The 118,539-nt window shown below is 33.5% G+C and overlaps 2 pseudogenes; both read right to left on the bottom strand.

Moving 5' to 3' along the window:
- Positions 1-12,556: 12,556 nt before the first annotated feature.
- LOC139848686 (serpin-ZX-like) lies at positions 12,557-81,852 on the bottom strand (annotated as a pseudogene).
- A 656-nt stretch (positions 81,853-82,508) lies between these two features.
- Positions 82,509-85,061, bottom strand: LOC139848685 (serpin-ZX-like; annotated as a pseudogene).
- Between the last annotated feature and the right edge of the window lie 33,478 nt (positions 85,062-118,539).

Genomic DNA, 118,539 nt, shown 5'->3' with positions numbered 1-118,539 from the left:
TAATTAAAAACTATGATAAACTTTGATTTAAAAGTTGTTCTTCTGGGAAAATAATTTTTCTTATGAACATGAAACTATATCCAAAAATCATGATTAAACTCAAAGTGGAAGTATGTTTTCCAAAATGGTCATCTTGACGTCGTTCTTTCGACTGAAATGACTACCTCTTACAAAAACGACTTGTAACTTATATTTCTGACTATAAACCTATACTTTTGCTATTTAGATTCATAAAATAGAGTTCAATATGAAACCATAGCAATTTGATTCACTCAAAACGAAGAAGTTATGGGTAAAACAAGATTGGATATTTTTTTGATTGTTGTAGCTACGGAAAACATTGTAACAATTCTATACAAATCATATCCTAGCTAACTTATATTGTATTATACATGTATTCTAATATATTATATAATCTTGGGATACCATAGACACATATGCAAATGTTTTGACATATCATATCGACCCATCTATATATATTATTTGGAGCAACCATAGACACTCTATATATGCAGTAATGTTGGAGTTAGCTATACAGGGTTGAGGTTGATTCCAAAAATATATATACTTTGAGTTGTGATCTAGCCTGAGACGTGTATACACTGGGTCGTGGATTGGGTCAAGATAATATATATCAATTTATTTCTGTACATCTAACTATGGACAACTAGTTGTAGGTTACTAACGAGGACAGCTGACTTAATAAACTTAAAATATTAAAACGTATTAAAAATGTTGTAAATATATTTTGAACATACTTTGATATATATGTACATATTGTTATAGGTTCGTGAATCGACCAGTGGCCAAGTCTTACTTCCTGACGAAGTAAAAATCTGTGTAAGTGAGTTATAGTCCCACTTTTAAAATCTAATATTTTTGGGATGAGAATACATGCAGCTTTATAAATGTTTTACAAAATAGATACAAGTACATGAAACTACTTTCTATGGTTGAACGATCGAAGCCGAATATGCCCCTTTTACTTGGTAACCTAAGAATTAGTAAACCAGTCTACTAATTGATGCGAATCCTAAAGATAGATCTATCTGGCCCAACAAGCCCCATTCTGGAATTTAGAATGCTTTAGTACTTCAAAATTATCATATCCGATGGGTGTCCCGGAATGATTGGGATATTCTATATGCATCTTGTTAATGTCGGTTACCAGGTGTTCACCATATGAATGAATTTTATCTCTATGTATGGGATGTATATTGAAATATGAAATCTTGTGGTCTATTATTATGATTTGATAATATATAGGTTAAACCTATAACTCACCAATATTTCTATTGACGTTTTAAGCATGTTTATTCTCAGGTGATTATTAAGAGCTTTCGCTGTTGCATACTAAAATAAGGACAAGATTTGGAGTCCATGCTTGTATGATATTATGTAAAAACTGCATTCAAGAAACTTATTTTTGATGTAATATATTCTTATTGTAAACCATTATGTAATGGTCGTGTGTAAACGGTATATTTTAGATTATCATTATTTGATAATCAACGTAATGCTTTTTAAACCTTTATCGATAAAATAAAGGTTATGGTTGTTTTAAAAATGAATGCAGTCTTTGAAAAACGTCTCATATAGAGGTCAAAACCTCGCAACGAAATCAATTAATATGGAACGTTTATAATCAATATGAACGGGATATTTTAGTCTGAGAGTACAGACATGTTTCAATTCCAGCATCAACAGAATCTAGATCTAACATATACACATTTTGAAATCTCCTGGCTACAAGTGTTGGTCTTCCTTTAGGATCATTAATGATACCAGCTTTCTTCCTAATTCGGATATCACAATCTTCATCAGCAATTTGACTCACACTTAGCAGATTATGCTTCAACCCTTCAACTAAAACAACTTTCTTAAATGAAACACTTCCAGCTATAATAGTACCATAATCAATAGTCTTTGCAACAGAATTATCCCCATATCTTACAGAAGGACCCTTTTCTTCAACAAACCCTACTAGATGCTCTTTGCATCCAGTCATATGTCTTGAGCAGCCACTATCCAGATACCACATATTACCCTGCTACACAAGACACAAACACAAGAGAATGATTAGTTTTTAAGGGGAACCCACTTTTCATTGGGTTCAATTGGAGTACCCTTCACTCTCCAGACAAAAGCTTTGTTTCCAATCCAAATCAACTTGTCCTTAACAAATTTAAAGACACTTTTATTTTCACAAGCTTTGGGTTTCCATTCCTTCTTAATTTTCTTAGGAAAACACGAAGTTCTTTTAACTGAAGGTTTTTCTTGACTCTTGATTTTTTCATTGAGTTTTGAAATTTTCTTTTTGAGTTTTTGAATAGTCTTAGCTTGTTTTGACTTTGACCTTCTTTTAGTTGACCCTTTTGGATCTGGACAAGTGTCAGTGTCAGAGGATGATTCAGAGTTGTTATTGCAACTTGACTCTTGAGTGTCAGACTCTAGGTCAGAACATACACTTTTATTTTGAGAGACTAGACTGTTAGAGTCTGAAGGTTTCAAAAGTTCAGACTCTAGTGGATTCCTACTTTTAAGTATTATAGTCTCAGAAGGCTCAACAGGATCTAATGATCTTACAAAAGAATTGGTTAAAATCTTTTTGTCACCATCAAATTTTACAAATGTGTTTCGTAAAATGTCAGGTTTGAATACACTAGGATCAACTTCCACATTATTATTTAATATGTAGTTTTCACCTAGTATAGCTTTGACATCATTTGGAATTTGTTTGGCAATAGCATCAGAATTCTTTTTGGAAGATACACACCAAGATTTACAAATTGATTCATAATGTTTTGACCTCTTAATTGATCTTCCTAATTCAATATTTAATCTTTTAGTTTCTTCTGTATATGCCATTTTATATGTGTCAAGTTCAACCTCACATTTTTTTAAGATTTTAATTTCAGCATCTTTGTCTTTGATGGTATTTTTAAGATCAAAAATTTGTGTTCTTAACCTATCAATATCATCTAAACACCATTGAAAGTCAAGTAGCAAGTACTGAAACATTCTCACTTTTTCATTATCAAGATAGTTCACAAAGTTTTGTACCTTATAGGCAGAAACTTTATTACAAGTAGAGTTTTTATCCATCTTCTCAATAGCTTTCAGATCTTCCTCAAACTTGCTAGAACCACCATCTTTTTCAATGATAGCCATAAGACACTTATCCTCCTCCTCATCAGATGATGAGTCTTCATCTTCCCATGCTTCTGTGTACAAAGCTTTCTCTTGTTCTTTGTTCTTAGATTTTTCAGCTTCACTCTTTAACTTCATGTACTTAAGCTTGTACTTTCTTGCTTTGTCAACAGTTTTGTCGGAGTTTGAACCTCCTTCACCCTTTGACCAGCAGTCAGCAACTATGTGACCTAGTTTGCCACACTTAAAACATTTAGCTTTCTTTGGATCAAAAGTACCCTTGCCTTTACCCTTCTTATAACCAAACTTTTTCTGCTCAATCCTTTGAGTCAAAAGAGCCATCTGGACTTCCATATCTTTAATCTCCTCATCTTCATCAGATTCACTATCCTCATCAGAAGTTTCATCACTCTCAGATTCAACCTTGCTAGAGTAACTAGAGAATAACTGCTTATTCTTCTTTGTGGTAGCCACCAATGCAGCTTCTGGATCTTTAGTAGTTTTCTTAGCATTGATCTTGTTCTTCAGTTGTGTTTCCTCAAAGTTTGATAGTATACCAAACAACTCACTCAACTCATAGTCATCTATCTTCTCACTAATTACCATAGATGTAATTACAGACTCAAAGTTTGAAGGTAGCAGTTCAATGAACTTTTGACACAACACTTGTTGTGTTTTCTCTACACCAACACTTTCAAGGTCATTTATCAGAACCTGAAATCTTGAATGAAGATCACTTAAAGATTCTTTAGGCCCAGCAGCAAAATTTTCATAGCATCTAATCAGATTCTTCTTCTTCTTCTGAGTCTTAACAACAGTGACTCCTTCATAGTCATTAAGCAACAGATCCTACATAGCTTTAGCAGTCTTGGCATGACTAATCTTTCTGAGAATTGGAACAGTAACAACATTTCCAATAATACTCCTTATCTTGCTATCCAGTTTGAACTTTATGGCTTCTGCTTCAGTCCACCTTTCTCTTGGTGTTTCACGAAAATAGGCAGGTTGTGCAGCAACAGTATCTGTGGCAGGAACATCAGCTATCATTGAACCAGGAATAATAGGTCCTGTTGTAAGAACTTGTTCAGCTTCTTCATGAATAGATCCTAAAAATCATAGGACTTTCAATTTCCAAGTTGCAAAGTCTGTGCCATCAAATATTGGCACACCTTTTCCAGCCATAACTGGGATAGGAATGGTACTGGTAGACATTTTAAAAAAATATGGATCGTTTGTAAAGATCTCCGTGAAAGGATTTACACTTTACCTGCTCTGATACCAGTTTTTAGTTCACAGTAATACAACTATGAACACCAGACTCTCACTTTATACAATAAATAAGATTTAAAGTGCAGAAAATAAGAGAACACGATGAATAGAATAAGTGATAGATAATTGATTGTGCAAAGTACATCTTCAAAATAAACCATACATCCCTATTTATACAGATAAACACCAAATCTGGAGATTTGGTTTCCAAATCTACTTAGCTATAAATAAGAAAAAGATAAACTAAAAACCAAACTAATTTGCTATTAATTCAAAAGTCAACTCTGGAGATAAAACTGAATCTTCAAAACATATCTTCTTAATCTGCAAATATATCTCCAGAATAATCTTTAGCTTTGGCTTCAAGAAATCTTCAACCGTTGACTTCAGTAAATGCCAGAGTCTGCAACTTCAGACTCTAAACCTCCAGACTCTAAAATTTGCAAAATACTTTTGACTCATCAGATTATTATTCCCAACACAAATTTGTAACAACTATGGAGCAATTATTAGATACGGGGTAACATACTTAAAATCTGTCAAATAAGACCACAAATTTCCTATTTGCCTAAACTTGACAATAATAAAGCACCCAATAATGTGCATCAACTAGACTCCTGAAATCCAATATAAATACAGTCATAATACTCACTAAGTTTGCATTAACATGATCAAGAAACACTTGGGTCAACCACCTGGCCCACAAACAGAACGGTTCCACTCGTATCTTCTCTAATCACAAACAAAATGGATGACTTGCAACAAACTCCGTTTTTATGCAATCAGTTAACCCAACTAATGTAGCTGCTGCAGCTTCTGTACCTTCTTCATTCACCTCCACAAATGATTTATGATGAATACTCGAAATATATAGTTGCCCCTTATACACATTGTTATATTAGTTAGACCTCCTCCAGGTATGAAAGGCGACACTAGACCAAATTCCTTTAAGATATCAGAAGCTTCAAACCCATACGAAATCTTAAACTCTGGGATCATAACCTCCTCTACATCTACTTCTTCGCTTGGAATATAATATTCAAAAAAGTCTAATTCTGAATCTATTTCCTCAACTAAACTTTGAAGGCTATCCGATTTATCTGGGAGATAAAAGTACATTGTGAAACATCATTTATCTTCGCCTTGGTGTCTTGTGTATACGAAAGGAAGATCATTGTCAGAGATGTAAATCGTTTACATCACTTTGAAGATGGGTTGTGTTCATGTAAGGATTATTGGTAATCCATAGACGATTTTTGTGTTTAAATGTAGGTCATCATCATGTAGAAGATGTAGGTATTTAAATTAGGTCAAACGGGTGGGTTGAGACCTGAGTCGGGTCTAGGTCTAGACCCATATTTTCCCTTAAATTTTTTTTAGTGTTAACACAAATGAAAAAAATTACCTTACATGAAAGGTAACATTGATCCATCCAACCAACGACCATGTGGTCTAATGGTACCCGTCTCTTTGAATCTAGGGCCCCATGTGTGGAAGCTTGTAAGAACAACTGGCACAAATTCGAGTCCCGGGGGATCATGATTTACCTTTGACTCTCGGGTATGCCTCTGTGGCGCTACATCAGTTTACCTTGTGCATATGCTGATCCCCTTGTACGCCGGGTCTATCACGTGCCCTTGGAGGATGCCTTTGACCTAGACTCTTGCCTGTCACACATGGGATTCCTGTGGAGGTGATTTACGGGCATCCGACTCTTACGGGGTGGGTTTGGTGGTTGCTAAAGGCAACACATGGTTTGCGTGTCCATGCCGATCTACACGTTTTGAAATAACATTGATCCATCCAAACAAACAATTTGTGCATAAAGATTACCATATAATAACCGACATGCTTCATAAACCGCACGGTTATGTGCACAAAGATTACTATAACATGATCATTATAGGTTATTTATAAGACAATTATACCTAGGAAAACTAAGATAAACTCATGAAAAGCTCCCAGATTATTACAATATAATGTTATCCCGGAGAAATTCAAAAGTCAAAAACACATTAATTTGGATATTTGTATAGGTATAAAAATGATAAAATTTCCATTCCATAATGGAATTATAGAAGAGGCTGCAATGAGCCATAATAAAACTAAAACAGTAGAAAGCTAATTGAAGAAGCTAATTTCATACAATAAAGTACCAAAACAGTAACTACTATGTGCATCAACTAGACTCCTAATTAAAAGCCAAGCTAAATACAATCATAATATGCACTAAGATTGCAATAACCTGATCAAGAAACACTTGGGTCAATCACTTGTCCCACAAACAGAACCGTTCCACTCGTATCTTCTCTAATCACAAACAAAAACGGATGACTTACAACAAACTCCATATTTATGCATTTTGCAAGAGAGACTTGTTGGAGATAATCGGTTAAGTAAATGCATAATGGTCCCACATCGGAAATTGATAGAAAGAAATGTATGTATATAAGCTTATGAGAACCTCACTCTATCACCAATTGGTTTTAGAGTAATGTGGAACTCATGAGCTTATATGTTGTACATGTTAGTGGACCCGTAACGATCCTACACGTGGTATCAGAGCCAGAGCAGTGAGAAAGTAAACGGGATGCAAGATGATGAAATTTGGTGATCGATAGCATGTAGAAAGTAGCATGCAAAAAAGCAAGAGCAAGGATGATCACTGATGCTCGTCAAGCAGCATGGATTAACCGATTAAGGGAGGTGATTTTTGGAGATAATCGGTTAAGGAAATGCATAATGGTCCCACATCGGAAATTGATAGAAAGAAATGTATGTATATAAGCTTATGAGAACCTCACTCTATCACCAATTGGTTTTAGAGTAATGTGGAACTCATGAGCTTATATGTTGTACATATTAGTGGACCTGAAATGATCCTACACGTGGTATCAGAGCCAGAGCAGTGAGAAAGTAAACGGGATGCAAGATGATGAAATTTGGTGATCGATAGCATGTAGCAAGTAGCATGCAGAAAGCAAGAGCAAGGATGATCACTGATGCTCATCAAGCAGCATGGATTAACCGATTAAGGGGGGTGATTGTTGGAGATAATCGGTTAAGGAAATGCATAATGGTCCCACATCAGAAATTGATAGAAAGAAATGTATGTATATAAGCTTATGAGAACCTCACTCTATCACCAATTGGTTTTAGAGTAATGTGGAACTCATGAGCTTATATGTTGTACATGTTGGTGGACCCGAAATGATCCTACAAGACTGTAGTTGTTGCTGCAGCTTCTGTACCTTCTTCATTCACCTCCACAAACAATTTATGATGAATACTCGAAATAAATAGTTCGTCACCCCTTAAACATTTCGTTATATTAGTTATACCTCCAGGTATGAAAGGCAACACTAGACCTATTTCCTTTAACATATCAGAAGCTTCAAACCCATACGAGATCTTAAACTTTGGGATCATAACCTCCTCTACTTCTACTTTTTCGCTTGGAGTATAAGATTCGAAAAAGTCATATTCTGATGTAAATCGTTTTCATCACTTTGAAGATGGGTTGTATTCATGTAATGATTATTGGTAATCCATAGACGATTTTTGTGTTCAAATGTGAGTCATCATCATGTAGAGTATGTAACTTGTAAGTATTCTAAATTGGTCAAACGGGTTGGGTCGAGACCTGAGTCAGGTGGGCTCTAGACCCATTTTCTCTTTAAATATTTTTAGTGTTAACATAAATGAAAAAAAATATATATATCCCATACAAAAATGTAACATTGATCCATCTAAACAAACAATTTTTGCATAAAAATTACCATAACATGATCATTATAGGTTTTTTATAACCCAATTATACCTAGGCAAGCCAAGGTAAACTCTTGAAAAGCTCCCAAATTATTACAGTATAATGTTAACCTGAAGAAATTCAAAAGTCATAACCACATTAATCTGGATATTTGTATAGGTACAAAGTTGATAAAATTTCCACTTCCATAATAGAATTATAGAAGAGGCTGCAATGAACCATAATACTAAAAACAGGAGAAAGCTATTGGAAGAAGCTACTTTCATACAATAAAGTTCCAAAACAAATTTGTAACTACTATAAAGCAAATATTAGATGTTTGATAATACTCAAAATCTGTCAAATAAAACCACAAATTCTCTGTTTACCTAAACATAACAAAAAATAAAGCACTACATAATGTGCATCAACTAGACTCCTAATTAAATGCATCAACTAGACTCCTAATTAAAAGACAATCTAAATACAATCATAATATTGCAATAACCAGATCAAGAAACACTTGGGTCAACCACCTAGCCCACAAACAGAACGCTTCCACTCATAGCTTCTCTAATCACAAACAAAAATGGATGACTTACAACAAACTCCATATTTATGCATTTTGCAATAGAGACTGCAGTTGATGCTGCAGCTTCTGTACCTTCTTCATTGGCTTCCACAAACGATTTATGATGAATACTCGAAATATATAGTTCGTCACCCCTTAAACATTTCGTTATATTAGTTATACCTCCAGGTATGAAAGGCAACACTAGACCTAATTCCTTCAACATATCAGAAGCTTCAAACCCATAAGAGATCTTAAACTTTGGGATCATAACCTCCTCTACATCTACTTCTTCGCTTGGAATATAAGATTCGAAAAAGTCAGATTCTGAATCTATTTGCTCAACTAAACTTTGAAGGAAGTCCCGTTCATCAGGGAGATAAAAGTACATTGTGAAACGACGTTCGCCTTGTTCATAAGGTAGGCCCAAGACTTTGAAACCGTAGTATTGACCAAAAATTTGTTTTTGGTTAGTTGTCATGTACGGTACTTGAACTGTGCTTCCATCGAGGCGATGGAAATCGTGTAGTTTTGTCATTGACCGGTCAAACTTATCCTTCCAGACTCCCTTAAAATAGAGAGCATTTGCAAACAATATTGCGGTTTCATTGCTAACCGCATCAGCTGGAAGCAAGTCTTTAATTAGCCCGCTAGTTTTCTTTTCGGCCCACATATTCACTTCATCAGTTACCTCACCAGGCTAAATTAATCAATAAATACAATTTATATACTAATAAAAGTTTAATGACAATTTGGGATGTGTTGCTATGGATCCCACTACCACACTAAGAAACACATTAATCATAAGTCAATAATAAATCGACAAAACACAAAAGTAATAAGCACACAATGTTTTACTTGGAAAACCTCTCAAACGAAAATAAAGAGTAAAAACAATGTAACCTGCAACCACTTAAACTCCACTATACACAAATATATATATATATATATATATATATATATATATATATATATATATATATATATATATATATATATATAATATTACTAGAATGACTTACCTTTATCATGCATCTTTTAAGTAACTTACCCATCAAGATGAATTTGGTTACCAAAGATTCACAATTTCAAAACTTATACTATTTAGAAAATACAGTATGATTTAGTGTTTAACAAAATGTACAACACTAAATATGATATATTTAGAAAAGCGGTTGTAATGGTTGTAATAGTTTTGTTTATAGAAGGGTTAAAACTACAAATAGTTCATATACTTTCACTTTGTCCTATTATAGGCTATATACCCCAAATACTCTCACCTTAGCATATAAACTTTTAAAAAGTGTGTACATCAAAAACATGTGATGACGTGTGACGTTGAGTTGTCATTGCTTTAATCCTTTATAACTTTTTGACTTAAAAAAAAAAATGATATATTTTTTCTTATTAAAGGAATGTGATCATTTGTTATATATAGTTGCTTACTATTAAAAGCTAACCTTATTCATGAAATCACCAAACCTACAAGCAACTTTATGAAGACTTTTCCTCCTATTTTCAAAATAAGAACGACGATAAAGTGTCTGCTCAACCCAAATTCCATTTGCATACCTTAAAAGAGGTCCGCCAAAACGGCTGCCATCACCCAAAACGGAGGACACATGCTGCGAACGAGCATTGACGTCATCAATACTTTTTGCATTCAAATAAGATAGCAACTGCTTAAGTGTTTCTCCTGTTCAACCCACCGCAACTGACCTCAGGACTGTATCGATAGAAAGCAGCGAGAAAACAACGTTTGATTTGTTGGATAAAACGTGGGTTGCAAGTAACTTTTGTGCGGTAACATGTTTTTCGTTGTGTTGATCACGGTCGTTCAGAGTGGTAGCAGTATACATAAGAAACGCAATATAGATTGAAGAACAAATACAAATACAAAAAGATACAAAAAAGAACCCAATATTCCTTCCTCGTGTATGAGAATTTGATCCTGATCTGATCACCATCACAACCAGAAATTTTTACACAACTGGAAACTTTATATTCAACCGAGAAAACTTTTAACCGAGAAGTTTTCGTAGTTGCAGGTTCGGACTTCGATTGAGTTAATTTCTGAATCAGAAGACGCAATTTATTTTGTTTAGGTTATAAAAGAATAAAAACCTTAGTTCAGGCCCAAATAAAGTAAGCTAAATAAATTCAGATCAAGCCCATGTAATACAAATAAATTATATCAGGCCCAAATTATTTTGGGTCAATTTTTGTTTAGATCGGATCGTCTACTTAACTAAGTCAGCTAGAGTTAACCTGAAAGGGCCAATTGTGTAAACTTTTGTTACTTTGACTGATTTTTTATAAGTTCACCAAAAGCTTCATACACAACTTTCGGATCAACTTTAAGGGGTTTTTTTTAACAAGAAGTCAAATTCTCAGCAAGCAACAAATGAGAATGAATTGAAAGAACGGATTCTCAAGTTGAAAAATGAGCTTCTCAACTGGAATCAGAATATAAGTTGAAAGCTCATATTTTCAGGAAATGGTTTACATCTTTCTCAAATTAAATCAAAAGAAGAAAAACTATAACGGAAAATGTATATTCTTCAACAAGATTTCCAATGTCAAGCAACAAAGACTTACACAAAAGCAATCTCAGACTGATGCATCAGAATCCAAGGCTGAAAGTTCTTCTCTTCTTATTCAGAAGCTCGAAATTGAAGAAGGTCGAAAACAAACTCAACTTATGTCTCTAAATGATAAATTGTTAAAAAGTGAGTCGGAAAACACCACTTTAAGTAAGAAAATCTCCGTACTTTAAAATGATGTACTCGGTCAGTCAACATTCTCTGATGTTAGGAACACCGTATTTCTTTGCCAACGAAAACAAATTTCAAACCAAATTGAGAATCTGAAAAAACAGATTACAAGTTTGAAATATCTAGGTTTGAAATTGAAATTCAAATGATGACAAGTGTTCTTGTATATGAGAAACACAAGTTTGCACAAGAAGTTGCAAAATGATGTACATATTAACTGTGAGGTCTGATCTTAAGAACTTTTTTTTTTTTTTTTTTTCCGAAAGGAATTATGTTATTAATAATCACAAGACCACCATACAAAAGGAGGGACATACCCCACACCTTTAACACCAAAATAGACACTATGGCATCAACCAAAATAGACTTTTTTTTTAACGGCCCAAAATAGACTTAAGTAATTCTATACCTATATGAATTCAGGATTATCCGCCGCGTTTCGTCGGAAATGATTTTAGTATGGCCGGTATTACGGGTTTTAGTTGTACATTTGGTCACTTTGATTCCTAGCTTGTTTATCTTTGTCCACCTGTTGGTGGTTAAATTGCATTAGGCTTAACTTGTTTGTTTGTCTATTGAGTATTGTATCTGATTTAGTATTCTGATTTCCGTTTGTAATTGATTGTTTGTTCTTTTTAGTATTGTATCTGGTTTAGTATTCTGATTTCCGTTTGTGACGGTAAGTACCTTTTTAATCTTCGAATCTACTTATTTATATTATTTTATTTCGAAAAATATTAATACCTACATAATATGATAATATGAGCAATGTTCTAATCGTCAAACTTTACCTCTGTTTTTCTCCCTGTATACTAATTGTCTCAACATGTCAAATTGTCAATAACTTAATATACACATGGTACATATGTTGAAGGTAATTTATATAGAATAACTTATTAATTAGAAACAAATATAACCATCATAAATGATCAAGTCAAAAATCACTTGAATGCGATTTGTGAGAACGTTCTATGCATTGCCTCTCAAAAGTCGCACTAAACTCACTTTTGGCTGGATCAACACACAAAGACGTCAAAAACACGATCAGTTGATAGTTGGGTCAACAACCTGACCCATAAACAACATGGCTCCACTTGTATCTTCTTTAATCGCAAACAAAAACGGATGATCTGCCACAAAGTCAACCTTAGCATAAGCGCATTCAAGCACAAAGACAGCTCCAGTGACCGCTGCAGCTTCTGTACCTTCTTCGTTTACCTCCACAAATGATTTATGTTGAATGCTCGAAACATATAGCTTTTCGTAAGACATTTCACTCAAACCATGTGTGGGGCTAAAAGGCAACAAGAGGCCTAATTCTTTCAATGTGTCGGAAGCTTCAAACCCAAATGAGATCTTAAATTTTGGGATCAAAAACTGCCCAACCTCTCCTTTTCGGCGTGGAATGTGACGCTCTAAGAAATCAGATTGCGACCCGACTTTCTGTATTAAAGATGGAAGGCCATCTTTTACATCTGGGAGGAAGATGTACATTGTGAAACGTCGTTTATCATTACCATTTTCATATGGAAGACCCAATACTTTGAAATCATCATATTTGTGCAAGAATTGGTCTTTCATGACAACATGAAGGGTACTTGAACTTTGCTACCATCAAGAAGGTGAAAGTCAAAGTCTTTAGTCTTTGACCAAATAAATCAACCAAGTCAAAGACTAGTCCACTACTTGTAACGACCCGGCTTTTTCGACTTGCTTTTGTGCTTTGTGCTTTCACGAAACTGCGTATTTGTGCGTACTGAGCTATATTATACTCTGGGATCTTACTACATGTGGATTACTTTCGTTTATATGTTAAAAAGTGTCTTTAAGTATGTAGGTTACTTAACTTGATCACCGGAAGTCTTTATGACCGTTAGTGTCACTTGACGTTTCGAACAAACCGCGAACTGCGCACACGTTTAACTTCTGTCGTAATTGGAATATTATGACTATGAAATATTAATTATTATTTTATAATAATAATTACTTGGGTTTTTGGATGCTTAATTACGATTAATAATTTACTAGAACACACTAGTTAGTCTTGTTGGACTTTCTACCTTGTTGGACTTAAGCCCACCCTACTCTAGCTAGTGGCCCATTTATTTAGCCCAAATATTAATGACTAGTAACCCAATAATAAGTAAGACAAATGCCCATTTATTAGAGAGAACATGCTAGCATTTGTGTCAAGTATTATCCTTAATGTTGCATGGGATCCTAGCATAAGCACCAACTTTAGACAACCATTAACCAAAAACCAACTTTTTGTCCCCCTTATCCCCCCTTAATTCCAACGGCCAAGAGGCCTTCCCTCACCCTCATTTCCCTATAAATACAAGCCTTATCCCATCCATTTTACACTTGCTCTCATTTATATTTCACACACACTTACTCTCCTATTTTCTCTCTAGTCTTTCTCACTCTAAAACTTGTAAGTTTTTGAAACTCTTCTTCTTCTTCTCTTATTTAATTCGTGTTCATCATCATTCTTTGAAGATCAAGCTTTTTTAGCTTTGATCTTGATTACTTCTTGCAGATTCTAGCATGAATTCTTCAAGAACATGGAAGATTCAAGCTTTCTAGCTTTGAATCTTCACCTACTTTGTAGATCTATATCTTTTTAGCTTTAATCTTGTTATTTATTTATAAAGATTCAAACTTTTATTTGTAATCTTCATGTAACTTAAAGATCCAAGCTTGATGCTTCAAGATCTTCAAGAACAACCAAGATGCAAGCTTTCTAGCTTGAATCTTCATCTCTTTTTGTTGGATCTAAGTTTTCTAACTTATGATCTTATTATAAAGATTCAAACTTGTGTTTGTAATCTTCATGTAACTTCAAGATCCAAGCTTTATGCTTCAAGATCTTCAAGAACACCAAAGGTTCAAGCTTTCTAGCTTTGTAACTTTGTAACTTGTGTGAAAAGGATCCAAGCTCTCTAGCTCAGGGTTCCATCACTTTATTTGACTTAGATTATGTTCATACTTGTTTGATTGATGTAAAGTTTGTAGCTTTAGTTATGAATGTAACATGTAATTGTGTTAAGACTAAGGATATGATGTAACCTTGGTTCATCATCCATCTAAGACTCTTGAATGAGTTGTGTTCTTACTTGGTCTTAACATGTTGTGTATTGATGGTGGAATCTTGGTCAAGGTGATGCTAACCCATCAACGAGTTGTACACTTGAAGCTACAAGCATCAAGGATGAGAACCGTGATGAGCATCAAGTACTAAGAACCCCACCGGAGCACCTTGCTTACTGTTTTTCGTATCTGATCAGGCTCCTGGGCTACTGGAAAAGTTGATTTTCAGGTATCCTGGTTCGAGTAGATGATTTTCTGTTTAAGACTCATCTCAATCCGAGTTACGGTTTGGGATTTATGGCCTTTTCTAAATCACTACATCCTTGTAACGTTGTGCTGAAAATTCGGACCTACTCGCACTTAAACTGTCGCCACGGTCAAAATAAGATGAGTTTGAGTCTAGAAATTGGTCAGCAACTAGAGGACTCCCATACGGAGCCCTGGCCACTGATTTCGCATCTTTTCGATTTACGTAGAGGCCGTAGCAGCTGATCAAAGTAAGCCTATTGTTACGACCTCTATACTTGATTAACTTACTTAGCTTTTACGATGATGAATGATGATGATGATGATGACACTTAAACTTATTTTGTGCACTATTAGAACTTATAAGGACAACATACTGACCTAGTAATCTTTGATTTAGGTTGACGACCTTTCGGACCGAGTTACTACTTGCACACTTTCGTATCAACTTGTATTGCTTATTCACTGTGAGTTATAGCATCCCTTTTTACTACTTTTTACTATTTTTGGGACTGAGAATACATGCGCCTTTTTATGTTTTAATTATTTGACACGAGTACTTAAACTTTACATATGTGTGGGTTATATAACGGCATAAACTTTCCCCTTAGCACTGTAACGTTTAACTATTCGTTTTTGAACCGGTAGACACGAATCTTAGATATGTATCCATAGGGCTTGACATCCCCACTCGGGCTAGTCGCGCTAGCATTTAATGGGTGTTTAATACTTCGAGGACATACGCACTCGCCAGGTGTACTTTTAGGGGGTGATATTTATATTTACGTTAAGTCTAGTTACCATGTGCCCACGGTTAAGCATATACTTTTCATACTGATTTGAAATACTGATTTAAACTGCTGGTTGAAGCACTGAAATCTCCTGGTCTACATTACTTTACTGATTACAAACAAACTATAGCTCACCAACATTTGTGTTGACTTTTTAAGCATGTATTTCTCAGGTGCTTAGACGTTGTTGCTTTCGCTGTTAGACTTGCTGCCTTGGTGTTATAAACTTGCTGTTATAGACTTGCTGTTATGGACCTGCTGTGTTAGATTTCCGCTGCATTACTTAGAGATGTCTCAATCATGGAACTTTTCTTTTGCATTCGTAATTTATGTTATTTTCAAACAATAGCTTTGTAACGACCTTTGGGTCACATACTTATGTTTATGCTTCTATTCATAGGAAGCACGTTATCTTTTATAAAATGTTATCTTTTCATGAATGCAAAACTGATTTTCAAACAGCATATAGTGTTTGACCTTGTAATGATCTTGTTGTTGATGATCCATACACGATGGTTTTGTACGGGGCGTCACATTTGGTATCAGAGCATTGGTTGTAGGGAATTAGGTTGCATTAGTGAGTCTGGACCGAGCTGAGTAGGATTCGCTAATAGGACTAATCTACAACTTGCTTGTTTACCTGTTTCTGCAGAACTGTTGCATGCTACTGTATTATATTACTGCATGCTACTGTATTATATACTGCATGCTACTGCTTACTACTACTGCATGCTACTGCTTACTTTTACTGCTATATGAACTTGTTGCATACTACTGCCTACTTTCGCTGCTATGTGAACTTACTGTATGCTACTGCTTATTCTCGCTACTGCATGTTACTATCTGCTTTTGCATGTTACTTCTGTTTAGTACTGTTATTACTGCCATGCTATGTACTGCTGTAGACGCACTAGGCTGTTGTAGTTACTATGCCTGATTACGTGCTTGCTACCCGTCTGCTTTTCGCTGTACCGACTTGGAGAATTATCTTTCCTAGTTCAGATGTTTTTCTGAACCCTTTCCCGCTCGTCTAACCCTAAGGATTGGTATTGTAATCCACATGTTACTACCGTTCCACCGTTCCAGAGATCGAAATGTTACTTCACGCAATCTAGGAAGAGTACCCCTCGGATTACATGTAAAGACCCGTCCTAATCCATCTGGACGAAGTCCATATCAATTATAAACGATTCACAACAGTTGGTTACATCGCGAGGTACTTGACCTCTATATGATACATTTTACAAACATTGCATTCGTTTTTGAAAAGACAATCTTTCATTACATCAAAAATTGACGACATGCATACCATTTCATAATATATCTAACTATAATTGACTTAATAATAATCATGATGAACTCAACGACTCGAATGCAACTTCTTTTGAAATATGCCATGAATGACTCCAAGTAATATCTTTAAAGTGAGCAAATGCACAGCGGAAGATTTCTTTCATACCTGAGAATAAACATGCTTTAAAGTGTCAACCAAAAGGTTGGTGAGTTCATTAGTTTAACATAAATAATCATTTTCATCATTTTAATAGACCACAAGATTTTCATTTTTCAGTTCTCATAAATATACGTCCCATGCATAGAGACAAAAATCATTCATATGGATTGAACACCTGGTAACCGACCTTAACAAGATGCATATAGAATATCCCCATCATTCCGGGATTCCCTTCGGACATGATAAATTCGAAGTACTAAAGCATCCGGTACTTTAGATGGCGCTTGTTAGGCCCGATAGATCTATCTTTAGTATTCGCGTCAATTAGGGTGTCTGTTCCCTAATTCTTAGATTACCAGACTTAATAAAAAGGGGCATATTCGGTTTAATAATTCAACCATAGAATGTAGTTTCGATTACTTGTGTCTATTTCATAAAACAGTTATAAAAGCAGCGCATATATTCTCAGTCCCAAAAATATATATATTGCAAAAGCATTTAAAAAGGGAGTAATGAAACTCACCGTATTGTATTTTGTAGTAAAAATATATATAACGACATTGAACAACTAAACAATGCAAGATTGGCCTCGGATTCACGAACCTATATCATTTGTATATCTATTAAAACACATATTCGTAATCGAGCAAATTCATATTTTATATCATTAAGTTATATATATATTATATATATATATATATATATATATATATCTGATTAGTATTATTTTAAGAATACATAATTTGTTATATATGAATATTTATATAAAATTTGTTAATATGATTAATACATACTTATATGTAATATAAATATATTCTTACATGTGTAATATTCATTTGTCATAAAAATAATAATGATAACAACAATAATTTTTAGATAAAAAGATAGTTTTTAATATCGTGATAATTTTAGTAATACTAATAATAATCTAAATGTTAATAATAACAATGATAGTAATAATAATAATTTTTAATAAAGTTGATAATTTTAATAATAATGATAAGATAAAATGATAAAAATAATAATATGTAGTGATAACACTAGTAATGATAATGATAATAATATTAGTAATAATGACAATTATAGTCTTTATCTTAGTATATATAATAACAGTTATAATTACTAATATCAGCAATAACAATAACAATACTAATACTAATACTAATAATAATAATAACAATAACAATAATCAACAATAACAATAATCAATAATAATAATGATAATAATAATAATAATAATAATAATAATAATAATAATAATAATAATAATAATAATAATAATAATAATAATAATAATAATAATAATAATAATAATAATTGAAACTACCTTAACAGCTTTCCCTAAAAAAAATTGCCACGAACGAAACTCGAACCCGTGACCTCCTGCTCACCCCACAACACTCAAACCATCCAAGCCGTCCCATTTTTCTGTTATGTTTCCCCCGTAACTTTATTTAACCCGATATTTAAAACCTTCTTCTTCACTTAAATGAAATTGACTAGGGAATAATGAAAAACAGAATAACGAATTTGCAAGTTGGATTAGGACTCGAATTTGAAAGATAACAACTTGAGTAATTGTTTGATCGACAGAAGAAAAGAAAAAAAAAAAAAAATATATATATATATATATATATATATATATATATATATATATATATATATATATATATATATATATATATATATATATATATATATATATATATATATATATATATATATATATATATAATGTCTGTGATAGACATCGTGAAGAACATACAAACCCAAAAACTCAATTTTGAAATTTAGACACTTTCAGAAGATGATTACAAAAAGAAATGTGTTCTAAATCCTACTTATAATCTTTCTCAATCCTTTATTTCACTTAAATCATAACAACTAGTTCGAATTTTATCAAGAACATAAAGTTTGACTTTTTACCCAAGAACTTTAACTTCAAAATTCTCGATAAATATGATGAATTAAAACCTTAAATTTTGCAGGAAGATCGTTTATATCATTCCCAACAAGACCACATTTATACATTTTTGAATTGTATTCGATTTCGAGGAGTTTGATAAAAAGACACATAAACAGAACTGATGTCTGTGTTCTTCCTGTATTTCTGTTAAATTTCAAAAATTTGGGCTAGTTAATCATGATAATTGATAAAGGTGATGAAAAGACTTAATGAGTTAAACAATACACTGAATAATTTGATTGTTTTGTAGCCCATGGAGAATGTCGACTGGATAATTACTCAGGAAGGAAGACAAGAGAAAAAATAAAAAATGAAAAGCAGATTAGGACGTTAAACAGATTCTTGGACTGTATGAACAATGGAATCAAATCAGAGACAGATTTTAGGAGTTTAATATAGTTGAATGAAACAGATGGTACGATTTTTGTTTGATTCCTTTTATAATTTTATAGTAAATACAATTAATTAATAAATCTATTATTAATAATTATAAAAGAAGAAAAAGAACAAAATAAATAATAGATGATACAGATTGATAACAGATTTTGAATTGATCTGAATTGGGAAGTCGATATATACCCTAAATATTTATGCAATATAAATAGAAAGAGAGTGACGTGAATCAAAAGTTGTATTCATCTATTTCTGTGTTTATGTTTACGAAAAAAATATATGTATCAGTTATTTATTATTATTATATCTGTTATATTAAATTCTATGATATTAATTAATAACATAATTCTATTTATAAAATCTGTTGATGTTATTAATTTATAATAAGTATACTAGCAATAATAACAATATAATTAATGATATTAATATATATATATATATATATATATATATATATATATATATATATATATATATATATATATATATATATATATATATATATATATATATATCTATTTTCATAGTTATACATTTATGTATTTTCTATTGGTATTAATAATATATCTAACATTGATTTTAATAATGATATTTTTATTATTAATGGTACTAATAATATTATTGGTTATAATAACATTAATTTTATTGATAATAATGATATTAACAATATATACTTATCTATATATATACACTTTATATAATAATAGTAATGATACAAATATTAATTTTAATGTTAATGAAAATAATAATAATACTACTTTAACAACTATATTTTCAACTCGTAATTATTTTAATATTGTATTATTACAACTTGTTAATCATATTTACTAATTATATATTATACAATAACATATCTTGGATATTTACTATTTATTAATTTTTATAGATTACAATATATATATATATATATATATATATATATATATATATATATATATATATATATATATATATATATATATATATATATATATATATATATATATAATATTACTTATGTATACATATATATATATTTATATATTTATTTAATAACATCTTATTTATTTTGTACATTACACTATCTATTTAATTCAAATGATTAATTGATATTTTACTAATTCAAATTATTATATGTACTTTTGTTTACATATACACATATACATATACACATTTATATACATTTAGTTATTTACAAATAATTGATCGTGAATCGTCGGAAAGGGTCAAGGTCAAATGCATTCATGTAAACTGTTCCAAAGTTTTCGAGACTCACCATTACAGACTTTGCTTATCGTATCGAAATCAAATAAGATTCAAGTTTAAATTTGGTCGGAATTTCCCGGGTCATCACAGTACCTACCCGTTAAAGAAATTTCGTCCCGAAATTTGAGTGAGGTCATCATGGCTAACAATAAAAATGTTTTCCTGGCGAATATGGGTGGTAAATAGAGTTTTATCATTACCGAGTAATATAGATTAAACAATTCGGTTACTTGAAGCGTATGAGTGAAGCTATCGCAAAAGATTGAAATAGGAAAAGTAAAGATTTGTCTTAACTTTTGACAGAGTCAGGGTTGAATTCCGGATTTCAAGGGGTTTAAAGAAAATCTTCGAAATCTAAAAGATTTGATTCTTCGGCGAGTAAGGAAATTAAGATCCCTATAATTAAATACGGTGATCTGCCTCGATTTCTCCGTCTGATATTTCCATTATAAATTAAACTCTTCCCGTTCCATAATTTTCACCATTCCTATACTCTCTTTCTTAAATCATACATCCAAAAGATTGTGAAAATGCTTAATCCAGTTTTAATCCTTGATATTTTTCTAATTATCATTTCTGTCATCTTTTTTTTTTTTTTTATCTTTCATCGGAAGAATCTGTTTACTTCTACTATTACCTTGGGGTGATACTATTCTTAATTATACCGTGTCTTTATATTGCTATTCGTATTAATATCCATGGTTTGTAATTTCTGCGTTGTTGTTGGATTTTATATCTTCCCTTATATTTCAATGTCACTGCTTCTGTCTTATAATTATTGTCATCCCCAGTTAATACTCCCCCCTATTTGCTTCGATTTATACTCCAATTTCTATTTCGGAGCTTTGTCCCTTCGTTTCTTCTTCTTGCGATTGGGCATCTCTTGTAATGGTCCAGAATTCGCAGATATAAGTTTTAGAATGAACATTGTTAATGTCCTAAGAAAGAAACGCTAATAGCACAATTTGACTTGTCAAATTACCAGAATTCAAGGAAAGATAGGACTATCAAGAAAAATATGTTCTTGATATGTTTATAGATTTAGACAGAATGTAAGAGTCGTGTAACATAGTACATGATGACGTTATGATCTGTGAATCATCACATTCCATTTAGAAACTCAGCATGACTTACTGTAATATAATCACGTTAATCAAGTGTCATTATATTATACTAATTCATACATCAGTTCCCAACATTACTTCAATAACATTCATATTTTAAGCTCGAAAGTTTACAGAATATAGAAACTAACAGTTTCTATATGATGTAATACTGATAGCACGAAGGGATTAATGATTTCAGATAAGATTAGTTATGAAAATATCTTCAGAAATATAGAGGATATTTATAATGAAAGATACTATGATATCTTGGAATTTCTAATATCGAAGGATGGTGAAGAAAATTTGTCCGTAAGAGTTTGGAGTCAGAAGTAAGGTATTCGCTAAAGATTTCATCAGAAACAGAATCATCAGGATTCTTAATGTACAAGTTTAGTCCTTGTGATTTGTTCAGAGACTCCTTCGTAATTTGCTCAATCAGTTTTTTTTAGTACCAATTTTTCTATCGAGCGTTCCTAACACTCCTTTCTTTATCAACAAACTTTTGGCCGTTTAGATCATCTACCATTTTTTCTGTTTCCTCTGCATTTAATGCTACGATATCTGAATCATCGGTTATCAATCCGAGGTGGTTTTAGGAGAATTATATTTTTAGATGATTAAGCGCTGATGGTAATATGGTGGAATATGAAAGGTTCTCTGGTAACAATAAAAGAGCACGCATATATATCAAGGTTATAATAAGGTTGTTTCGAACGAAAAGTCGAAGTTAACTTGCTGAAGCTGTGACAAAATTTGCTACTTTGGAAGGAATCACCAAGTTATTTTGGGTAATAATAACACTAAAGGAATTAGCACAGATACGTGTTAAACGTTTACTCAGGTTCCGAGTGTTTTCAGGTGCATAACTATATTCGTCAATTTTTTGTTTCGTAGATGAAGTGCAGTTGGTTTATCATCTTGATTGAGGTGTTTTCAAGAGTCATGAAAGGTTTGAACGCAGATTGTAATCGTCGAGATACAACTGAGGTTTAAGATGAAATCAAGTGGCAAACTTGAAGAATTGTTTAGTTTCATATGTTATAATCAGTATTTTAATTCATTTTAATTGTCCAATGTTTGTAGTCCACAGTTGATAGTCCACAGTTCATATATAGCTTAATATATAATATTCGAATTAATTAATACGTATCATGACCCGTGTACATGTCTCAGACTCGATCACAACTCAAACTATATATATTATTGTAGAATCAACCTCAACCCTGTATAGAGAACTCGATCATTACTGCATATAGAGTGTCTATGGTTATTCCAAATAATATATATAGATGCGTCGATATGATATGTCAAAACCTTGTATACGTGTCCCGATATTTAAAGTGCGTAAAATAAATACAGAAATTAAATGACGATAAATAAAATTGCGAGAATGTAAATTGCGAGAATATAAATTGCGAGAATGTAAATTGCGATAATTAAATTGCGATAAATAAAATGTAACCAGTTAGCTAGGAACAGTTAGCTAGGAACAGTTAGCGTGGGTTCTTAACAGAATTCTTTTCATAATTAAATTGTTTGTTTCTAACAAATTTTATTTTTTCAATGTTTTCTTCATTATGCCACTTATTGGGTTCTGATAAGTCAAAATCCAAATATGAAATTGAATGACAATGGTTATTTTGCGGTGAACGGATACATATATCAGTGGCTGTAAATAGGACAGTAAATGACCGTTGAATCCGATTCAAAGAATGTACAATGTAACTTATTAATATGAAATCTAAATATTCCTCGGGTATTACCTACCCGTTAAAATATTTTCACCATTAACAGTTTGTACAAAGGAATTTTTCAATTATAATCTTTATGAAAATATATATATACATATACATTTTCTTCAGGTGAAATCTTGGATTTAATGAGTTAATATGATATTAAACTCATTTAGTTTTCGGTTGGAATTAGAATAAATAATCTCTAAAACTTTAGAGGTTACATTTTTGCCATGTCGAACGAAGATAAATGAGGTAGAACGATACGTCGAACGAAGATCATACTCGAAGTACAGATGGTGATATTGAGGCATGGATTGTTGATGGTACTGGTGCTGTTATTGATGGTACTGTTGGTGTCAGTGATATTGCTGAAGCTGGTACGTTTTGCACCATATTTTCCAAGACTACAACTCGGGCGCGAAGCTCGTTGACTTCTTCTATTACTCCGGGATGATTGTTGGTCGGAACGATCAAATGAATAAGGTTTAGAATTGTGGATAGAATATAATCATGTCGAGCTACTCTGGAAATGATGGTGAAAATGGTGTTTCGGATTGATTCACCGATAAGTGCTTCGGGTTATTCGTCAAGAGGGAAATGTGGTTGGTGGAAAAGATCGCCTTCTTCGCGTCTCTATTGATTAAGTTGACTACGAACCCATCAGATGAATTGGGGATGGATGATTGATTGATTCATTCTGGTGACACTGCTTTCGGAGCTTAGGTGAAACTCCATATTGGAATAGCTGTCGGAATCCGAGGAAATTCAAATTGATTGAGGGTTTCATCTCGTACAATCAGATGAGGATTTTTGATAAGAAATAGATTATAGGATGTAGAGTAGTACCCTGAAATACATATTTTACATATGCATATATATAATACTAAAATCCCATAAGTTACGGAGGAATCTACGGAAGCTGTCAGGTAAAGGTAACAATAACAGATACACTAAGATATGAATTTATCTATACACTGTCTATGCAATAGAGGCAGTAAGACATGTCTAGACTAAGAATGATAAGCAGGTAATTTCCTAAGGATGATAAGCAGATGATTTCCGACTAGAAATGATAAGCAAAACTTTTGACATGCAGACACGGTCGAAGTCCAGACTCACAAATGCATCCTATCGACTTATCAGTTAGACACACTAATGCAGACCTGGTTCGCTAAGACCACCGCTCTGATACCAACTGTAAAGACCCATCCTAATCCATCTGGACGAAGTCAATATCAATTATAAACGATTCACAACAGTTGGTTACATCGCGAGGTACTTGACCTCTATATGATACATTTTACAAACATTGTATTCGTTTTTGAAAAGACAATCTTTCATTACATCGAAAATTGATGACATGCATACCATTTCATAATATATCTAACTATAATTGACTTAATAATAATCTTGATGAACTCAACGACTCGAATGCAACGTCTTTTAAAATATGCCATGAATGACTCCAAGTAATATCTTTAAAGTGAGCAAATGCACAGCGGAAGATTTCTTTCATACCTGAGAATAAACATGCTTTAAAGTGTCAACCAAAAGGTTGGTGAGTTCATTAGTTTAACATAAATAATCATTTCCATCATTTTAATAGACCACAAGATTTTCATTTTCCAGTTCTCATAAATATACGTCTCATGCATAGAGACAAAAATCATTCATATGGATTGAACACCTGGTAACCGACCTTAACAAGATGCATATAGAATATCCCCATCATTCCGGGACTCCCTTCGGACATGATAAATTCGAAGTACTAAAGCATCTGGTACTTTGGATGAGGCTTGTTGGGCCCGATAGATCTATCTTTAGGATTCGCGTCAATTAGGGTGTCTGTTCCCTAATTCTTAGATTACCAGACTTAATAAAAAGGGGCATATTCTGTTTAATAATTCAACCATAGAATGTAGTTTCGATTACTTGTGTCTATTTCGTAAAACAGTTATAAAAGCAGCGCATATATTCTCAGTCCCAAAAATATATATTGCAAAAGCATTTAAAAAGGGAGTAATGAAACTCACCGTATTGTATTTTGTAGTAAAAATACATATAACGACATTGAACAACTAAACAATGCAAGGTTGGCCTCAAATTCACGAACCTATATCATTTGTATATCTATTAAAACACATATTCATAATCGAGCAAATTCATATTTTATATCATTAAGTTATATATTATATATATATATATGTTTATCTTATTAGTATTATTTTAAGAATACGTAATTTGTTATATATGAATATTTATATAAAATTTGTTAATATGATTAATACATACTTATATGTAATATAAATATATTTTTACATGTGTAATATTCATTTGTCATAAAAATAATAATGATAACAACAATAATTTTTAGATAAAAAGATAGTTTTTAATATCGTGATAATTTTAGTAATACTAATAATAATCTAAATGTTAATAATAACAATGATAGTAATAATAATAATTTTTAATAAAGTTGATAATTTTAATAATAATGATAAGATAAAATGATAAAAATAATAATATGTAGTGATAACACTAGTAATGATAATGATAATAATATTAGTAATAATGACAATTATAGTCTTTATCTTAGTATATATAATAACAGTTATAATTACTAATATCAGCAATAACAATAACAATACTAATACTAATACTAATAATAATAATAACAATAACAATAATCAACAATAACAATAATCAATAATAATAATGATAATGATAATAATAATAATAATAATAATAATAATAATAATAATAATAATAATAATAATAATAATAATAATAATAATAATAATAATAATAATAATAATAATAATAATAATAATAATTGAAACTACCTTAATAGCTTTCCCTAAAAAAAATGCCACGAACGAGACTCGAACCCGTGACCTCCCGCTCACACAACAACACTCAAACCATCCAAGCCGTCCCATTTTTCTGTTATGTTTCCCCCGTAACTTTATTTAACCCGATATTTAAAACCTTCTTCTTCACTTAAATGAAATTGACCAGGGAATAATGAAAAACAGAATAATGAATTTGCAAGTTGGATTAGGACTCGAATTTGAAAGATAACAACTTGAGTAATTGTCTGATCGACAGAAGAAAAGAAAATATATATATATATATATATATATATATATATATATATATATATATATATATATATGTCTGTGATAGACATCTGAAGAACATACAAACCCAAAAACTCGATTTTGAATTTTAGACACTTTCAGAAGATGATTACAAAATGAAATGTGTTCTAAATCCTTATTATAATCTTTCTCAATCCTTTATTTCACTTAAATCATAACAACTAGTTCGAATTTTATCAAGAACATAAAGTTTGACTTTTTACCCAAGAACTTTGACTTCAAAATTCTCGATAAATATGATGAATTAAAACCTTAAATTTTGCAAGAAGATCATTTATATCATTCCCAACAAGACCACATTTATACATTTTTGAATTGTATTTGATTTCGAGGATTTGATAAAAAGACACATAAACAGAATCGATGTCTGTGTTCTTCCTGTATTTATGTTAAATTTCGAAAATTTGGACTAGTTAATCATGATAATTGATAAAGGTGATGAAAAGACTTAATGAGTTAAACAATACACTGAATAATTTGATTGTTTTGTAGCCCATGGAGAATGCCGACTGGATAATTACTAAGGAAGGAAGACAAGAGAAAAAAATAAAAAATGAAAAGCAGATTAGGACGTTAAACAGATTCTTGGACTGTATGGATAATGGAATCAAATCAGAGACAGATTTTAGGAGTTTAATATAGTTGAATGAAACAGATGGTACGATTTTTGTTTGATTCCTTTTATAATTTTATAGTAAATACAATTAATTAATAAATCTATTATTAATAATTATAAAAGAAGAAAAAGAACAAAATAAATAATAGATGATACAGATTGATAACAGATTTTGAATTGATCTGAATTGGGAAGTCAATATATACCCTAAATATTTATGCAATATAAACAGAAAGAGAGTGATTTGAATCAAAAGTTCTATTCATCTATTTCTGTGTTTATGTTTACGAAAAAATATATGTATCAGTTATTTATTATTATTATATCTGTTATATTAAATTCTATGATATTAATTAATAACATAAATCTATTTATAAAATCTATTGATGTTATTAATTTATAATAAGTATACTAGTAATAATAACAATATAATTAATGATATTAATATATCTAATTATATATATATATATATATATATATATATATATATATGTATATATATATATATATATATATATATATATATATATATATATATATATATATATATCCATTTTCATAGTTATACATTTATGTATTTTCTATTGGTATTAATAATATATCTAACATTGATTTTAATAATGATATTTTTATTATTAATGGTACAAATAATATTATTGGTTATAATAACATTAATTTTATTGATAATAATGATATTAACAATATATACTTATCTATATATATACACTTTATATAATAATAGTAATGATACAAATATTAATTTTAATGTTAATGAAAATAATAATAATACTACTTTAACAACTATATTTTCAACTCGTAATTATTTTAATATTGTATTATTACAACTTGTTAATCATCTTTACTAATTATATATTATACAATAACATATCTTGGATATTTACTATTTATTAATTTTTATAGATTACAATATATATATATATATATATATATATATATATATATATAATATTACTTATGTATATATATATATATATATATATATATATATATATTTATTTAATAACATCTTATTTATTTTGTACATTACACTATCTATTTAATTCAAATGATTAATTGATATTTTACTAATTCAAATTATTATATGTACTTTTGTTTACATATACACATATATATATACACATTTATATACATTTAGTTATTTAAAAATAATTGTTCGTGAATCGTCGGAAAGGGTCAAGGTCAAATGCATTCATGTAAACTGTTCCAAAGTTTTCGAGACTCAACATTACAGACTTTGCTTATCGTATCGAAATCTAATAAGATTCAAGTTTAAATTTGGTCAGAATTTCTCGGGTCATCACATTACACGCCCACTAAGGTTGATCCTCAGAGGAGGAGATATGCTAGGACTTGTCGGAGTAACCGCACCGAGCTCACCCTAATTAGCCACGTACAACATATGAACATTAGAAGGATGTTTAGTTTCTGCAAGATGACTCGTATCCCGTACACTTTCATGATCGTCACTTATCTCTTTCATTCTACACCACTACTCGACGATCTAACGACACTTCTGGACTTAGGTCCCCAACTCTCTTAGGAATTGGAGAAGTCGGGAGGACCTCTCCTTTCACAAGGTCAGAATGCCTTCTACTGATGCTCGGCCATACCCAAAGACTTGGAAGTTGCCTCAAGACATATCGTATTACTACTTGCTACACGTACAACTCGACACGAGACCCAGAAGGAATTTCTAGAAAAGAACCTAACGACGTTACCTGAACCCGAATATTTTGAAGAAATTTCGGGACATTTAGGCATTGATGCATGACCTACGGAACCTACGCACCCACACCGAGAAACCATGAGATTAATTATGTAGATTTTGTTTTGAGATAGCATAGATAAAGCACCGTTAAATGAAATTGAGTAGAACTTGAAGTGAACACGTTACATTGACCATATGGAGCGATGTTGGAATGAACATACTATTTAGTACAATATAATGATACCAGACCAGCATGATTATGTTGAAGTAAATCATGCAGAAGTCCCAATGTTACTAAATAAGGAATATGAAGCTATTAAAAGGAAATTTTGGTAGGAACCACTTGATTATACACATTATGGTCTGCTAGAGGTAGGGAAAGAATAACCACGTAACCTAGATACTGTACAAGAAGGGCCTTGATTGCGGAATTGATAACCCGAAAATCTGTTATAAATATAGACACCCTAGACACTTAAGGAAAAAGTCCTCAAACAGGAAAAACTTTGGACTTACTTGCAGTATAGCAATTGTTATCTCAGCTATGGAGACTCGCATGGATCCTGATTTTAGTTAGGGTACGTTTCATCACAACGTTTTATTGTTTCAGAGTTGTTTAATACTAGAGTGATAGAAACCTTATATCTAAGAACTTTAGTATTATAGCTAATAAGCCATTAACAACCATGAGAGTTAAGAATTCTATAGGACAAGCTAATGGTAAGCTGGCAGAGATAGAGGAATGATTTAAGGTAGTAACTTAAAAATTAACAGGTGGGTCATTTAGAGATGACCTCATGTCAAAAAAACTTGGAAGTTTTAAAGTAGTAGTTGGAAAGGATTAGTTACCTATGCACAAGCAGATGTTATTTGAGGAAATTGACAGAATTTTTCACAGTAGTATAATAAGATTTGGTTGGAATGAACCTTAAGATTAACCTAACGCCCATCAATTTGGGAAGCTTGATGCAATAGTTGGAATGGACTTTAGGATTAACCTGATACTCATCAAGTTAGGAAGCTTTGATGAAATAGTTGGAACGAACTGACTTTCAAGGATGAAAGCGAAAGTTATTTATAGTGAGAAGATTATTTGTATACCTAGCGAGAATGGTGAGCCAAGAACCATCTGGGTTACTTCAACAACCTGAAATCCCACAATGGAAATGGGAAGGAATAACAATGGATTTCATTACGAAGCTACCAAAAACGTTAGGCGGTTAGGACACTATCTAGGTTATTGTTGACCATCTCACCAAATCTGCTCATTTTCTAAGCCATGAAAGAAACTGATACGATGGACAAACCTGCACAACGATACATAAAAGAAATTGTATCCCGTCACTTCAGCGATTCAAATTCTATATTAAGGACTACCCAAGAATCTTATCTGATGCTCATTCTTACGCGACTCTAAATCCTAACTTATCCCGAAAGAATTCTAATTGATGATAATCACACCATCACCCTTCTTACGTCAATATTAGTCGTACCAGTTCGAAATTTCCAAAATCAATGGGTAGTTAATTCCCATCCTCATATTCTCCCTTTCGTATCTCACTTATAAGCAACAACTTTACACTTAAGCATTCTTGGTCGAAAGACTTATGCCCTACCAATAGTCATCAACCACATTTAAACTCAATGGTTTTTATTACCTCAAAGATCACCCGAAATTTTCAAAACCTTTTACTCAATCCTCATCAATCTTTTTCCAACTTGTAATCTCCGAAATATGAAAATTTTGTTTGCCAAAAATTTTTCACACACTGTTTTACAGTACGATCCTCTCAAAGTTTTATAAAAGTAAATTTGTTTTATTTGCCATTCGTGCAAATTTTTGAAATCGTATACGTTATACAAAATAAAGTAAATGATTACTTATTTTTGACAAATACATATGAAATTTTACTTTCACCTTTACAAATCAAATTTTTATTCAAAAGATATTTTACATTGAATGGTACAGGTTGTACATAACCCTAGTTTACTAAGAACTTCGTTTCTTTTCTTACATTGTCACCTAAAACGATTTCTATAAAACTTTTGTTGCTTATTATATAAAATTTTTTGTTGCTTATTCGTATCCAAGTCATCATGAAGACTGACAACCGTCGAAATTGAGAGATTCATGTTTGTGTGTATGTGATGAAGTCACTTACTACCACATCATGCAGAGCCTTCAGGCATCCACTAACACTTAAACCATTCAAAATTTTTGCGTTACCCCAAGGATCGTCTTTGCCACACCTGTTGGAACGATGCTCTTTCTTACATAACTCTAAGTCCTGACTTATTCCAAGGGATTCTCATTTAGTGATATTAACACCATCAGTATTCTGACTTAAATATTAGTCATAACCTGTTTGGCATCTTGCAAAGTCAAGAAGCAATTAACTTCTCATCCTCATGCTCTATCCTTCATACCTCACTTTTTAGCAACGGCTTCGCACATGAATATTTTTGGGCCAAAGACTTAAGTCCCTGATAATCATCAAAACTACATTTAATTTATTAGTTTTCATTACCTAGTAACATGTCACCCGGTGATTCAAAGATTTTTCACTCAATCTTTTTTAACTCGTAACCTCTGAAATACGAAAAACCATGTTTATCAAAAAATTTACACGTTGTTTATTTATGCGATCCTCACGAGGTTTATGGACAAATGAAATTACTAAAAAAAAACTTTTCTGTCACTTATGCGATTTATAAAATCATATATGTATAAATTTACCCTTACTTATTTTGGTTAGTACATACCAAGTTATACCTCCAAATTATTTAAAAATTGCTCCTTTATTGAGTTGTCTAACTTAAGTCAAATAGTTTTGTGCAAAATGGTACTCGTTGTACATACTTCTAAATTTACCAAGAACTTCATTCCGTTTATGTTATCACATTAAACGTTTAAAGGTTTTTCAAAACTTCCTTGGTTGATTTTACTAAAGTTTTTCGTATTAGATTACACCATGTATGGATCAGACTTCTTCTCGCCCTATGTTAGGGATGAAGCTTACTATTAAAATCTTTGTTAAAAACGCTTGAGCCACTTTGGGTGGCAGAATTAAAAAATTTGTTAGAAAGTATTTGCGCTCGTAAAATGTTCCTTTTAAGGTTAGACATGGCAAAAACGCGGGCCGATGAATCAGTGTTCTGAGGAACACTCAGTGATCACCCTATCGTAGGAAAGGCACTAGGCGGGTTTCTACTCTCAATGTTTCACGATTAATCACAACACCCTCGTAAACATCATCTCTATGAATCAGTAGGTTGGGGTACAAGGAATCGTTTTTGAGGTTCTTTTCACTTAGAGTAAACCGTTCTTTATGACAAAGGGTTCACATATCTTCTCATCCGCACATCCCCATAAGTATAAGGATAAATTCGGATCAATCTGCTCGAAGAGTCCACTCTCATTCCAAGATTACACCTTTCGTGCGATTTTCTTTCTGGAATGTAGTATTAAATACTTTAAGAATCTATGAATCATGTTATCCTCTTGGAAGGGACTGCTTAAAACGTCTGTAACACGGATATGGTTACTCTACACATTCCTTCCTTCGTTGGTTGCAACTATATGTTGTTCTAGTTAATGTTAACCCTAACTTCAACATGTAACTGAAAGGATAAAGTTACATTATGGAACTGTGCTTTCATTCCATCCAAGGATAAGTTCACATGCAGTATGTTGTGATCACCATGTTTTCTATTCTATCTGTCATCTTTGTCTTGTGACATAAGCGCTCAATGTTTTAGATGAGTTTAGTAATATTCATGATGTATTTCATGCATCCGGCTTACTGAAGATGCATGTAGGGCTAAAAACATCATCTTTCCTTTTATGGGTAAATATTCAGATGACATATTCATGTTAACAAAAAACAAAATCAAATTGTTGATCTCTTAGGACAAGAGACTTAATTAATGACATATACATATTCTTACTTTTATACGCCCAAATACCTTTCAAGGTAAATAACTCACTTCTGAGCCCACGAATCTCACGAAACTTTGATATGCTCCTTCTCATTCAAATACGGTACCATTTTTGGTCACTCGTCAAAATTTCGGGACGAAATTTTCTTTAACAGGTGGGTAATGTAACGACCCGGCTTTTTCGACTTGCTTTTGTGCTTTGTGCTTTCATGAAACTGCGTATTTGTGCGTACTGAGCTATATTATACTCTGGGATCTTACTACATGTGGATTACTTTCATTTATATGTTAAAACGTGCCTTTGAGTATGTAGGTTACTTAACTTGATCACCGGATGTAGTAACCCGTCCTAATCCTCCTGGACGAAGTCATCAACATTTGGTCCCATTGCGATGATCGACTCCAAGTAATGTCCTTAACTTGAGCAAATGCACAGCGGAAGACTTAATTCATACCTGAGAATAACATGCTTTAAAACGTCAACATAAAGTTGGTGAGATATAGGTTTGATGCTAGCAGCGTTATAACTATGGACCACAAGATTTCATATTCATACATAATACACTCGCAAGTGTATGGAAAAGTCGTTGAGCACTTGGTAACCATACTTAACATTTAAATCACAGCAGCATATTCTTAAATAAACCCTACACCATACCAAGTGTAGTAACGAAACGAAGTACTGTGCAACCGTTTAAAACTGGTCGTCCAGCCCGGTTGGGGTTGTCAGGCCCGATAGATCTATCGACAGGATTCGCGTTACGCTCCTCACGTAAATATTAGCTACCAAGTATAAAGAAATATGCCATGGTACAACTCAACGTAGAATTTAATTTTTGATCACTTGTGTCCATAACGTAAATCATTTATAAAAGTAGCGCATGTATTCTCAGTCCAAAAATATTTAGAGTTTAAAAGGGGACTATATACTCACCATACTGTATTTTGTAGTAAAAATACATATAACATCATTGAACATGTGTAAGGTTGGCCTCGGATTCACGAACCTATATCATGTGTATATCTATTAAAACATATAATCGTAATCGAACAATTTCATATATTATCTTAAACTATATACTATATTTATTTGATTTGTGTATATTTTCAAAATACTTAACATTTATATAGTTAAAGAAAATATGTTTGATTGGTATTTTAATAAGTATATTTGTATCTAACATCTCTATATTTATAATCATAATAATAATAATGTTAATAATAATAATAATGATAATAAAAGTTATGTTGATGATAATAAAAATGATAAATTAGTAATAGTAATAATATTAATGATAGTTTTGATAGTGATGATCTTATTAAAAATGATAATTTTAATAATAATGAAAATTTTAATAATAATAATAAAAATAATAATAATAATCTTAGTAATGATAATAATAATAATAGTTTTAATGTTAATAATAATAATAATAATAATAATAATAATAATAATAATAATAATAATAATAATAATAATAATAATTATAATACAGTAATAATAATAGTACTAATTATAATGATATTACTAGTATTAATAATATTAAGCAATAATAATAAACATTATATAAACTTTATACCTTAATTTTAACAAATGGAAATTAGGAAGTCCATTAACATTTAACAAGAAGCCCAAGTTGCAATCCAATTTAGGTTCAATTGGCCCAAATTCGTATCCAGTACATAACCTAATTGATGTGTGTGTGAAAAAGTCAATCGGTTCAGATGAATGAAGCAGCAACAAAAAATCGATTTAGTCCTGGGTTCCTCAATCGATCGATCAGAACTTGGAGAAGACAACTGCAACATCTTATAAATCGGAGGAGCAGCAGCTATTAATCACGGTGGAGTTCAATTTTGACGTATGTTCAAACTAAAAAGAAGTTAGTAATCACAGCAGCGTGTAATTACAGGTACTGCTTTAGTTATCCTCATCTTCATCGATCTAATCATCATTGATTTTTTTTTTATCATCGAGTAACAATGAAGAACAGGAACAGTAATTGACTTTTATTTCCCTAATTATTTATATAAATATATATGTATATTTATCAGTCATAATCGTTCCTCGTAATTTATTAATTATTTTCTCCCCCAGATTCACTGTGATATAATCTATTTGTTTGATTCGTAGGTGAAAGAATTGAGTACTTTTGTTTTCTTTTGTTTATTTGTAAACAGGTCCGATTTGATTTGTGTAAAAGGGTTCAATGGTGTTCTGTGGGGGAGATTGGAGGTTATTTGATGATATTGGATGAGAAAACAGCAGCAGTTTTGGTGATGATGGTGTTGAAAGCCTCAAAGTGTTGATTTTTAAGGTGACATAAAAAAAATATGGACTCACGATGGTGAGGGTTAAGGTGGCTAGTGGTGGTGTTGTTTATCTAGGTGTTTCACGTTACTCGATCAAAACAGAAACAGAAGAAGATCGCAGCAAATAAAAATAATAATATGGGTTTTCGATGAAGAAAGTGTTGGTTAGCAGTTGTTAAATATTGATGATGGTTTGAGTTGGTTTTCGGTTTGTTGCAGGTTAATCACGAGTAAACAGAAATAGGAATTAAGAGCAGAAGGTTGCAGGTTGTATGATGGTTGTGTAGCGGATGGTGATGATGACTCTCGGTGGTGATTATTTCATGGTGACCGGAGGTGTTGCAGGTAACGGTGGTTGATGAAAGTGGTGGTGAGTATAGTGGTTTATAGTTGTCGTGGGTGTGGTGGTAGAATAAGGTGGTTCTCGGTGGTGAGGGTGGTTTCAAGTAGTGATCGAGCATGATGAAAGTGTTAAGTCTCAAACCAAAACAGAAAGAAGAAAACAGTAGTTACTAATTCACGACGGGTTTGAGGTTTTGATTTCGGTTGCCTTTGATGGTGAGGGTGTCGAAGTTGATGGGTGTTGTCGAGGGTGGGTTCGATGATGGAGGTTGTGGATGGCTCACTGTGGTGTTGCTTGTTCTACAAAACAAGAAGGAGAAGATGAAAGAAAAGCATTTTCAATATGTATATCCATTTGTATGTTATGTATATATATAGATATTAGATGTAGATATATAGGATATCTAGTCACTAGCACAATAATGATTCAATAATTTGTTAATAGTAATTCGGTGAGTGGAAAGAATTGGGAAAAGAATCAGAATTAGAATTCGGTGGATTGGTTTGAAAAGGGAACAAAAGAAAAAGTATCCGATGTGTGTTGTGATCAATTAGTGATGTTTGCATGTGAATATAATAGATATATATATATATATATATATATATATATATATATATATATATATATATATATATATATATATATATATATATATATATATATATATATATATATATATATATATATATATATATATATATATATATATATATATATATATATCAATCAGTGAAAGTGAAAAGAAGAAGGAAAGCCTACAAACACAGTAGTTGATTTTAATAATATGTATGACATAATGATAATAATAATATTTACATATATCAATCTATATTTCAATTTATTTTATATATAGATATATATTTAAATATATATGTATTTTATTTATTTATAAGTAACAGTTCGTGAATCGTAAGGCTTGGTCAAAGGGTAACTGATTTCATGAATATAGATTTCAAACTTTCTAGACTCAACATTACAGATTTTGCTTATCGTGTCGGAAACATATAAAGATCAAGGTTTAAATTTGGTCGGAAATTTCCGGGTCATTACAGTACCTACCCGTTAAAGAAATTTCGTCCCCGAAATTTGGTAGAGGTTGTCATAGATAACAATAGGAATGTTTTTATGACGAATATGAGGTGATAATGGAGTTTTATCATTATCGAGAGATATAGATCAAACGATTCGATCATGTGAAGCGTACGGGTGAAGCTATCACAAAAAAGGGAAATGAGTAAATAAATATATTCATTTCAACCGATGACGTAGTTACTATTGATTCCCGGGATTTAAGGGATTTAGAGAAAATCTTACGTATTAAGATTTGGTTCTTCGACGATCAGGATCTTCTTTGATTTAATGCAGCAATCTATTTCGATTTTCTTTGTCGGATATTTCACTATAAATCCACCTCCTTCCCTTCCTTACTTCCATACCTCATATCTTCTATCCTTTCTCCCTCAATTAAATGCTCCATCCCGTTCTGATTCTTGTTATACTTCTAACTTTCATATCTTTCATCCTTCCCCTTCATCTGCCACCAGAAGAATCTATTCACTTCTATCATTTCCTTGGAATTATAATGTTTTTAATTCTCTCATGTCTTTACGTTGCAATACGTATTGATATACACGGTTTGTAATTTCGAGGTTATTATCGAACTTTATATTCTTCTTTATTTTTCAGAACTTCTTGCTTTCGTTTTCTTTTCCCGACTTTGAGTCATGCGAGTAATGGTCCGAAATTCGTAGGTATGAAACATAGCTAATGCTCTTAGAAAGAAATGGTAATGGCACGATTTTGATTTGTCAAATTACCGGAATATCCCGGAAAAGACCGGATCATCAAGAGAATATTTTCTTGATATGTTTAGAGATTAGATAGAATGTAAGAGCCGTGTAACATGGCATATGATGATGGTACTGTGAATCATCACATTCCATTAGAAACTTAACATGACTTACTGTAATATAATGACGTTGATCAAGTGTCATTATATTATACTAATCCATGTATCAGTTCCCAACACTACTTCAAAACATTCATATTTCAATTTCGAAGATTTCAGATTTTATAAACTAACATAGTTTCTTTTATGTTGTAACGCAGATATTACGGAGAGATACATGATCTCAGATAAGAATAGTTGTGAAAATTCTCTAGAATGTGGAGAATATGTATAACGGAAGATATGAAGATATCTTATAATATCTAAGATAAGATGATGATGAAGAATATCATCTAGAAAGGTTTAGAATAAGGAGTAGGGTTCTTACTAACGGTTTCAGCAGGCACTAAATCATTTGGATTCTTTGAAGGCAGGTTCAGTCATTGTGATTTATCCATAGCCCCTTTTATACTTTGCTCAATCCGTTTTCCTTCTTTGTTTCTGAACTTTGCCAACACACTGTACTTTATCGTCAAACTTTTAACTGTTAAAGTCGTTTACAGTTTTTGCTGCTTCATCGGCATCTCAAGAACTACTTCATAGTTCAGGGTGTTTTTCAGAAACTTCACATTCGGAGTTATGAAATTCTCAGGGGTAGACGTTATAGGTATAACTGGAGAAGTTTTGCGAGATTTTTCAAAATACCGATTACGGATTCCGCCGAAGAGATAACGAGCTGCTGGTACATCTGCTGATGATGTCATGGAATATAAAAGGTTCTCCGGTAACGACGGTGAAAGGACAACGTATATACATCGAGGTTATACTAAGACTAGTCTTGCTGAGAAATCGAGGTTAACTTGCTGGAGCAGTGACAAAATTGGCTACTTTGTAAAGGAGTCATAAGGTTGTTTTTGTTAATAAATGGTAAAGAATTCAACACGGATACGTGTTAAACTACGAATTTGGGTTCGAGAGTTTTTCAGGTGCATAAATCTTTTCCTCTGTAGATGAAGTGCGGCTGGTTCATCCTTCCGATCGAGGTGTTTTCAAAAATCATGAAAAGATTTGAATGTGGATTGTAACTGTCGAGGTACAAATGAGGTTTAAGATGAAATCAAGTGGCAAACTTAAAGAATTGTTTAGTTTCATATGTTATAATCAATATTTTAATTCATTTTAATTATCCAAAGTTAGCAGTCCAATAGTCCGATTGTCTAATGGTCCAATAATTTCATATATAAATTAAATATATAATATTCGAATTAATTAATACGTATCGTGACCCGTGTACCGGTCTCAGTATTGATCACAACTCAAACCATATATATATTTTGGAATCAACTCCAACCCTGTATAGCCAACTCCCACATTCACATATAGAGTGTCTATGGTTGTTCCGAAATATATATATAGATGGGTCGATATGATAGGTCGAAACCTTGTATACGTGTCCCGTTATTTATAGTGCGTAAAATAAATAAATATATATCATGACCCGTGTACAACGTATTGTCTCAGAATTAATCCGACGTATTGTGTACATGTGTCCCGATTTAAGGTGCGTAAAAGTAAATGACGATAAATAAAATTGCGAGAATGTAAATAATAATACGGAATTAACAGTTAGCTGGGAACAGTTAGCTAGGAACAGTTAGCGTGGATTCCTAACAAAATTCATCATAGTTAATTTGTTTGTTTCTAACACTTTTTAGTTTGTCCATTATTTTCTTCGTTATGCCACTTGTTGGATTCCGATAGGTCAAAATCCAAATATGTAATTTGAATGAAAATGGTTTTTTTTCGGTGAACGGATTCGTATATCGATGGTTGTAAGTAGGATAGCAAATGACCGTTGATTCAGATTCGGAGAATGTACAATGTAACTTATTAATGTGAAATTAGAAATATTCCTCGGGTACTACCTACCCGTTAAAATATTTTCATCATTAATAGTTTGTACGAAAGAATTTTTAATTACAATCTTTATGAAAATATACTTGCATATATATTTTCTCCGGATGTAATTATGGATTTAACGAGTCAATAAAATATTAAACTCATTTGATTTATCGTTATTACATAATCTCTAAAACTTTAGAAATTACATAATCGTCATGTCAAACGAAGATAAATGAGGTAGAACGATATGTAAAGCGAAGATAATAGATGTAGAACGAAGATCGTACTCGAAGTACAGATGGGGTTATTGAGGCGTGTGAGGTTGATATCCGAGGTATAGATTGTGATGTTGAGAGTTACGACACGGTTGTGATTTGGGGGTGATAAGGGTACTGTTGACATTGATGATGGTGGTACAGATTATGCGGCTGGTGCTGCTGCTGGTGTTTGCAACCTTCGCACTATGTTCTCCAACGTTGTCACACGAGCGCGAAGTTCGTTAATTTCTGCTAGTACACCGGGATGATTGGCGGTTGGAGTGAGCGAATGAACAAGATTCGAAATATAGGATAGTATATATTCGTGACGAGATACTCTAGAAATGAGAGAGAAAATGGTTTCTCGAACAGGTTCACCGGTAAGTGCTTCAGGTTCATCGCCAAGTGAGCAATTTGGTGGATAGAAGGGATCTTCGATGTGAAATGATTTTCGGATATCGGATGATATTCTAGCTATATAGAATATCTATATATATAATACTAAAGATTTCGTTGACTACAGAGGAACCTACGACATATGTCAGGCAAGTCTACAGATGTGCTAAGATATGAATTATCAGATACGCTAAGATATGAATTTTGTCTATACACTATCAATGCAGTAAATGCAGTAAGACGTGTCTAGACTTATGAATGATAAGCAGGCGATTTCCTAAAGATGATAAGCAGATGGTTTTCGACTAGAAATGTTAAGCAAAACTTTTGACATGCAGACACGGTCGAAGTCCAGACTCACTAATGTATCCTAACAACTTATCAGTAAGACACACTAATGCAGACCTAGTTCGCTAAGACCACCGCTCTGATACCAACTGTAGTAACCCGTCCTAATCCTCCTGGACGAAGTCATCAACATTTGGTCCCATTGCGATGATCGACTCCAAGTAATGTCCTTAACTTGAGCAAATGCACAGCGGAAGACTTAATTCATACCTGAGAATAACATGCTTTAAAATGTCAACATAAAGTTGGTGAGATATAGGTTTAATGCTAGCAGCGTTATAACTATGGACCACAAGATTTCATATTCATACATAATACACTCGCAAGTGTATGGAAAAGTCGTTGAGCACTTGGTAACCATACTTAACATTTAAATCACAGCAGCATATTCTTAAATAAACCCTACACCGTACCAAGTGTAGTAACGAAACGAAGTACTGTGCAACCGTTTAAAACTGGTCGTCCAGCCCGGTTGGGGTTGTCAGGCCCGATAGATCTATCGACAGGATTCGCGTTTACGCTCCTCACGTAAATATTAGCTACCAAGTATAAAGAAATATGCCATGGTACAACTCAACGTAGAATTTAATTTTTGATCACTTGTGTCCATAACGTAAATCATTTATAAAAGTAGCGCATGTATTCTCAGTCCAAAAATATTTAGAGTTTAAAAGGGGACTATATACTCACCATACTGTATTTTGTAGTAAAAATACATATAACATCATTGAACATGTGTAAGGTTGGCCTCGGATTCACGAACCTATATCAGGTGTATATCTATTAAAATATATAATCGTAATCGAACAATTTCATATATTATCTTAAACAATATACTATATTTATTTGATTTGTGTATATTTTCAAAATACTTAACATTTATATAGTTAAAGAAAATATGTTTGATTGGTATTTTAATAAGTATATTTGTATCTAACATCTCTATATTTATAATCATAATAATAATAATGTTAATAATAATAATAATGATAATAAAAGTTATGTTGATGATAATAAAAATGATAAATTAGTAATAGTAATAATATTAATGATAGTTTTGATAGTGATGATCTTATTAAAAATGATAATTTTAATAATAATGATAATTTTAATAATAATAATAAAAATAATAATAATAATGTTAGTAATGATAATAATAATAATAGTTTTAATGTTAATAATAATAATAATAATAATAATAATAATAATAATAATAATTGTAATAATTATAATACAATAATAATAATAGTACTAATTATAATGATATTACTAGTATTAATAATATTAATAATATTAAGCAATAATAATAAACATTATATAAACTTTATACCTTAATTTTAACAAATGGAAATTAGGAAGTCCATTAACATTTAACAAGAAGCCCAAGTTGCAATCCAATTTAGGTTCAATTGGCCCAAATTCGTATCCAGTACATAACCTAATTGATGTGTGTGTGAAAAAGTCAATCGGTTCAGATGAATGAAGCAGCAACAACAAAATCGATTTAGTCCTGGGTTCCTCAATCGATCGATCAGAACTAGGAGAAGACAACTGCAACATCTTATAAATCGGAGGAGCAGCAGCTATTAATCACGGTGGAGTTCGATTTTTATGTATGTTCAAACTAAAAAGAAGTTAGTAATCACAGCAGCGTGTAATTACAGGTACTGCTTTAGTTATCCTCATCTTCATCGATCTAATCATCATTGATTTTTTTTTATCATCGAGTAACAATGAAGAACAGGAACAGTAATTGACTTTTATTTCCCTAATTATTTATATAAATGTATATGTATATTTATCAGTCATAATCGTTCCTCGTAATTTATTAATTATTTTCTCCCCCAGATTCACTGTGATATAATCTATTTGTTTGATTCGTAGGTGAAAGAATTGAGTACTTTTGTTTTCTTTTGTTTATTTGTAAACAGGTCCGATTTGATTTGTGTAAAAGGGTTCGATGGTGTTCTGTGGGGGAGATTGGAGGTTATTTGATGATATTGGATGAGAAAACAGCAGCAGTTTTGGTGATGATGGTGTTGAAAGCCTCAAAGTGTTGATTTTTAAGGTGACATAAAAAAAATATGGACTCACGATGGTGAGGGTTAAGGTGGCTAGTGGTGGTGTTGTTTATCTCGGTGTTTCACGTTACTCGATCAAAACAGAAACAGAAGAAGATCGCAGCAAATAAAAATAATAATATGGGTTTTCGATGAAGAAAGTGTTGGTTAGCAGTTGTTAAATATTGATGATGGTTTGAGTTGGTTTTTGGTTTGTTGCAGGTTAATCACGAGTAAACAGAAATAGGAATTAAGAGCAGAAGGTTGCAGGTTGTATGATGGTTGTGTAGCGGATGGTGATGATGACTCTCGGTGGTGATTATTTCATGGTGACCGGAGGTGTTGCAGGTAACGGTGGTTGATGAAAGTGGTGGTGAGTATAGTGGTTTATAGTTGTCGTGGGTGTGGTGGTAGAATAAGGTGGTTCTCGGTGGTGAGGGTGGTTTCAAGTGGTGATCGAGCATGATGAAAGTGTTAAGTCTCAAACCAAAACAGAAAGAAGAAAACAGTAGTTACCAATTCACGATGGGTTTGAGGTTTTGATTTCGGTTGCCTTTGATGGTGAGGGTGTCGAAGTTGATGGGTGTTGTCGAGGGTGGGTTCGATGATGGAGGTTGTGGATGGCTCACTGTGGTGTTGCTTGGTCTACAAAACAAGAAGGAGAAGATGAAAGAAAAGCATTTTCAATATGTATATCCATTTGTATGTTATGTATATATATAGATATATAGGATATCTAGTCACTAGCACAATAATGATTCAATAATTTGTTAATAGTAATTCGGTGAGTGGAAAGAATTGGGAAAAGAATCAGAATTAGAATTCGGTGGATTGGTTTGAAAAGGGAACAAAAGAAAAAGTATCCGATGTGTGTTGTGATCAATTAGTGATGTTTGCATGTGAATATAATAGATATATATATCAATCAGTGAAAGTGAAAAGAAGAAGGAAAGCCTACAAACACAGTAGTTGATTTTAATAATATGTATGACATAATGATAATAATAATATTTACATATATCAATCTATATTTCAATTTATTTTATATATAGATATATATTTAAATATATATGTATTTTATTTATTTATAAGTAACAGTTCGTGAATTGTCAGGCTTGGTCAAAGGGTAACTGATTTCATGAATATAGATTTCAAACTTTCTAGACTCAACATTACAGATTTTGCTTATCGTGTCGGAAACATATAAAGATCAAGGTTTAAATTTGGTCGGAAATTTCCGGGTCATTACAGTACCTACCCGTTAAAGAAATTTCGTCCCCGAAATTTGGTAGAGGTTGTCATAGATAACAATAGGAATGTTTTTATGACGAATATGAGGTGATAATGGAGTTTTATCATTATCGAGAGATATAGATAAAACGATTCGATCATGTGAAGCGTACGGGTGAAGCTATCACAAAAGAGGGAAATGAGTAAATAAATATATTCATTTCAACCGATGACGTAGTTACTATTGATTCCCGGGATTTAAGGGATTTAGAGAAAATCTTACGTATTAAGATTTGGTTCTTCGACGATCAGGATCTTCTTTGATTTAATGCAGCAATCTATTTCGATTTTCTTTGTCGGATATTTCACTATAAATCCACCTTCTTCCCTTCCTTACTTCCATACCTCATATCTTCTATCCTTTCTCCCTCAATTAAATGCTCCATCCCGTTCTGATTCTTGTTATACTTCTAACTTTCATATCTTTCATCCTTCCCCTTCATCTGCCACCAGAAGAATCTATTCACTTCTATCATTTCCTTGGAATTATAATGTTTTTAATTCTCTCATGTCTTTACGTTGCAATACGTATTGATATACACGGTTTGTAATTTCGAGGTTATTATCGAACTTTATATTCTTCTTTATTTTTCGGAACTTCATGCTTTCGTTTTCTTTTCCCGACTTTGAGTCATGCGAGTAATGGTCCGAAATTCGTAGGTATGAAACATAGCTAATTGATGTCAAAGCTAAGGGGTATAAAATACTATTGAAGTTTACAACGAAACACTATTAAATACGATACAATTTTACACAAGATATTTATTTATTTATAGAATGGATATACTTAAACCTTGCTACAACACTTATAGGCAGTGTACCTAATCGTACAGTAGTGTAGTTTTTAGTAAGTCCGGTTCGTTCCACAGGGAATCTTTTTTAAACAAAGCTCAACGCTATATTAATTTACTTTTATAAAAATACAAACATATATATAAGTAATATTATTATTATAAAGGGGGGTTTTTACCGTTTAATGACCGGTTTGTCGATTTTAAGACTTTAGTCACAGTTAAAACCTAATGTAAAATATAAAATAAATACAAGACTTAAATTAAAGCGTAAAGTAAATAACGATAATGAAATTGCAATAAAAGTGCGATAAAATAAAATTGCGATAATTAAAAAGTACGATAATTAAAAGTACGATTAAATAACAATAAATAAAAATGCGATAATTAGAAGTGCAATTAAATATAAAATAAAGGAAATTAAATATGAAATAAAAGAATTATGCTTATTTAAACTTCCGTAATCATGATGTTTGACGTGTTGATTTTAGTTTTATGCCCATGGGTTAATTGTCCTTTGTCCTGGATTATTTAATATGTCCGTCTGGTTTTTGTCCATAACAGTCCATCAGTCATAAATATAAAATGCGAGTGCCCTCGTCAAATTATCCTTATACCCGAAGTTAAATATTCCAACTAATTGGGGATTCGAATTGTAACAAGGTTTTAATACTTTGTTTAATGAATACACCAGGTTATCGACTGCGTGTAAACCAAGGTTTTACTACTTTGTTAACAATTACACCAATTACCCTTGAATGTAATTCACCCCTGTTTCAACAAGTTTATTAACTATTAATCCATTTCCGTGTCCGGTTAAATGAACGATTATTCGTACATATAAATACCCCGCCCATCGTGTCCGATCGAGTGTATATGGTAATTTATAGGGACGCCCAATTGTAAATCTTTATATTAACATTAACAAACTATCATTTAGTTAAACAAATATAAAGCCCATTAATAGCTCATAGTCTAATTTCCACAAGTGTCATTCTTTTGTCCAAACCCCAATTATGGTACAAAGCCCAATTACCCAATTTTAGTAATTAGCCCAACATCATGATTACTTCGTTTTAAATAAGCATAATAATAACTTAGCTACGAGACATTAATGTAAAAAGGTTGAACATAACTTACAATGATTAAAAATAGCGTAGCGTTACACGGACAGAATTTCGACTTACACCCTTACAACATTCGCTAACATACCCTTATTATTAGAATTATAATTAAAATTAAAATATAAATTATAAATATATATATATATATATTTTACGTATGAGAAGAAGAAGAAAAAGATGGATGAAAATGATCAGAATTCGGTTTGCTTTATAGGGAGTTTCAAAACTGGGGGCTCCGCGACTCGCGGTGAAATCCTCTTCAAACTCCGCGAGTCGCGGAGAATGAATTTACAGCTCAGTCCCTTTGGAGTCTTTCTCTGCCGACGGTTTTTATTTATAAATATAATATATATATAATTAATATAATTAATTATATATTATATTATATTTATATACATAGTTAACTTGTAATTTTTAGTCCGTTGCGTCGAGCGTTAAGAGTTGACTCTGGTCCCGGTTCCGGATTTTCGAACGTCCTTGCGTACAATTTTATATTTTGTACTTTGCGTTTTGAATCTTGTACTCTTGTAATTTCGAGACGTTTCTTATCAATAATTGGAACCTCTTTGATTGTCTTTTGTTCTTTTGAGCTTTTTGGTCGTTTGCGTCTTCAATTCGTCGAATCTGTCTTTTGTCTTCACCTTTTATTATTTAAACGAATATCACTTGTAAATAGAATAATTGCAACTAAAAGCTTGTCTTTCTTGAGGAATAATGCTATGAAATATATGTTCGTTTTTAGCATTATCAAATATTCCCACACTTGAGCGTTGCTTGTCCTCAAGCAATATCGTCTTGAAATACTAGAATCACTTCTTTATTTTTCACACTTTGTACATCAGTGATTTCTATACGGTGGTATGAACAATGGTAGTAACGATATGGTTTACAGTCCCACATGACTATAAAAATTTAGATCCATTAAGGAAATTGGATCTTTATGAAAACATTTGATCTTTTGAAAATTAAATCTAGTTTTTACCCTAGATAAGTTTTCCGGGATAACCCTTTACCGGTGTTTGCAAAATATTTTTGTGGGTTTGGTGGGTTTCAGATTTGAAAATTTTAGCTCAAAACTTGCGGTTTTGTGTCACCCACTTGCTAGCCTTGTATTTGGAAAGCAACACGTCCAGTTTACTTGTCCCGTATATTACCTTTCGGTAAACTACCGTCCGGTTGTAAAGGAAAGCGTTGAACAAGCAACTGTTAAGGCAATGTCCCCTGACATGCTTTTAATTATGGTCTATAACGTGTCGGACGCAATTACTATCCTTGGTAGGAGCAATAGTAAAGCTCACCCTTATAATTTTTCGGTATGGCACAAGGTCCTGTCTTTGACCACTATGCAACCACCGTTCTTATGGTTGACATCCAATTTGGTTCAGGTGACCTTATGAATTCCAGGTGAATTCCTAGGATTTTACGTTCAATGGTAATGAACGCATTGAAAATAGGGTTTTCAGAAAACAAATCGGTTTGTAATTTTGATCAAAATATTTTCTCGTTCAAGCTCGAGTTTAGATATCATTGAATTCCATGAGTTTGTAATTCTCAATCTTTAAGGTCAATCTCTAGGATTGAGTAATATCAGTCTTAAAAGCTGATTTTTAATCTTTAAGGAGATTATCCTTTCTGGGGATCTGATTCATTAGTCTTGTCCAGCTAATTTGCATGGTGCCCCCCCATTGTACGAGATAAATCCTTCTCATGGTTAGGATAAATCTGACCACTTGGCGACCCTGTTTAATGCTGAGGTCCGTGGATTTCCTGCTGATTTTAGTGATGACTTTTCTAGATTTTTCGTCAACCTACAGCTGGTCTGGACGACAACTTCATGACCTAAATCAAGAAGCGCGTGTCTTTTTCGGAAGACTTTACTTCCTTTTAATGATGGAATTGATTCATCGTGTAGATCCATCTCTTCTTTTCTTTCATTGGGTAAAACAGTTTAGTTTAGTCCAAAGCAGAAGTATTTTCAGTTATTTGTTACAGATATATGTGACATATGTTTAAGATAACTTTGTAAATTTTCCCACACTTGGCTTTTATTTTCCTTTTTATCGTCCTATATTCCATTTTAAATGAATTTTAACATTTTGGTTTGTTTCTCAATTTATGTCCTTTTTGAAGTAACAATAATTTCGGTGTTAAAACCTAGTTTTATCGTTCATAAATATGTATAAACATGATTTTTAGTTCATTTAATTGAAAATTTTGAAAAATTTTACTAGAATTGGGTAGTCAGTATATAAGACCAGGGCTGTTCTTTATTATCAGAGAGCACTAGATTCTAATACAACTACTGCTTTACTAGTATTTTTAATGGTAACCAAGTGTATAAAGTAAAAATTTTTAAAATCCGAAAGAATTTAACCCTTCCCCACACTTAAGATCTTGCAATGCCCTCATTTGCAAGAAATCAGTAACAATTTAAATTATTGAGGGTGATTAGTGTGAAAATGATTAAATTTTTACCAAAGTTTCCAAATATATTGGCGTTTGTTTGCTGAATGATAAATGGTGCACATCATTTGTTCATTCCGTCTTGTTGTTATTTCACATATATTTTGCATCTTGTCGTCAAAATTAGTTGCTTTTGCTGAACTTAATGCCAGTCTTTGAAAATGCGTTGTTTTACCCTGTTGTGTACATAAGATAAACTGCAAACATATATACATATTTTTGAAGTTTGGTATATTACCCCACATTCAAAAATTATTAAAATCTAAGAATAAAAGTTAGATAATTATAAAAATGATTACAATATTAACAAAAGTATTAAACATATCAATAATTACAAATTACAAAATAAATAAATATACTAGGGATGATACTGGTACCAATAGGGGTTCCAGGCATAACCATAGGTGCTATAGAATGCTTCGGCAGGGTTATACGTAGGATATGGTGGCTGCATCTCTATAGACCAGGGAGGGAAGATGGGTTTCGGTGTAGGAATATAGTTTCTACCTATATGTTGGCAATGAGCTATGATTTGGTTCTGATGAACTTGCCAATCTTCAAATGCTCTCTGTCTAGCATTTTCGTATTCCTGAGAAGCTATAAACCTTTGCATTTCTTGCATCTCATTCCCCCCTCCTACATTACCTTGCTGTTGGTTTCTCTCCACCTGTGGATGTCTACCATGGTATCGTACTGCGGCGTTATTTCGCCTCTTCAAAACTTTCGCACCATGGTATACATTTAAACCTATAGTATCGCGGGGTTCTGGTTCTTCTACTAATAATCCCCCCCGACTTATATCCACACCGAGATATTCACCAATCAAAGTAATAAAAATACCACCTCCTATTATGCTATGCGGTCGCATCCCCCGAACCATAGCTGATAAATAATAACCCACACAATACGGTATACTTACAGCGCTTTGTGGGTCTCGAATACACATATGGTAAAACAAATCCTGTTCATTTACTTTTTCCTTGTTCTTACCCCTTTGTGTAATCGAATTAGCTAAAAACCTATGTATCACTCTTAATTCGGCTCTATCTATATCCAAATAAGAGTAATTTCCCCCTTTGAAACGGTGATGGCTTGTCATTTGACTCCACACACCGTGTGTATCAAAATTTTCATCTATCTTTCTACCGTTTAGTATCAATCCTCTACAATCGGCATATGCTAACTCCTCAGGCGTATATATACGTAAAGCCTGAGCCATGTCCAGTAAAGACATGTGGCGCATCGAACCGCCTAACAAAAATCTAATAAAAGAACGATCGGTTAAACTAGCTACCCGATCATTCAACTCTATACTACATAACAATTCTTCACACCATACTTTATATACAGGTCTACGCATGGTGAATAAATGTACCCAGTCATTAAAAGAAGAATTACCATACCTCTGTACAAGTAATTTCCTAATTGGCCCGGCCAATTCTACAGCTTCTAAGGGTCCCCATTCTATGACCCTCGGTACCTCAACAACCTTAGAATGAAGAGTATGCAAACTCCGTTGATATTTTGGATAATCTATCCAAAGTCTGTCAAATCTCAGGTTCGGGTGCAACTCTTCCAACTGCATATCGGAAAAGGTCATGACTGGATGAGGTATATCCTGCTTGTAGTAGTTATCCACCTCCTGTTGTTCCAAATTCTCAGCAGGAGCATTGCGGGCTTGGGATGAAGATTCACCCCTTTCAGTCTGCAAAACACATCAAACACAAATTTTGTGCATCCAAATATGCATTAGTGTCAGCAAAATCATCAATCAAAATAATCACAATGACATGATCAATTTATATCAAACTTAAGCTCATTTTCACATTTTCATCAAATCTACACTTTTTCAAATAAGCATATACGAAAATGTTTGCCAAGTTCATAAGCATTTAACTCAAATAACATGTTAAAATAATCATTACTAGCAATTAAACAAGTCTCAAATGGCATTATCTTTCAAAAATCAAGTTGATGTCAAAGCAGAGGGGTATACGAAATAGTTTATATTTTACAAGGAAAAACTATTAAATACGATACAATTTTACACAAGATATTTATTTATTTATAGAATGGATATACTTAAACCTTGCTACAACACTTATAGGCAGTGTACCTAATCGTACAGTAGTGTAGTTTTTAGTAAGTCCGGTTCGTTCCACATGGAAATCTTTAAACAAAGCGTAACGCTATATTAGTTTACTTTTATAAAAATACAAACATATATATAAGTAATATTATTATTATAAAGGGGGGTTTTTACCGTTTAATGACCGGTTTGTCGATTTTAAAACTTTAGTCGCAGTTAAAACCTAATGTAAAATATTAAATAAATAAAAGACTTAATTTAAAGCGTAAAGTAAATAATGATAATGAAATTGCGAATAATAAAAGTGCGATAAAATAAAATTGCGATAATTAAAAAGTACGATAATTAAAATTGCGATTAAATAACAATAAATAAAAGTGCGATAATTAGAAGTGCAATTAAATATAAAATAAAGGAAATTAAATATGAAATAAAAGAATTATGCTTATTTAAACTTCCGTAATCATGATGTTTGACGTGTTGATTTTAGTTTTATGCCCATGGGTTAATTGTCCTTTGTCCTGGATTATTTAATCTGTCCGTCTGGTTTTTGTCCATAACAGTCCATCAGTCATAAATATAAAGTGCGAGTGTCCTCGTCAAATTATTATTATACCCGAAGTTAAATATTCCAACTAATTGGGGATTCGAATTGTAACAAGGTTTTAATACTTTGTTTAATGAATACACCAGGTTATCGACTGCGTGTAAACCAAGGTTTTACTACTTTGTTAACAATTACACCAATTACCCTTGAATGTAATTTCACCCCTGTTTTAATTATTCTAGTGGCTATTAATCCATTCCCGTGTCCGGTTAAATGAACGATTATTCGTACATATAAGTACCCCGCCCATCGTGTCCGATCGAGTGTATATGGTAATTTATAGGGACGCCCAATTGTAAATCTTTATATTAACATTAACAAACTATCATTTAGTTAAACAAATATAAAGCCCATTAATAGCCCATAGTCTAATTTCCACAAGTGTCGTTCTTTTGTCCAAACCCCAATTATGGTACAAAGCCCAATTACCCAATTTTAGTAATTAGCCTAACATCATGATTACTTCGTTTTAAATAAGCATAATAATAACTTAGCTACGAGACATTAATATAAAAAGGTTGAACATAACTTACAATGATTAAAAATAGCGTAGCGTTACACGGACAGAATTTCGACTTACACCCTTACAACATTCGCTAACATACCCTTATTATTAGAATTATAATTAAAATTAAAATTAAAATATAAATTATATATATATATATTTTACGTATATATGAGAGAAGAGAGAAATAGATTATGAATTGTGATCAGAATTCGGTTGGCTTTATAGGGATTTTCGATTTTTGGGGCTCCGCGACTCGCGGCAAAATCCTCTTCAAACTCCGCGAGTCGCGGAGAATGAATTTACAGCTCACACCCTTGGAGTCTTTCTCTGCCGACGGTTTTATAATATATATATAATATATATATATATAATTAATATAATTAATTATATATTATATTATATTTATATACATAGTTAACTTGTAATTTTTAGTCCGTTGCGTCGAGCGTTAAGAGTTGACTCTGGTCCCGGTTCCGGATTTTCGAACGTCCTTGCGTACAATTTTATATTTTGTACTTTGCGTTTTGAATCTTGTACTCTTGTAATTTCGAGACGTTTCTTATCAATAATTGGAACCTTTTTGATTGTCTTTTGTACTTTTGAGCTTTTTGGTCGTTTGCGTCTTCAATTCGTCGAATCTGTCTTTTGTCTTCACCTTTTATTATTTAAACGAATATCACTTGTAAATAGAACAATTGCAACTAAAAGCTTGTCTTTCTTGAGGAATAATGCTATGAAATATATGTTCGTTTTTAGCATTATCAAATATTCCCACACTTGAGCGTTGCTTGTCCTCAAGCAATATTGTCTTGAAATACTAGAATCACTTCTTTATTCTTCACACTTTGTACATCAGTGATTTCTATACGGCGGTATAAACAATGGTAGTAACGATATGGTTTACAGTCCCACATGACTATAAAAATTTAGATCCATTAAGGAAATTGGATCTTTATGAAAACATTTGATCTTTTGAAAATTAAATCTAGTTTTTACCCTAGATAAGTTTTCCGGGATAACCCTTTACCGGTGTTTGCAAAATATTTTTGTGGGTTTGGTGGGGTTCAGAATTGAAAATTTTAGCTCAAAACTTGCTGTTTTGTGTCACCCACTTGCTAACCTTGTATTAGGAAAGCAACACGTCCAGTTTACTTGTTCCGTATATTACCTTTCGACAAACTACCGTCCGGTTGTAAAGGAAAGCGTTGAACAAGCAACTGTTAAGGCAATGTCCCCTGACATGCTTTTAATTATGGTCTATAACGTGTCGGACGCAATTACTATCCTTGGTAGGAGCAATAGTAAAGCTCACCCTTATAATTTTTCGGTCTGGCACAAGGTCCTGTCTTTGACCACTATGCAACCACCGTTCTTACGGTTGACACCCGATTTAGTTCAGGTGACCTAATGAATTCTAGGTGAATTCCTAGGATTTTACGTTCAATGGTAATGAACGTATTGAAAATAGGGTTTTCAGAAAACAAATCGGTTTGTAATTTTGATCAAAATATTTTCTCGTTCAAGCTCGAGTTTAGATATCATTGAATTCCATGAGTTTGTAATTCTCAATCTTTAAGGTCAATCTCAAGGATTGAGTGATATCAGTCTTAAAAGCTGATTTTTAATCTTTAAGGAGATTATCCTTTCTGGGGATCTGATTCATTAGTCTTATCCAGCTAATTTGCACGGTGCCCCCCATTGTACGAGATAAATCCTTCTCATGGTTAGGATAAATCTGACCACATGGCGACCCTGTTTAATGCTGAGGTCCGTGGATTTCCTGCTGATTTTAGTGATGACTTTTCTAGATTTTTCGTCAACCTACAGCTGGTCTGGACGACAACTTCATGACCTAAATCAAGAAGCGCGTGTCTTTTTCGGAAGACTTTACTTCCTTTTAATGATGGAATTGATTCATCGTGTAGATCCATCTCTTCTTTTCTTTCATTGGGTAAAACAGTTTAGTTTAGTCCAAAGCAAAAGTATTTTCAGTTATTTGTTACAGATATATGTGACATATGGTTAAGATAACTTGGTAAATTTTCCCACACTTGGCTTTTATTTTCTTTTTTATCGTCCTCTATTCCATTTTAAATGAATTTTAACATTTTAGTTTGTTTCTTAATTTATGTCCTTTCCGAGGTAACAATAATTTCGGTGTTAAAACCTAGTTTTATCGTTCATAAGTATGTATAAACATGATTTTGAATTCATTTAATTGAAAATTTTGAAAAATTTTACTAGAATTGGGTCGTCAGTATATAAGACTAGGGCTGTTCTTTTTTTATCAGAGAGCACTAGATTCTAATACAACTACTGCTTTACTAGTATTTTTAATGGTAACCAAGTGTATAAAGTAAAAAAATTTTAAAATCCGAAAGAATTTAACCCCTTCCCACACTTAAGATCTTGCAATGCCCTCATTTGCAAGAAATCAGTAACAATTTAAATTATTGAGGGTGATTAGTGTGAAAATGATTAAATTTTACCAAAGTTTCCAAATATATTGGCGTTTGTTTGCTGAATGATAAATGGTGCACATCATTTGTTCATTCCGTCTTGTTGTTATTTCACATATATTTTGCATCTTGTCGTCAAAATTAGTTGCTTTTGCTGAACTTAATGCCAGTCTTTGAAAATGCGTTGTTTTACCCTGTTGTGTACATAAGATAAACTGCAAACATATATACATATTTTTGAAGTTTGGTATATTACCCCACATTCAAAAATTATTAAAATCTAAGAATAAAAGTTAGATAATTATAAAAATGATTACAATATTAACAAAAGTATTAAACGTATCAATAATTACAAATTACAAAATAAAAAAAATAATAAGTAAACTAAGGATGATATTGGTACCAATAGGGGTTCCAGGCATAACCATAAGTGCTATAGAATGCTTCGGCAGGGTCATACGTAGGATATGGTGGCTGCATCTCTATAGACCAAGGAGGGAAGATGGGTTTCGGTGTAGGAATATAGTTTCTACCTATATGTTGGCAATGAGCTATGATTTGGTTCTGATGAACTTGCCAATCTTCAAATGCTCTCTGTCTAGCATTTTCGTATTCCTGAGAAGCTATAAACCTATGCATTTCTTGCATCTCATTCCCCCCTCCTACATTACCTTGCTGCTGGTTTCTCTCCACCTGTGGATGTCTACCATGGTATCGTACTGCGGCGTTATTTCGCCTCTTCAAAACTTTCGCACCATGGTATACATTTAAACCTATAGTATCGCGGGGTTCCGGCTCTTCTAGTAATAATCCCCCCCCCCGACTTATATCCACACCGAGATATTCACCAATCAAAGTAATAAAAATACCACCTCCTATTATGCTATGTGGTCGCATCCCCCGAACCATAGCTGATAAATAATAACCCACACAATATGGTATACTTACAGCGCTTTGTGGGTCTCGAATACACATATGGTAAAACAAATCCTGTTCATTTACTTTTTCTTTGTTCTTACCCCTTTGTGTAATCGAATTAGCTAAAAACCTATGTATCACTCTTAATTCGGCTCTATCTATATCCAAATAAGAGTAATTTCCCCCTTTGAAACGGTGATGGCTTGTCATTTGACTCCACACACCGTGTGTATCAAAATTCTCATCTATCTTTCTACCGTTTAGTATCAATCCTCTACAATCGGCAGACGCTAACTCCTCAGGCGTATATATACGTAAAGCCTGAGCCATGTCCAGTAAAGACATGTGGCGCATCGAACCGCCTAACAAAAATCTAATAAAAGAACGATCGGTTAAACTAGCTACCCGATCATTCAACTCTATACTACATAACAATTCTTCACACCATACTTTATATACAGGTCTACGTATGGTGAATAAATGTACCCAGTCATTAAAAGAAGAATTACCATACCTCTGTACAAGTAATTCCCTAATTGGCCCGGCCAATTCTACAGCTTCTAAGGGTCCCCATTCTATGACCCTCGGTACCTCAACAACCTTGGAATGAAGAGTATGCAAACCCCGTTGATATTTTGGATAATCTATCCAAAGTCTGTCAAATCTCAGGTTCGGGTGCAACTCTTCCAAGTGCATATCAGAAAAGGTCATGACTGGATGAGGTATATCCTGCTTGTAGTAGTTATCCACCTCCTGTTGTTCCAAATTCTCAGCAGGAGCATTGCGGGCTTGGGATGAAGATTCACCCCTTTCATTCTGCAAAACACATCAAACACAATTTTTGTGCATCCAAATATGCATTAGTGTCAGCAAAATCATCAATCAAAATAATTACAATGACATTATCAATTTATATCAAACTTAAGCTCATTTTCATATTTTCATCAAATCTACACTTTTTCAAATAAGCATATACGAAAATGTTCGCCAAGTTCATAAGCATTCAACTCAAATAACATGTCAAAATAATCATTACTAGCAATTAAACAAGTCTCAAATGGCATTATCTTTCAAAAATCAAGTTCATGAATTTTAGACTTGAAAAAGTCCACTTTAATTCTCAAAATCATGTTTAGGCTCAAAGTTTGGATCATTTAACTACCTAGACATGTTACACTACTCAATTTAGCAACAATTCATGACAAAAATCGGCCATAACCTGTTTATATCAAAAAGCCCCAAATTGCTCAAGAACACAAACCCTAGATTACTCAAAATTTGAAGTTTAAGGCTTCTAATCATGTTAAACAGCATCAATCTAGGTTATACAAGCATAATACATAAACAATTTAAGCTTAATTACACTAAAAAGCATCAAAATCAAATTGGGGAAAAATTTGCTCAAGAACACCAAATTTCGGATTAAATGGTGTTTAGGTGTAGAAATTTACCGTTTTTCTTGAGTAATTCTTAGATAGCATCCTTCTCAACATGATTTTAGCAAAAGATTTGGTGATTAACGGTTAAAAATTGTGATTTTTGGGGTGTTTTTGGGTGGTTTTTCGGAGCTATTTTCGCAGCAGTTTTTTTTTTGAGTTTGTGGAGTGTGAAACTGAGCTGTTGCAGCTCTTATTTTTTTTTTCTGTAATCCGACTCCTCCGCGAGTCGCGGCGAAATGTACTTCAAACTCCGCGACTCGTGGAGTTTGTTTGTTTTTTTTTTTTTTTATAATCATTAACTTTTGAAAACAATTAAGAAATTAATTTTAAAATTTTGTTTCCCTTATTATTTAGGACGAGGTCGTTTCGGATCGATGTCCTAGTCCGTCTCTCGACAAAATTTTAAAATTTTTCTTTTTGTAGCGATTGTTTTAAAAGCTAAGATTTTTGGGTTTTTTAATGTTTTTGGCATACTTTAAATCAATAAGATTAAAAATAATGATAATAAAAGTTCTCGTCCCTCCCTTGGGTAAAGCAATTTCGGTTCAAAGACCTAGTCTTCAACTTACGACGAATTTTAAAAATCATATTCTTAACTTAATGAGATAAAGTAAATTTTTGTTTTTAAATTCACACAACTTAAATATAAAATTCAAAATTATTATTAAAAATTCACACCAAACTTAAAATTTAAAATGCATAAAATTAAGAATTTATATTTTAAAAATTAAAAGTTCACACCAAACTTAATTTAAAAATTCAAAAATTCATATCAAACTTATATTAATTTTTCAAATATTTACAATTTTAAATATATTGTTTTTATAAAGTTTACAATATTAATTTAAGATTTAAATATTAATTTTAAAAACATGGTAAAAATAAAATTAAAAATCTTTTTGTCTTTTTATCCCACTTTAATCAATCAAATATTATCAAAAATATGCGCCCCTCTTTTCGGTAAAGTAATTTCGGTTCCAAGACCTAATTTAACTCATGACGAATTTTTGAAATATTTTGGGTTGATTGATTAAAGATATTTATACCTTAAGAATAAACGTTAAATTTCGCAGTGATGTAATAAATTTTTGAATGATATCAATAATTTCGGTCGCCAAACCTAATTTTATTCAATACCAATTTAATACTTTTTAGCGAACAAATTAGCGTTTATTATCAAAAGGTTAAAAATAAAAATAAAAATAAAAACTGTACAGACATACCTGTGAAATAGATTTCTTAGTTATATGATCTATCCCATTCATAAGATAGTCGGTTTAATTGGTTTTCCATGGCTACATAGGCGTAACCTCGAGCATTCAGTGTCTTTTCTTCTAAACATATGAACGGTCCGTCTCTGCATAAAGTAACAAATTCGGTATTTGAATAGGTTTGATTATTTGAACATTTACCTCCATGTGACCATTTTCCGCATTTGTGACATCTTTCTAGGTGTCGTGCTCTTCTTTTCGCTGCGGATTTTGATTTTCCTTTACCAAATTGTAACTTATTATCTTTGCATCTGGATTCTTTTCTAACTCCGTCCATTCTTTCTCTGATTACTGATACTATTTCACTCGGGAGTATGTCATTATTACGTTTAGTGATCAAAGCGTGTAGCATTAGACCATGGTTTAGTTCACAGGCAGTCTTCATTTCGTAAAAACCTAAAAAAAATAAAAATTCAGAATGGGGGGAGAAGACTAGTTCTTTAGGGTCTGCTAGGGAAAGACCATTCGGGTTCCATTTTCGAGAACTACACGAAAACAGACAATCTAACTCTAACAGAAATACATATTATCCTTTAAAGACTTGATTCTCCCCACACTTAGTTAGCTGTGGTGTCGAAATTGTGATTAACTTCGTTGTCGACTTCCATCGGACCATGTATGTAATGTTTAACTCTGTGACCATTAACTTTAAATTCCATCCCATTTGAATTTATTAATTCTATCGTTCCATATGGGAAAACTCTTTTGACTATAAATGGTCCAGACCATCTTGATTTCAATTTTCCAGGAAATAGCTTGAATCGTGAATTGAAAAGAAGAACTCTGTCTCCTTCTTTAAATTCTTTTGAACTTCTGATTCTTTTATCATGCCATTTATTCGTTCTTTCTTTATAGATTAACGAATTTTCGTATGCTTCATGTCTTAATTCTTCTAATTCGTTTAGTTGACTTAATCGTAGACGTCCGGCTTCATGTAAATCAAGATTACATGTCTTCAAAGCCCAAAATGCTTTGTGTTCAATTTCTACTGGAAGATGACATGCTTTTCCATAAACAAGTCTAAAAGGTGTGGTTCCAATTGGAGTTTTGTAGGCTGTTCTAAAAGCCCAGAGTGCATCCTCCAATTTAATGGACCATTCCTTCGGATTTGATCCTACGGTTTTCTCTAGAATACGTTTTAAAGCTCGGTTGGTATTTTCAACTTGTCCACTTGTTTGTGGATGATATGCGGTTGAGATTTTATGAGTTACTCCATAACGTTTGAGAACTTTCTCAAGTTGATTATTACAAAAATGAGTTCCCCGATCACTTATTAAAGCTTTCGGTGTTCCAAACCTTGCAAAAAGACGTTTTAAAAAGTTGACTACAACTCGTGCATCGTTAGTTGGGAGAGCTTGTGCTTCCGCCCATTTAGATACATAATCAATGGCTACGAGTATATATAGATTATTATTAGATTTTGGAAATGGACCCATAAAGTCAATATCCCAAATGTCAAATACTTCACATACTTGGATGACATTTTGTGGCATTTCATCACGTTGACTTATTTTTCCGGCCCTTTGACATGCATCAAAGGATTTGCAAAGAAGGTGTGCGTCTTTGTAAATTGTAGGCCAATAGAATCCAGCTTCATAAACTTTTCTTGCTGTTAGTTGAGGCCCATAATGCCCTCCTGTTGGTCCTGTGTGACAATGGTTTAAAATTTTACTAGCTTCATCTCCAAATACACATCGGCGTATTATTCCATCGGGACAACTTTTAAACAGATGTGGATCTTCCCAGAAATAGTGTTTTATATCACCGAAGAATTTCTTTCGTCTTTGGTACGATAATCCTTTTTCAAGGAATCCACAAACTAAGTAGTTTGCATAGTCTGCAAACCATGGAATTTCTTTATAATCTATCTTCAATAGATATTCATCAGGAAAGTTGTCTTGTATGGCCGATTCATTTAGAACTTCTAATTCGGGATTTTCAAGACGAGAAAGATGATCAGCGGCGAGATTTTCTGCTCCTCTTTTATCTCGGATTTCAATATCAAACTCTTGTAAGAGTAAGATCCAACGGATTAATCTTGGTTTAGCATCTTGTTTTGAAAATAGGTATCTAAGAGCAGAATGGTCGGTATAGACCACCGTTTTTGCTAGAACGAGATATGATCGAAATTTGTCAAAAGCAAAGACAATAGCAAGGAGTTCTTTTTCAGTAGTTGTATAGTTCATTTGTGCTCCTTGTAATGTCTTACTAGCATAATATATAGGTTGAAATCGTTTTTCAATCCTTTGTCCTAAAACGGCTCCCATTGCAAAATCACTTGCATCGCACATTAGTTCAAATGGTAGATTCCAATTTGGTGTTATCATGATCGGTGCATTAGTGAGTTTCTCTTTAAGAATATTAAAAGATTTGATACACTCATCTGAAAAGATGAATGGCGCATCCTTTTCTAGGAGTTTATTCATAGGAGTGGCAATTTTTGAAAAATCTTTTATGAAACGTCGGTAAAAACCGGCATGCCCTAGAAAACTCCTAACTCCTCTAACATTGGTGGGATGTGGAAGTTTAGCAATTACATCTACTTTAGCTCTATCCACTTCAATTCCTTCTTTTGAAATTTTATGTCCAAGAACGATGCCTTCTTTAACCATGAAATGGCATTTCTCCCAATTAAGTACTAGATTTGATTTTTCGCATCTAATTAGCATTCGTTCCAGATTAACTAGACATGATTTAAATGTATCACCGAAGACTGAAAAGTCATCCATGAATACTTCCATGCATTCTTCTATCATGTCGTGAAAAATCGCCATCATACACCTTTGAAAGGTTGCAGGGGCGTTACAAAGTCCAAATGGCATGCGTTTGTAAGCAAAAGTACCATAAGGGCACGTGAATGTGGTTTTCTCTTGATCTTCGGGTGCTATTGGAATTTGAAAATATCCGGAAAATCCATCTAGAAAACAATAGTAACTATTTCCGGCTAATCTTTCCAACATTTGATCTATGAAAGGTAAGGGAAAGTGATCTTTTCTGGTGGCGTCATTTAATTTTCTATAATCAATACATACACGCCATCCTGTTACAGTCCTAGTAGGAATAAGCTCATTTTTCTCATTTGTGATGACAGTCATGCCACCCTTCTTAGGTACGCATTGAACTGGGCTTACCCATGGACTATCAGAAATTGGATATATCAAACCTGCATCTAGCATTTTAATAATCTCTTTCTTAACTACATCTTGCATATTAGGATTTAGTCTTCGTTGGCGTTGCACATACGTTTTATGACCTTCTTCCATAAGGATTTTATGTGTGCAATACGAAGGACTTATTCCTTTAATATCATGAATCTTCCATGCAATGGCTGGTTTATGAGCTTTCAACACAGAAATGAGTTGTGATTTCTCATTTTCAGTAAGAGAAGACGATATTATTACAGGTAATTCAGATTCACCATGTAAATAAGCGTATTCCAAATGGTTTGGAAGTGGTTTTAACTCTAATTTCGGAGGTTCTTCTATCGATGATTTATATCGATATCTGTCTTCTTCTTTTAGCATTTGAATTTCTTCTGTTGTTGGTTCATATCCATTAGCTATAAGTGTAGCTAACATTTCAGCTTCATCAATTGGTTCATTACCTTCTCCTAAAGAACATTCTCCTGTTCCTTGTAATTCTGGAAATTCTTCTAATAATTCTGCATGTGCATCTATAGTTTGAATATAATAACATGTATCATCTGCAGATTGTGGTTGTTGCATTGCTCTATCAACTGAAAAGGTAACACTCTCATCCTCTATACTTAGGGTCAGTTTCTTACCGAACACGTCTATCATTGCTTTAGCCGTGTTTAAGAATGGTCTTCCTAATATGAGAGGAACTTGAGAATCTTCTTCCATGTCCAGAACAACAAAATCTACTGGAAATACTAAAGTACCAACTTTAACTAGGATGTTCTCCATTATCCCTCTAGGATATTTTATTGATCTATCGGCTAGTTGTATGCTTATTCTGGTTAGTTTTAATTCTCCAAGGTCTAGTTTAGCGTATAGTGAATACGGCATTAGATTTATACTAGCACCTAAGTCTGCCAATGCTTCTATTGAACTAAGACTACCCAGAAAACATGGAATTGTGAAACTTCCTGGATCAGATAGTTTTTCTGGTATTTTATTCAACAGCACTGCTGAACAATTAGCATTCATAGTAACAGCCGAGAGTTCTTCCATTTTCTTTCTATTTGAGATTAGATCTTTCAAGAATTTAGCATATCTAGGCATTCCTGAAATCACATCAATGAAAGGAAGATTTACATTTATCTGTTTAAACATATCCAAAAATTTGGATTGCTCGGCTTCAAGTTTTTCTTTCTTCATTTTACTCGGGTAAGGAAGTGGTGGTTGGTATGGTTTAACATAAGGTTTATCCTTAACTGTGTTATCTTCATTAACCTTTTCAACTACCGGTTCTTTTTCCTTATCTTGATCAGGTTGTGGTTCTTGTGGAGTAGGAATAGTTTCATCAGAAGCTACAGGTATTTCAGGTGGTTTAAGTGTTGTACCACTTCTTGTGGTAATGGCTTTAGCTGTTTCATTCCTGGGGTTAGCATTTGTATCACTAGGTAGACTTCCCGGTTTTCTTTCACCTATTAACCTTGCTAGGTTACTCACTTCTTGTTCCAGATTTTGAATAGAAGCTTGTTGATTTCTAAATGCTTGAGCATTTTGTTCATTAGTTTGTTCTTGAGATGTGAAAAACTGCGTTTGAGTTTCAACTAGCTTCGTCATCATATCTTCTAAATTCGGCTTTTTATCATCGGTTTGTTGTGGTGGTTTGTTTTGAAAATTAGGTCTTTGCTGATTGTAAGTATTATTGGATACTTGTTGATTGCTAGGACCTTGTTGGTTGTTGTATAGAATATTTCGGTTATAATTCTGGTTTTGATTGTAAATCGGTCTTGGCGGTTGATAATTATTTCCAGGCCTTTGGTTTATGTATGAAATATTCTCTCTTTGTTCCATTATTAATTCAATACTGAGACAATCTTTTGTCAAATGTGGTCCTCCACACTGCTCACAACTAATTCGTATTGAGTGAATATCCTTAGTCATCTTTTCCATTCGTCTCTCCACAGCATCTATCTTTGCGGAAATGGAATCTAAGTCATGACTAGAATCGGCTCTAGCTGCTTTAGATGATCTAATGATGTCTTTTTCTTGGTGCCACTCATGTGAGTGGGAAGCAGTATTATCAATAATTTTGTAAGCATCAGTTTCGGTTTTCTTCATAATAGAACCACCAGCTGCTATATCTATGTCTTTCCTTGTAGTGATGTCGCATCCTTGGTAGAATATTTGTACTATTTGACAGGTGTCTAAACCATGTTGCGGACATCCTCTTAACAACTTTCCATATCTTGTCCACGCCTCATATAGAGTTTCATTTGGTTTCTGTGTGAACGTAACAATTTCTGCTTGAAGTCTTACGGCTTTAGATGCAGGAAAGAATTGTTTAAGAAATTTGTCAACTAAAACATCCCATGTATCAATCGCCCCTTCAGGTAACGATTCCAACCAATCTTTGGCTTCTCCCTTTAAAGTCCAGGGAAATAACATGAGATATATCTGTTCATCCTCCACTTCTCGGATTTTAAATAGTGTGCAGATCCTATTAAAGGTACGTAGATGTTCATTTGGATCTTCCTTCGGCGCACCACTAAATTGGCATTGATTAGTCACCATGTGTAGAATTTGTCCTTTGATTTCATAATCTGGCGCATTAATGTCTGGATGAGTAATTGCGTGACCTTGGCCAGTGCGTTTAGCTCTCATTCGGTCTTCCATACTTAAAGGTTCCAGATTCTCCATAATTGAATTTGTTGAATCGGTATCACTAGATGATTCTGATTTAATGGTTCGTTCCTCAACAATCTCTGTTTGAATGATTGGTGGCTCCGGAGGAAAGTTTAATGGTTCAGGATCTACGAACCGTTCCTGAATATTCTCCGGATTCTCAATTGTGAGGTCGGGTTCAAAAAATGGATTATCGGAAATTTGAACTGAAGTACTTGGTCGACTGGATGACGATTCTAAAGAAAAATCAACGGCGGTTATATTTGCTAAATGTCTTGATCTAGTTACAGGTGGTGAACGTACAAAAGGTGGTGAACGTCTTGCTCGGTGCATTCACTGAATATCCTATTAGTTTTAAAAAGGAAAGAAAAATTATAATAAGTTATCCAATCAATAGACTTTTCTGATTTTGCCCACGTTTCGAATAGCCAAAAGATGCAGCAGAGGGGCAGGATTCGTTTGGTCTCAATATAATTGAGGACTGTTTGGCTCCAATAACCCGGTCCACGTACAAATCCAACTATTACTACGAACCAGAAAATTTTGATGTCTATCAATTTAACCACTTAAAATAAATTTTCGTAATTTTAAGAAATTTAGATAAGAAGTAAAAAAAAATTCTAAGTCCTAAAAACTAGAATAGCGAGAAATAAGAAAGAAAAAGAGTTCGTCGAAAAAGGTCGAAAAAGAAAAAAATTGTTGAAAAATAAAAGGTGACGGAAAAAAAATAAAAGAAACTTATCAAAACTTAAAAAATACTTAACTAACCTAACCTTATTACTACAACTAACTTAAAATTATAATCGCAAATTGAAATTACTAATTGGAATGATAATTGATACATAGTAAAAGGTCTAAAAATATTAAAGCTTACAGGAAAAACTGAATACCAAATGGAAATAACTTAAAAAGAAACTAAAACTTAAAAAGGCGTCGCAAAATTCTAAAGCACCTAAATCTTAGTCTAAAGAAAAAGCACTTAAGGAATTCTACGGCAAAGCCTAAAAATCTAGGAGTAAAAATAACTATAGCAAAAACTAAGTTTAAAATTAAATATGAGCTAAAAATACAAATATTACGTTACAATGATTAAAAAGGGACAAAATATAAAAATATACAAAAAGTTGTAAAAAGTACAATTTTTATAAAAATATTATTTTTATATTATTTTTTTAATAAAACTACTAATTTTACAATTTAATTAAACTTATTAATACTAAATACATAAATTAAATAAAAAGTAAAAGTTAAAGTAAAATTAATTATAATAATAATAATAATTAGGGTTTAATAATAATTAATTAATAATTACCGTAATAAATGCTGAATTAGGGCTTCTGTTCGTGTGTCAGGTACCCTCCGCGAGTCGCGGTAATTAATGAAGAAAACCCCACGAGTCGCGGGGATCCAGAATTCAGATGACAGCTTTAAATTCGACGCGTTTTTTTCTTTATTTATTTTTTTTATTTTCTGTTTTTAATTTTTTTTCTATAAATAAAAGATAGTTAATAAAACTTATATTTTTATAAACTAAAATAAAAATAAAGAAACTTATAAAACTTAAATATTTAACAAAATCTTAAAAATACTTATATTTTTGTTTTTCTTTTTATATTTTTGAATAATTAAAACGTATTTTTATAAAAACGAATTTTAATAAAAGTTAACTAAAAATCTTTTTTTTTTTTATATTAGCGTTGCGCTTCCGGCGTTTAAGAGATTTCCCCGGCAGCGGCGCCAAAAATACTTGATGTCAAAGCAGAGGGGTATACGAAATAGTTTATATTTTACAAGGAAAAACTATTAAATACGATACAATTTTACACAAGATATTTATTTATTTATAGAATGGATATACTTAAACCTTGCTACAACACTTATAGGCAGTGTACCTAATCGTAAAGTAGTGTAGTTTTTAGTAAGTCCGGTTCGTTCCACAGGGAAATCTTTAAACAAAGCTCAACGCTATATTAGTTTACTTTTATAAAAATACAAACATATATATAAGTAATATTATTATTATAAAGGGGGTTTTTACCGTTTAATGACCGGTTTGTCGATTTTAAAACTTTAGTCGCAGTTAAAACCTAATGTAAAATATAAAATAAATACAAGACTTAAATTAAAGCGTAAAGTAAATAATGATAATGAAATTGCGAATAATAAAAGTGCGATAAAATAAAATTGCGATAATTAAAAAGTACGATAATTAAAATTGCGATTAAATAACAATAAATAAAAGTGCGATAATTAGAAGTGCAATTAAATATAAAATAAAGGAAATTAAATATGAAATAAAAGAATTATGCTTATTTAAACTTCCGTAATCATGATGTTTGACGTGTTGATTTTAGTTTTATGCCCATGGGTTAATTGTCCTTTGTCCTGGATTATTTAATCTGTCCGTCTGGTTTTTGTCCATAACAGTCCATCAGTCATAAATATAAAGTGCGAGTGTCCTCGTCAAATTATTATTATACCCGAAGTTAAATATTCCAACTAATTGGGGATTCGAATTGTAACAAGGTTTTAATACTTTGTTTAATGAATACACCAGGTTATCGACTGCGTGTAAACCAAGGTTTTACTACTTTGTTAACAATTACACCAATTACCCTTGAATGTAATTTCACCCCTGTTTTAATTATTCTAGTGGCTATTAATCCATTCCCGTGTCCGGTTAAATGAACGATTATTCGTACATATAAATACCCCGCCCATCGTGTCCGATCGAGTGTATATGGTAATTTATAGGGACGCCCAATTGTAAATCTTTATATTAACATTAACAAACTATCATTTAGTTAAACAAATATAAAGCCCATTAATAGCCCATAGTCTAATTTCCACAAGTGTCGTTCTTTTGTCCAAACCCCAATTATGGTACAAAGCCCAATTACCCAATTTTAGTAATTAGCCCAACATCATGATTACTTCGTTTTAAATAAGCATAATAATAACTTAGCTACGAGACATTAATATAAAAAGGTTGAACATAACTTACAATGATTAAAAATAGCGTAGCGTTACACGGACAGAATTTTGACTTACACCCTTACAACATTCGCTAACATACCCTTATTATTAGAATTATAATTAAAATTAAAATTAAAATATAAATTATATATATATATATTTTACGTATATATGAGAGAAGAGAGAAATAGATTATGAATTGTGATCAGAATTCGGTTGGCTTTATAGGGATTTTCGATTTTTGGGGCTCCGCGACTCGCGGCAAAATCCTCTTCAAACTCCGCGAGTCGCGGAGAATGAATTTACAGCTCACACCCTTGGAGTCTTTCTCTGCCGACGGTTTTATAATATATATAATATATATAATTAATATAATTAATTATATATTATATTATATTTATATACATAGTTAACTTGTAATTTTTAGTCCGTTGCGTCGAGCGTTAAGAGTTGACTCTGGTCCCGGTTCCGGATTTTCGAACGTCCTTGCGTACAATTTTATATTTTGTACTTTGCGTTTTGAATCTTGTACTCTTGTAATTTCGAGACGTTTCTTATCAATAATTGGAACCTTTTTGATTGTCTTTTGTACTTTTGAGCTTTTTGGTCGTTTGCGTCTTCAATTCGTCGAATCTGTCTTTTGTCTTCACCTTTTATTATTTAAACGAATATCACTTGTAAATAGAACAATTGCAACTAAAAGCTTGTCTTTCTTGAGGAATAATGCTATGAAATATATGTTCGTTTTTAGCATTATCACAAGTTCATGAATTTTAGACTTGAAAAAGTCCACTTTAATTCTCAAAATCATGTTTAGGCTCAAAGTTTGGATCATTTAACTACCTAGACATGTTACACTACTCAATTTAGCAACAATTCATGACAAAAATCGGCCATAACCTGTTTATATCAAAAAGCCCCAAATTTGCTCAAGAACACAAACCCTAGATTATTCAAAATTTGAAGTTTAAGGCTTCTAATCATGTTAAATAGCATCAATCTAGGTTATACAAGCATAATACATAAACAATTTAAGCCTAATTACACTAAAAAGCATCAAAATCAAATTGGGGAAAAAATTGCTCAAGAACACCAAATTTCGGATTAAATGGTGTTTAGGTGTAGAAATTTAACGTTTTTCTTGAGTAATTCTTAGATAGCATCCTTCTCAACATGATTTTAGCAAAAAATTTGGTGATTAACGGTTAAAAATTGTGATTTTGGGGGTGTTTTTGGGTGTATTTTCGGAGTGTTTTTCGCTGTTATTTTTGAGTTGGGGGTTGGACTGATCAGTTCTTGCGTTATATTTTTTTTCTGTAAATTGGTCCTCCCGCGACTCGCGGGGATTAAACCTCCAAACTCCGCGAGTCGCGGAGTTTGGTATTTTTTTTTTTTTTAATCATTAACTTATTAAAACAATTAAGTAATTAATTTTAAAATTTTGTTTCCCTTGTTATTTAGGACGAGGTAGTTTCGGATCGATGTCCTAGTCCGTCCCTCGACAAAATTTTAAAATTTGTCTTTTTGTAGCGATTGTTTTAAAAGCTAAGATTTTTGGGGTTTTTTAATGTTTTTGGCATACTTTAATTCAATGAGATTAAAAATAATGATAATAAAAGTTCTCGTCCCTCCCTTGGGTAAAGCAATTTCGGTTCAAAGACCTAGTCTTCAACTTACGACGAATTTTAAAAATCATATTTTTAACTTAATGAGATAAAGTAAATTTTTGTTTTTAAATTCACACAACTTAAATATAAAATTCAAAATTAATATTAAAAATTCACACCAAACTTAATTTAAAAATTTATAAATTCATACCAAACTTATATTAATTTTTTCAAATATTTACAATTTTAAATATATATATTTTTTTACAAAGTTTATAATATTAATTTAAGATTTAAATATTAATTTTAAAAACATGGTAAAAATAAAATTAAAATCTTTTTGGCTTTTTATCCCACTTTAATCAATCAAATATTATCAAAAATATGCGCCCCTCTTTTCGGTAAAGTAATTTCGGTTCCAAGACCTAATTTAACTCATGACGAATTTTTGAAATATTTTGGGTTGATTGATTAAAGATATTTATACCTTAAGAATAAACGTTAAATTTCGCAGTGATGTAATAAATTTTTGAATGATATCAATAATTTCGGTCGCCAAACCTAATTTTATTCAATACCAATTTAATACTTTTTAGCGAACAAATTAGCGTTTATTATCAAAAGGTTAAAAATAAAAATAAAAATAAAAACTGTACAGACATACCTGTGAAATAGATTTCTTAGTTATATGATCTATCCCATTCATAAGATAGTCGGTTTAATTGGTTTTCCATGGCTACATAGGCGTAACCTCGAGCATTCAGTGTCTTTTCTTCTAAACATATGAACGGTCCGTCTCTGCATAAAGTAACAAATTCGGTATTTGAATAGGTTTGATTATTTGAACATTTACCTCCATGTGACCATTTTCCGCATTTGTGACATCGTTCTAGGTGTCGTGCTCTTCTTTTCGCTGCGGATTTTGATTTTCCTTTACCAAATTGTAACTTATTATCTTCGCATCTGGATTCTTTTCTAACTCCGTCCATTCTTTCTCTGATTACTGATACTATTTCACTCGGTAGTATGTCATTATTACGTTTAGTGATCAAAGCGTGTAGCATTAGACCATGGTTTAGCTCACAGGCAGTCTTCATTTTGTAAAAACCTAAAAAAAATAAAAATTCAGAATGGGGGGAGAAGACTAGTTCTTTAGGGTCTGCTAGGGAAAGACCATTCGGGTTCCATTTTCGAGATTTACACGAAAACAGACAATCTAACTCTAACAGAAATACATATTATCCTTTAAAGACTTGATTCTCCCCACACTTAGTTAGCTGTGGTGTCGAAATTATGATTAACTTCGTTGTCGACTTCCATCGGACCATGTATGTAATGTTTAACTCTGTGACCATTAACTTTAAATTCCATCCCATTTGAATTTATTAATTCTATCGTTCCGTATGGGAAAACTCTTTTGACTATGAATGGTCCAGACCATCTTGATTTCAATTTTCCAGGAAATAGCTTGAATCGTGAATTGAAAAGAAGAACTCTGTCTCCTTCTTTAAATTCTTTTGAACTTCTGATTCTTTTATCATGCCATTTCTTCGTTCTTTCTTTATAGATTAACGAATTTTCGTATGCTTCATGTCTTAATTCTTCTAATTCGTTTAGTTGACTTAATCGTAGACGTCCAGCTTCATGTAAATCAAGATTACATGTTTTCAAAGCCCAAAATGCTTTGTGTTCAATTTCTACTGGAAGATGACATGCTTTTCCATAAACAAGTCTAAAAGGTGTGGTTCCAATTGGAGTTTTGTAGGCTATTCTAAAAGCCCAGAGTGCATCCTCCAATTTAATGGACCATTCCTTCGGATTTGATCCTACGGTTTTCTCTAGAATACGTTTTAAAGCTCGGTTGGTATTTTCAACTTGTCCACTTGTTTGTGGATGATATGCGGTGGAGATTTTATGAGTTACTCCATATCTTTTAAGAACTTTCTCAAGTTGATTATTACAGAAATGAGTACCCCGATCACTTATTAAAGCTTTCGGTGTTCCAAACCTTGCAAAAAGACGTTTTAAAAAGTTGACTACAACTCGTGCATCGTTAGTTGGGAGAGCTTGTGCTTCCGCCCATTTAGATACATAATCAATGGCTACGAGTATATATAGATTATTATGAGATTTTGGAAATGGACCCATAAAGTCAATACCCCAAATGTCAAATACTTCACATACTTGGATGACATTTTGTGGCATTTCATCACGTTGACTTATTTTTCCGGCCCTTTGACATGCATCACAGGATTTGCAAAGAAGGTGTGCGTCTTTGTAAATTGTAGGCCAATAGAATCCAGCATCATAAACTTTTATTGCTGTTAGTTGAGGCCCATAATGCCCTCCTGTTGGTCCTGTGTGACAATGGTTTAAAATTTTACTAGCTTCATCTCCAAATACACATCGGCGTATTATTCCATCGGGACAACTTTTAAACAGGTGTGGATCTTCCCAGAAATAGTGTTTTATATCACTGAATAATTTCTTTCGTCTTTGGTACGATAATCCTTTTTCAAGGAATCCACAAACTAAGTAGTTTGCATAGTCTGCAAACCATGGTATTTCTTTATAATCTATCTTCAATAGATATTCATCAGGAAAGTTGTCTTGTATGGCCGATTCATTTAGAACTTCTAATTCGGGATTTTCAAGACGAGAAAGATGATCAGCGGCGAGATTTTCTGCTCCTCTTTTATCTCGGATTTCAATATCAAACTCTTGTAAGAGTAAGATCCAACGGATTAATCTTGGTTTAGCATCTTGTTTTGAAAATAGGTATCTAAGAGCAGAATGGTCGGTATAGACTATCGTTTTGGATAGAACGAGATATGAACGAAATTTGTCAAAAGCAAAGACAATAGCAAGGAGTTCTTTTTCAGTAGTTGTGTAATTCGTCTGTGCTCCTTGTAATGTCTTACTAGCGTAATAAATAGGTTGAAATCGTTTTTCAATCCTTTGTCCTAAAACGGCTCCCATTGCAAAATCACTTGCATCGCACATTAGTTCAAATGGTAGATTCCAATTTGGTGTTATCATGATCGGCGCATTAGTGAGTTTCTCTTTAAGAATATTAAAAGATTTGATACACTCATCTGAAAAGATGAATGGAGCATCCTTTTCTAGGAGTTTATTCATAGGGGTGGCAATTTTAGAAAAATCTTTTATGAAACGTCGGTAAAAAACGGCATGCCCTAGAAAACTCCTAACTCCTCTAACATTTGTGGGATGTGGAAGTTTAGCAATTACATCTACTTTAGCTCTATCCACTTCAATTCCTTCTTTTGAAATTTTATGTCCAAGAACGATACCTTCTTTAACCATGAAATGGCATTTCTCCCAATTAAGTACTAGATTTGATTTTTCGCATCTAATTAGCATTCGTTCCAGATTAACTAGACATGATTTAAATGTATCACCGAAGACTGAAAAGTCATCCATGAATACTTCCATGCATTCTTCTATCATGTCGTGAAAAATCGCCATCATACACCTTTGAAAGGTTGCAGGGGCGTTGCAAAGTCCAAATGGCATGCATTTGTAAGCAAAAGTACCATAAGGGCACGTAAATGTGGTTTTCTCTTGATCTTCGGGTGCTATTGGAATTTGAAAATATCCGGAAAATCCATCTAGAAAACAATAGTAACTATTTCCGGCTAATCTTTCCAACATTTGATCTATGAAAGGTAAGGGAAAGTGATCTTTTCTGGTGGCGTCATTTAATTTTCTATAATCAATACATACACGCCATCCTGTTACAGTCGTAGTAGGAATAAGCTCATTTTTCTCATTTGTGATGACAGTCATGCCACCCTTCTTAGGCACGCATTGAACTGGGCTTACCCATGGACTATCAGAGATTGGATAAATTAAACCTGCATCTAGCAGTTTAATAATCTCTTTCTTAACTACATCTTGCATATTAGGATTTAGTCTTCGTTGGCGTTGCACATACGTTTTATGACCTTCTTCCATAAGGATTTTATGTGTGCAATACGAAGGACTTATTCCTTTAATATCATGAATCTTCCATGCAATGGCTGGTTTATGAGCTTTCAGCACAGAAATGAGTTGTGATTTCTCATTTTCAGTAAGAGAAGACGATATTATTACAGGTAATTCAGATTCACCATGTAAATAAGCGTATTCCAAATGGTTTGGAAGTGGCTTTAACTCTAATTTCGGAGGTTCTTCTATCGATGATTTATATCGATATCTGTCTTCTTCTTTTAGCATTTGAATTTCTTCTGTTGTTGGTTCATATCCATTAGCTATAAGTGTAGCTAACATTTCAGCTTCATCAATTGGTTCATTACCTTCTCCTAAAGAACATTCTCCTGTTCCTTGTAATTCTGGAAATTCTTCTAATAATTCTGCATGTGCATCTATAGTTTGAATATAATAACATGTATCATCTGCAGATTGTGGTTGTTGCATTGCTCTATCAACTGAAAAGGTAACACTCTCATCCTCTATACTTAGGGTCAGTTTCTTACCGAACACGTCTATCATTGCTTTAGCCGTGTTTAAGAATGGTCTTCCTAATATGAGAGGAACTTGAGAATCTTCTTCCATGTCCAGAACAACAAAATCTACTGGAAATACTAAAGTACCAACTTTAACTAGCATGTTCTCCATTATCCCTCTAGGATATTTTATTGATCTATCGGCTAGTTGTATGCTTATTCTGGTTGGTTTTAATTCTCCAAGGTCTAGTTTAGCGTATAGTGAATACGGCATTAGATTTATACTAGCACCTAAGTCTGCCAATGCTTCTATTGAACTAAGACTACCCAGAAAACATGGAATTGTGAAACTTCCTGGATCAGATAGTTTTTCTGGTATTTTATTCAACAGCACTGCTGAACAATTAGCATTCATAGTAACAGCCGAGAGTTCTTCCATTTTCTTTCTATTTGAGATTAGATCTTTCAAGAATTTAGCATATCTAGGCATTCCTGAAATCACATCAATGAAAGGAAGATTTACATTTATTTGTTTAAACATATCCTAAAATTTGGATTGCTCGGCTTCAAGTTTCTCTTTCTTCATTTTACTTGGGTAAGGAAGTGGTGGTTGGTATGGTTTAACATAAGGTTTATCCTTAACTGTGTTATCTTCATTAACCTTTTCAACTACCGGTTCTTTTTCCTTATCTTGATCAGGTTGTGGTTCTTGTGGAGTAGGAATAGCTTCATCAGAATTTACAGGTATTTCAGGTGGTTTAAGTGTTGTACCACTTCTTGTGGCAATAGCTTTAGCTGTTTCATTCCGGGGGTTAGCATTTGTATTACTAGGTAGACTTTCCGGTTTTCTTTCACCTATTAACCTTGCTAGGTTACTTACTTCTTGTTCCAGATTTTGAATAGAAGCTTGTTGATTTCTAAATGCTTGAGCATTTTGTTCATTGGTTTGTTTCTGAGAGGTGAAAAACTGCGTTTGAGTTTCAACTAGCTTCGTCATCATATCTTCTAAATTCGACTTTTTATCATCGGTTTGTTGTGGTGGTTTGTTTTGAAAATTAGGTCTTTGCTGATTATAAGTATTATTGGATACTTGTTGATTGCTAGGACCTTGTTGGTTGTTGTATGGAATATTTCGGTTATAATTTTGGTTTTGATTGTAAATCGGTCTTGGCGGTTGATAATTATTCTGATAATTATTTCCAGGCCTTTGGTTTATGTATGAAATATTCTCTCTTTGTTCCATTGTTAATTCAATACTGAGACAATCTTTTGTCAAATGTGGTCCTCCACACTGCTCACAACTAATTCGTATTGAGTGAATATCTTTAGTCATCTTTTCCATTCGTCTCTCCACAGCATCTATCTTTGCGGAAATGGAATCTAAGTCATGGCTAGAATCGGCTCTAGCTACTTTAGATGATCTAATGATATCTTTTTCTTGGTGCCACTCATGTGAGTGGGAAGCAGTGTTATCAATAATTTTGTAAGCATCAGTTTCGGTTTTCTTCATAATAGAACCACCAGCTGCTATATCTATGTCTTTCCTTGTAGTGATGTCGCATCCTTGGTAGAATATTTGTACTATTTGACAGGTTTCTAAACCATGTTGCGGACATCCTCTTAACAACTTTCCATATCTTGTCCATGCCTCATATAGAGTTTCATTTGGCTTCTGTGTAAACGTAACAATTTCTGCTTGAAGTCTTACGGCTTTAGATGCAGGAAAGAATTGTTTAAGAAATTTGTCAACTAAAACATCCCATGTATCAATCGCCCCTTCAGGTAACGATTCCAACCAATCTTTGGCTTCTCCCTTTAAAGTCCAGGGAAATAACATGAGATATATCTGTTCATCCTCCACTTCTCGGATTTTAAATAGTGTGCAGATCCTATTAAAGGTACGTAGATGTTCATTTGGATCTTCCTTCGGCGCACCACTAAATTGGCATTGATTAGTCACCATGTGTAGAATTTGTCCTTTGATTTCATAATCTGGCGCATTAATGTCTGGATGAGTAATTGCGTGACCTTGGCCAGTGCGTTTAGCTCTCATTCGGTCTTCCATACTTAAAGGTTCCAGATTCTCCATAATTGAATTTGTTGAATCGGTATCACTAGATGATTCTGATTTAATGGTTCGTTCCTCAACAATCTCTGTTTGAATAATTGGTGGCTCCGGAGGAAAGTTTAATGGTTCAGGATCTACGAACCGTTCCTGAATATTTTTCGGATTCTCAATTGTGAGGTCGGGTTCAAAAAATGGATTATCGGAAATTTGAACTGAAGTACTTGGTCGACTGGATGACGATTCTAAAGAAAAATCAACGGCGGTTATATTTGCTAAATGTCTTGATCTAGTTACAGGTGGTGAACGTACAAAAGGTGGTGAATGTCTTGCTCGGTGCATTCACTGAATATCCTATTAGTTTTAAAAAGGAAAGAAAAATTATAATAAGTTATCCAATTAATAGACTTTTCTGATTTTGCCCACGTTTTGAATAGCCAAAAGATGCAGCAGAGGGGCAGGATTCGTTTGGTCTCAATATAATTGAGGACTGTTTGGCTCCAATAACCCGGTCCACGTACAAATCCAACTATTACTACGAACCAGAAAATTTTGATGTCTATTAATTTAACCACTTAAAATAAATTTTCGTAATTTTAAGAAATTTAGATAAGAAGTAGAATAAAAATCTATGTCCTAAAACTAGAGTAGCGAGAAATAAGAAAGAAAAAGAGTTCGTCGCAAAAGGTCGAAAAAGAAAAATGGTTGAAAAATAAAAGGTGACGAAAAAGAAATAAAAGAAAATTATAAAACTTAAAAATACTTGACTAACCTAATCTTATTACTACAACTAACTTAAAATTATAATCTCAAATTGAAATTACTAATTGGAATGATAATTGATACATAGTAAAAGGTGTCTAAAAATATTAAAGCTTACAGGAAAAACTAAATCCCAAATGAAAATAACTTAAAAAGAAACTAAAACTTAAAAAGGCGTCGCAAAATTCTAAAGCACCTAAATCTTAGTCTAAAGAAAAAGCACTTAAGGAATTCTACGGAAAAGCCTAAAAATCTAGGAGTAAAAATGATTATGGCAAAAACTAAGTTTAAAATTAAATATGAGCGAAAAAATACAAATATTACGCTACAACGATTAAAAAGAGACAAAATATAAAAATATACAAAAAGTTGTAAAAAGTACAATTTTTATAAAAATATTATTTTTATATTATTTATTTAATAAAACTACTAATTTTACAATTTAATAAAACTAATTAATACTAAATACATAAATTAAATAAAAAGTAAAAGTTAAAATAAAATTAATAATAATAATAATAATTATTAGGGTTAAATAATAATAATAATTAATAATTATCCGTAATTAATGCTGAATTAGGGTTTTGTCGCCTGTCAGTAAATCTCCGCGAGTCGCGGTATTTATTGCATCAAACCCCGCGAGTCGCGGGGTTCAGAATTTCAACTCTGGAGCAGTTTTAATTTACGCGTTTTTTTTTTTTTCTGTTTTCTGTTTATATATAAATAAAAGATATTTAAATAAAACTTATATTTTTATAAACTAAAATAAAAATAAAGAAACTTATAAAACTTAAATATTTAACAAAATCTTAAAAATACTTATATTTTTGTTTTTCTTTTTATATTTTTGAATAATTAAAACGTATTTTTACAAAAACGAATTTTAATAAAAGTTAACTAAAAATCTTTTTTTTTTTTATTAGCGTTGCGCTTCCGGCGTTTAGAAAGTTCCCCGGCAGCGGCGCCAAAAATACTTGATGTCAAAGCTAAGGGGTATGAAATAATATTGAAGTTTACAACGAAACACTATTAAATACGATACAATTTTACACAAGATATTTATTTATTTATAAAATGGATATACTTAAACCTTGCTACAACACTTATAGGCAGTGTACCTAATCGTACAGTAGTGTAGTTTTTAGTAAGTCCGGTTCGTTCCACAGGGAATCTTTTTTAAACAAAGCTCAACGCTATATTAATTTACTTTTATAAAAATACAAACATATATATAAGTAATATTATTATTATAAAGGGGGGGTTTTACCGTTTAATGACCGGTTTGTCGATTTTAAGACTTTGGTCGCAGTTAAAACCTAATGTAAAATATAAAATAAATACAAGACTTAAATTAAAGCGTAAAGTAAATAACGATAATGAAATTGCAATAAAAGTGCGATAAAATAAAATTGCGATAATTAAAAAGTACGATAATTAAAAGTGCGATTAAATAACAATAAATAAAAATGCGATAATTAGAAGTGCAATTAAATATAAAATAAAGGAAATTAAATATGAAATAAAAGAATTATGCTTATTTAAACTTCCGTAATCATGATGTTTGACGTGTTGATTTTAGTTTTATGCCCATGGGTTAATTGTCCTTTGTCCTGGATTATTTAATATGTCCGTCTGGTTTTTGTCCATAACAGTCCATCAGTCATAAATATAAAATGCGAGTGCCCTCGTCAAATTATCCTTATACCCGAAGTTAAATATTCCAACTAATTGGGGATTCGAATTGTAACAAGGTTTTAATACTTTGTTTAATGAATACACCAGGTTATCGACTGCGTGTAAACCAAGGTTTTACTACTTTGTTAACAATTACACCAATTACCCTTGAATGTAATTCACCCCTGTTTCAACAAGTTTATTAACTATTAATCCATTTCCGTGTCCGGTTAAATGAACGATTATTCGTACATATAAATACCCCGCCCATCGTGTCCGATCGAGTGTATATGGTAATTTATAGGGACGCCCAATTGTAAATATTTATATTAACATTAACAAACTATCATTTAGTTAAACAAATATAAAGCCCATTAATAGCTCATAGTCTAATTTCCACAAGTGTCGTTCTTTTGTCCAAACCCCAATTATGGTACAAAGCCCAATTACCCAATTTTAGTAATTAGCCCAACATCATGATTACTTCGTTTTAAATAAGCATAATAATAACTTAGCTACGAGACATTAATGTAAAAAGGTTGAACATAACTTACAATGATTAAAAATAGCGTAGCGTTACACGGACAGAATTTCGACTTACACCCTTACAACATTCGCTAACATACACTTATTATTAGAATTATAATTAAAATTAAAATATAAATTATAAATATATATATATATTTTACGTATGAGAAGAAGAAGAAAAAGATGGATGAAAATGATCAGAATTCGGTTTGCTTTATAGGGAGTTTCAAAACTGGGGGCTCCGCGACTCGCGGTGAAATCCTCTTCAAACTCCGCGAGTCGCGGAGAATGAATTTACAGCTCAGTCCCTTTGGAGTCTTTCTCTGCCGACGGTTTTTATTTATAAATATAATATATATATAATTAATATAATTAATTATATATTATATTATATTTATATACATAGTTAACTTGTAATTTTTAGTCCGTTGCGTCGAGCGTTAAGAGTTGACTCTGGTCCCGGTTCCGGATTTTCGAACGTCCTTGCGTACAATTTTATATTTTGTACTTTGCGTTTTGAATCGTGTACTCTTGTAATTTCGAGACGTTTCTTATCAATAATTGGAACCTCTTTGATTGTCTTTTGTTCTTTTGAGCTTTTTGGTCGTTTGCGTCTTCAATTCGTCGAATCTGTCTTTTGTCTTCACCTTTTATTATTTAAACGAATATCACTTGTAAATAGAACAATTGCAACTAAAAGCTTGTCTTTCTTGAGGAATAATGCTATGAAATATATGTTCGTTTTTAGCATTATCACTAATGCTCTTAGAAAGAAATGGTAATGGCACGATTTTGATTTGTCAAATTACCGGAATATCCCGGAAAAGACCGGATCATCAAGAGAATATTTTCTTGATATGTTTAGAGATTAGATAGAATGTAAGAGCCGTGTAACATGGCATATGATGATGGTACTGTGAATCATCACATTCCATTAGAAACTTAACATGACTTACTGTAATATAATGACGTTGATCAAGTGTCATTATATTATACTAATTCATGTATCAGTTCCCAACACTACTTCAAAACATTCATATTTCAATTTCGAAGATTTCAGATTTTATAAACTAACATAGTTTCTTTTATGTTGTAACGCAGATATTACGGAGAGATACATGATCTCAGATAAGAATAGTTGTGAAAATTCTCCAGAATGTGGAGAATATGTATAACGGAAGATATGAAGATATCTTATAATATCTAAGATAAGATGATGATGAAGAATATCATCTAGAAAGGTTTAGAATAAGGAGTAGGGTTCTTAGTCTTGTTGGACTTTCTACCTTGTTGGACTTAAGCCCACCCTACTCTAGCTAGTGGCCCATTTATTTAGCCCAAATATTAATGACTAGTGACCCAATAATAAGTAAGACAAATGTCCATTTATTAGAGGGAACATGCTAGCATTTGTGTCAAGTATTATCCTTAATGTTGCATGGGATCCTAGCATAAGCACCAACTTTAGACAACCATTAACCAAAAAGCAACTTTTTGTCCCCCTTATCCCCCCTTAATTCCAACGGCTAAGAGGCCTTCCCTCACCCTCATTTCTCTATAAATATAAGCCTTATCCCATCCATTTTACACTTGCTCTCATTTGTATTTCACACACACTTACTCTCCTATTTTCTCTCTAGTCTTTCTCACTCTAAAACTTGTAAGCTTTTGAAACTCTTCTTCTTCTTCTCTTATTCAATTCGTGTTCATCATCATTCTTTGAAGATCAAGCTTTTTAGCTTTGATCTTGATTACTTCTTGCAGATTCTAGCATGAATTCTTCAAGAACATGGAAGATTCAAGCTTTCTAGCTTTGAATCTTCACCTACTTTGTAGATCTATATCTTTTTAGCTTTAATCTTGTTATTTATTTATAAAGATTCAAACTTTTGTTTGTAATCTTCATGTAACTTAAAGATCCAAGCTTTATGCTTCAAGATCTTCAAGAACAACCAAGATGCAAGCTTTCTAGCTTGAATCTTCATCTCTTTTTGTTGGATCTAAGTTTTCTAACTTATGATCTTGTTATAAAGATTCAAACTTGTGTTTGTAATCTTCATGTAACTTCAATATCCAAGCTTTATGCTTCAAGATCTTCAAGAACACCAAAGGTTCAAGCTTTCTAGCTTTGTAACTTTGTAACTTGTGTGAAAAGGATCCAAGCTCTCTAGCTTAGGGTTCCATCACTTTATTTGACTTATATTATGTTCATACTTGTTTGATTGATGTAAAGTTTGTAGCTTTAGTTATGAATGTAACTTGTAATTGTGTTAAGACTAAGGATATGATGTAACCTTGGTTCATCATCCATCTAAGACTCTTGAATGAGTTGTGTTCTTACTTGGTCTTAACATGTTGTGTATTGATGGTGGAATCTTGGTCAAGGTGATGCTAACCCATCAACGAGTTGTACACTTAAAGCTACAAGCATCAAGGATGAGAACCGTGATGAGCATCAAGTACTAAGAACCCCACCGGAGCACCTTGCTTACTATTTTTCGTATCTGATCAGGCTCCTGGGCTACTGGAAATGTTGATTTTCAGGTATCCTGGTTCGAGTAGATGATTTTCCGTTTAAGACTCATCTCAATCCGAGTTACGGTTTGGGATTTATGGCCTTTTCTAAATCACTACACCCTTGTAACGTTGTGCTGAAAATTCGGACCTACTCACACTTAAACCGTTGCCACGGTCAAACCAAGACGAGTTTGAGTCTAGAAATTGGTCATAAACTAGAGGACTCCCATACGGAGCCATGGCCACTGATTTCGCGTCTTTTCGATTTACGTAGAGGCCGTAGCAGGTGATCAAAGTAAGCCTATTGTTACGACCTCTATACTTGATTAACTTACTTAGCTTTTACGATGATGAATGATGATGATGATGACACTTAAACTTATTTTGTGCACTATTAGAACTTATAAGGACAACATACTGACCTAGTAACCTTTGATTTAGGTTGACGACCTTTCGGACCGACTTATTACTTGCACACTTTCGTATCAACTTGTATTGCTTATTCACTGTGAGTTATAGCATCCCTTTTTACTACTTTTTACTATTTTTGGGACTGAGAATACATGCGCCTTTTTATGTTTTACTTATTTGACACGAGTACTTAAACTTTACATATGTGTGGGTTATATAACGGCATAAACTTTTCCCTTAGCACGGTAACGTTTAACTATTGGTTTTTGAACCGGTAGACGCGAATCTTAGATATGGATCCATAGGGCTTGACATCCCCACTCAGGCTAGTCGCGCTAGCATTTAACGGGTGTTTAATACTTCGAGGACATACGCACTCGCCAGGTGTACTTTTAGGGGGTGATATTTATATTTACGTTAAGTCTAGTTACCATGTGCCCACAGTTAAGCATATACTTTTCATACTGATTTGAAATACTGATTTAAACTGCTGGTTGAAGCACTAAAATCTCGTGGTCTACATTACTTTACTGATTACAAACAAACTATAGCTCACCAACATTCGTGTTGACTTTTTAAGCATGTATTTCTCAGGTGCTTAGACGTTGTTGCTTCCGCTGTTAGACTTGTTGCCTTGGTGTTATAAACTTGCTGTTATAGACTTGCTGTTATGGACCTGCTGTTTTAGATTTCCGCTGCATTACTTAGAGATGTCTCAATCATGGAACTTTTCTTTTGCATTCGTAATTTATGTTATTTTCAAACAATAGCTTTGTAACGACCTTTGGGTCACATACTTATGTTTATGCTTCTATTCATAGGAAGCACGTTATCTTTTGTAAAACGTTATCTTTTCATGAATGCAAAACGGGTTTTCAAACAGCATATATTGTTTGACCTTGTAATGATCCTGTTGTTGATGATCCGTACACGATGGTTTTGTACGGGGCGTCACACTACTTGTCAGACTACTTCAAAATTCCGCGTAGTTAGGATGAGTCGAGGACTTCCATGGATGTTTGATAATTACTTGATTTGGTGGTTTATAGATTATTACTAAATTTTATTTCACTACACATATCTATTAATATACAAATCTACTTCTATGAGATTTTGAGCAGGGATTAAACTAAGTATTTAAATTTTAAAAAATTTAAATAACAAAGAAACAATTGCGAGTAAAATAGAACTAACCCTGGTTTGGAAATCGACTTGATTACAAGTAGCTTTATGAACAGTTTCCACAACCTGTTTAAATGAAGGTTTGAGAGAAACAGTTTGCTCAACCCAAGCTCCATTTGCAAAAAACAACTGTGGCCCACCCACTGGACTACCATCTACCATGATCATGGACACAAGCTGTGAAGAAAGAGCGTTGAGTTCATCAATGTTTTTAGCTTTTAAAAAAGATAGCAACTGGTCAAGTGTTAGGCCTTTGGAACCTGCGGCGATCAAGTTAAGAACAACATGGATTGAAAGTGGAGAGAAAACAATGTTTGAGTTGTGGGATTTGTTCAGAAGGTGATTTGAGAGTGTGATAGAAACATGGGTTTTGTTTTTGATTGATTGTTGAGTGTTCATTTTTGTGAAGGAACTTAAACAAAAGAGATAGATTAATAAATGAGATGGTGTGACTGATATTGTGGTGGTGGGAAGACTATATATTTGATGTTTCGGCAACACTGTTAAGGAACCTGGCCGGCTTTGACTAATTTTATTAAACATACTTCTTCCCTAAGATTCATTTAGTTTAGATTAAATTTTACGGAGTAATTAGCATGATTTAAATAAGATATTAGTCATCATCTCACATTATTATTATCATCATTGATTACGCATCCATTGAAACATAATTCCTAAATAATACAAAAAAAAACGTTAACCTAAAAAGAGACAAATGTCAAAACCACATTAATCTGCAATTTGGTGTAGGTACAAATATGATGAAAATTTCCAAAATAGAATTACAAAAGAGCCTTCAATGAGTCATAATACTATAAAACAATATAAAGTTAATGAACGAAGCTAATTTCATACAATTATGTGATGCAAAACAAATTTGTAACAACTATGGAGCAATTATATGATACGGAGTAACATACTTAAAATCTGTCAAATAAGACCACAAATTTCCTGTTTACCTAAACTTGAAAATAATAAAGCACCCAATAATGTGCATCAACTAGACTCATAAAAGCCAATATAAATACAGTCATAATATTCGATAAACTCCATATTTATGCATCTTGCAAACAGAACGGTTCCACAAACAGAACGGTTCCACTCGTGTCTTCTCTAATCACAAACAAAAATGGATGACTTGCAATAAACTCCATATTTATGCATCTTGCAATAGAGACTGTAGCTGCTGCAGCTTTTGTACCCTCTTCATTCACCTCCACAAACGATTTATGATGAATAGTCGATATATATAGTTCGTCGCCCCTTGTACACAGCGTTATATTAGTTAGACCTCCTACAGGTATGAAAGGCGACACTAGACCTAATTCCTTTAACATATCAGAAGCTTCAAATGCATACGAAATCCTAAACTTTGGGATCATAACCTCCTCTACTTCTACTTTTTTCGCTTGGAATATAAGATTCGAAAAAATCAGATTCTGAATCTATTTGCTCAACTAAACTTTGAAGTCCGTCCCGTTCATCAGGGAGATAAAAGTACATTGTGAAACGACATTTATCTTCGCCTTGTTCATAAGGTAGATCCAAGACTTTGAAACCGTCGTATTTGTTAGATAATTGAAATCCTTAATTATTATTGACTACGTCGATCACTATTTATAGATTACATTACACCCTAGTAAACCCTAATCCCACAAACGGGCTGGGCTAATACTAACAAGCCTATGCATATATATATATTGTCTAACACTCCCCCGCAGTCCGAGCGGCGAAATCGCGAAAGCTCGAGACTGGAAGAAAACACTATTAAAACAAATAAAAGTAACTATTTTTTTTCTCTTTTTTTGTCGCATTAAATAGACTGATATTCGTCTATAGAGTTGCAGATTTCTTAACGGCTTCTCCTTTTCCGTAGCGTTTTTTTTCCTTTTACGCCGTGGCTTGCTGTGCCTAAGGATCAAGTACCGCTTTGATATGCTACTTTTGTCGACGATAACAATATTCTTCAACGCTGCAAAACAGAGTTTTTTTTTTTTGACAATATTCTTTTTTTTTGTGTTTTTTTTTTTATATTTTTTTTTCGTGGTTTGGAACCTAGTTTAGCTAGGCGGCTCATCCCCACGCCGATTATGATTGTAGATCTACTACAATTAAGAAAAGAACATAGAAATGGAGATCTGGTCACGAAAATATGATCATATAATTCGATTGATAGAAAAAGAGTAAGACAATAAAAATGATAAAATAAAGCCTAATCTAATAGGATTTTAACAAGAAGTGAAGAAGTGATGTGAGATATTAAGATGGATTTGAGTCTGACGGTGCAAAACAGATGAAGTACACGTACACCGAATTGGAACAAAGGTATCTTTATTGTTATTGCTAAATGGTTTAATTGGGCGAGAAAAGGAAATAAAAAACAAAAAACAAAACGGTAAGATCTCCTATCATCAAAATATAATCGATGATCATCGGAGAATAACAACTTCAAAGAAAGAGGTTCAACCAGGATCATAGCTATCTGATACCATGTTAGATAATTGAAATCCTTAATTATTATTGACTACATCGATCACTATTTATAGATTACATTACCCCTAGTAAACCTTAATCCCACAAACGGGCCGGGCTAATACTAACAAGCCTATGCATATATATATATATATATATATATATATATATATATATATATATATATATATATATATATATATATATATATATATATATATTGTCTAACAGTATTGACCAAGAATTTGTTTTTGGTTAGTTGTCATGTACGGTACTTGAACTGTGCTTCCATCGAGGCGATGGAAATCGTGTAGTTTTGTCATTGACCGGTCAAACTTCTACTTCCAGTCTCCCTTAAAATAGAAAGCATTTGCGAACATTATTGCGGTTTCATTGCTAGCCGCCTCAACTGGAAGCAAGTCTTTAATCAGTCCACTAGTTTTCTTTTCGGCCCACATATTCACTTCATCGGCTACCTCATTAGGCTACATTAATCAATAAATACAAATTTTATACTACTAGTGAAGATTAATGACAATTTGGTATCGATCCCACCACCACACTAAGAAACATTAACCATAAGTAAGTAATAAATTGACAAAACAAAAAAGTAATATTACTAGATGAAAAAACTTTATCATGTATTTTTCAAGTTAACTTACCCATCAAGATGAATTTGGAAACATTCAACAACTTCAAAACTTACACTATTCAGGAAATATGAATTAATGGCTAACATAATGTACGTCACTAAATCTGATATTTCATACTTATAAAAGGGGTGTTTAAATGTGATCTTTTGTTATATATAGTTGCGTACTACGGAGTATTAACAAAAAAAAGTTGTGAAAACTAACCTTATTCCTGAAATCGCCATACTTATAAGCAATTTTATGACGAATTTTCCTCCTATTTTCATAATAAGAACGACGATAAAGTGTCTGCTCAACTCAAATTCCATTTGCATACCTTAAAAGAGGTCCGCCAAAACGGCTGCCATCACCCAAAACCGAGGACACATGCTGCGAACGAGCATTGACGTCATCAATACTTTTTGCTTTCAAATAAGATAGCAACTGTTTGAGTGTTTTTCCCATTGAACCCACCGCAAGGACTGTATCGATAGAAAGCGGCGAGAAAACAAAACGTTTGATGTGTTGGATAAAAAGTTGGTTGCAAGTAATTTTTTATGGTAACATGTTTTTAGCAGTGTTGATCACGGTCGTTCAGAGTGGTAGCAGTATACATAAGAAATGCAATATAGATTGAAGAACAAATACAAATACAAAAAGATACAAAAAAGAACCCAATATTCCTTCCTCGTGTATGAGAGTTTGATCCCGATCTGATCACCATCACAACCGGAAATTTAGTTCAACTAGAAAGTTTATATATTCAACTTTTAACCGAGAAGTTTTCGTAGTTGCAGGTTCGGATTTGATTGAGTTAATATCTGAATCAGAAGACGCAATTTATTTATTTTGTTTAGGTTATAACAGAAATAAAAAACCTGAGTTCAGGCCCAAATAAATTAAGCTAATTAAATTCAGATCAATCCCATGTAATAGATATAGACTAGTTTTATGAGCCCGTGCGTTGCACGACATTTGAATTAATTATCATTCGATAACGTTAGTATTAATACTTATCAAATGTACAATAAGATTACAATTGCAATGGACTAACAAATAGTTTCTGAGCCCGTTCGTTGGAACTATTTAACTGCAATTGACAAATAGTTGATAAAATATCAAACATGAGCCCGTAAAAAGTTGCTTTAAAACTGACTGTTAATAATAATTTTTAATTTACATCTCTAATTGTGTATGCTTTTAATCCAAACTAATTTTATTATGTCAAATCTCAAATGATGCAGAGCGGACATATATATTATCTATAAAGATTACTGGAGGAAATCCGGACCAATCTGAAGACATGGACGGTAAAACCCCCTCCCCGCTGCCCCCACACTAAGCGAAAGACGATCTGGATGGATACTTCAGGTCAGGGATAATATTGAGTGCAATGTTGCAGCCAAGCGGAGTCGAACTCCTGACCTCTCGCTGATACAATTACAATGAAAAACCCTTTATTATTGATAACATTTGTATCAAAAACATCAGTATTTAATACTAAAGCATAGGGGTGTTCATCGGTTCGGTTTTCAGTTTGTTCGATTTATTCGGTTCGGTGTATTCGGGTTTGAAAGTTTTTTTTTGGCAAAACTGAAAACCTAACCGAAAACCGAATTCAAAGTTAAAATCGAACCGAACCGAAAACCGAATACAAACTCGGATTCGGTTCGGTTTTCGGTTAAACCCGAATATTATGTAAAAACTGAGAACGATGGTAGTTTAATTGTGGCATTACTGATGCCTTAGTATTTGTATCCTAAAACAATGACGTGTTATTAAAATTATCAAGAATTTGATGATTTATTAATATTTACAACTTAATTATGACGTTTACTATTTCTGTTATTAAGAAGAAGAACATAATAATTTGAGTAATAATTATAATGTGAGGTACCAAATCGTCATATGGGTGAAAACATATTTTATTGATTTGATCTCGAATTATAATGACATTAAAACATAAATATACAAATTAAATGTATAAAAATTTTGAGTTTGGTTTTGAATTCGGTTTTCGGTTAAACCGAATTCGGAATTTTAAAAACCGAAAACAGAACCGAAAACCGAATTTTAATTCGGTTTCGGTTTGACTCGATCCGAAAACTGTTTTTCAAATTTGGTTTGGTTTATTTCCGGTTTGGTTTCGGTTTGGTTTTCGGGTACAATTTTAAACCAAATACTGACCACCCCTACTAACGCATAGACGATGATGTAACAACCCTGATTTTTCCGTTACTTCCGTCAACCTTCCGTTAGTTTATTTAACGGCGATTATTTAACTTTTATGTGTTTACGTGTATTAAATGCGTACTTGATCTTCGGAGGGTTTTAATAATTAGTATGGGTTGATATTAATTCAAATAAATATTTCGGATAATGAAATACGATAAAAACGATACGATTTTGATAACAGCTTTTTGAGCAACGAAACGCTCGGGTTTATTTTAATAATTAATTTTATTAATTATTAACTTTTTAAAATATTTAATTTATTGGGTTTTTAATAAATTAAGCGATTGGTTGCGTTTAACGATCGGGTTAGCGTTCCGGGCCTTCGGTACGACTAAACGACACTTGAAACGGGCCACGAGTACAAGGAATTGGACAACACGAGCCCGGGAACCCATCCCAAGTGGGCCACGGCCGAACATCCCCTCCCCACCCATTTAATTTCTATTTTGGGCCATTTATTTGTTTTAGTCCATGATTAATTAGATTTAGGGCTTAATATAATTAATTAGTGAAAAACCTAGACTTCATTATTTCTCTACACCCTAAAAACAGTCGACTAATACCCCTCCTGCCTCTCCTTCGTCGTTCATCATTCCCTCACAAACACCATCGATTTCTAATTTTTAGATTAAGTCATTAACACAAGAATTGCAATTCACAACGCTAGCAACGCATTGGTATAAACAATTTTATGATCCAAGGTAAAATCATATGAACCCTAACCTTATTAAATCTGATTTTTATTGAAGTTTTATAGTAGATGATGTCTATTGCTCAAGTTTTGATGGTTGTTTATTGTTTAATGCGTTAAATTGCTCGTCTTGATTGTTTGATGTAAAAACCGAATTATATATTGCATGATCAGTGAATTTTGATTTTTCAAATACATAATATTATGTGATAATCATATTCCTTGCGAAAAAACTATTGAGTTTAGGCTTTGGATTCGCTTGATTTCGTTTCCGTATGATTAAGTTATGTCAATTTGAATTATCGTTGTATTTTGTTTCTTGATCAGAAATTTGGTATTGATAGAAAACGAATTGGCATGTGAGACTTATACCACTGGAAAGATAATGTAAATACACTCAAGTTAGACTAGGATATCATGTCGTTTGCTTATGTGTAGCCCGAGATATGCTAGAATTATTGTAAATGTAGTTTTATACAGCACTTGCATGAAAATAACCTTGTATGATAAAATGTGTTAACTTTTGTGATTAAATATTTGCATATTTGAAAATTAGACAAAAAGTACTTCATCTTTCATGTATATATCATAGGCTAATTGTTTCTAGATCTTCGGATAATCGTAAGCGAATGTGACTAACTAAATGAGAATCGAATCTGTAAATTGATCACGGTTTTGTACTCTGTGGATTATGTGAATTGTTTGAACATGTATTCTTCTGGAAAATGAAACTTTACATGATATTTGACTTATTGTTAGTTTATTTCAATCTCTGAAACCTTATGCATTGGGCACAATAGAGTCATACTTTATGTGAATTCTGATTTGAGCTGAAAACTGAATGTTCAACTTGCACGAATAAACTGTACAAATTGGTTAAACAAAAGTTGCTATATTTTTTATATGTGTTACTTTGATTTTTCCTTGAACTATTTCCACTGGTCTTGTATCAATTTCATGTTCTTAACTTCGGTTATAGCCAAAATGAAATCAGTGCGCGGTCAGAAACTGACCTGGCAAACCCCAAATGTATCCCTTCTGATTCCTGACTTTTATTTGTCGTATGAGTCCCTGGCTGGACTTTTTGGAATAAATTTTAAGTCTATTTATGATCTGGAGTTTTTCATATTTACTTGAATTTTGTACTATGAGATAATGTGCTAAGTATGCTACGCGTTCATGGATTTGGTGCACAACGATAAACTGAAATTGTGAAAATGATTATTCATGACCTAAAACGTATTGTATGACTTAGGATTGACATGTTGACCAATATTTGACATGAACCTACTGATGTTGACTTTAGTTGACTACATTGACCAAGTTTGACTTTTGGTTTGACTTCGGTTGACTTTGTTTGACTTGCATGATATAGTTGACTTTTACTTTAAATCGCGTCGACTCGAGCAATAAGACAACCTACACTATGAAACCACACTTATATAAGATACATATATTGACCAACCTACATACGTATACTTAGGTTACATTACTCGGGTCTAAACCGTACAAGTCATTTGTCTTTTATTCCGAGCTTATTCAAAGGTGAGTCTACAGTCCCGCTTTTTATATATGTTTTCAGGGATGAGAATACACGCTGTTATGTTTACATTTTAAAATTACTTTATATTGACATGAGTACTACACATATGCATACTGAGTTTTGTTCAAAAAGCCTCTAGCTTGAACTTTTAATACCATCGGTGTAAGCACAATTTAGATGGACGGATCCGTTAGGTTGACAACCTCACCCACTATAAAAGCAGTGGTGCATTTATTTTGAACATTAAATACATTTGAACAAGTGTATAACATTTTAGGAGGTAAAGGCGGGTATAGTGGCATCTATACTCGGGTTAATGCTAGTATTCAGGTGCTCGGTGTATGCAGCGATAGAATCTCGTGGTCAAGGAAATTAAACTATTTTTCTGATAACTGTTTTTCAGATACTATACAACGATATTTAAACTGTGGTTTACGAGCAAATGAGATAAAACTTGACAGGGTGTTGTCTACAAATGATTGAAATTTGACATGGTAGCGTCAACAAACTTTTGAAACGAGAAACGGTGTTGTCTAAAAACTTTAACATTAAACTTTGGTGGTCTTTCACTAGTAAACGTTTTTTAAATGTTATTCCTTAAACATACTGTATTGTTTACCTAAAACCTGTAGATTCACTCAACATTATTGTTGACCCGTTTTGCGTGTTTTATTCTCAGGTATTAATTGCTTCCACTGTAGAATATTGCTGTTACGTAGAAGTCAAGCCAAGCACTGGAACCAGAGTTAACATTCCGTTAAAGGGATTTGACGGGGTGTTACATTTGGTGTCAGAGCCTTGGCTATAGGGAACTAGGATACATTAGTGTGTCTAACTGTACGGCGCATTAGTGAAGTCTAGTCTATAGCCGTGTGCCTTGGACGACTTTTATACACCATACCTGCACTATTTGCTTCACAATGCTACATGTAGGGCTACACATTACACCACATACACATACGCCTTATACCATACAACATGGACTTGGACTAAATATACTATATCACGAAACACATACGTACACACGAAGCCAGATCTAACTAGATTAAGTTAACTACGCTATCTTGAACTTATGGAGTGATGTCGAATGGATATGTGAGATAGCGTAATGTAATGACTGGAATTACATTACGGTAACTCATATAGAAGTTCCGACATCGCGAAATAAGGAATTGGGTCCGAGTCAAGTAGGTTACCTGGATAGACAACGTTTAGAACACAAACCGTATAACCCCGAATGTGAGAAGAAATTTACCATGTGCAAATTAATTGTTAATATAGCTTGTAAGTAACTTGTGATCTTGACCCAACTCATCACTGATCGACACTGTCTGTCACCACCAATCACTACTTGTCACAACTAGGACACTACTTGAACACACTCGTCATCTCATACCACTACTCAGTACTGTTTATCACTGATAACTACTACTCAACGCCGCCTCTCACTGCTAGTCACGACTGATCACTACTTCTCACTGCTTGTCATTACTAAATACTACTTACTACTACCCCTTACTACTTGCTACTACTAAATACTACTCATTACTGCTTACTACTACTAAGTAATACTCGACACTACCAACACCTCTGCGTTTTACTACTCGCTAACGTGCATCACAACTCATTTCTGATACGTCTTTAGAGGAGGAATTCCTGATAACCGCCCGCACAATATGTAAGATCCAGTTTTATCAGGCATGTGGGACGCCGTCCAAATGGACGGGACGCCGTCCCAGATCAAAGGGCTGGACGCCGTCCAGAATAGCTGGCAGGCCCAACTTTGTTCTTTTTAGATATTTAGATGGGCAACTTGGTAATTTCACCTTGTGGCCGAATTTAAGGCCCTAGGTCAGTTTTGTTGAGCCTCATTACTCCATTTCCAACCACCAAATCTTCTCTACTTCAAATCTAGAGAGAGAGTGCATTTCAAGTGTGAGAAAGCTCAAATAGGAGAGGAAGAAGCTTGTTTCGGGTTAGAGCTCGAGCATTAAAGTTGTTCATCTCCTCGCTAGCTATGTTTTGATTGTGGTGGTAAGTCCTAAACTTGATTTCCCTAGTTTAATGTGTTTAAGGGTTAGGGTTTGGGTTAGTGTTGCAAATAAAACCCATTTGCTAGTGATTTAAGGGTTTTTGGGTAAGTTTGGATCATGAAGACCCAAATGGTGACTAACCTAGGGTTTTGAAAGGTTAAATAGCGTAAATGGGTCTTAAAGGCCTAGTATGTCATTAGTACACTTATTGTTAATGTTAGTGGGTGTCATTTGGGTTGTGGGTGACCCAAATGGGTGTGTTGACCTTGAAATGGGTCAAATGGGTCTTTGATGACCTAGGTTGTCTTGCAAGTGTGAAAATGAGTCAACTTGGAGATTAAATGTGTATTAGGACCTTAAATGGCTAGGGTTAGGGTTTTTGGTAAAGTTGATCCATTATTAGGGTTAAGGGTGCAAATGGGTAGGAATTGCACCTTGGGTCAAATGGACTCTAGATTGTTGAATAAGTTGGTTGACCAACTTGAATTGTGTTTGATTATGTGCTAAATGTAATAGGTACGTTACATTGAAGTTGCAAGCTCGGTTACATTTCACAAAGACTCTAAGGTGAGTGGAATAATTATATGCGTAGATATATAATGTATTTATTTGTGTAGCATGAGATGTGAAGTGTTGATGTACTAAGACACCACGTTCACGTGACGAGTGAAGTTTCGATGTGTTAAGACGCCACTCGGGAGTGAAGCATCGACGTGTTAAGATGCCACTTCGAGTAACGAGTGAAGTGTCGATGTGCTAAGACACCACTCGGGGTGAAGTGTCGACGTGTTAAGACACCACCCGGGGTGAAGTATCGACGTGTTAAGATGCCACCCGTGGGGTTAATTGTACGACGTGTTAAGTGCACTAATGGTTGTTATGAACTCCGACGGTCTTTAAACACCGTTCCCTTATTCGATTGGTTAACCATGGTTATTGTGTTGTAGTGTAGCATATTATATTGTTCAAGATACATTTATGCTAATATTGTGCTAGCTTGTGGTATTGGAGGTATACGGCTTTATATTTATGATTATAAGCTAATTGTGTTGCTAGCATGTATGCGGTATATGAGTAAGTGATTGCAAGTAGGTATATTATATATGTACGTGTATAACTATTGCATTCACTAAGCGTTAGCTTACCCTCTCGTTGTTTACCTTTTTAGGCTCCGGCGTGGACAAAGGCAAAGGTATTCGTTTGGATTAGTGGTCTCCCGCTTGTCTTGATAGGGGATGCTTTTTGGTGTTAGCTTTTGAAGTTTGACCGAGGTTGGGTAGTTTAACCCCAAACACCGTGCTCTAGGTGTCATTTGGAACTTAAACTCTAATAGTCGAAACTTGTACTTTTGAACGAAACTCGTAAAATGGGCGATGTGGGCCCGATGATGTAAAACTTGTTTTGATTATGTAAATCTCTTAGTTTTACTTATATTGACATGTGGTAAAAAGGTTTTCATTTAAAAGTGTCGGAAAGCGGGTTTTCTGCTCAATTGAGTTGGACCTGAGATCAGTCCCTGGTAGACCATCGGGACGCCGTCCCAATTGCTTGGACGCCGTCCCACTCTTTTGAGCTGGACGCCGTCCAGATGAACTGTCCCAGAAAAAAAAAAATTAGTCGTGTTTTCTGGTATTATGTTGTCGGGTTGTTACACAATACGTAGTAGATATTGTCCACTCGATTATCAACTTACCTATTATTCAGCTATCCGCCGTCCATGATTTTGTTTTCCAATGCGAGCCTACCGACTGAAGACCATTATGCCTTATTGGGTGCATTAGAGTACATATGCATATACTTATGATGTGAGCATGCTATCTAACAACTTATACATCACTACTATCATCACTGCTTATCACAACCCATCGCTACTTATCGCTAACGCCACCACTCATTGTTACTAGTAATACTGCCCGTTACCATATCCCTCATCATTTTGTTTCAACATACTATTCTTAAGCGACAATCATTTTCATTATACCCACAAACATTACCAACCAACTTTGAACACATCGACGCGAACTACACATCAACTATTTTCCCGCGAGACACACATGCCTGGGAGATTGTACTAACCCTTTTTGATTAAATATCAATTTTGTTTGAGTTGCCATTACACCTTGTTCATTTTCGTTTTCCATGAAATTCGTCACGTCCTCACTCATCAACCATAATGTTTATATATGTTGTCAACACCGGTGCTGAGAGAAGCCTTACGCTAGAGAAGTTTGGTCGCAACGTTTATAAACCTGTACCTTCCTTAGACAACGTGTACTTTATAAAACTATTAAATTGGGAAGTTTTAACTTAGTGGTTGAAACAAACTGGTTATCTGACGATACAACCGAGGCAGATACGACCAGAAGACTATACGAATTTCTTTCATCGACGATAATAGTGTACGAAGAAGAGATCAGTACACCCGTCAAGTTACACTAATTACTCGAAGGTCCAGAAGTACATGAGATGAGAATGTCTCACAAATCTGGCACATGTGAGTAACAATGAATCGACATTTAAGAGACCCGAATATGTCCTGACTATTAGAGAATGTCCTAGGGTTACACGTCCACCCCACCGTGAAGTTGATAAAGGATTGAATGAGTCGAACATCTGATAATTTCACATGAATAATCTACTAAATGAGAATTTAGCCCGTTACCTCAGAGTCAGAAGGACTCTTTGATACCGCTAGGCCAAAGGCCCTCGGATTAATTTGGTGCCAGCAGTTTCACCCGTTACGCGTACGATATATGGACTTGCACCTTTAGAACTACAAGAGTTTCCCATGGTGAAGAACATCAGAGTTGTAATGCCCTAATTTGCGACCGGTACTAGAAGGTGGGTCACATAACCACGAATTCCCAAGTTGGAGAATTCCCAAGAAGGATGGGTCGATGGGATTTGTATCGACTACACAGAATTGAACGAGTTGACAATCAAGAATCGGTACCCGCTACCGAGGATTGATGACTTATTTGATCAGTTGCAGGGATCCAGTTGTTATTCGAAGATTGATTTGAGATCCGGGTATCATCAATTGAGATTCAAAGAAGCTGATGTCCCGAAGACAGCGTTTAGAACACGTTATGGACATTATGAGTTTACAGTAATGTCGTTTGGTTTAACGAATGCACCAGAAGTGTCCATGTACCTCATGAACCGTGTGTGTAAGCCATACCTAGATAAATTCGTCATCGTGTTTATTGATGATATATTGGTGTACTCCAAGAACAGAGAAGAGCACGACAGCATCTACGCTCGATATTGACTATGCTTAGAGAAGAGCAGTTGTATGCAAAATTCTCTAAGTGTGACTTTTGGTTACCAGAGGTACAATTTCTTGGCCATGTTGTAGGGGCCAATGGAATACAGGTCGATCTAGCAAAGATTGAGTCGGTTACGAATTGGGAAACTCCAAAGACGCCAACGCAGATCAGGCAATTTTTGGGTCTAGCTGGTTACTACCGGAGATTCATTGAAGGATTCTCTAAGATTGCCCGACCATTGACCGCATTGACTCATAAGGGTAAGAAGTTTGAGTGGTCAGAACCGCAAGAGACTACATTTTAGTTGTTGAAGGAGAAGTTAACAACTGCACCAGTATTGTCTCTACCCAAGGGAAGTGAAGATTTTGTTGTTTATTGTGATGCCTCACGTCAAGGAATGGGTTGCGTGCTTATGCAACGAAACAAGGTTATTGCTTATGGATCACGTCAGTTAACGATTTACGAGCAGAACTACACTACGCATGACCTTGAGTTAGGAGCTGTTGTCTTTGCACTTAAAATGTGGAGACACTATCTGTTTGGAACCAAGCTCACTATCTTCACTGACCATAAGAGTTTACAGCACATATTCGATCAGAAGCAGCTTAACATGAGTGTGACGACCCGGAAATTTCCGACCAAATTTAAACATTAATCTTTATATTATTCAGACACGATAAGCAAAGTTTGTTAAGTTAAATCTCAAGAATTTTAAACTGTGTTCATACATTCATTATAACCTCGACCAAATTCCGACGATTCACGAACCGTTATATATAAATAGATATGTATATGTATATATATATTATAACTTGAGAATATTAATAAAGTATTAAACGTATAATACTTTACACGAATGTATTTGTTTCAATATGATTTTCGACGAAAAAAATATATTAAATGATTGAATTATCAAAAACATTGAATTATGATTACAAGTCTCTGTTGAGAGGTCCACTATGATTTGAGAAAATCTATTCCTCTTAACGATATTCAGAATAATTTGTAAAGCTATTTATAAATAAAAACAAAAAGTGTCATTTACGAAAGTTAGATAAAAGTTAGTGGAGAATTGGTTTCCATAATATTCTATTAATCTATTTTCAAACGTACAAAGACGTTTTCAGTTTAAAAAGAACTTTATTATTAAAACGTATATAACTTTTATAAATATCTAGAATCACTTTTGACAACACATTACTTAACCAGTATAATAAATATAACGATATTTATATTTTATTTCATTAAATATATATAACGATTTAAATTAATATTATATATATTTATACATGTATTATACATACATAGTTTTTTATACTTTTACTATACTTTAACTTTACCTTTACTTTACTTTTACTTTACTTTAACTTTAATAATTCATACTTTAATAATTCACTTTAATAATTCATACTTTAATAATTCACTTTTATAATTCAAAAATCTATTATAAATAGAATTCAATAGGTTTCATTATTTCCTAGAAACTTGAAAATATATTTCTCTAAACTCTCTCAATTGATATATATATATATATATATATATATATATATATATATATATATATATATATATATATATATTTGCTCTGTATTATTTCAAGATATTATTAGTATACATAAAATATTACGACGGAGTGTTGTTCGAGTGATTTCAAAATAGTTTTTTTGAATGAGTCGAAGCTAAGGAAATTATGGGTTATACCTATGGAGGTGATGGGTATGGTTCATGGGTATGCTCGTGAGGTCAATCTAGTGTTTATCATCTCCGTTGTGTCTACGTACTTTCCTGCAATATTGAATCTCAATATTGATACGTTCATGAATCCGAGGACAACCTTGTACTTATTAAATGACGTTATATGTATTTTTACTACGAAATACAGTATTGTGAGTTTCATTTGCTCCCTTTTATATATATTTTTGGGACTGAGAATACATGCGCTGTTTTTATAAATGTTTTACGAAATAGGCACAAGTACTAAAACTAATTCTACGTGGGTTTAAACCAGAAATATACCCTTAGCTTGGTAACATTAAACTACTTGTCTATGTACGGTAGGCGCGAATCCTAAAGATAGATCTATTGGGCTTGACAAACCCCATCCTGACTATGGGATGCTTTAGTACTTCGAGGTTATTTTAAACACACCTGATCTGGTGTACTTCAGAGGGTAAAACATGAACGTTAAGGCTTGTTACCGGGTGCCTACAACTTATAGAATACTTTTATACACTTGTGAGTGTACATATATTTATAAACGGAAATCTTGTGGTCTATTAATATATTGAAATGATTGTTATGATAAACCTGTGAACTCACCAACCTTTTGGTTGACACTTTAAAACATGTTTATTCTCAGGTATTAAAGAAATCTTCTGCTGTGCATTAGCTCATTTTAAGGATATTACTTGGAGTCATTCATGGCATATTTTGAAAGACGTTGCATTCGAGTCATTGAGTTCATCAAGATTATTATTAAGCCAATTATAGTTGGATGTATTATGAAATGGTATGCATGCCGTCAACTTTCGTTGTAAAGAAAGTTTGTCTTTTAAAAACGAATGCAATGTTTGTAAAATGTATCATATAGAGGTCAAATACCTCGCGATGTAATCAACTATTGTGAATCGTTTATAATGTATATGAACGGGTCCTTTCAGTTGGTATCAGAGCGGTGGTCTTAGCGAACCAGGTCTGCATTAGTGTGTCTAACTGATAGTCGTTAGGATGCATTAGTGAGTCTGGACTTCGACCGTGTCTGCATTTCAAAAGTTTTGCTCATCATTCTTGTCGGAAATTACCTGCTTATCATTCTTAGTCTAGACACATCTTATTGCATTGATTGCATGAATAGTGTATAGACAAAATTCATATCTTAGCGTATCTGCTAATTCATATCTTAGCGTATCTGGTACTGTAAACTTTGTCTGACATATTCCGTAAATTCCTCCGTAATCTACGAAACCTTTTGCTCTATATAATTAGAATACCACCAGATAGCCGGAAAATCATTTCATATCGAAAAATTCTTTATTCAATCGTACGAAATGGAATTCGTCATTAGTTCAAGTCCCTCGGATTCCGAAATGGAATCTCACTCAAGTTCCGAAAGCAGTGTGACCGGAATGGATCAACCAATTAGTCATCATCTATTCTGGATGAATTGGGAATGGGTTCGTAGCCTCCTTAATCATTGGATACAAGAAGAAGGTGATCCCTTCCATCCACCACATTGCCCTCTTGGTGAAGAACCTGAAGCACTTACCGGCGAACCTATCCGAAACACCATTTTCTCTCTTATTTCTAGAGTATCTCGTCACGATTACATACTATACCAAATTCTAGATTTTATTTATCCGCTCATCCGAACCGACAATCACCCCGGTGTAATAGAAGAAGTCAACGAGCTTCGCGCTCGGGTAGTGGTTTTGGAGAATATGGTGCAAAGGTTACAAACACCAGCAGCAGCAGCAGCAGCAGCATAAACAGTACCACCATCAGCAACACCAACAATACCATCACCACCACGAACAACAACATCCACATCCCACACCGCAACATCACAATATGTATCTCAAACATCAACGTCATACGCCCTGTAAATATCCAGGAATATCAACAACAACAAACGATGAAGTATTAATTCATAAACTTCATTGAAGAGATATCTCTGCGGCAGTTATGTAATCTCCAAAATCTTAGAGATTATTTAATTCTGACCGTAAATCGGATGAGTGAACGGAGATGGTAGAGTAGAAACTTTGATCAAAAATAGTGTACGATTTACAAGCTAGAATTGTTTTACCAACAGCATCAACAGGACCATAGCATCATCAACACAGTCAGTGCCATCAGTATCGTCAGAATCAACAGCACCTGTAACATCACAAACTCTGTCAGTTCAAGAATCATTGTGGACATCATTACGAATCAACAACAAATATATTGTATCAACGAGTTATGAAGTATTAACTCATTTCCAATCGAAAGATTTATATGTATATTTTATATGTATAAATTTTTAAACCATAATAAATCTTCCCGTACTAAGCTATTATGTGTGAATCTTAACTACTCAGTTAATTCATATTACAAATATGCAATGATGTACGTCCTTCGTCCGCAACTTAACCATCGTTAATTACAATCTCTGTCTCAATTCAATAAAAAATCCAATTTATAATAAATCAAGTGTATTATTCGAATATATGTTTTTTTTACGCTTTCATCATCGATGTACTCGAAACTTTTCAAATAACATCATTCGTACCTTGAGAAGTTCACAAGAATTTCACGAAAACCAACAAATAACAAAGTAATGATTCATAATTTCAATATTATTGAAGAAATACTTATGCAATTTATAAAGTTTTAGGGATTACTCAATTCTAGTTCCAACCATAAAACAAATGAGTTTAATTTAATATTAACTCATTAAATCTATATTACATCTAAAGAAAATATACACATATATTTTCATAAAGACTGTAATAAACTTCTTTTGTACAAAATATTAATTGTGAAAATTTTTTTAACGGGTAGGTAATACCCGAGATATATATAAATTCACAATTAATATATTACATTTTTCGAAACTGATTCAGCAATCATCAACTATACTCCCTAGTTTCACAACAATATCCATTCTTTCATATAAATTAAAACAATCATACTCATTCAAATTCAATTACATATTCTGATTTTGAAATCGCATAATTCAATTCGAAATATAACCAGTATCATCACTCTTAGATTCTTATATCTTTCAAAGCTATACTTTGACTTCAAAACTGTGTTAGAACATCATATGTATTAACGATTACAATATGTGCTCAAACCCTTCGAAATTCCTGAAGACACTTCAACTAAGGAACAATCGAGATGATGATCCAACCACATGTTACCCACAGTTATACACCTGAAAAACTCTCAAAACCCAAGTCATAGTTCGACACGTATCCGTGTTAGACCCTTTGGCATTTACTAGCTAAAATAACTTTTCAATTCCGTTTCAAAATAGACAGTTTTGTCACAGCTCCAGCAAGTCATCTTCGACTTCTCAATCAAAATAGTCTTATTATAACCTCGATAGATACGTTGCCCTTTCGCCAACGTTACCGGGGAATCGTTTATATTCACCACATTAGCAATAAACTTACCAACAACTTCATTGATCTTTGACTTTCCAAAAAAAAAAAAAAAATCATTATAATTATCGAAACCCTATCATATACTCATTCGTACCTTATAACAAGAATTGCCATACCAATTATTGAGAATCAGCAATCAGTATTTTGAAACCTCGCAGCATGTGTACATCAATAATTACATATACACACAACGTCTACCTCCAAGACTTACATTCTTTGAATGAGAAATTTCTGAAAAACACCCTAAACTGCGAACCAGTTCTCGAAATTTTGAAAAATGCTGATGAAGCAGCAAAAACTGTAAACGACCTTAACAGTAAAAAGTTGGATGATAAAGGATAGTATATTGGCAAAGCTCAGAAAAAGAGAAGCTTTGGAACTGGAAAACGGATTGAGCAAAGTATGAATGAGGCTGTGGACAAATCACAAAGGCTGAACCTGCCTTCAAAGAATCCAAATGATTCAGTACTTGCTGAAGTCATTAACGAATACCTTGCTCCTGACTCTAAACCCTTGCGGACAATATCCTTCATCATCCTCTGATATTAGACATTCTAAGATATCATCGTATCTTTCATTATAAATATCATCCATACTTCTGAAGATATTTTTATAATTATTCTTATCTGAAATCATTTACCTCTTCGCGCTATCTGTATTATATCATAAAAGAAACTATTTTAGTTTCTAAATTCTGAAACATTCGAGTTTAAAATAGGAATATTCTTGAAGAAGTGTTGGGAGCTGAAGCATGAGTTAGTATAATATAATGACACTTGATCAACGTGATTATATTACAGTAATTCATGCTGAGTTTCTAAATGAAACATGATGATTCACAGATCATAACGTCATCATGTGCTATGTTACACGACTCTTGTATTCTCTTTGATCTCTAAATATCAAGAAAATATTTCTTGATGATTCGGCCTTTTCCGAGGTATTCTGGTAATTTGACAAGTCAAGATCGTGTCATTACAATTTCCTTCCTAGAACATTAACAATGTTCATTCCGAAATTTATATCTGCAAATTCTGGACCATTACAAGCGGTGCTTAATCGCAAGAAGAAGAAACGGAAGGACAAACCGAACTAGAAATGGGAGTATAAATCATAGCAAATAGAAGAGAGCATTAACTGTGGATGACAATGATTATAGAAGAAGCAAGGACTTTGAAATATAAGGGAAGATATAAAACCCAACAACAACCCAGAAATCACAAACCGTATATATCAATGCATATAGCAATATAAAGACACGGGAGAACTAAAAACACTATAAAACCAAGAGTATAGTAGAAGTAAATAGATTCTTCCGGAGGCAGATGAAAAAGAAGAGCGAAAGATATGAAAGTGAGGAGTATATCAAGAATCAGCACTGGATGAAGCATATTGACAAATACTTTAAAATATGAGTTGAGAAGGTGTGAGTTGTAAGAAAACAAATGAGGTGGATTTATAGTGAAATATCCGACAGAGAAATCAAAATGGATTATCGCATTAATTCGAAGAGGATCATAATTTCCTTAATCGCCGAATAATCAAATCCAATATAGATTACAAAGATTTTCTTTTTGGAGATCAATCGTGATGACGTCAAAAGATACGACGAATCACTATTATCTTATTTCAGTCATTTATGATAACTTCACTCATTCGCTTCGAGTAATCGAATTATTTTATCCATTCTTCTTGAACATGATAAAACTCTATAATCGTTATAATAACATTCTCATTGTTAGTCATGACGACCTCTATCAAATTTCGGGGACGAAATTTCTTTAACGGGTAGGTACTGTGACGACCCGGAAATTTCCGACCAAATTTAAACTTTACTCTTTATATTATTCAGACACGATAAGCAAAGTTTGTTAAGTTAAATCTCAAGAATTTTAAACTGTGTTCATACATTCATTATAACCTCGACCAAATTCCGACGATTCACGAACCGTTATATATAAATAGATATGTATATGTATATATATATTATAACTTGAGAATATTAATAAAGTATTAAACGTATAATACTTTACACGAACGTATTTGTTTCAATATGATTTTCGACGAAAAAAAATATATTAAATGATTGAATTATCAGAAACATTGAATTATGATTACAAGTCTCTGTTGAGAGGTCCACTATGATTTGAGAAAATCTATTCCTCTTAACGATATTCAGAATAATTTGTAAAGCTATTTATAAATAAAAACAAAAAGTGTCATTTACGAAAGTTAGACAAAAGTTAGTGGAGAATTGGTTTCCATAATATTCTATTAATCTATTTTCAAACGTACAAAGACGTTTTCAGTTTAAAAAGAACTTTATTATTAAAACGTATATAACTTTTATAAATATCTAGAATCACTTTTGACAACTAATTACTTAACCAGTATAATAAATATAACGATATTTATATTTTATTTTATTAAATATATATAACGATTTAAATTAATATTATATATACTTATACGCGTATTATACATACATAGTTTTTTATACTTTTACTATACTTTAACTTTACCTTTACTTTACTTTTACTTTACTTTAACTTTAATAATTCATACTTTAATAATTCACTTTAATAATTCATACTTTAATAATTCACTTTTATAATTCAAAAATCTATTATAAATAGAATTCAATAGGTTTCATTATTTCCTAGAAACTTGAAAATATATTTCTCTAAACTCTCTCAATTGATATATATATATATATATATATATATATATATATATATATATATATATATATATATATATATATATATATATATATATATATATATATATATATATATATATGTGTGTATATATATATATGTGTGTATATATACATATATATATATATATATATATATATGTGTGTATATATATATATGTGTGTATATATACATATATATATGTACACATATATGTATATATATATGTATATATATGTATATATATATATATATATATATATATATATATATATATGTATATATATATATATATATATATATATATATATATATATTTGCTCTGTATTATTTCAAGATATTATTAGTATACATAAAATATTACGACGGAGTGCTGTCCGAGTGATTTCAAAATAGTTTTTTTGAATGAGTCGAAGCTAAGGAAATTATGGGTTATAGCTATGGAGGTGATGGGTATGGTTCATGGGTATGCTCGTGAGGTTAATCTAGTGTTTATCATCTCCGTTGTGTCTACGTACTTTCCTCTAATATTGAATCTCAATATTGATACGTTCGTGAATCTGAGGCCAACCTTGCACTTATTAAATGACGTTATATGTATTTTTACTACGAAATACAGTATTGTGAGTTTCATTTGCTCCCTTTTATATATATTTTTGGGACTGAGAATACATGCGCTGTTTTTATAAATGTTTTACGAAATAGGCACAAGTACTAAAACTAATTCTACGTGGGTTTAAATCAGAAATATACCCTTAGCTTGGTAACATTAAACTACTTGTCTATGTACGGTAGGCGCGAATCCTAAAGATATATCTATTGGGCCTGACAAACCCCATCCTGACTTTGGGATGCTTTAGTACTTCGAGGTTATTTTAAACACACCTGATCTGGTGTACTTCAGATTGTAAAACATGAACGTTAAGGCTTGTTACCGGGTGCCTACAACTTATAGAATACTTTTATACACTTGCGAGTGTACATATATTTATAAACGGAAATCTTGTGGTCTATTAATATATTGAAATGATTGTTATGATAAACCTGTGAACTCACTAACCTTTTGGTTGACACTTTAAAGCATGTTTATTCTCAGGTATTAAAGAAATCTTCCGCTGTGCATTAGCTCATTTTAAGGATATTACTTGGAGTCATTCATGGCATATTTTGAAAGACGTTGCATTCGAGTCATTGAGTTCATCAAGATTATTATTAAGCCAATTATAGTTGGATGTATTATGAAATGGTATGCATGCCGTCAACTTTCGTTGTAAAGAAAGTTTGTCTTTTAAAAACGAATGCAATGTTTGTAAAATGTATCATATAGAGGTCAAATACCTCGCGATGTAATCAACTATTGTGAATCGTTTATAATGTATATGAACAGGTCCTTTCAATGAGACAATGACGTTGGATGGAACTACTTAATGATTATAACTGCGAACTTCAATACTATCCGGGCAAGGCGAATGTTGTGGCAGATGCCTTAAGCAGAAAGGAGCGAGAGAAACCTCTTAGGGTTAAAGCGCTTAACATAGTTGTTCGTACGAATCTCACATCACAAATCCGCGAAGCACAACAAGAAGCCATGAAACAAGAGAATGTTGATGTTGAATTTCTCAAAGGGATGGATAAGAAGTTTGACATCAAGGAGGATGGAACACAGTATTTTGCTAACCGAATTTGGGTACCAAAGTTCGGTGGATTGAGAGAACTAGTGTTGGAGGAAGCACACAAGTCAAGATACTCAATTCATCCGGGATCAGATAAGATGTACCAAGATTTGAAGGCATTTTATTGGTGGCCGAACTTGAAAGCTGACATTGCCACTTATGTCGGGAAGTGCTTGACTTGCGTTAAAGTCAAGGCTGAACATCAGAAGCCATCAGGATTACTGATTTAACCTGAGATTCCCTAGTGGAAGTGGGACGGAATTTCCATGGACTTCATTACGAAACTGCCGAGAATGGCGGGAGGTCACGATACCATTTGGGTTATCGTGGATCGTCTCACTAAGTCCGCACACTTCTTACCGATAAGGGAAACTGATAAAATGGAGAAGTTGGCTCAGATCTACATTAAGGAAGTCGTCTCTAGGCATGGAGTGCCTATATCCATTATATCCGACCGCGATAGCAGATTTACTTCCAGGTTTTGGCAATCGTTATAGAAAGCAATGGGGACCCGTTTAGATATGAGTACATCATATCACCCCCAGACGGATGGCCAGAGCGGACGAACTATTCAGACTTTTGAGGACATGTTGAGAGCGTGTGTCATTGATTTCGGAAATGGATGGGATAAGTATTTACCACTAGCTGAGTTCTCATACAATAACAGCTACCATGCGAGTATTAAAGCTGCACCTTTCGAGGCATTGTATGGAAGGAAGTGTAGATCTCCCATTTGTTAGAGCGAGTAGGGAGATAGTCAGTTGACAGGTCCTGAGATTATTCAGGAGACAACTGAGAAAGTTCTATAGATTCAGGAACGACTGAGAATGGCTCGAAGTCCTCAAAAGAGTTACATCGATGTTAGACGGAAGGACATAGAGTTCCAAGTTGGTGACAAGGTTATGCTTAAGGTATCACCTTGGAAGGGTGTTGTATGATTTGGAAAACGAGGTAAACTGAGTCCTAGATATGTTGGACCGTTTGAGATAACTGAAAGAGTTGGACCAGTAGCTTACAGATTGGAACTGCCACAAGCACTCAGCGGTATTCATGACGTTTTCCACGTATCCAACCTAAAGAAGTGCCTAGCCGATGATAATTTGATTATTTCTTTAGAGGAACTACGTATCGACGACAAACTTCATTTCATTGAGGAACCTGTTGAAATCTTGGGCCGTGAGGTCAAACAGTTGAAGCAAAGCAGAATTCCTATTGTTAAGGTTCGATGGAACGTGAGAAGAGGGCTAGAGTTCACGTGGGAGCGTGAAGACCAGATGAGGCTGAAATATCCGCAACTGTTTCCCGAGGAAACTACTTCAGCGGACGATCACTAAAATTTCGGGACGAAATTTTCAATAACAGGTGGGTAATGTAACAACCCTGATTTTTCCGTTACTTCCGTTAACCTTCCGTTAGTTTATTTAACGGCGATTATTTAACTTTTATGTGTTTACGTGTATTAAATGCGTACTTGATCTTCGGAGGGTTTTAATAATTAGTATGGGTTGATATTAATTCAAATAAATATTTCGGATAATGAAATACGATAAAAACGATACGATTTTGATAATAGCTTTTTGAGCAACGAAACGCTCGGGTTTATTTTAATAATTAATTTTATTAATTATTAACTTTTTAAAATATTTAATTTATTGGGTATTTAATAAATTAAGCGATTGGTTGCGTTTAACGATCGGGTTAGCGTTCCGGGCCTTCGGTACAACTAAACGACACTTGAAACGGACCACGAGTACAAGGAATTGGATAACACGAGCCCGGGAACCCATCCTAAGTGGGCCACGGCCGAACATCCCCTCCCCACCCATTTAATTTCTATTTTGGGCCATTTATTTGTTTTAGTCCATGATTAATTAGATTTAGGGCTTAATATAATTAATTAGTGAAAAACCTATACTTCATTATTTCTCTACACCCTAAAAACAGTCGACTAATACCCCTCCTGCCTCTCCTTCGTCATTCATCATTCCCACACAAACACCATCGATTTCTAATTTTTAGATTAAGTCATTAACACAAGAATTGCAATTCACAACGCTAGCAACGCATTGGTATAAACAATTTTATGATCCAAGGTAAAATCATATGAACGCTAACCTTATTAAATCTGATTTTTATTGAAGTTTTATAGTAGATGATGTCTATTGCTCAAGTCTTGATGGTTGTTTATTGTTTAATGCGTTAAATTGCTCCTCTTGATTGTTTGATGTAAAAACCGAATTATATATTGCATGATCAGTGAATTTTGATTTTTCAAATACATAATATTATGTGATAATCAGATTCCTTGCAAAAAACTATTGAGTTTAGGCTTTGGATTCGCTTGATTTCGTTTCCGTATGATTAAGTTATGTCAATTTGAATTATCGTTGTGTTTTGTTGCTTGATCAGAAATCTGGTATTGATAGAAAACGAATTGGCATGTGAGACTTATACCACTGGAAATATAATGTAAATACACTCAAGTTAGACTAGGATATCATGTCGTTTGCTTATGTATAGCCCGAGATATGCTAGAATTAGTGTAAATGTAGTTTTATACAGAACTTGCATGAAAATAACCTTGTATGATAAAATGTGTTAACTTTTGTGATTAAAGCTTTGCATATTTGAAAAGTAGAGAAAAATTAATTCATCTTTAATGTAGATATCATAGGCTAATTGTATCTAGATCTTCGGATAATCGTATGCGAATGTGACTAACTAAATGAGAATCGAATCTGTAAATTGATCACGGTTTTGTACTCTGTGGATTATGTGAATTGTTTGAACATGTATGCTTCTGGAAAATGAAACTTAACATGATATTTGACTTATTGTTAGTTTATGTCAATCTCTGAAACCTTATACATTGGGCACAATAGAGTCATACTTTATGTGAATTCTGATTTTGAGCTGAAAACTGAATGTTCAACTTGCACGAATAAACTGTACAAATTGGTTAAACAAAAGTTACTATATTTTTTATATGTGTTACTTTAATTTGTCCTTGAACTATGACCACTGGTCTTGTATCAATTTCATGTTCATAACTCCGGTTATAGCCAAAATGAAATCAGTGCGCGGTCAGAAACTGACCTGGCAAACCCCAAATGTATCCCTTCTGATTCCTAACTTTTATTTGTCGTATGAGTCCCTGGCTGGACTTTTTGGAATCAATTTTAAGTCTATTTATGATCTGGAGTTTGTCATATTTACTTGAATTTTGTACTATGAGATAATGTGCTAAGTATGCTACGTGTTCATGGATTTGGTGCACAACGATAAACTGAAATTGTGAAAATGATTATTCATGACCTAAAACGTATTGTATGACTTAGGATTGACATGTTGACCAATATTTGATATGAACCTACTGATGTTGACTTTAGTTGACTACATTGACTAAGTTTGACTTTCGGTTTGACTTCGGTTGACTTTGTTTGACTTGCATGATATAGTTGACTTTTACTTTAAATCGCGTCGAGTCGAGCAATAAGACAACCTACACTATGAAACCACACTTATATAAGATACATATATTGACCAACCTACATACGTATACTTAGGTTACATTACTCGGGTCTAAACCGTACAAGTCATTTGTCTTTCATTCCGAGCTTATTCAAAGGTGAGTCTACAGTCTCGCTTTTTATATATGTTTTCAGAGATGAGAATACACACTGTTATGTTTACATTTTCAAATTACTTTATATTGACATGAGTACTACACATATGCATACTGAGTTTTGTTCAAAAAGCCTCTAGCTTGAATACTTTTAATACCATCTGTGTAAGCACAATTTAGATGGACGGATCCGTTAGGTTGACAACCTCACCCACTATAAAAGCAGTGGTGCATTTATTTTGAACATTAAATACATTTGAACAAGTGTATAACATTTTAGGAGCTAAAGGCGGGTATAGTGGCATCTATACTCGGGTTAATGCTAGTATTTAGGTGCTCGGTGTATGCAGCGATAGAATCTCGTGGTCAAGGAAATTAAATATTTTTCTGATAACTGTTTTTCAGATACTATACAACGATATTTAAACTATGGTTTACGAGCAAATGACATAAAACTTGACAGGGTGTTGTCTACAAATGATTGAAATTTGACATGGTAGCGTCAGCAAACTTTTGAAACGAGAAACGGTGTTGTCTAAAAACTTTAACATTAAACTTTGGTGGTCTTTCACTAGTAAACGTTTTTGAAATGTTATTCCTTAAACATACGGTATTGTTTACCTAAAACCTGTAGATTCACTCAACATTATTGTTGACCCGTTTTGCGTGTTTTATTCTCAGGTATTAATTGCTTCCGCTATAGAATATTACTGTTACGTAGAAGTCAAGCCAAGCACTGGGACCAGAGTTAACATTCCGTTAAAGGGATTTGACGGGGTGTTACAGATGAGTCCGCATAGAATATGAGCCCCTCCGGTGGAACTATTTTAACTTCAATTAATAAGACACCAAACATGAGCCTCAAAAAAGTTGTTTTAAAATCGATCATTAAAAATAATATTTTATGTACATCTCTAATTGTATATATGCTTTTAGTACAAATTAATTCTATTATGTCAAAATCTTAAATGAAGCAGAGAAGATATTATTCTAAATATTTATAAGGATGATCAAATAACATTTTAGCTTCAATTGACAAATATGAGCTCGTGCGTTAATATAATATTCTACAAATATTAGATTAGCGCATTTTTTTAAATTTATGTACATACTGTAAATTAGTTTTATTTTATATAAAATATTATTTATAAATAATATTATAATGCTAATAATCAAACACGGTCATTGAATAATTAGCTAACATATTAGTAACCGTACATTTACGGTGCATTCTCGAGATTTTTATTTAATGGAGAGGAAAGGAAAAGAAATAAACAGATATTTTAAGCGGAAAGAGGGGGGGGGGGGGGGGGAGAGTAGAGGATTAGAACGGATAATACATTAATATTTTGTTAACAACACTCTCCGCTCATATTCGAATGGATTGGGAAGGATAGTAAAACACTCTCATCTCTTTTTTTTTCTTTTTTCTTTCGACTGAAAAAAAACTCTAGAATACAGCGTTAGTTTCTAAGGCGTGTTTGAATTAGCGCTTTGATGCAGATTATTTGATTACTACGTTTTTAAAATATAAATAATGTTTTAGGATAGGATGTTTGGTTCCAAAATCAAAAAGTGACTTTTTACGTTTTTAATTCTTAGAACATAATAATAATAATAATAATAATAATAATAATAATAATAATAATAATAATAATAATAATAATAATAATAATAATAATAATAATAATAATAATAATAATAATAATAATAAAATAAATAAATAAATAAATATAATTAAGGGAATTATAAATATTGAATTCTTTATATTATTTAGAGGTGTATCATGTCCCAAAATAAGGCATGAGAGTTTAGTCGATAACAATAAATAGATTTTCAACTAGAGTTAGCATACTAAGTAATTATTCTATTAATCAATTTTTTAATAAATACAATTAATGTGATGGTGACATGTAGAATTATTTAAATTAGTTTAAGAAAATTACACGTAGGATTTATATTCCGTGCTTTATAATAATGTATAGATTATATCAGGCCCAAATTATTTTGGTTTACTTCTGTTTAGGTCCGATTGTCTATTTAACTTCGTCAGTTAGAGTTAACATGAAAGGACCAATTGTGTAAACTTTTGTTACTTTGACTGATTTATTATAAGTTCACCAAAAGCTTCATACACAACTTTCGGACCAGCTTTAAGTGTTGTTTTTACATGAAGTCGAATTCTCAGAAAGCAACAGATGAGAATGAATTGAAAAAACGGATTCTCAAGTTGAAAAATGAGCTGCTCAACGGGAATCAAAATATAATTTAAAAGCTCATATTCTGGAAATGGGTTTACATCTTTCTCAAATTAAACCAAGAGAAGAAAAACTATAACGGAAAATGTATACTCTTCAACAAGATTTCCAATATCAAGCAACAAGGACTTACACAAAACCAATCTCACACTGATGCATCAGAATCCAAGGCTGAAAGTTCTTCTCTTCTTATTCAGAAGCTCGAAATTGAAGAAGGTCGAAAACAAACTCAACTTATGTCTCTAAATGATAAATTGTTAAAAAGTGAGTCGGAAATCACCACTTTAAGTAAGAAAATCTCAGTACTTTAAAATGATGTACTCGGTCAGTCAACATTCTCTGATGTTAGGAACACCGTATTTCTTTGCCAACGGAAACAAATTTCAAACCAAATTGAGAATCTGAAAAAACAGATTACAAGTTTGAAATATCTAGGTTTGAAATTGAAATTCAAATGATGACAAGTGTTCTTGTATATGAGAAACACAAGTTTGCACAAGAAGTTGCAAAATGATGTACATATTAACTGTGAGGTCTGATCTTAAGAACTTTTTTTCTTTTTCCGAAAGGAATTATGTTATTAATAATCACAAGACCACCATACAAAAGGAGGGACATACCCCACACCTTTAACACCAAAATAGACACTATGGCATCAACCAAAATAGACTTTTTTTTTAACGGCCAAAAATAGACGTAAGTAATTTGATCATGCATATTTTAACCGAGGGGTTTTAACATGCTTGCTCAACGTAAAGGAGGGGTTTAAGGATCTTAGAACGTGGCTCTCCGGTCCGGCTACCGTGAATAACCCTGGCCGACATGATGATGTCGGCGGGGTGGCCAAGTGATTAAGTCCACCTTCGATGACGTCCGTCGATCAGAAGGCCCCAAGCAAGGTTGTAGGTACCAGTTAATAAAGAACTAACCTGTTAACCTTTAGAAGATGATAGAGGATGTAAGTTACGTAGGATGTGTGGTAGAAGATGGCTACGTAACGTGGTATGTTGCTAACGACGATTAGGGTTTGTATTTATAGGCAAACCTTAATTCTAGAACCGCCATAGGATAGTGATAATCGTTTCCATAACCAACTCCCCCGAATCACGGATATAATTATGGAAAAGATATTTGCTTGTTAGCTAAGCAACCGACGTAAAGGGACCAGATACGGATCCGCATGCCGCATGACGCATGAGAGCACACCGCATACGCACCATAGCGCATGCCCGTGTGTATGTTACATGCGCATGCGGGCTGCGGTATCATTAAGTCCCCCCAGTTTGATGTTATATGACGCAAGTCATATGATATCAAACTATTAAGCGAAAAAGAGAAAACAAAAGGACGGCGAGCATTTAATGTCCTCGCGTGCGCCTCGATGCCATTAAATGCCTGTCACAATCGCAGAAGCCCATTCAGCTGACAAGACATAAAGTAACAGTGCTGCAGGCGCGTGCGAACCACGCGCGTGTTCGTAATCATTCTTAACTGACACCACGCGCGATCAGCAAATGCTACCCGTCGATTGCATTACACGTGTATGGCCACGATCGCACCATTCCAACCCACGCTCCCCCAATCTTGCCTATAAATAGCCCCAAATCACACACATTTTCACTTTTCCGGTGTCAAGCTTCCCAAATACGCTCTCGCCTCCAAATCCTATCAATTCCGATCAACTCCGTCATATTCCGATCGTCATTTACAGGTCAGTCGTTCTCCATTCATCTAAAAATGACCAAAGCTAATGAAACTTTCGTAGAGAATGTAGAGTCTAACATAGGCCAGAAAAACATCGACCACTTAGTTAAGCAATACCCCCCTCTAGCGGGTTACAATCCGGTACCACCACTGCCTAGCCAGCGAGCCCATCAGCCACCAGAGAATAAGGTGGCGATCTACGAACATGCTTTTAAGCATGGTAATTTTAGGGTTCCACCCTCCGACTTCTTTTTAGGCGTACTAGATCATTTCAAAGTAGGGCTAGGGCAATTGCACCCGTATGCTATAGGCAAAATCGTTCTATTCGAGATGTGGTGTGTTGCACTCAACACAGTACCATTGGTGAAGGTTTTTTGCCACCTATTCCGCTTAGCCAACCACCATAAATCTTGGTTCACCTTCTTCGCATGCCAAAATTTCACAAAAACCCCGAAATCGAATGCGGGAAGTTGGAAAGAAACTTTTTTCTTCGTCGACCAGACCGTAGTAGGCACTGGCTTCCCGCAGACGCTCATTTGGTGCGAGAAGGTAGAAAAAGATGTGAACAAGATGCCAGCGTTGGATGACGAGGAGAAAAAGTTGTTGAAGCAGTGCGTCAACGCACAACTGGTGCACCGTTCGTATGGTAATGTTATGCTGCGGTTGGGGAAGATCTCCGCGTATTGGCCTTGGGAGGATGTGCGGCCGGCCATAGTTGGCCCCGATGGAAAGGGTAGGAATAGCATAAACGCGTACTTACATAAATTTTTGTATTTCATATTTTCTAACGCAGGCGTTTATTGTTTGCAGAGATGAGGATGAAGAAGGTGCTTACCGCGGAGGAGATTGCTGGGATCTCTTTCCGCAAGCAGGATGTGGACAAACAGCTAGAGAAGGCAGCTGCTAGCGAACATGTGGAGAAAACGCCGGCGGATTCAGGCAATAAACGCAAGGCGGCTGGGACGTCCGCGGCTCAGAAGAAGAAGAAGATGACTCCTAAGCAGCTGGAGGACATGCGCAACGACAATTTTGTTGCCATCGAGCCGCGGTCCGTAGACCTACCTCCCTCCATTAATGGTGAGCGTTTATTTTTTCGCATGTATACCGCGTAGAAAAATCTGCGTACTAATCTGAGTATTTTGCAGAGCATGTGGAGGAGACGCAGCCAACAACACCGCGGGTCAACCCCGAGCTGGAGGCCACTGCCACATCCAAAGACAAGGCGATACCCGTCGAGTCTGACTCTACATTACCTCCTCCGCAAGGCAGCTTCCGTGTTGCCAACCTCCGCCAACTTTGCCAGTCCTCCGCAGAAAATGCTGCGGAGCAATCTGCATTCTTGCAGCAAATCTTCCCAGCAGAGTTCCGCGAGCAACTGGCCGTGCTGCCGTTCAACCAGGCGCTCAACGCCTTTGTCCAGAACGGGCTGGTATTCTTTGGGATGTTTGCGGATCAAGCCCGTCGATCCTCCAGCCTATACGATGTTGCACTGCGCAAAGAGGTGGAGTTGGGTTTGCTGCAGGCGGGTGTAGATCAGGTCAAGAAGGACAGGGACGCTGCTGAGGAGGCCCGCAAAGCTGTTGAATTGACTGCGGCTGAAACCAAGACCCTCTTGATTCAAGAAAGAAAAAAGAATCAAGAGCTTGTGGGTGCGGTTGATCAGGCAAAGGGGGAAACTGAGCGAGTGAGGCTGGAGTTGGAAAAGGTGACGAGGGAGAGGGACGATGCGGTTACCAACCGCGAGCTGGCCGAGGCAGATATGACAAAGCTGCGCACCGCACTCCCCGCAATTGCGCAGAAAGTGATGGACTCCGAGCCCGTGTCCGACCGGTTTAATGCCTATGTCGATGCGGTCAAGGACCATGAGGTGAACAAGGCTGTGCGGGAAGTGATCCAGGCATGCGGCCTAACTCCGTCGTTCCTCGACATTGTCCAAAAGAAATTAAAGGAGGGAACGGCCGCGGCGCTGCTGGAGGCGGAAGAGGCAATCAAGTCCATCCCTATCCCTTTGATCAATGCGTTTGCAGCTGACCCGACGATGCCGCTTGATGGGTTTTTGAAGGAGGATTACTAGGGTAGTTTGTGCCGTAAGTCCTAATCTTAGGCAGGTAATTGTAAATGTATTTTGGAGCCCTAAGTCCCATGTTGGGCAGGCATGTGAAACAATTACTTATGTAATAATTTATTTGGATGTGTATATATGTTTGTCTGTTATGCATGCGTGATGTCCTTGTTTATATATCGCGAATCAAAACAAATTATGAACCGCATGCGCATGCGCATAGTTAACCACAACTTATGCGTATGCGGATGGTACTGCGTAAAATAAACCAATATTTTAACTTACCTTTAATAATTTAGACTCAAAATCTACTGCGCTATTGCTTTGTCATGTACTAGAGGTGCACTATGAAATGTCCCGTTCTTATTGATTAAAAACGTTCCATATTAATTGATTTCGTTGCGAGGTTTTGACCTCTATATGAGACGTTTTTCAAAGACTGCATTCATTTTTAAACAAACCATAACCTTTATTTTATCAATAAAGGTTTAAAAAGCTTTACGTAGATTATCAAATAATGATAATCTAAAATATCCTGTTTACACACGACCATTACATAATGGTTTACAATACAAATATGTTACAACAAAATAAGTTTCTTGAATGCAGTTTTTACACAATATCATACAAGCATGGACTCCAAATCTTGTCCTTATTTAAGTATGCGACAGCGGAAGCTCTTAATAATCACCTGAGAATAAACATGCTTAAAACGTCAACAAAAATGTTGGTGAGTTATAGGTTTAACCTATATATATCAAATCGTAACAATAGACCACAAGATTTCATATTTCAATACACATCCCATACATAGAGATAAAAATCATTCATATGGTGAACACCTGGTAACCGACAATAACAAGATGCATATATAAGAATATCCCCATCATTCCGGGACACCCTTCGGATATGATATAAATTTCGAAGTACTAAAGCATCCGGTACTTTGGATGGGGTTTGTTAGGCCCAATAGATCTATCTTTAGGATTCGCGTCAATTAGGGTGTCTGTTCCCTAATTCTTAGATTACCAGACTTAATAAAAAGGGGCATATTCGATTTTGATAATTCAACCATAGAATGTAGTTTCACGTACTTGTGTCTATTTTGTAAATCATTTATAAAACCTGCATGTATTCTCATCCCAAAAATATTAGATTTTAAAAGTGGGACTATAACTCACTTTCACAGATTTTTACTTCTTCGGGAAGTAAGACTTGGCCACTGGTTGATTCACGAACCTATAACAATATATACATATATATCAAAGTATGTTCAAAATATATTTACAACACTTTTAATATATTTTGATGTTTTAAGTTTATTAAGTCAGCTGTCCTCGTTAGTAACCTACAACTAGTTGTCCATAGTTAGATGTACAGAAATAAATCGATAAATATTATCTTGAATCAATCCACGACCCAGTGTATACGTATCTCAGTATTGATCACAACTCAAACTATATATATTTTGGAATCAACCTCAACCCTGTATAGCTAACTCCAACATTCACATATAGAGTGTCTATGGTTGTTCCGAAATATATATAGATGTGTCGACATGATAGGTCGAAACATTGTATACGTGTCTATGGTATCTCAAGATTACATAATATATAATACAAGTTGATTAAGTTATGGTTGGAATAGATTTGTTACCAATTTTCACGTAGCTAAAATGAGAAAAATTATCCAATCTTGTTTTACCCATAACTTCTTCATTTTAAATCCGTTTTGAGTGAATCAAATTGCTATGGTTTCATATTGAACTCTATTTTATGAATCTAAACAAAAAAGTATAGGTTTCTAGTCGGAAAAATAAGTTACAAGTCGTTTTTGTAAAGGCAGTCATTTCAGTCGAAAGAACGACGTCTAGATGACCATTTTAGAAAACATACTTCCACTTTGAGTTTAACCATAATTTTTGGATATAGTTTCATGTTCATAATAAAAATCATTTTCTCAGAATAACAACTTTTAAATCAAAGTTTATCATAGTTTTTAATTAACTAACCCAAAACAGCCCGCGGTGTTACTACGACGGCGTAAATCCGGTTTTACGGTGTTTTTCGTGTTTTCAGGTTTTAAATCATTAAGTTAGCATATCATATAGATATAGAACATGTGTTTAGTTGATTTTAAAAGTCAAGTTAGAAGGATTAACTTTTGTTTGCGAACAAGTTTAGAATTAACTAAACTATGTTCTAGTGATTACAAGTTTAAACCTTCGAATAAGATAGCTTTATATGTATGAATCGAATGATGTTATGAACATCATTACTACCTTAAGTTCCTTGGATGAACCTACTGGAAAAGAGAAAAATGGATCTAGCTTCAATGGATCCTTGGATGGCTCAAAGTTCTTGAAGCAAAATCATGACACGAAAACAAGTTCAAGTAAGATCATCACTTGAAATAAGATTGTTATAGTTATAGAAATTGAACCAAAGTTTGAATATGATTATTACCTTGTATTAGAATGATAACCTACTGTAAGAAACAAAGATTTCTTGAGGTTGGATGATCACCTTACAAGATTGGAAGTGAGCTAGCAAACTTGAAAGTATTCTTGATTTTATGAAACTAGAACTTTTGGAATTTATGAAGAACACTTAGAACTTGAAGATAGAACTTGAGAGAGTTCAATTAGATGAAGAAAATTGAAGAATGAAAGTGTTTGTAGGTGTTTTTGGTCGTTGGTGTATGGATTAGATATAAAGGATATGTAATTTTGTTTTCATGTAAATAAGTCATGAATGATTACTCATATTTTTGTAATCTTATGAGATATTTCATGCTAGTTGCCAAATGATGGTTCCCACATGTGTTAGGTGACTCACATGGGCTGCTAAGAGCTGATCATTGGAGTGTATATACCAATAGTACATACATCTAAAAGCTGTGTATTGTACGAGTACGAATACGGGTGCATACGAGTAGAATTGTTGATGAAACTGAACGAGAATGTAATTGTAAGCATTTTTGTTAAGTAGAAGTATTTTGATAAGTGTATTGAAGTCTTTTAAAAGTGTATAAATACATATTAAAACACTACATGTATATACATTTTAACTGAGTCGTTAAGTCATCGTTAGTCGTTACATGTAAGTGTTGTTTTGAAACCTTTAGGTTAACGATCTTGTTAAATGTTGTTAACCCAATGTTTATAATAACAAAAGAGATTTTAAATTATTATATTATCATGATATTATGATGTACGAATATCTCTTAATATGATATATATACATTAAATGTCGTTACAACGATAAACGTTACATATATGTCTCGTTTCAAAATCATTAAGTTAGTAGTCTTGTTTTTACATATGTAGTTCATTGTTAATATAATTAATGATATGTTTACTTATCATAATATCATGTTAACTATATATATAACCATATATATGTCATCATATAGTTTTTTTACAAGTTTTAACGTTCGTGAATCACCGGTCAACTTGGGTGGTCAATTGTCTATATGAAACCTATTTCAATTAATCAAGTCTTAACAAGTTTGATTGCTTAACATGTTGGAAACATTTAATCATGTAAACATCAATCTCAATTAATATATATAAACATGGAAAAGTTCGGGTCACTACAGTACCTACCCGTTAAATAAATTTCGTCCCGAAATTTTAAGCTGTTGAAGGTGTTGACGAATCTTCTGGAAATAGATGCGGGTATTTCTTCTTCATCTGATCTTCACGCTCCCAGGTGAACTCGGGTCCTCTACGAGCATTCCATCGAACCTTAACAATTGGTATCTTGTTTTGCTTAAGTCTTTTAACCTCACGATCCATTATTTCGACGGGTTCTTCGATGAATTGGAGTTTTTCGTTGATTTGGATTTCATCTAACGGAATAGTGAGATCTTCTTTAGCAAAACATTTCTTCAAATTCGAGACGTGGAAAGTGTTATGTACAGCCGCGAGTTGTTGAGGTAACTCAAGTCGGTAAGCTACTGGTCCGACACGATCAATAATCTTGAATGGTCCAATATACCTTGGATTTAATTTCCCTCGTTTACCAAATCGAACAACGCCTTTCCAAGGTGAAACTTTAAGCATGACCATCTCTCCAATTTCAAATTCTATATCTTTTCTTTTAATGTCAGCGTAGCTCTTTTGTCGACTTTGGGCGGTTTTCAACCGTTGTTGAATTTGGATGATCTTCTCGGTAGTTTCTTGTATAATCTCCGGACCCGTAATCTGTCTATCCCCCACCTCACTCCAACAAATCGGAGACCTGCACTTTCTACCATAAAGTGCTTCAAACGGCGCCATCTCAATGCTTGAATGGTAGCTGTTGTTGTAGGAAAATTCTGCTAACGGTAGATGTCGATCCCAACTGTTTCCGAAATCAATAACACATGCTCGTAGCATGTCTTCAAGCGTTTGTATCGTCCTTTCGCTCTGCCCATCAGTTTGTGGATGATAGGCAGTACTCATGTCTAGACGAGTTCCTAATGCTTGCTGTAATGTCTGCCAGAATCTTGAAATAAATCTGCCATCCCTATCAGAGATAATAGAGATTGGTATTCCATGTCTGGAGACGACTTCCTTCAAATACAGTCGTGCTAACTTCTCCATCTTGTCATCTTCTCTTATTGGTAGGAAGTGTGCTGATTTGGTGAGACGATCAACTATTACCCAAATAGTATCAAAACCACTTGCAGTCCTTGGCAATTTAGTAATGAAATCCATGGTAATGTTTTCCCATTTCCATTCCGGGATTTCGGGTTGTTGAAGTAGACCTGATGGTTTCTGATGCTCAGCTTTGACCTTAGAACACGTCAAACATTCTCCTACGTATTTAGCAACATCGGCTTTCATACCCGGCCACCAAAAATGTTTCTTGAGATCCTTGTACATCTTCCCCGTTCCAGGATGTATTGAGTATCTGGTTTTATGAGCTTCTCTAAGTACCATTTCTCTCATATCTCCAAATTTTGGTACCCAAATCCTTTCAGCCCTATACCGGGTTCCGTCTTCCCGAATATTAAGATGCTTCTCCGATCCTTTGGGTATTTCATCCTTTAAAT

The sequence above is a fragment of the Rutidosis leptorrhynchoides genome, chromosome 5 (genome assembly GCF_046630445.1).
Source record: "Rutidosis leptorrhynchoides isolate AG116_Rl617_1_P2 chromosome 5, CSIRO_AGI_Rlap_v1, whole genome shotgun sequence".
Lineage (NCBI taxonomy): Eukaryota > Viridiplantae > Streptophyta > Magnoliopsida > Asterales > Asteraceae > Rutidosis > Rutidosis leptorrhynchoides.
The sequence above is the reverse complement of the archived record's forward strand: the minus strand, read 5'-3'. Positions and strand labels throughout refer to the sequence as shown.